Below are 144,179 nucleotides of genomic sequence, written 5' to 3'. Positions count from 1 at the left end.
CAGGTTTCAGTTGGTCAATGGCGCAATCTATTTCTGTTGCCTCAAAATAGCAACACGCCAACAATGAGCCAGAACACACCTCGTTTTCAGACCAGCACGCCCATGGGCTTGGTGCTGCATTGCGCCGGGTGTAAGGTAGGGCCCTATGACTGAACTGAAGACACTTACAGTCTGTTTCCAATGACTGGAGCAGATTTTAAACACTGACTGTGAACACCGACTGAACGCAACTGTCTCTGACTTGGCGTGTTTGGGCATGATCAGTCATAAGTATCAAATTACATTCATAATTGGCCCTACAGTCGTTAAATGTGTCACCGGCTTTAGCAGATAAAAAATATATATTAGACCTGTTAGTAAATACCTTCAATCCCATTCACTGGATGTGTGAATGTTGCCATAAGGCTGGAATACACTACACTCTCCAGATATTTGCTCCAATTTGTAGTTGAGTGGAGTTGTTTGTAGATTTGGATGCATTTGTAGATGCTAGTTGTTGAAAGTCAGAAACTCAGAGCCAGTCTGCAGAGTTTGGGCAGTTAGAGTTGACAGATTTCTCCCCCAAAAAGTGTAGTGTATGATGTACTGTATCAAACGTATTTGATATTTTGAGGTGATTTTAGAACACATTCTTTTCATTTGTCATGCATCTCCTAGCAAGGAGGCGTATGTTTCCGCGGTTGTTTGTTGTGTTCAGAACAACTTGAAAGTCTGGTAGTGTGTGATCCTCGGTTGATTAGTGTAAGATGCTCAGTTTTTCTTTGTAACCGTTTACAATGTCTGCAAGCATATGATATGCTTAGCATTTTAAAGTCTAAGTTTAGACCCTATCCTTTAAAATTTAGAACTTCAGTTTGGTTGAATAATCTTAAATTGCTTTGAAGAATGAAGCTGAGAATTCTAGAATATTTATTCTCATGCAGTGATTTTCAGTTGCAGTTTCTTTCTCACATCACTGGTTCATTGGCTCTGGCTCTATGTTGACATGCAGACACTCTGGGTGATCTTTATTGAGGGATGATCCTGCCGAGATCAGATGATGGTGTTTACCCAGTCAGTGTCTTTGAATAAAAAAAAGTGAAGTTTCTGCTCCAATTTAACCCTTGCATGTTTGTTTACTGCAGCTCTTGAACATCAGAGCGAGCTTTGGTTCCTGCTGCGGCCACCTGTGGTCTGCCAAGCTCAGAAGAAACTCTTAACAATAACCAGTTTTATAATCGCTGAGTAACTGTAGTAACAGGAATCATTAAAAAGTCTAGATTTTCTTTCCACCCCAAGGTCATGTTTGCCACCCTGTGTCTGCTACTTTGGTGCAGTGCACAGTTTCCAAACAGACCTGCAAATTAAAGGTCCCTGCAGGTCATTGCAGACATCTCTTCGGGTCTGAAAATGTTGTGTAACCCACTCGGCCTCTGAAAGTAGAGCATGCCAAAGTGACTTGACTCATCTCTGACATTGTGCTAGAAAACAATCTGTGTAAATGAGATTAATTAGCAAATAATATTTCTGAGTGTAAAGACACTTTGGATTTAAATAGGCAAATGCATATGACATTATTGCAATGTTTATTATGTTTCTAGCATGTTAAATGTTTGGCAACAGTTCTTCTAGCCCTAATTGATGGAGTGTGTAGCTTTTCATTTCTTAAACAACCATGTAGGAAGAGACGTCATGGTCATATTCCAGGATGACGATGTCAAGATTCATCAGTCTAAATTGGGAAAGAATGGTTGGGAAGGGAGCATGAAGAATAATTTTCACGCATGAATTGGCAGACCTTTAATTCATTGAAAGTCTTTTGGGTTGTCTATACAAGATCTTGACCAAAAATGTATGCACCTCTTGATGGATATAAATTAATCTTATATATTACACATTATTTATTGATGAATTTAACTTCTGATGTAAATTTTTATTCTTTCAAGGATGTGTTTCCTCAACTTTTTGAGGAGGGGGAGGAATGTGAATATTTCTATTGTTGCGTCTGAAATTTTTGTGAAAAGACTTACTTAAAAACTATACAAGAGGAGTTAATATTGCGTACTGTTAACAAGTTACACTTAATTTAAAAAAGTTGATGTGAAAATAAGAATAATCCTTCATGTGCTGCTCTGACACCAAGATGGTAGACCGTGACAATTTCTAGTTGATTTTAACTCCGTCTTTTCTCTTCCCTATCTTGAAGACACCTACCTGTACCCCAGTTTCCAGGGGAACATGTCAGATAACGACACCGCCAGACTGGGGCTGGATTTTCAGAGGATGCTGCGGATTAACCACATGGTCTACATTGCTGCAAGGTATGTCGTGTCAGTTCAATCACATGCTCACACTGCACACAACACCACAGCTGCACACACATTTCAAAAGATTCCAGATCTCGGGATCCGTACACACTTGTGCTGTTTCTCCAGACGCCTGCAGCGATAAGACCCACACACTAATGGTAAGGGTCGTGTGATTGGGCCAATCAGTCTCATTCAGACCTAGATTGCAGACAGATGGATGTTCACTCGCTCTCTGACACCTCTTTCACCCCTTCCATTTCATCCCTGTCTGTCTCTCCACCACTCATGCTCTCTCACTCTCGTTTTTGCTGTCCTCTGCCCTCTTCAATTCAGCTCAAGGTGTTATTGGCACTGTATTGTTACTTATTGAAAGAAATGGGCAAAATAATCTCAGTTCCTTAAACACTTGATGAGAATATTGGCATTTCTTTATCTCTCTCTCTCTCTCTCTCTCTCTCTGTGTCTCTGTAGAGATCACGTTTTTGCCATTAACCTCAGCGCTTCAGCGGAGCGTATCGTCCCCCAACAGGTAAGCTCACCTTTTTCTCAACTTTCTGTTTCAGTCATCTCTAATGTTTTTCTTTATCTTAGATCAGTGATGTGAGTGCGTAAAGTAGAATATTCACTTTTATTCGTCTTTGGGGAAGGACCATTTAGAAATCCCATTTTTCAAATGAGCAATTCTCTTTATGGTGGCTTTAAAGGACGCTTATTCTACACTCTTATGTCTATTTTTCCCTGAGGTCCACTTGAAATGTTAGTCAAGGTCTCTTACACAAAAAACAGCCGTAATTTAGTTTTGCACGACCATTTTCCAGCTTCAGCGTGACACTTGGAATTAAATAAGCTGTTTATGCTACTGTACATTCTGTAGGGATCTTTGTGCTAATGCCCTTTATTATGATTGGCTTAGCTCATTGCATGGGACATGAGTTACAACATTTACTGAAAAACCTCTTTACAGGCCTATATTGGTTCACAAAACAACCTGTACTGAAATGTGTAGCACACTGCTGTAGACTGTTGGCACTTTCAACAAATATGCAATTTTTTGTGCTTCGTGATTTTATTTTATTTTTTTTCCAGATTTATGATAATAACAAAATTCAGCTAGCATAACATGGCCTGCCCCACGTTATAGCTCTTGACCTTCTCGACTGTATCAGGCAATTATAAATTATTCAATATCATAATTTGGATCGTAAAAGTACTAATTGTAAAAATTTGCTAATTAATTGCTACCAAAACAAAATATTTAAATGTTCCACAACTCTGTCATCAGTTTGTTTATTTACTATTTATTTCTAAAACGAAAATACAAAATCTGGTTTTAAACTGAATTTAGATGTCCCATTTACAAAATGTTCATAATAGTGAATCACAGGCCTCACATAAAATGAATAGAAAATAAAATCAGTCATATACTATTTAGCATGACCTCCTGAGGTTCATGATCTACTTTTCTCAAAGTTAAGCATCTTCTTTCACTTAGTTTTTTTTTTTTTAAGTAAAGAACAAAATCCTATTTTTATTGAAAGTATGCATCTTAAGGTGTTTAAGAATCAATTTTTGTACCGTATTTAAGGTAAGTGGCTGTTTTTTCCCCCCTATAGACCCATTTTTGCTGTTACACAGGCTGAGGAGGCAGTTTTGAGTTCTGAGTTCTGAATGTTATTTAGTTAGACTTGTTATTTTGCTATTTTAAATGGCAAAGGAAAGCCTGTTTTTCCATCATACGTTGTTATTACTCACAGCAGTCATATCAAATGTAATAATGTTGATGAAGCAGTCTGCTTATGGATAGATCGCCCACTCTTTCTCTTTTCTTTTTTTGTCCTTTGGGTCTCGCTGACAATATTATCTTAACTGTTGAGAGTAAGATGTCACTGCAGCAAATAGTTGTGTTAGTGAGAGTGTTGTTTTTAGCTTGTCATGGTATGTGTGTGTGTGTGTGGGTGTTGATTGCCTGCTGTTCCTGATGGGTGGGCAGACATGTGGCGGCCCAGTAAATCTCTGAAATACAGCCTGACCTAATGACACGAGCAAGCACCCACACACACACACACTCACTCAAATTGTTAACAACCTGAGGGATCTCTCTTTTCCTTCTTATTGCTCAAGTCCTGCTTGTCTCTCTCTCTCTCTCTCTCTCTCTCTCTCTCTCTCTCTCTCTCTCTCTCTCTCTCTCTCTCTCTCTCTCTCTCTCTCTCTCTCTCTCTCTCCTCCTTTTTATGTTTATTATGTGTGATGCTTATTGAAGTAAATGAGATTTCCCAATTGCAGCTGTTGGGAATGGCAATGAGCCTGTGATTGTTTGTTTGTTTGTGTGGCAGAAACTGACATGGAAGACAAAGGATGTGGAGAAATGCACAGTCAGGGGGAAAAACAGCGTGAGTACACAACTCTTTTATTTCTCCTTCTCTTTCTCCATGTTATTGTGTGATAGAAGTCAGCAACTGTTGCATTTAGTGGTTATTAGTCGGGCATAGACAGACCTTCATCTAAATGGCAGGTCTGGTCCACAGTGCAGCTTATTCTGAAAAAGAACAGGAAGAACATAGACGGCAAGAGAACATCTGACTGACATACACATTTCATTTTGTAGTTTTGTTCTGATTTGAGGCGGATTTTTCTGAAATAGATCCTACAGTAATAGACTGGTGAGAGAGAGAAAAAAGAGCCCAGTCTTTTTGAATGGTTCTGCAGTAAATATCGGAAAAATATGTATAGATTTTTTCTGGTCATAAATTCTGTCAAAATATACAGACAAACAATTACATAAAATACTTCGGATGTTTATCAATACTGATAATATATCAGTATTAATGGACAATATATAGTTTTTTTTTTTTTTTAATTATCAAATATTTTTTATATTAAATTTTTTAATAATTTTAAATTTTATCTTAAGAGATTTTTTTTTAAATGGATCTGTATTGGATGATTTAAAATATTTAATAGGGCATGCATTCTAATTTTCTCTATTTTTACTTCTAGATCATCTTAGTTTTAATCTAACTAATTTGTAATCTAATCTAACCTAAAATTAATCTTTAAAAACACTTATATTCCAAACTGTTAAATGTATTTTTAGCAAATCTTAAAATATAAAAATTTCATACCGTACATTATAATGTTATTATGCCTAAGTTCACTCACTTGAAACATTTTAAATGATTTATTACATTTTAGTGTTTAATTGTATAGAATTTTACTATAGACCATTTATCAATTATTGTACCCTTATCCCTCAAATTTGTAAAGCCAGTCAATCAGTTTAGAGTTTGCCAGATCGAGAAGACACTTGCCAGTTTTGTGATCAGTATGCATCAGATGGTCAGTAAATGGTCTGAAGCTAAGACTAGGTGGTTCTCCACAGGTGGCTGTATACGTGAAGATATGTAAACACACAGGTTTTATAATATCATTGTTGGTTGAAGACAGAGTTGCAGTGAGCGAGTCAGATCCTGGAGCTCAGCATAGGGATTATGGTAATTTGTGTGTGGAAGTGGAGGAAAAAGGGAGTCAGTAATGATGCTCGCTGTAAGCTTCAGGATGAGTCAATCTCTGTGTGTGTGTGTGTGTGTGTGTGTGTGTGTGTGTGTGTGTGTGTGTGTGTGTGTGTGTGTGTGTGTGTGTGTGTGTGTGTGTGTGTGTGTGTGTGTGTGTGTGTGTGTGTGTGTGTGTGTGTGTGTGTGTGTGTGTGTGTGTGTGTGTGTGTGTGTGTGTGTGTGTGTGTGTAATTCAGGAGTTATATATAGTGTGAGTAAATGCCAGTGTCTTGTTTTTCACAGGATGAGTGTTACAACTACATCAAAGTGCTGGTGCCACGTAACGATGAAACTCTCTTTGCATGTGGAACCAATGCGTTCAACCCCACCTGTCGCAACTACAAGGTATGATGAGTCTATTTCTGTCTCACACACACAGACACACACTTACACACAGTTATTTCCTCCTACAGATGCGTATTCTGAAGCTTCCCTTTAAAGGGGTGGTTTACTGCTTTTTTTCTTTGCATGATTGTGTTTGTGGGGTGCAATATAACATGTCTTCGGGGTTTTTTGTTTTTTTTAAGTCTTATTTTTCATAAATTTCACCTTTATTGTAAGCTGCTTTCTCCTCTGTCATTTGAACGACTGGTTGACTTCCTGATTCTATGAAACCACTCCCTCGGAAACAGGCAATGGGCTCAGATTGGTTAGTTGGGCCGGTGTGTTGTAATTGGCTAAACTGCGTAGTGCATGTTGTCCGGAAACTTCACGCCCATTACCTTTACGGGCGAAAGTTGCATGTGCTCCGGTCAAATGTAAATAATGGTGTCAATACTGCCGTATCAGTTTGAGCCAGATCAGACCCAGAAAGCGGCAATGAAGAGAGTCAAGCAACCTCCGCAAACACGGCTCTTACAAAACGTTTCTGAATGGTAAATTTTTTATTATTATTATTATTCTATTCTAATCTACTATTATTATATATGAATTCCGATATGCTGTTACTTGAAAATGCTACTGCTGCTTGTTAGCTTTTGAGATACGGTTTTCTCCTGATTAAACATTTAATATAACTGAATAAATGACTGAGTAATACAGTTTTTTAAAGTTATTGTTTTAACTTCAGCAGCTGAAGTTTGCTGTTGCGATTAGGCTATATAATTTTTTGTAACTTTATACACGTTTGTCTTATACACACAAAATAGCATCGAACTAACTGGCTATAAACAAACAGCGTTGGCATTGGTTTACGTTCCTGATCAAATCGATCGTCATAAAATATACATGGAAAATACATTTACAAAATTAGTACATAATTACAAATTCAGGTTCAAAATGTTTGTACGCGTTTGTACGTGTAAGTGGCTACTAAAGCCAGCGCTGGCATTTGTTTACGTCCTTGATAAAACTAAAACATTACGTCTGAAATTATACATGCAAATACATTTAAAATGATTAAGTCTTACTTACAGGTTGTGGCCCAACAACTGTTGTCTCTGGTTGTAAAGTTGGAACTGCTTCATGTTTTAGTAAGAGTTTCTTGTTGAATCCGGCATTGAATTCGTGGAGATTCTGGAAGCTGTCTTCCGTAAAATGCGCAGCACAGAGAGCTATTACGATTGACATTTTCAGGAACATAATCAAACATAAATTTTAGCCATTGTTGACGAACTACAGCGTCCATATGAAGCCCGAACACAGAAGACCTGGCAGCTGGGTGAAAATAACACACTTTCGACGGCATGGCTACAGCTCTCCACTAACTCTTCCTCTTCGACAAAGCCGCAGAAATATGGCCATGCCCCCTTTTTTGCATGGGTTAGCTACGTATAAAACCCGGGAAGTATCTCGTTGTAGTCCCATTCGAGTCGTTTTTGTAGGCATTAAACTTCCTGATTTTTAAAAGACGATATCTCTGCTTACGTTGAACTTTCAGCGCAGCAACTTTGCAGATAATGTTCATGCACCAACAGCAACATTACACACTATTTAAAATGAAAAAAGTGAAATCACAATCAACCACCCCTTTAAAGAATCAAAATTGACAGTCTACATACACACATCTACTTAAATTTGTCAGCATTAAAATTAATTTGAATATTAGGCCTATTCAAAAACGTATATATCCTGCTCTTTCTCAGAAATTAATTCATATCCTGTCACACCTGTTTACAACCTGTTTTTTTTGTTTTTTTGTCTGTTGGCTAAACGAAACAATTTCTGATGTTGCAATAAGCAATGTTAACACATTTTAGTCATGTTAAGTGGGTTTCCATCCACTTATTTTGGGGAATTTTTTTGGGGGGAAATCCAATAATGCTGGATGGAAGCATCAATAAATAAAATCAGGCAAATTAAATTATTAAAATGCACATAACAAATTGTGGTGGATAAATGTTTTATTTGGTGTGCACGTAAACTATGATAGAAACACATTTACTGGATAAATTCCTAGATGTGTCAAATGTTGTGACTAATTTGCATAGATGATTGGCTGCTATTATTTGACTAGTATTATTTATTTGGTAAGAAGACGTGCACATAAACTACAATAGAAATGTATTTACTGATGGGCGTCAAAAATGTCATGTGACTTTGCTTCAAGTAAGGTGACTGAATAATATACTCAGATGATTGGCTGCTATTGCTGCCAAAACCATCTGACATGAAAACCATTTAATAAAAGAGCCATATAGTGAATACAACATTTTAATTTCTAGTTTACGTAGTAGGCAATCATCAATGTTTCCTGAAGGCAACGTTTTTGTTCTTTTGAATGCATGGGAAATGCCGTTTTATTTGCTAGTTATTTTTTGTGATTTTCCATGTTTTCTTTTTTTTCATGACACCCTGCTTAAAAGACAACTTGAAATCAAAATTATTAATTGCTTGGTGTTTTGCTACTTAAAAAATATTTTATTCAGTCCCTGCAAAAAACTGTAACAAATCACTAGTTTAGTGATGTGGAATCAGGCCTGTCCTGTGATTGATGGTTTTCCATCAACATTAGCAGATCTGTTCCTGAGCGGTGTGTGTGCATGTGTGTTTTTGTTTGCCAGAGAGCATGTAAATCTGACTAAACGCTGGAGGAGGCCAGCAGGGAGTCAGCAAAACTCATGGATGAGGCTCTGCTCTCAACTTTTCCATTTGAGGCTCTTTGGAGATCTTGATTTATGCACCTTGCCCTGAAGGCATCTTCCTTCCATATTCCTCTCTTTCCTCTTCCTCTCCGCTTCTCTCTCAGTCTGTCTCCATTTTCTCATGCTCACAGTCTCGTTTTTCTGCATCTCACCGAGGAGAGGGATGTTCTGTTAGAGCCCTGGAGAGGGACAATATGTCATGTCTTGCAAATCATGTCGCTCAGTTCCTCTACCTTGTCTCCTCACGCATTCCTTCACTCTCAACTCACAGCTCGAGCTGTGGAGAACTTTCTGGAAAACTGTGCAAGGAGAGGTTAAGGAGAGATTGTTATAGTTAGATGATTGTTATAATATATACTTTTGAGACTTTTGGAAAAGTTTTTCTCACTATTACACTTTCCCATATTGTTACATGGAGATTAGCTTTGCTGTCATCTGTTGCTCGTTTAATGTTTTAAAACACTAATAATTGTATTATTATTATTATTATTATTATTAAAGATGTCTTCTTATTATGCTTATTATGAGGTCTTATTACATTTTCAACCTTCTTTAGTGTGTAATGTTGTTTGAGCATGAAAAGGGTTTGAAAAGTCCACTTCATAAGGAGGTATTCACTATATCAGTAAGCACTGTTTCTGAACCCCCTGAAACGCCTTGATTGTAGTCTTGAGTTGTCTTCCGGGAACGTACATGTCACAATATTCCTCATTTAAATAATTTGTGCCTAAGGCATGCACAAAAAAGCAGTGAGCAGGGTGCCAATTGCTTATGGCAAGGTATGGCTGCTGCCATACCAATGGACTACTTGCACAACTACTTCTGCGTTCTACTTAGTACATATCGGGAGTTTCCGATTGGAGCGTTCAGCACACCTACATACATGAGAATGCAGATTATCACTACGTTTTATGGATGCCAATTGATTAAAACAATGAATAATGATCTCTTATTAACTTGAGCCTGCTGAAATGTTCTTATAAATATATTTTCTTTCCAACTGTGCATTCTGAATAATAAATGGGCTAAATATATTTATCCACTAACCTGCAGCAGTCCTATATGCTCGTCTTCTCATTAACAGTGTTTTTCTCTTATATTTTATACCTGTTGAGTTTACATTTTTAAATGAATTTGACTAATAAAAAGGATTGCTTGTGTGCATTGGTGCTTTATTCCAATCTTTTAAAATAGTTGAATTAATGAATGCTCGCGAGGTGCCTTTAACGATGTTAAATAGGCTATAGGCTATTTAATTCATCTTAAACAGTAACACACACAGCGTAGAGGAGAATGACAGTCAACTACTTTGAATATTAATTAAGCATTTTGGGCATAAACATGTTTATAGTAAAAAGATTGACATTGAAAAATGACACAAGGTTTAAAATATTGAATCCAAATAAATGTTCGTGGTTCGTACTGATGTTATTCATCTGTTCTCATACACTTCAGCGTCGCGGTCACTAGTTTAGATGAGCACTGACACTCTGTGATGAAATAATGGCGCATTTGTAACAGCCACAGCTTTCTCAGATCAGCTTGGTTTGGATTAAAACTTCATGTTCCGATGAGTTTGGAAAATTCTGTACACACTAAACATCAGAGTATCCCTTCTCCTGTCAATAAAAATTTCCAGATTTTTCAATCTTATTGCAGACACTCATTTTGCGTTTGTTCAACTCATTGACCACAGTACATTGAAAGTAAACATTACCGGAAATAAGTGAGATGTACTATTTCCAAACATAAGTGCATCACGAAGTTCAGTGCAAGTGGTCCATTGTGGCTGTCTGGCTGTTTGTGTGAACCTTCCTCAAACAGCATAACGCAAGACCAGAAACAACGCTATTATCCTGCCATTTCATGCCAGATTTGAAGTTAGCTGAACATGTAGTTGCTATAGATAAAGACTGAATAATTAAAATGAAAAGGAAACAAGTATCACTAGATGCCATGTCATGAAAAAGACAGCAAGCAACACCTGTATAACATAGGCTAATCCAATTCAGAGGGGACTTTCAGTTCATTCTTATAACAGCTGTAAATAATTGTCTAATTTGCTGCATTATGAACAAAGTTAAATGTGATTCATCTTTGGATGCGCCACACACACACAAAATGCCAACCGCATTTTGGTTGTTTTTCTCTCTGCTGTCATTCTATCTTTGCGTTATTTTAATGTCATGCAATTCAGTTTGTCAAATGGCTTCAAAATATATTTGAACAAGTCATGATCTGCTCTTGAATAGATTATTTAAGGTATGAATAGATGTGCTTTGTTGTGATATTTGAGGATGGCTGCCGCAGCAGCGTGTATGATGCTGTCAGGAATGAATGAAAATATGTGGGACTGTAGTAAAATTGAATGACGACATCAGAGTTTGCCATACCTTGTCTTTTGGTGAATTGAAGCCACTAGGGGTGAGGCCTGGTTGAGTTGCGTTAGTATCGTGTTGAAACTCGCGGTTATGGTAAGGGGTGTGACATTTACCAAACATGCTGGAAGCGGGTTGACCAAACACAACACATTGGTCCAGCCGACCAATCAGAGTGCTTTTCGGAAGGAGGGGTTTCACTGAGACAGAATCTAAACGGAGCGTTACTGACAGACTGGCAAGAGAGGTGCTGCAACAATGTAAAATATGTGAAAAATTACGTGTTTTTTTAACATTCAAGCATGAAAACCTATTCTAGTGGACCCCAAAAACAAAATCAAGACTTTGAAAAAGGTCATAATAGGTCCCCTTTAAATTGCCCCTATTATGGTTTTTCGAATATTTCCTTTAATGCAGTGTGTAATATAGCTGTTTGTGATTGTAAACGTTCTACAAAGTTATAAAGTCGAGAGTGCACGAGAGTGTCTCCCAAAGAAAGACTCTGAACCGCCTAAACGAGTCGTTTTTTGAATTCGTATCCTACTGCTTTACGGTTCTACGTCACTAGAGGATACATTTGCATAAATGCTCGCCTATGTTGTGCGTTGTCTGCCCACGAACAACTTGACCAGCCCTCAAATGTCATTTTCCTGACGACTGCTTCTCAAATCTCGGAGTTTGCTTTACGCTTGCTTTAGAAAGATGGGTCAGTACCCAGTTTATTTGGACCAACTTGCTCCTCAGAATCACAACCTATAAGTATGACTAATTATTTATGTATATATTTTCTACCGGGTGTTCAAAATACGTAGTTTTGTGTTTTACATTGTGTAGGTCTCCGGCTAACCGGCCAACTCACGTTATTACTGTCTTACTGAAATACTTCTGCTAAGCAGCTGTGGGACACTATTACCTAAAACTGTGTCTATTAATGCAGATTGTCTGTCGTTCTTACTACTTTGAGTAAAAATAAAGGATGGAGCAAGATTTGTTTTACAAACGTTTGTTACATCAGTCATTCATGTTTGTGCTCGTCTAATGTATGCGCTGTTATTGACACAGCTCCCACATGTGCACCGCAATACATAAAAAAATATACACATCGGTTTGTTTATTGTTTATGGACATACACTTGTTAATGCTGATGGTGAGGAATTGCAGATGCAACATCTCATAATGTACCTCAAAATGAGTAATGTATCACTGAGAAATCAGTTTGAATCGATCCAAAATCTTTTGAGAAAGATTAGTGATGCATTGCTGAATCGTTTACATTTTAGTGCATGTTTCAAGTCGTCCTTGCGAATGGAGGTTTGGGTTGAATTACTTGTTCTTCCAATGTTCCAAAACAAACAGACACGCTTTCCCTGGACAGAAGTGTTCAGATGGTCAACCTTTGACAGAACCAATCCATGCTACTCCTGCTTTAATTCCCCTCTATTCTTCTCTATCCCTATGAGCTACATGACAGTGTAAGTAGTGGTGAGCTTCAGCAGTTTCAGTAGGTGTTAATCCGATGGGGATGACACACAATGTGACCCTGAATTCCAGAATGCCCACAGGACCCTTTCAGCCACATTGCTAAATGTGTTTGTGCATGTGTGTAATCCAGCCGTCTTTGTGAGGACATCTCTAGCCCTGCAGGTTGAATATCTTTGTGGATTTGTACACATGTATGTGTGCATCACCCAAACCAGGCAATTAGCACGCTGTTTTTTTTTTTTTCTTCTGTGAACACCACAGGTCGGAAGCTTCTGCTCTGCATCTGACTAACAAGAGAAGCTGGCACACTGATCACACCTACAGTTCCCAAAGAGGAACAAAACAAAACAACCATGGAACACACACCACCCACTGGTCCACAAACATTTATACAACACCGAATTCAAGCTCCCAAAAGTCTTTGACAGCAAAAACAGCTTTCAAAACATGCACTACATTGTAAACGATTCACCAATGCAGCACTAATCTTTCTCGATTCAAATGATCAGAATTTACAATATTAAAAAAAATATTAAAGGGGTTGGATCATTCATTTCCCCTTGTGTCATGCCGAACCTGTATGAGTTTCTCTCTGCATAACAAAAAATGTTTCGAAAAGTTAGTTTTTGCCCATACATTGAAAGCCAATATGGTCCAAAACAACAATGATTTGAATGGATGTTTTTCAAACTATTTTTGTGTTATTGTTCTTCATTTGCTCAGTGTGTGTAAGAGGTCTTTTTTTTTTTTTCTCTCTCTCTCTCTCTGGTCAGATGTCATCTCTGGACCAGGATGGAGAGGAGGTGGTCGGTCAAGCCCGTTGCCCTTTCGAATCCCGCCAGTCTAACGTTGGCCTGTTTGCCGGTGAGCTGGAAGAGCACCATCCGTCTGGGGAGGAAGACACGAAATCTCCTATAATCTCACTAGTGTTCCACTGACATTTTACAAAGTGCAGGAAGTCTCAGTGAGACAGCAGTGATCACAGACGCACAGAGATTTAAAAGGGACATGGGGGAGATGAGACATGTCTCTCATTTTCTCTTTGTGCCATATATACACTGAACTGAACTGAGCTCTTCTTTGTGGGGTTTTGTGTTGTTTTGATTTATCAATACTTATTTCTCACCTCACTTCCCAGGCGGTGACTTTTATTCAGCCACAATGACGGATTTTCTAGCAAGTGATGCAGTGATTTACCGAAGTTTAGGAGAAAGCAGTCCTGTTCTGCGTACCGTAAAATACGACTCAAAATGGCTAAGAGGTGGGTCTCCTGTTATATAGGTATTTTCTCTATAATTTCTGTTATTTTTCTAATTGTGTCTTTGTTTATGTAGAGCCTCATTTCCTTCATGCCATTGAGTATGGGAACTACGTCTACTTCTTTCTCAGTGAGATCGCTGTAGAGTACACCACCCTTGGCAAGGTCAGACACTTCAAGTACACTGCAAAAATAATTTTTTCTAAATCACTTCTTTTGTCTTGTTTTCCAGGAAAAAATGTAAATGTCCTTTTAAACAAAATATATTTACATGAAGCAAAGTTGCATACAATATTAAGATTATTGTCAGAGAATATGTCATTAATCAAGTTTATTCAATTCTTTTAAGCAATTTATGTACATATATTAGAGATGCACCGATTCATCGGCCAGGGACCGGAATCAGGCAATTTTCCGCCTGATCGACCCGTCTCACGTCTTTCCGATTCCGAACCGGTCTGTTTTGTTGCCAGCGGTACAGGGAATAACGTCAGCTGCACGTTCTTGCTCTCATCTCTCTGATGGGAAGTGAACGGTCAAATACACACAAAGTTATGTCAAAATGTCTGTCTTGGCTGTGTTAAACACAGTCAGTTTTGGAACATTAAATAGTTGAGAAAGATGACACCTGTTGTGTAACTGTATATTGGATCCATGCATTAACTCTTAAAGTGACAGGAGCCTAATATTCCTGCTGCTGTCTGTCATGTCATTTAAATTTTACAATGAAGACTATCCAGTGTTATTTTACATTTGATTACTTTAATTTCTGTAGTATTTCTTACCTGACCTGAAAATCTTTAAGCCATGTTTATTTCATTGATCTCTTTTTTCTGTTGCATTTGTTTGTGCTGTTGTTTGCAATTTGTTTTTGTTCTTATTTTATTACTGACTTTTTACTTCTGTATTTTTTATGAAAATAAAACTCTGCATTGAAGAAAAGTAGATTTTTGTTTGTATATGCCGTCAATTATAGTTCTTAGAAAATCGGAATCGGCAAAAATCTGTATCGACAGGTCACACAAATAAATCGGAATCGGCCAAGAAAATTGCAATCGGTGCATCTATCTTGTTTGTATATATATATATATATATATATATATATATATATATATATATATATATATATATATATATATATATCAAAAAATAAATAATAATAATAATGATATATATATATATATATATCATTATTATTATAATTTTTTTTTTTAAATCAATCCTAGTGAAGAGGTTTGAAAGAGGTCACACACTTCCTTACATTCTTTTTGTCTCATTTACGTCTTTATGTCTCAGGTGGTGTTCTCTCGAGTCGCTCGCGTGTGTAAGAATGATAACGGAGGTTCTCCGCGGGTTCTAGAGCGGTACTGGACTTCTTTCCTGAAAGCGCGATTGAACTGTTCAGTTCCAGGTGATTCGTTCTTCTACTTTGACGTTCTTCAGTCATTAACCAACGTCATGCAGATCAACCACAGGCCTGCGGTGCTAGGTGTCTTTACCACTCAAGCCAACAGGTACCACAGTCCCACCACAATACATTTTGTATTTCCACACACACTTCAACAACTCCCTAAATGTATTTAACTCCAATCCATTTGGTCTGTTTGTGAATAATTTGTTTGTTGCATTAAGAGTTTGTTTAGATAAAATAGGTGGAACCAAACAGAGGTTTTTCTCTCCTCAGCATCACCGGTTCGGCTGTATGTGCATTCTACATGGATGACATAGAGAAAGTGTTTAATGGGAAGTTTAAGGAGCAGCGAAACAGCGAGTCAGCCTGGACGCCAGTTCCTGATGAAGTGGTGCCCAAACCCCGGTGAGTCACGAAGGGTTATCACAATACTAACAATCCATTTGACACCAATATCAGTCAATTTCACCTTTCTCAAAACCATTTTTAACTCTGCAAAAAGTATGCTGTTGATCATTATTTTTTCTTAAAATTTCAATACTAATATAAGTATTGTGAATACCTTTATATCGATTATAAATATATTACATAAAAAAAAAAAAATTATTCTTAAAGGGCACCTATTATGCCCCTTTTCACAAGATGTAAAATAAGTCTCTGATGTCCCCAGAGTGTGTATGTGAAGTTTTAGGTCAAAATACCCAACAGATAATTTTTTACAGCATGTTTAAATTGTCATTTTTTTGGGGCTCAGAAAAACGCACCGTTTTAGTGTGTATCCCTTTAAATGCAAATGAGCTGCTGCTGTCGCCCAAAGGGCAGAGCCTCATGAGCTTGCGCTCAGAGCCAGGACAATCTCATCTGATAATATCAAAACAGAAACTCAGTAGCGGTGTTCATTTCGACCCGGAGTCGGACAATAATGCCCACAGAGTCAGAGAATATATGATGTATGGAGATAGAACAGGTATAGTTTAGTTTAATTACGGACGGTTATAACTAATTTGTCATCTGCTTTTATCCACTATTAATACAAGCCTGCTGTAGCAAACCCAGTCCGAATGATGACCAAAATATACTGAGGAGTTCAATTAAGTTTATTGTACATCACACAAAAGATGAAGCGTTAGTTTTACTCCAGAAAATCACTGTAAGAGCTAATAAACACAGTGCACATTAAAGTCTTGTCCATAAACTCTCTCTCTCTCCCTTTCATTATCATTAACATACACAGCGAAGTACACAAAACACTTGTTACAACCGACCAACAGTAAACAAATATATACACACCCTTTCAGAGGGTGCTTAATAAACTGGTAAACTTTATATCCGTACAACGACTCGATGAGCTGTCATAAAGTATGCGCTCTCACTTTCATTTCTGCCGTGGCCAGTCGCTCCGGAGACTGTAAGCTTGATCACGAACAGTTGGTACTGATCCATCCTCTAGTAACAAGAGTAAATGAAGACTGCTATATTCATTCTTACATCCAACAACAAAACAATGGCGGACTGTGTCCAGCTCACTCAGGGCGGGTCTATGCTCAAACTGCAGTGTCAATCAACAGTCGTGGGCGGGGCCTGTGCAAAGTGACGTCACATTGCCCCCGAATCTGAGAACGGCTTGTTCTGAGACAGTGCTTATGATTTATGGGGATTTAAAAAAAAGCACTGTGTGGATTTTTATCATTATAGGGTGGTTGTGTACACACACTGCCAACACACATTTATGTTCAAACACCATGTAAAAGTGAATTTTGCATAATAGGTGCCCTTTAAAGTAGTGCTCCTTTAGGTAAATACTGCTTTAAGTTCTCGATTAACTATTCATGTAAACATTCAATAATGAAAGAACATAGACCGTAATTATAAGCAGCAGATATAAAAAAAATAATGAATGAATGAATGAATTAGCATTTATTTGAATTAATTATCGAGAGAGAGATAGATATGAGAGATGCGTGTATGAATTACCTGAATCTGATCAGCATCTCTCTCTGTCACGGCCGTCGCTAGTGGGGTGAAAGGTGGTGACAGTTCCACCCGCTGCCCAGGGGGCCCCACAAAATCCAGCAGTTATACTATATAGGCCCCTGTTGTATGAATAATTCTTATATTTGTATTAGTTGTATGCCTGAGATTTAAATGAAAACCACAAAAACATGCAATTTGGTTAAATATTTTTTCCAAATATCTGCTTCTCTTACCTCCCCTAAAAATGGTTTAGTCCGATCTAAAGTAATTATTAATTATTCAGTCAGTGACAACATCAGATGGACCGGAGTTAATGATGAACTTTGTGGAAGAGCAGGAGACTGACTGACTGAAAAATGTCGGGGAAAAGAAAACATAAATCAGTGTACCAGAAACGCCATGAAAAGAAGGAGAGGGAGGCCAGGAGATATGTTGTATCCCAGTCGATCAAGACGTTTTTAAAGACAGGTTGTATTGTTATTTCGCTGGGAATAAGAAAACTACCGTCTACAGCCTGCCGGGTACTGTCACTCTTCATTATCGGTGCGCACCACAATCGACCGAATGATTACGTGGTCAAAATCCTTTACACTATTGTAAATAGAGTTAAAAAATTGACACAAGTCATGACGCATTGCATTATACACCTGACCTGCTGGCTGATGATGTATTTTATTACATCAAGAAAACACGAATACAACACACTGCACTTGGATGAATGCATTTATTAGCTTTATTTAATAATATATTAACAGTTCCTTATTATCTTTATTAAAAAATAAGACAATAAATGATTTTATTTTTTAAATTTGACTGCATTTTTGGCAATTTCTAAATGTTTACTTTTTGATTTATGAATTATAACAGACTGATGGGGGGGAAAAAACATTATTTTGCTGTTACTTTTTTGAAATTGGTTTATTATTATTTAACAATTTCTTGCTTTTTGTTAATTTTTATTAGTTGTAATTTTTATATAAACATTTAACTTTTAAAATAAAGGTTTTACAACAACATCACTATCTTCTGTTATATGTGAGCCTCCATGCTCATCTATTGTACAGTGTATGATATTGGTGGAGGGTGGTGGGGGCCCACATCAATATTTTTTCAGGGGGCCCTGAATCCTCTAGCTACGGCCCTGCTCTCTGTTAACAATGAAGCTGTGAGTTTAATTACTTTAAAATCAACAATGTTACCAACTTGTTGCTATTAATATAATGTAGTGGTTCAGTAGCAAAGCTTTGATTTTTGAAGGATTTTGTGAAATTGAATTCTGGAGTAATGATGCTGAAAATTCAGCTTTGCCATCACAGGAATAAATTACATTTTAAAAGATATTAAAATAGAAAACAATTGTAATATTTCACAGTATTGCTGTTTTAACTGCATTTTTGATCAAATAAATGTGATATCCCTAGAGTAGCATGAGGCACAGCACAAAAGAATATATTAACAAAACAAATCCAACCTAAAACACCGAAGTGCCAAAGACTTCCTTTTCATCTTGCTCTGCGTGATATGCCTGGACCTGTTCTCTGGAGCTCGGAGAGCAGCTTGTTCGGCCTGATGGACTCTAAAAACAGCTTTTATTTAACAGTGGCAGATGGTTGGAATGGCTCTTGTTAATTGTATGTCTGTGAGCTGTTTTTGTTGATAATTTCCATGAGCCTTCATGGGAAAGTCTGAGCAGGTAGAAGTCAATTGTTTTCTTTCTCTCTCTCTCCGTCTCTCTAGGCCGGGATCCTGTGCTGGTGATGGCCCTGCTGCTGGCTATAAGTCCTCCACAAATTTCCCTGATGAGACTCTTACATTCATTAAGTCTTATCCACTAATGGACGAGGCCGTACCGTCTGTCAACAACCGACCCTGCTTCACACGAACCACCAGCCGGTACGCACACACAAACATGCATGCTCCAATAAAAATTAGACTCATTATTTTAATACTCTGCCTCCGTCTCCCGTTGTTTTCTCAACATCTGCATGTCAAGGAAACTGTTATTAGTGCTGGAGAATAAATTAGTATTTAGTGTTGTTAAAGACATGTTTGTGATTTTGTTTTATTGACTAATTAGCTAATGTTTCCTGATGTAGGTTCAAGCTGACCCAGATCGCGGTGGACACGGCAGCTGGCCCGTATAAGAACTACACCGTTTTGTTTCTGGGTTCAGAAAACGGACGAGTCCTGAAAATTCTCGCCAGCACACACCCAAACTCCACCTATAGCACGCAGGTTTTGGAGGACATAGATGTTTACAACCCCAACAAGTGAGTTATAATATACACACGCTTAAACACACACTCTTTTGTTACAACGTGATGATATTTTGTCAGCCCACACTGAAAGCCAAAATACTGTTTGTTGTTTAATATGCAACTATGTAGAGTTTTGGACCAATAGACTTCGAGTGCAACAGTAAGGTTCCAGAAGTTAAAGTCCCATTCATTTTCTCCATAGGGAAAATAGATTTCTAATGATGATTACTTATAAACCGTTAAAGACAGACCTATGAGGTTGTTTATCAACTGTATGTTTTTGCTGAAGCCATCAAGCCACATGCATATTTTGCAATAAATGTTTATATTTTTTATATATTTTATATATATATATATATATATATATATATATATATATATATATATATATATATATATATATACTTTTTTTTTTTTTTTTTACATATTATCAACATCTTTAAATCAATAGTTTTATATTTTTCCATTGTTTTTAATTCAGTTATGTCATTCGGATTGCTTTTTGGGCATTAAAGCTGTTAAATTCACAGTGTTGTACCTGATTTTTCAGATTTTTTCCCCCCTATGTTTTTTAAGTTCCCATTGGAGAAATGAATGGGAATACTTATTGAACTAAGGATGCAGAAAAACTTGCTGCTGTACCATATGTCAATCAGATCAGTGCCCCCGAGGTTATGGCTCTGATGCTGATCTGCATTTTGATAGAGTTTGCTTATTAGAATACACATGAACTGGACCAGCCTGAAAAAAAAAAAGTTTGTTTAGTGAGTCAATTGTACGTTTTTAGTGTGAATTGAGTTGGAAATGTTAAATCTTGTTGTCAGATTTATTGATCATTTGAAATATTTTATTGAAACGGTTTCAGACTTTTCTTTATTCAAGTAGATAAGAGCTGTACCAAGATGGCTGCCAAGTAGACTGACTTGCCTAAAAGGGATTTTAGGGATGCCCAGTGAAAGAAACCATTCCACAGATTAAATAAAATGCCACTTTTCTGAGCAAACATCTTCACCTAGAAGGTTCTTTCACTGTTCCGCTCTTCTCACGCACTTCACACTCATTGACAGGTCTCAGGCAAATATAAACGTGCACACACATAACCCCAAACTCTATGTCGACAGAGGCGTTTGATTAAGAGAGAATCTCTCCTCCAGTAAATGGGGCGGATGGTAACGTGTGGAGCTGTAATTGTACTCCTGGGATCTCGTCCATGTTTGTGTTCCTCTTGTGTATCTGACAACAAGCCTCAACTCCAGCTGAGACTCACAAGTTCCACAACAAAATATGACCACATCTTCAGGCAGCATTGCTAATTTTTCCCCTGAAAACCCCACCTCGCGTCTAGGTTAGCCTTTGGGAAAGACACTTGACATGATGCAAAGGATTTATTTAGATTATTACAGATACTGAGGAAGATGAATTACAGTCAGCCTTTATGGCATGACCTTCTTCAATCAACTCAATGGGAGTGACTCATCTGTGTGATACACATATTGGATTTCTTTCTATATTGAGTTTTTCTTTTTTCTTCTTTTTTCTTTTATTGGGAATTGCTTTTTCCTCCCATTAGAGAGAAAGGTTTATCCTAACCTCCTTTAAAACCACTTTCATTCTCCTTTTGAACACAAAATAAGATGTATTAAAGAATCACTGAGCTGTTATTTTCCATAAAATGAAAGCATATCATAATCCCCTGCAAAAATGCACATGGAACCAGGAGAACATTTCAAGCACAAAAAAATGTATACGACTATAATTTTTCCAAAGTAGTCCATATGACCACTATAGTCATATAAAGTAGTCCATATGACTACTTTATATTAAAAGTTTGAGTTATGTGTTTTTGTCATTTTTATTAGTTTTGTTTTTTTATTATGTTTATATAGATTTTATTCATTTTTTATTTCAGGTTTAGTTTTAGTCATTTTAGTACATCAAATTAAACTAAATGAGAAATGTTGGCTTAGCATCTAGCTGAAATAAAATAACATATATATATATATATATATTTCAATTAACATTTATTTCATTTCAAGTGATAACTTTTTTTAATGGTTTTAGTTAACTATAACAACCCTGCCTATTACATTTTTTAATGGATTCCTTAATGGACTATTGGATAATCCAGGTATTCCATGCATTTAGAAAATTTCCCTATTTCATTCTTGTAGGAACAGTATGCTAGTATCCAATTTCAAATATAGCCTGTACATATACATATATGGTACTCTTGGATCCTCTTTAATAACTAAAATGACATTCCAACACAAACCACCATTTCTCTCTTCAGATGTAATGTGCGTGGCGAGGACCGTAGGATTCTGGGATTGGAGTTGGACAAGGACCATCATGCCCTGTTTGTGGCATTCTCAAGTTGCGTGATCCGTGTTCCTCTCAGTCGCTGTTCTGACTACAGCAACTGCAAAAAGTGAGTCAAAATGCACAGAATGAACAAAATGAACCCAGACCCCCAATCATTCAATTAAAAATGTTTTACATGTGAAAACACTTAATACAATCTTGTACTACACCTTTAAGTACCTTGTACTCTTTTAAACAAGTACATTCATAAGGATTATTATGGTAGAGTATTTTAAGACATTTATTGAAGATGGAGCCAACATTACAAACTCTATTGACGATGCAGTGCAGCAGCTCAGTCCTCAGAGAAAAATCTAGACAGTCGTCTTCTAAAGAATCTTCTAAAAAAGTCCTGTGCCAGTTCTCTTTTGATCTATTATGGATAATGTTCTCCATAAGTGCAGTGAAAGCAGTGTGTGTTTCCAAAGACATGCATTCATAAATGCATTGAAATTTAAACACAGATGCATTTTAGAGGGCAAAAGGTTTTAGCTTCCATCCCGGTCTTCGTAGATGTAGACGTGTTTCCTCCTTCGCATGCTACAGTCCTCCAGCCAGCATCACCACATGCTTTGACTACTCTCACGTAAATTAGAGCCATCTGATTGGCTGCAGGCCAAGACACAGCAAACAATTCCTTTTTTTCCACACAGCTGTAGTATAACAAAAGCTGATAGACTGTTTCCCCTTTTAAAAAGATCTCCAAATCCTATCAGGGAATTTCATTCCCAATTTCTTTCCAAAAACAATCCATGATGTCTGATCCAACCGTGTCTTAACTTTTTACCAATATGTTAGCTTATGCCTGCTTAGCCTCAGGAGAAACACTCACACAGGATTCTCTGTGGACTTGTGAGAAAACATCTCTCTTTTTTTCCCTCTGTTTTTATCTCGCTGAATTGTTTTCACACACGCTGAATACTGGTTGCAAAAATAGCTGTTTGTTTAAATTCAAACAGGTTAAAAAACCTGGTCAAAGAGAATTGCAAAAAAATCGGTTTGCTATCAACCAGGTTTCCCTGAACTATCTTCCACTGGTTGGTCAAGCAAATAACTCCACCCCAAAATCACTCCATTGGTTGAGCCACTGTTAGTCCATGTCAGGCAGGTCGCAATGTTTCCATCCAAAATTTGTGAATTTAGCTTGTGCACAAAATTGGATTATCACATAAAACATTTGCGAATAAAGCACCGTTTACATTCCATGTGTTCAAGACAACAAAAATTGTCACTTCCTAGGAAACTGGCGCCAAATAACTGTTGCTGCAATCGGGGAGCCACTGTGGCTCTTTTATTCTACATCATAAATGACTTTTGCCTCAGAGCGCGCGGACGTAACGCAATAAACGCTTTCGTGTTATCTTGCGTTCGGACGCCTGATGTTTGTGAACACAATCATGTGAGAGTTCTGTGAGGTCAATAGACCAAATCATTTTGATGACAGACTTTGGCTCAGGCATTTTCAAAATAACTAAAACAATATTTGACATGCTATACAATGAAACTGATCCAATCACATCCTCTGTGGCAAAGTCACAGTATTTTTGTTGCGCATCGAGTGATTTATTCAGTAAATGCGTTTCCATTGTCATTTATGCACTTATGTCTTATCGGATAAAAAAATTATCCAACTCAATTGAGCACATACATTTTTATGCAATTTTGTATGCATTTTGAAGTTTCCATCCAGCATTTTTTTTGTAATGGGATATCACAAAAATCGCATAAATTCGATTTCTTATAGTTGTTTATGTACTTTGAATGAGAATCGCAATCCTTATTCTGACGTATTTCCTGTTGAAACTGAAAGTTTGGGTGGGACACGCTGTATCAAAGGGCTTGTGAGTTTATTTTTTAAAAGCCAATAGGCATTAGTTAGCTAACTAATGCTACTTGCTAGTTGGTTGCAGGTGGTATTAGGGGGTGGGACATTGTCATTCTAGAAAACATTTGATTAGACAAAAATCTGTGTAGTGCAGGATAAGTCATCAATATTTTTTCTCAGTTCTACCTGAAGAGAAAGTCTGTGAATTTTCAACATGTATATCAATTAAATTATTTATTATCCACCTTTTTTTTTTTAAGTAAGCTATTTCCTATCAATGTAAAATACATGATTTGCCGATGTAAATAAAGTATAACAAAGTGCACAGTAAAACTGTTGTCAACTTTTAGTAGGTCATTAGCATATAGATGTCTTTAACCCTTATAGACAGACTAAAGCCACCAACTCCATTTTTGCTTTCATTTTTTTACAGTTTAAACTGGAATAAGAGAAAGTATTTGACCATTTTAACACATCTAACATTTATCAATAGTTAATTTGTTAAAGGTGCATTAAGCAACTTTTCATGTTAAAAAATACCCTTTTTCTAACCCATACATGCTTAAACAATTGCCTGATGGGCTGAATGAGCCCTTCTCTGATCACTGAGATTGTCTCTATAATCCCGTAAAGTAAAATAAATAAGAGGGATTCGGGCCGGAATTTTAGACTGGGCGTGACGTCATGCGCGTTCACGGCACGCTCACCTGGCTGTCTGGCAGGTTTGTGTATTCGCCGCCATTCTCCGTAGAAGATGGATTCTTAGAGACCGGCTTGTAGTTCATTTCAAACACCAACGCAAACTCCACGTAAGATAAAAAAAAGAAAACTTTTGTCCGTGAGCGTGCACACTTCTGGCTGCAGTTTTGCTTGCCGCCAGAGGGGGCATAGTTCTGCAAAAACTCAGAGACTTGCGCAATGCACCTTTAAAGAACAGTGACCATAGCATGGAGAAATTAACAACCTGTGAAGAGGAAAAAAATTGCAGAAAACTGGAAGTGACCTCTCCCTTCCACTCCGACTCACATCTAGTCACCTCACACATGCTTTTTGTCCTTTCTTTCCTGTCTTTCGCTCTCTTTCCATCTGTCTCTCTCACTGCTTCTTGGTGCAACTCGCCAGCTTTGCCATGTATCTGAATCTCAGTTGGCCTCTGGCAAACACAACACACCTGTCAATCATGCAACACAAATACACAAACACACACACACACACCTGACTCTACAGCAGTCAGTCACTTTTTTCCCTCTCTCTCTCTCTCTCTTTTCTGAGTCTGACTGACTGTCTGACCAGCGAGAGGCATTAATGCTTTGTTATGGAGATGCCGTGTCTGGCTGTCCCTTCCAGCTTGTCACATACACTTGGAGAGAGAGGGGAAAGGGAAATGGGAGGGAGTCGGGAGACAGTGAGCGAGGAAAACACAACCTTTCCAGGACATGTGGTACGAGTTAACTCTGTGTGTGTGTGTGTGTGTTTTAGGAGCTGTCTGTCCTCGCGAGACCCCTACTGCATCTGGCTGAGTGCGGGGAACTGTGCCACAGTGGCGCCGGGATTCAAGTGAGTTAAAGCTACATCACGCGACCCTTCTATTAGTCTTGCCACAGTAAACACTTTTACGGTTCATTAGAATAAAAGAGCCTACACAGCTACTGAATTCTGTACACAAGCTGTCTGTGCAATCGAAAATTTTGTGTGTCTATAGCGTGCATCATTGTTAAAGGTCTCTTAGGGCTTACGTTACTCTAAACATACTTAAAACATCTGGAAAAAATCAGATGGCCGTAAAATGTCTTCAAAATTTATAACCAAGTGCGGTTGCAGATTTTTTCTAGACAGTCTATACAATGACCAGGATGACTTCATAGATAACATTTAAAAGTAGTTTTACAGTAAATTGATTTAGCATTCTGGTTAACATTTACAATAAAGTATTGATTTGATTACATTATTTAAGGCATTTAGGTGTCAAACAGTGAACAATACTTTTACAGCATTCATTAAAGGGTTAGTTCACCCAAAAATGAAAATTCTGTCAGTAATTACTCACCTTAAATGAGACTTTCGTTGATCTTCTGAACACAAATTAAGATATTTTTTATTAAATCTGAGAGCTGGTTCACTCCTCCATAGGCTTCTATGGGATCGAAACTTGCCGGCCCAGAAAAGTTAATAAAGGCATCGTGAAAATAATCCAAGTGACTACAGTGGATCAACCTCAAGTTTATCAAGCGACGAGAATACTTTTTGTGTGCAAAAACAAACAAAATTAAAGCTGCAAGCAGCGATGAAAGGGCCCTCGCACCCGTGCCATCGTCACTCGTTGGCTTTAGGAAGACAGAGCATGGTTGGGCAATGTGCATTTAAGGAGGTATACAGTATATAGTAGTTGCTAGCATGTTTAGTATGTTTTTAGCATGCTTAGTACACAATAGGTATGTGGTTAGTACTGCATTACTGTGTTAACCAGTTCAGTTTCTGTTGGCAGTAGGTGGGGTTATATATCTAAATATTGCTTTGTAGATGTGTTCAGTGCAGGACTTTTATCAAGTATGTGAAGTTTGGGGCAGATTGGATATTGTATGTTTGAGTTACAGCAAATTCATATTTAATTGTAGTAATAGTATGGTTTAGTACTTATAGTGTTTACTAGTATGTTTTAGCATGTTTCTAGTATGTTGGTAGGATGTTAAGCACCTACTGGCATTTTTTTTATATGTTATTAGGAGTCCACAACAGTGTTTAACATGTCACTTCCTGTTGCCAGCAGGTGGCGCTTTGACTGTAACTGAATATGAGCATTGTCATGTGTTCAAGACAGAACGCTTATCAAAAGTGTGAAGTTTGGCGCAGATTGGACATTGCCTTCTTGAGTAACAACAACATCCTGTTTCATTATATTAGCATGCTTTAGCACTTAGCTTAGTATTGCTAGCATGTTTTAACATGTTTCTAGCATGTTTAGAAGTCAATGGTATTTTTAACATGTTGCTAGAACGGCATCAACGTGTTAAACATGACACTTCCTGTTACCAGTAGGTGGCGCTATTACTATAACTGAATATTCTCATGTAGATGTGTTCAGGCCATGACTCTTATCAAACGTGTGAAGTTTGGGGCAGACTGGACATTCCGTGCCTGTGTTACAGCAAATTCCTATTTAATTGCAGTATTAGCATGCTTTAGCACTAAGCTAAGTGTTTGCTAGCATGTTTTAACATGTTTCTAGTATGTTGTTAGCATGTTTAGCACATGCTGGAACTTTTTTATATGTTATTAGGAGTCCACAACAGTGTTTAACATGTCACTTCCTGTTGCCAGCAGGTGGCGCTATGACTGTAACTGAATATGAGCATGGTCATGTGTTCAGGACAGAACGCTTATCAAAAGAGTGAAGTTTGGCGCAGATTGGACATTGCCTTCTTGAGTAACAACAACATCCTGTTTCATTGAATTAACATGCTTTAGCACTTAGCTAAGTTTTGCTAGCATGTTTTAACATGTTTCTAGCATGTTTAGAAGTCAATGGCATTTTTAACATGTTGCTAGAACGGCATCAACGTGTTAAACATGACACTTCCTGTTACCAGTAGGTGGCGCTATTACTATAACTGAATATTCTCATGTAGATGTGTTCAGGCCATGACTCTTATCAAACGTGTGACGTTTGGGGCAGACTGGACATTCCGTGCCTGTGTTTCAGCAAATTCCTATTTAATTGCAGTATTAGCATGCTTTAGCACTAAGCTAAGTGTTTGCTAGCATGTTTTAACATGTTTCTAGTATGTTGTTAGCATGTTTAGCACATGCTGGAACTTTTTTATATGTTATTAGGAGTCCACAACAGTGTTTAACATGTCACTTCCTGTTGCCAGCAGGTGGCGCTATGACTGTAACTGAATATGAGCATGGTCATGTGTTCAGGACAGAACGCTTATCAAAAGTGTGAAGTTTGGCGCAGATTGGACATTGCCTTCTTGAATAACAACAACATCCTGTTTCATTGAATTAACATGCTTTAGCACTTAGCTAAGTTTTGCTAGCATGTTTTAACATGTTTCTAGCATGTTTAGAAGTCAATGGCATTTTTAACATGTTGCTAGAACGGCATCAACGTGTTAAACATGACACTTCCTGTTACCAGTAGGTGGCGCTATTACTATAACTGAATATTCTCATGTAGATGTGTTCAGGCCATGACTCTTATCAAACGTGTGACGTTTGGGGCAGATTGGACATTCCGTGCCTGAGTTACAGCAAATTCCTATTTAATTGCAGTAATAGCATGCTTTAGCAATTAGCTAAGTGTTTGCTAGCATGTTTTAACATGTGTCTAGTATGTTGTTAGCATGCTTAGCACTTGCTGGCACTTTTTTATATGTTATCAGGAGTTCACAACAGTGTTAAACATGTCACTTCCTGTTGCCAGCAGGTGGCGCTATGACTGTAACTGAATATGAGCATGGTCATGTGTTCAGGACAGAACGCTTATCAAACGTGTGAAGTTTGGCGCAGATTGGACATTCCATGCCTGAGTTTCAGCAACTTCCTGTTTCATGGCGAAACATCGAAATTTGTCAGGCCGCCGAGGACCCGCCCTTCGACGAAAACTCAAGATCTTCGCAATTTAACGTCGCAAAGGCCTTAAGATTACACTCACCAAATTTGAAGATGATCAGATTAAAACTGTAGGAGGAGTTCGTTAAAGTACGAGGCATGAAAATGGCAAAAACTGCACAAAAATCTGAGAGGAAGTTGAAAATGGCTGACTTCCTGTTGTGTTTAGGGCTACGCTCCAAGAGACTTTTTTGTAGGTATTAGGTCCTTACATGTATGTACCGAATTTCATAAACGTACGTGGAACATAGCGGGAGGCGCACTCCGTTGAACTTTTATAGGTGGCGCTATCGAGCCATTTTGCCCCGCCCAATTCTGAAACCTATATCAGATGTAAATTTTCGCCAGTTCTGACGCGTGTGCAAAGTTTCGTGAGTTTTCGAGCATGTTTAGGCCCTCAAAAATGTGATTAAATGCGGAGAAGAATAATAATAATAAACAGAGCAATTCCAAGAGGGTCCTCACACCATCGGTGCTCGGGCCCTAATAACTACTTTATTCAACTATTCATTTTCTTTTGTGTGGGCCTGAGTGAATTCACGTAGTGTAACAGCGCAGCGCGTCTGTGTTGTACGTCACCAATTGTTATACATTGTTATGCCTTTGCCAGGTACTTTAATTAAAAGTGACTTACATTGCATTCAAGGTATAATTTTTTAGCAGAATCAAACCAATGATTCTGGTTTGCTAGCACCATGCTCTACCATTTGAGCAGCAGGAATACTAATTCACGTATGTTTTTAGCAGTTGCAAAGATCTCTAGCTGAAAGGTCATGTTGACATACTCACCATTTTATGAAATATCAGCTCTTGTCAGGGATGTATCTACAGTAATACTGCCTCTCCAATTGTCAAGCAGAAGTTAATTCGTTGTGTGTGTGTTATAATGAGTGCAGATCGAGGGATTGAATTTGTTATTATTAATGTTTTGCTAAGTGGTCGCTGCGGTTGTCATCAGTTGTGGAAAGCAACAGCAGCAATATTCTTCCCAGCTCGCTTTAATGTTTCCCCGCTCTTGAGTCACATCCACTGACATACAGCTGCAATTTTGGTTTATTAAAAAGAAGTTATAACCCTGAAGTGGAAATGTTACTGAGAGATCAACATCTTATTCTTAACATACTATTGCTGATTAGTGCATTTATCTCTATACACACACACACACACACACACACACACACACACACACACAAGTTATTTTAATTAAGTGTTTAATTATATTTTCTGACCATAAACTTGATTACTGGCTCTTAATGTGTCCTAATGTGAGTATTGATCTCCATAAACAGAGATGAGGAATCATTTCATCTTGAACTCATGAACATTGTTACGTACACAGCAGATTTCCAGACCGCAGCCAACAAAATGGACAGAACTTGTGAGAGTACTTATCTGTGTCCCAGAAGAACTTTGGTTTACTCCAGCATTCAATTATATGCTTCCATAGCCAAACTTATGTCAGAGTCATACATCTTCTGCTGTCAGATGCCATACAGTCTTCCATAATCATAGAGCACATTAGAATTATAAAGAGCTCTAGAATCTTGGCTAGAATCTAGAATTTTGGGTTTTGTTATAGAAACCAAAAGCAGCAGCACTGAAAATATAAAACTGATGTGGATGGAATAACAGAGTTTTAAAGTGTGTCAGTAATATCTTAAAAATACAATAAATCAGATCAATTACAAACCAAATGGTAGAATTGAATTACACAATATAGAAATAAAATACACTATCACTACCATTTAAAAGTTTGTTTGGCAGTATATATGTATATATTTTCTTGAAAGAAATGAATACTTTTATTCAGCAAGAATAAGTGACAGTAAGAACATTTATAATTTTACAAAAGATTTCCATTTCAAATAAATGCTGTTCTTTTAAACTGTCTATTGATCAAAAAAAAAATATATAAAAAATATCACTGTTTCAAGAAACATATTAAGCAGCAAAACTGTTCTTAACATTGATAATAATAAGAAATGTTTCTTAAGCACCAAATCAGCATATTAGAATCAGCATAAGGATCATGTGACGCTGAAGACTGGAGTAATGATATTGAAAATTCACAGAAATAATTTACATGTTAAAATATATTAAAATAGAAAACAGTTATTTTAAATTGTAATCTTTTTTTTTTTTTTTTTACAATATTACTGTTTTCACTGTATTTTTGAGCAAAAAATGAATCACACCTTGGTGAGCATAAGAGACTTATCAAAAAATCTTACTGACCCCAACCTTTTCATTGATGGTATAAATGTGCTATTGTTCATCACTGTTTAGTTGGTAAAGAGCAATTATTAGCACAAGGAGTCTTGTTTTCACATCCCAAATAATTGATTTGTAGTGAAAATCCCCATGTTGATTAACTTGACCTGTACTGACCTGCCACTATTACCATAAAGTCCATAAATTCTGCACTTTTGGCAATCAGACTTATTGCACATAAAAGTGCAATATATGGCTGAAATCAACAGGTCCAAACTGATAGGCTGTAGTCATTTTCAGGAGTCAGTGTGCACACATCACATTAAAATAAACTAGTCATGTTAGTCACATGATCCCTTTCCAATGGGCTTTTGCCCTGAATAAGCTACAAAAAAACGTAATGCTAAGTTTAAGTCAGGCAACGTGAGACTTGAGAGAAGCAGAACAAGAAATAAGACAAGAGAAAATGAAGCTCCAGAGCGCACTATGCATTTAAATGCTAATCAATGTAATCTAATGAAATTCTGCTAGACTGAGAGGGTTAAATGTAAGAAAAGAGGGCAATAGATGTACGATGGTAATACCTTGGCTTTCTCGTTTTTAAAATAGATCTGCGGCTTGTTTTTTTGGGGTAGAAGAATATGAAGAAAATATGACTTTATTATCTTGTGGGATATTTTTTCTTTGTGTTCTCCTTTTCCCTATTCGCTCTCTCCCAGGGGCAATTTAATCTCCATATGATGAGAGCGGGTTTGTGCTAATGTGTGTGTGCGAGTGTGTTGGCCAATTCAGGTATAATGAAAAGCATGCATCTCTGAGGCATATTGATGTTCAGATATTATGCACCTGCAAGATCCCAATTTACCACTTTATGCAGGAGATTTTTTTTTTATCTTGTCCTTCCATTTATCCTTCAATATGAGATGAAGTCATCCCCGCTCCCTCTCTTTCCCTTTCCTTCCCTCTCGTTCTGTCACTCTCTCCCCTCTCAGGTTAATGGAAATAAGGACTTTAAATCATGTCAGGTAGAGAGGGCTGATTCACAGATAGATTGAATATGCAGGGCAGGGCGAGGCAGGAGAACGGCAGGGGCTGAAATGGGGTGCCAGCATTAGATGATAAGTTGTTTGTATGCTTGTGTGTTTTTTCTCCGAAGCATTTTTAAGGGGTCATGACATTGCTTTTTTATGTTCTTTGGGGTTCTCTTATAATGTTAAAAAAGATTTTTGTGCAGAAAAAGCAAATATATATGCAGAAAAATTATTATGTCCAACAACCTGACCCTCTGCCTGAAATTACACGTTTTTTTAAGGGACGGCTCCTTTAAGACTTGTCAGTAAACGGCCACTGTTATGATTGGATAACATCATTTCATAGAAAACAGTATCAATGCCCACTTTCAATGCATTGCTATTTTGAGGCAACTGAAATAGACTGTGCCATTGACCAACAAAAACCTGGTCTAAAGTCAATGGCGCAGTATTTATTTATTTTTTATTTAAAGGGTGGATTAGTAATATGAGCCTATAGGCGTGTGCACAACGCGCATACACTCTGCTTATTACACACATAGGGACGCGCAGCAGTACACAAACTACCCAAATATTAAAAATAAAAGGATTACAATGTAAAAGATTATTGTTGTGTGCATAAAGATATGGTGGGATCCGGCTTGTCCCGTAGATGGTCTGCTTGTGCACTTTAACCTCACGCACGAGCAGATCCGTTTCCTCTCTGGAGAAGCATTCAGTCTTTCCGCTTCCAAATTCCGCCATGTAAATAGCGACAACTGGCTTTTAAAGGGAATGGGAGATGAGACTCTGATTGGTTTATTGCACATTACCCCCAAAACACCTTTTTTGCCTTTAGTCCTTTTGGTGTGTTCAAGCGCAGCTTTTTGGCCGAGACGCAGCCGACGAGAGGCGACAACATGCAACTTGCAGGATGTTGTATGTCAAAAGACCAAGGCAAATTTGTCGGCCCATTTTCATGATCCATTTAAAGGGATGGTTGATTATTATTTCACTTTTCTAGCTTAAGTTAGTGTGTAATGTTGCTGTTTGAGCATAAACAACATCTGCAAAGTTACAACACTCAAAGTTCAAAGCAAAGGGAGATCTCTTTTTAAGGACTACAACAAATGGCTGGTAGGGACTATACAAGCTTCCTCCCGGGTTAGTGACATCACAAACCCTAACATTTACATAAACCCCTCCCCTGGGAACACGCAGTCCATGTTGAGAAGAGGAAGAGTTGTTGTAGTACAGCACATTTGTGAGTCTGCTCAAGCTGTCGCATCCATCTTTTCACATTTTATTGCAATACAGTACGCAACACAAATTAAATAGCATGTCACTCTGTAGGCATCTTACAACAGTTCCCACACTACCGATTTATAGATTATTATAATGAAAGAATATGCTAGGCCTAATCAATGACTTGAAGATAGTTAACTCCACATTAGCTACATAAATTCATCAACTAACCATTCAGAAACGTCCTGTTGCATTCTACATGTTGTCACTTCTTGAGTCTCTCCATTATTGTCCGACTTCGGTTTGAACATAAAAGGAAGAACATTCATTTTACTGTGAGTCTGCAGGCTGCTAACACACAAGCTGTTGAAGCTCCGCCCTCTGTGCTCCGCCCTCTGTGTAAGGGACACACACACAAAATGGCACGTTTTTGCTCACCTTCAAAAAGGGAGCTAAAACTTCACATACACACTCTGGGGACATCAGAGACTTATTTTACATCTTGTAGAAAAGGGGCATTATACCACCCCATTAAACAGTCATCATTGTACCTTGTGCTCCAAAGTTAGGTAGATTCCACTCAGATAGATCAAATATACTCCAATTAAATCAAGTGAGACAAAATATTTGAGTGAAGTAAGTTATTTGCATGAGCTGTCTGTGGTAAACATTTTGATGACAATGACCCCCAAACATGATGATTAAATTCAGTGGTCAAATATATAGATTTAATAATTTGCACTTATTTTATAATTTTACAGTACTAAAGTAAAAATAAGATATTTTTTTCTGCAGACCCCCAATACTCCCTTGGGCCTGTCTTGTTTCAACAATAGCGCAAAATTAATTGCACCAGGCAAATAGCACTTTTCGTGAACCTGTAGTAAATCTAATTTAAATTCAAATCAAGGCATCTTTGCCCTGAAATTAATGATTATAATTATGCACTAATAATTAGGTCTGTGCAGAACTTGATTGCAAGGTGCATAATGAATAAGATGCCCATTCTTGCGCTGAAATACCACACGCCAAAAGTGCTCTTAAAAACAAGTGATTTTTGAGAATCCTGATTTTGGACTTTTGGATACAGAATCGCATACTTCATTAGACCACGGCCCCACCGATCTGATCACATCTCCATGGTAACACTTAGAGGAAGCAAAAAGCGTCAGAACACGTTATGCGTCTGTGTGTGAGATGTCACTCAGGTGCTCGCCTCGGCAATGACACGCTCGGCTCTGTGATGCCAGGAGCAGTGGAACATTGCAGTTGCTCAGAGCAACGTGTCACCCTGGTTACGCTGTTAGGCTGTATGAGTCAGCAACGTCCCTCTCTGTAAACATATTCTATTCAAATTTGACTTAATATGCTGTTTTACCCAAACACTCATTTCTTTCACACAAAGGTTCTTACAGTACATCTAAAATAGTCAAAGCTGAAGGTGCTCTTATTTTTTTGGCACTGGTGTGCTTGAATAAATAAAACTTCCCGTAGCTTGTTCTGCTAATTTGACATGTAAACACATTAATTACATATGTGCACTTTAAATTCATTCAGCGTTTGTTAATAACATTGGGGCTTGATATTTGCGTAATGATTTGAAATGACGTGTGAAAATGTTCTAAATATATATTTCCTTTTTTACCAGCATTGAAGCCTTTTTTTTTTTTATTAAAATATATTTTGCCATTACAAACAATAGGATTATTGCACTATTATTACTTAGATATTTGTGGAAAACTGTTCACTTCATTGTTATTTTTGCAGCATCATGTTGAAGATGAGTCAGTCCCCGTTTCTCATTAAAATTACATCTGTCACAAAAACATGGTCATGTTGTGATGATGTCCCTCTGTAATTTTATTTGAATGGCTTAATGTCAGAAATATTTCATGTAAATGGGGTTCTGTAGGGGTCAAAACTTATGATAAAACTTTTGAATTGTGCATATCACTTTATCTGCAACTTTCAGACTTACAGTGCGATTTACTGAGTAATATGTTGCAGTTCCTATAAAATTGCCAAATTTATTCTCATTCAGCGCTTAATTTAGAATTATTGTGTACATACTACATACTAATACATTTGCATTTGTTTCTTGTCTTATGAAAACATGGCTGTCAGTCATGGAATAGAGGAAGTGTACTTGCATGGCATACACTCGATCCTCAATCATATTGTAACATGTTATTTCCCTTTACAGTTGCTCGGAGAAGCATCAACAGACTGCTTGACAGCACAACTAATTAGAAGGATCATTCAGGGAGAGGCTCACAAAAGAATGATTGTCACTCCCTTGTCCTCTTTCTCACTCTCTTCTTCTCTCTCTGCTCTGTCGTTCTTCCTCTCTGTCTCTGTCACAGGTCTGGATTTGAACAGTATGTGGAGAGTGGATATCCTCAGTACCCAGACAGCTGTCATGGTGAGTTTCAGACAGTCCGAGCTGACTTGCTCCCAGAGATCATAACTCATTCACACTATTATTACATCCCTACACATTCCTGCTACAACTCCACTATTGTTCTGAAGACTCTCAGAACTCTAGAACCCTTCTGAGAGAATCTTATGGAACATGTCAAGAACATTTCCACAAAAAGGAAAGAGACAATAAGAAGTCGCATTTTTATGACAACTAAGCATAAAAATCCTTTCTCAAAAATGATATATTATTTAAATGCTGAAATATAGTATCATTTACTTGATTTTAATTAATTAATATAATAATTTCAAAAGTGATCTAAATATATTTATAATGTTACAAAATATTTATATTTGTACAAACAGGGTTGTTGTTGTGTTGTGTTGTGTTGTGTTGTGTTGTGTTGTGTTGTGTTGTGTTGTGTTGTGTTGTGTTGTGTTGTGTTGTGTTGTGTTGTGTTGTGTTGTGTTGTGTTGTGAACCTGGGGGTGAAATGTTTATATTAGATTCATGTATCGTGTAACTTCTTGTGCTGTAATTACAAAAAAATGACATTCTTGTGCTGTGATTACAAAAACCTTAACTGTAGTAAGAGTACTATAGTGTCTGGCCTTAAATGGCATATCGTATTTATGCTTCAAAATGGAGATGTATGCAATATGGTACTATAAGACAACACTGTTCAATAAATAATTTTATTTATTAATAGAAAAAATCACAAAAAAACAATTATTCTGCCAATTATTATAATTCATTAGGCTGACTGTAGGCCAACTTGATCTCATTCTTCTTTTATCCTTTCTGTAGATGTCTTGGCCACAACTCGCAAACAGAACCCTGCGGTGGACTCTGCGTACGGTCAGTGCCCTAACTCGATCTCAATTCAGACATTTAAATTGATTTAGCAAATGATTGCCCATTGTCCAGCCATATTCACAGTCATGTTCATATCCATTGACCATTTTAAATCCGAAATTTTTATGGCCAGCCATTATATTCAGTAAAGTTGGGCCTTGCATTCAACAATAGGCTCATAGATTGCTATTCTTTTTTCTACATTGTGTCACTGCTATCTTGGTGTGAATATTACATCATGTCTTTTATCCGACAGTTTGCCTTTCACGCACACATGCATAAATCTTCAATCTGTCCTGTTCTGACCTCTGAGTAGCTCTTACAACAGCTCCCAGAGAGGCGTTAGTTTCCCAGATCAATAGAGTCCGTTAGACAAATGACCCGCAGTGAGGCTGCAGGCTGCAGATCTGGACGGCAGACAGAAATGTCCTGCAGCGCTCTGGGCCATATCACAGAGCTCTGAACAAGAGTTTTGGAGGAACCACTGAAAATCACGATCTGACAAATTAATTTTCTCAATGAGTGGATCTGTGACGGACGGGATGTCTGTGTGTGAGAGAGAGAGAGAGAGAGAAACAGAGGGTGTGTATGTTGTGATAGACAGTGTATGTGTATGAAAGATTTGAGAGAGAGAAAGAGAGCATATGTGTGTGCTTTGGAAGGAGAGAGGGAAAGTGTGTGTGTGTGTGTGTGTGTGTGTGTGTGTGTGTGTGTGTGTGTGTGTGTGTGTGTGTGTGTGTGTGTGTGTGTGTGTGTGTGTGTGTGTGTGTGTGTGTGTGTGTGTGTGTGTGTGTGTGTGTGTGTGTGTGTGTGTGTGTGTGTGTGTGTGTGTGTGTGTGCGTGCACGTTTGTGTGTGGTGTTGAAGAGAGAAATAGAAATGTGCAGTATTATATTTCAGACGGTCATGAGCTAATACTAGCTGACAGCTTGCCTGTTTGTGTGTGTGTGAGTGTGTGTGAAAGTGTGTTAACATCCCTGGGTGGTGTTGTCTGATTTTGATTCTAAAGAATGCCAGAGGATGCAGTGTGATCCGGGTCAGAGCATTCAGCTATTGTACCACATACAATACGCTCTGCGCCCCTCACACACACATATCACCGCTCCCCATCCTCTGTGGATCATGGAGAAATATCCAGTATATTTCTCAAAATCCTTGTATTACCATCTGGATTAGTCACATGAGGTTATTAGCATAGATGAGTTTCAGTAAATAACATTTCCAAGTCACCTGATTTGTTCTGTTCTAATCTCCAGCTTATAAATAAGAGCTGATTATAGTAGTAATATATTTCTAAGTCTGTCCATCAGCCAGTGGACTACTTGCACAACTACTTCTGTGTTCTACTTGTTATTACAACTCGGGAGTTTCCGGTAACAGCGTTCAGCACACCTAAACATGAGAACCCATTGCTGTAAATTTATTCAAACAATGAATCATGTTCTCTTCGCTAACATGGATTCTCTTGAACCTGCTGAAATGTTACAGTTTAGATAAGCACTGACGCCCTTTGGTGAAATAATCACGTGTGTTTAACAGCCGCTGCTTTATCAGGTCACCTTGGGTTGGATTAAAACTTCATGTTCCGTTGAGTTTGGAAAATTCCTTTACACAGTAGTCTTTACTCTTCTCCTGTTTCTGAAAAAGGTCCAGATTTTTTTAATGTTCTTGCGAACAATCATTTTAGGTGGCGTTTAGTCAACTAGGTGACTACAGCACATTGAAAATATAAATAACCAGAACTAAATTTGTTGTACTATTTCAAAACAGAAGTGTGTCACGAAGCTCAGTGCAAGTAGTCCAGTAGAGAGAGATGAATAACTCCCTGGTGACTTATCTAAATTTTGTTTCTGTTTGTCAATAATAATAATTATACGTTTTATTTATATAGCACCCTCCATATCTCAAGGATGCTTTACAATGTAGATACAATAAGAAAAAGATAACAGCAATAGGGTAGACAATAATAACAGACAAAACTACAAGCAGAGGAGGAGAATATTACAAAACAGTAGATTAGAGCAAGGATAATACAAAGAGAGTAAAAGGGGGAATACATATACAAAGTAGCACACAACAACAGAGATTCAAGCACACAAAAAATACATACTACTTTAGAATGATAACATTCAGAAAACTAATGGGTTTTGAGTTTCAATTTCAATTCAGAAATATTATTAATGCAACATAGTAACCTGGGGAGCGTTCCAGTTAGGGTTTGACAGCACTAAATAATCTACCCCCCATAGAAGAGAGGTGATAGGGATCCTAGGGATACCTAGGGACCTTGATTCGATATTAGTAGAATATTGGGTAAGGAAGGAAGGACTTAATTTTGATGGTCCTTTTTGAACATTCTGTTGACTATAAGTAATGTTATTAAGTACTGTATTATTAAGTAATGCAACTAAAATTGAACACTTAAATTGAATTAATTGTTTGCCCCCTAACAAACATTCCAATGACTATAAGTAACTTTGCAACTACATGTCAACTTATTCTAACCCTAACCCTACTAGTCTACTAAAGAGAGTTAGTAGACATGTAAATGCAACATTAATTATAGTCAACATAATGTGTTAAAGGGACCATCAAAAGAAAGTGAAACCAAATATATTAAGGAAGATAGGATAAATTAATGAAGGAATGAAGGAAGGGGAGATTAAGAGAAGAAATGAAGGGGAAATAGGGAAGGAAGGAGATTAGGAATAAGACGAGAAGGAAGGAAGTGCAAGAATGGAAGTATGAAAGATTAAGAAAAAGATTGGAAAGAAATTTTAAAGGAATGGAGACATTAAAATAAGGAAGAAAGGACAGAGAGTTTAAAGAAGGGATAAGTTAAGGACGTGAGATTAGATCAAAGAGGAAATAAGGAAGGTAGAAAGCAAGGGGAGAGAAAGATCATGGAAAAGAGAAAGAGAGATGGAGGTTGGCATCATGGCATGTTATGGATGTGTGGGATGCTGGATGGCGTGTCCCTGTGCTCCTCTCTGTCTGTGGTGTGAAAGAGTACACAGTGGGTGCACACATTCAATGAGCGTCCCCACTGCTTCATTCAGCCAGCAGAGCTCCTCTTCCAGCCACTGGAAATGACATGGCAGTGCAGCTTCTCACCTCACGCTGAGACAAAGCCTCCCACGGCACCTTGGCATGGTAATTAGAGCTCTACCTGCATTCAAGAGGAGTCATTACATCCTCAGAACTCTCGCAGTCTTCCCACTGCGTGATAAAGCCATCCCATTGTGAAAGGTGGACAAAAATTCCAACAATGCACCACTGTTTTCCGACAGCTCTTTTCTTCCGGCACCCTTTAAATAGAATGGAAACGGAATGATAATAAAAGCATCCCGTGTGCCAGCCCCGAGCTCCCCTGATGAGCGGCCACTGTGTGGCACAGATGGCAAGATGACAGGCTTTATTTAGAGGTGGGCAGGCGGAGGATGGGCTCCGCGTTTGGCCACGGTCAACCGGCTGCTGCTGATGAGTATTGTGTGCCGCAACATTAAGCATTAGTCCGGTGATGGAGCTCCTCACAGCAGCCTGAGCACAATGACAGTGAGTCTTTCAGAAAGAGAACTCTGCAAGGTCACCGGTACTTAAATGAGGAGAGCTAAATCTCCGAATCAGACTTATGAGGATATCCACAAAGTATGTGGTCCGCAAGTGTATTTAGGATCAGCGGAATTGTGGGCGATGGATGGAGAAGGAGAAAGGGAGGGGAAACTGTTCAAAAAGAGGCTTCTGTGAGATTAGCTCAGTTTGGATCAAATGCCTCCAAGTTTCGATTCTGCCAGCTCTGGGGTTTGAAATTCATGTGGTATCACAACAAAGCAAAGAAAATGTAATATTGATTTTGCTGCAAGAAGATGTGTTTTGTTTTTTTCATGTTTTACGTGATTTGTACTGTGATTTCTATAGCACCCTTCATATAAACTTTATAACTTCTGAAATCTTTTACTAAGCTATTTAAAGGGATGGTTCACGCAAAAATGAAAATTTGATCATCATTTACTCACCCTCACGCCGTTATAAATCTGTATAGTGGCAAAATAAGATGGTTTTTTTTTTTTTACTTTTTTTGTCCACTCAGTGGAAGTCAATGTTAAATGTTGTTTTCAGTGTTAATGTAGTTCTGTTTTTTTTTTTTTTTTTTTTTTTTTTTTGTAATTTTGTGTTATGCTTTTGTCATTTTTATTAGTATGTTTTTAATATTTCTTTTTATCTTTAATTTATTTTTTATTTAATTTATAGTAATTTTACTTCAGTTCAATGCAGCATTTCTAATTTTCATTACGTTTTTTTTCTTTTAACATTTATATTTTATTTTGTTTCGGCCTTTTCAATTAATGTAAACTTTACTTGATAGTTTTAGTTTCATTATATGGACAAGAACAGTTCAGATATTTCTTTAAACTAAACCCTAAAATGAAAATTATGTCGTAATTGTCATTGCTCTCAAGTTGTTTCAATCCTGTACGATGTTAATTCTTCTGTAGAACATGAAAGAACATATTTTGAAGAATGTTTCAGTTGTTGTTGTCCATAACAATGAAAGTCATTGGGGTCCAAAACAACCACATTGGACCACATTGACTTTCATTGCATGGACAAAAAAACACTAAGACATTTTTCATTAAACAAAATTGTACAGGTTGTAAATAATGACAGGGTGAGTTACTGATGACTGATTTTTGGGTAAACAATCTCTTAAGTGATATTACACAAAATGGAAATATGCTGAACTAATATATTTAAATGGATGTTTTCCTGATTTAAAATGCATATTATGGATACTTCTGATAAGTAACTTTGTTACCCCCTTCCAATACAACCACAGGGAAGACCTCACCCACAAGCGCCAGCACAACCAATCAGGGGCCAGCTCTGCCTAAACTCAATGGTGTCTCTGAGACAGGTACCCACCCCGAGGAGGGGAGGCAGGGAGGGCAGGGTTCTCCTGACTTGGAGCCAGGCAGTGTGGAGATGGAGGGTAAGGGGGTGGGGAGAGGCCCTTGGCCCATTGTCTGTCTTCTAGCTTCCCTTTATCCCAAGTTTCAACTTTTCTAGCGCTGTATTGGATTCCACTGCGTGACCCCACAGCTGCACACAACATAAAATATACTCACAAAGAAACAAAAGTACAAGAATCACACAAAAAAAGGAGATACAAACAAATTCTCTTTCCTAAAGAAGTCAAGCAATCTGCTAGTCCGTGCTCATCGCATTCAACCTTCCCTGTTGTTCCATCCAGATAAACAAAAGGAACGAATTGTCTGCAGTCGTCTTTGTTGTTTTAATACATTTAAGTCTCCCCTACATCTCCAATGATACTTTGCCTGGATTCCACTCATGTGTCCCTGGCTGAAGTTTGTGAGAATGCAGCAAAATGATCATAAATCCTGCGCCTGCCGTTATGATCATCCACTCAGCCTGTAATGAGAAGCACCAGCAGTCGATAAATAAACAGCTACTACAGACCCGCGGGCAGACTCCGCCTGATAGAAATTTTCAGCGTGCAATCTATTCAGCCGTTTGGTCAAGAGCAGTCGCACGCTTGTGCAATCAAACGACCCGCAGACAGGAGAGGTGCGGTGCTTTAGTCACAACTCACCTTATATCTCCCTCTCTTCACCTCCCAACTCAACCCTCTCCTTCTGTATTACCTGTTGATGAGAGGTAATTTGTCACACATAGAATACACACACAACCTCAGAGGGCTGATGGTTTTTCACACCCTGCCTCAATGTGGCATTTAGTCATGCTGATTAATTTAAAGGCATACAACCGTTACTTCCAGTCTAAGCAAGAGTTTCTTGTCTGTATTTGGCATTCCAGCCCAGAGGGGAGAGGTGCAGAGTACAAAAATATTAGTTTGATGAAAAAAACAAACAAATTTAAACATTATGTATATTAATTAAAACGTTTTTTGCATTTTATGCAGAAAGAGCATATTCACAATGTGACTTATCTTAGTTTGTTTCATTTTGTGCAGATGCAAGCTGTGTTATTACATTTATGTCATGTATATACAGATTAATCTCATTAATAGGATGTATTTGGGTGACTTAATTAATTCCTCTAGAAAAGTGCTTCAGTTTACCAGTGTTCATTCACTGTGCAAATTTGGCTCTAGCGGTTCCTTCCCTGGCATTATTGAAAGGAATGAATTATTTACGGTTATTCGAGCTCTTAGTTAAAATGCTGAATGATTCATTTGCTAATGATTCGATCTTTGCCTTTATTCAGTCGGCATCATTGCGGTTTATTTTAGCAAGCAGGGTCAGAGTCAAGCGATCCATTCCATTCCTATGGACTTAGGTAGTGTTGACTTAAGCATGCGTGGTTGAATCGCTCTCTCCCTCTATATATATAAAAGGAAGCGATAATGATGTCTGCCGAAACTAAATCTCTATTTGTTCGGAGGTGGCTGCTGCCGAGTCCACGCCGCTCGTTAATGTTATTTTAAACACACCTTCTCACAGGTCATTCACACACTCGAATAAGTGCTATGATGGCAGGAACTCTGGCTCCTAGATAATTTGCGTGAGTGTTAGAGGACGGACTGCCATGAGGGGGTGGGCGGATTCTGAAACTCATTAAAACACAGTCGAAGATGAACTGACAATGAACCCGGCTGAACTCCGGGCTGAAGGCGCATTCGGTCCTGCAGAGAGGCTATTAATACCGCAGCAGGAAGAGAAACAGAGGGAGAGAGACTGAGGTTTAGGGAGTCAGCGAGGGATGGAAACGTTGAAATTGGGTGGAAGACATTTAGGCGTTCACATCGAGGAAGTGGAAAGATAATGGAAAAAGACGGAGTGCAAAATCTGCTGATTTTCAATCCAATCACACACCCAAACAAGACTCCAATAAAATAAAAAAATCCACACAGTCAGGTGTGGTAACGGCTTTAATCGACTTTATAGAAGCTCTGCTCCCGAAAAGAGCAAAGTGACGTCCTTCTCATTAAAGCGTTTCACTTGTAAATGTCACAGTCAGCCTGCCGCCCATGTAGCCAGTGCCAGGTAATAATGTCCATCACCAAAGGTCACAAAAATAAATCCAGTTTTCCCCGAAAATTCTCTTTATATCAACCGAGCACATGCAGACTCGATACAGGCTATTAAGTAGTGCGCACACACTAGTTATTTTCGAAAGAACTGTGGGCTCACACGGTGCTCGGATCCATATAATGCGCTTCCTAAAACCCTCTGCCCCCCTCTCCTTTTCCTTGCCCCCTTCCTCTCGTCCTCCGGCCCTTCTGACTGGAGAGATGTAGTGTTCTGTTAACCTGCCTGTTTTTTTATTTGGGTTTTTTTCAAACTAATGCTTCACCTTATGTTCTAAAGCTTCCCTTATTTTCCCCCTCTGGGTTTAGTTTAGAGTCTCGTAAAGCCTGAGCTCTGACGTTAAGATTATTCCCTTCTGCTATTTTAGTTCTTCTAGAAATCTGTTGCCCTTTTTGTCTCAAACAGTTCATGATTTTCTTCTACGGATTAGAGATGCTTGAACTAGATATGACATGCAACTCAGGCTTCAGAGTGAGACTGTTTAGAGTTCGATTGCTTCCCGCATGCTTGTTGTTTGCTTCTCTAAGGTTGTAAGATCTTGAGCTGGACCAGCCACTGGCTTCCCTTGAGTTTTCGCATTTATTTCCCTATCTGCTTGTGTGGTGTGTCAAAAAGTATGCTTGAAATCGTTGCATGAATCTAACGTCATATACGTTTGAAAGTGCGTCTTTGGATTGCTTAAGAGGAGTCGCTCTCTAATCAGAAACCTGCTTTTTTGGCTTTGAATGCATGATGCATTGAATTATGCATGATGTTTTTAAATGTGATATTTTGTAAAATGTTGTGACTCCTGTGAATTCTAAAGGTCTTTTCACATGATTCGCATCAACCTTATCTAATGCATTAAAGTCTACAGCATTATCCCCAACACTGTCTTCCAATGCAGTGCTCAAACTTGTTCACCGCTGACCTTTTAAAGCACAGCCAATGATTGCAAGACAATTTGCATAAGGTATCATTACATACAGTATTGTCAGAAATTTGTTATACAGCAACCTCAAAAGCCATATTATATTAGATTTATTAAATATTATTTAAAATATATTTTATAATATAATGTATTTATTTAAATTATATAAAATGTATATGATATAAAATGCCTTTTTTATTTATAATTTTTTTATAATAATAAAATAATTGCTTGGACTTTTTTTCTAAGATCAAATGCATGTTAACTCGTTCATTTGCTATCAATACTGTATATGTTTTATTAATAATAAAATGGTTTATTTATAATAAACCATATATAATAAACCATACATAATTTTTTTTCTTAAACCCCTCCATGACTATATTCACATAATTTTCACTTGGAGGTGAAAGCAGCGCATGCTCTTATGTAGAGATCAAGCACTGATGCAAGTTATGTGAAAAAGACTTAATAGATTTTTAATTGTATTGATAAATGAGGTTAATATATTTTAAGAAGGAAACTAAACATGTTAAATACTATTTCCATGTCAATTCCTGTCAAATCACATACCAAATGACTTCATTAAAGCTTCTGCAGACTCTATAAAATACTGCATTTAGGGAACAAGAGCGCTGAGCTGAAAATGCAAATCCATTTAGGCAGAATATTTTTCCCATTTTCTCATTTCCTGCGTTCACGGGTTCAGACGCGCTCAATTATTTACTTTTGTTTGCTGTTCTCTGTGTACCTGCTCATATTGTCAATTATATTCCAGCATGAGATGTAATACTCATCCGTGTTTAATTTTCCAGCAGATTTTGCACTTCTGTGTGGAGATCAGAAGATGTCCCTTTGAATGAATTAATTTGTTCTCATTTCCTGGTATTTGCTTGGGTTGAATTAGATACAAAAAGGCTTGATTTCAACTTCTCATGGCCATCTATAAAGTGGTCTGGAAAGTTCTACAGACAATGCAGCAGGGGTGAATTTGCAAAAGCCTCTCACCTGAGACCCCACAGACATTCATTTCTGTTCATTTTGCAGCCACTTGATGATATACAAATTCAATTTGAAGCTTTTTAAAATTTAAAACGTTTAATCCCCTGAGCTGCACATTAGTTCTACTACTAAAGAATATCTTGATTCAACAAAAGCATTACCAGTTGCTTGAGCAATACGCAGTGAGTGATGGCAAATATACTTAAAGGTATAGCGGAGGATGTTTTACTTGGTGGGTAGTCTAAACTATTGGTCCTCCTAATTGTCAATCATTCTGGTGAATCAATCAAACTTTTCAAAAAGTGGAGAGGGCGGGTCTTATCTAAAATTTGGAAAGATCCTCCGCTATACCTTTAACATCTACACTACAAATATAAAGGTTTCAAAAGTGGGTTTTTAAAGCAATATCATAGAAAAACCATTTTGGTTCCCCAGTGTTAAATAAAGTGGTCTTAGTGTTAAATACATTTTAACAATCCAAAGAACCTTTTTTTACTATAAAGAACCTTTTGTCCTGTGGAAAGGTTCCATAGATGCCAATAAAGAACCTTTATTTTAATGAGTGTAGTCTTCTAACACATGAGATTCAACCCCCTCCTTTTAGTGAAAGCAGACACAAAACAAAGAAAAAACAGAGAAGCTTAAAACCTAGATATAGTCCCCAAGGATGTGGCGGTTTTCTTCTCGCCTTTGTTCTAAGATACAGTGCATAAACTGAACTACAATAACCCTTGAATCTCTTTGACTCCTAGTGTTTCACTATCGCCAAATGAGCCTGATCTATTCAGTGATATCAAATTTATGGTGCATAAAAAGTTCCATTCCCGAGCCTTTCACAGGCAATCAGCCACACACAGAGCGCAAAAGAAAAAGAGACCAAGAAGACAAGTGTTTGTGTGTGAAAGAATTATAGGCCTCTTTTAAAGGGGATATTCACCCAAAGATGAAAATTATTTCACGGTTTACTCCAAACCTGTATGACTTAGTATGGACAAAAACAGATAAAACATTCATCAAAATGTCGTCTTCGTGTTCCACAGAAGAAGAAAAAAATCATACAGGTTTGGAACAACATGAGGGTGAGGAAATGACCTCACCATTGGTTAGTTTGATGAAAAATCATTGGTGATTTTTCATATTTGTTGAGTTTCACCAAAAATAAAATTCTGCCATCTTAAAGACTTTATAGAAGTCCCATCTAAATGTCATTTATATATAAATTTGTAATGGTTGACCGATATATCACCAAGGCCGATATTTGGCATTTTTTAAAAGTAGGCATCGCCCGATACGTTTTTCTGTTTGGCCGATGTGGTGGAAGTTGAAATATGCATTTATGTAATTTAAACAAATCTTTGAACATCTAATAAACATTTAATTTCACAAACTTTGCTGACTTAGTCGATTCCAGCTGTCAGATATTAAGTAGCCTGCATGAACATGTTACTGAAGCACATCCGAAATCAATGTGGACAGAATAGTTCATCTTCACTGGAGTCACACGATTGACAAACTTTAAACCCTTGATTGACTATGTTGCACTATATTCAGGCACTCACTGTCATATTCATGTCATTTTCACTATGTGCTGTATGTAAAATTAGTGTTACATTGTCTTTATTTGAAAAAAATATATGATTCACAGTGTACACAGACTTGCCAGATTACTGAATGCCCTGTTGGTCACAGTTTTTACTACTACTTTTTTATTATTCATATTTTTTCAACCACTTTCTTTTTCTTTTTCTTTGTGAAAAATACTGTAATACAATTTAATAATCAAGAAGTTGCCATTTAAACTGTTTAATTTTGAGATTTATTTTAACTAATTTATTTATTTCTAATTTATTAAATATTAATTCAAATATATATATATATATATACATTTCTGTACACACACACATATATATATCAGGGTGACCGATGGCTGATATAAAGCCATCGGCCAGCCTGATTTAAAAAGGTCTTTATGCTGCAAGTTTCTCCATATTGCACAGATAGACAAGCACCTGGCTGAGATTATATTTGTGTTGAACATGGAGACTTATGCAGCTGCTCTAGCAAAGGTTCCAACGATTTCAACTAATCTTTAGAATGAGCTCAAAACAGAAGCAGTTTTAATGTCACTCTATAAATGGTGATAACCAAATCTTTACAGTATTTCTTTCATCTTAAATGAACATGTTAACTTTGGCAGCCCCTTGTATATACACACTTATTTTATAGCAGAGCTTTGAGAGATTGCTCAAAAGTCTGCTTTCAATTAAACAGACTTTTTTGCCCTTCAGCTTTCATAGATGTCTCCAGCACTTCTTTCTCCCACTCTCCAACTCTTTGAGGAGGAGTTACTGGGGTTTTGACAGAGGCCTACACAATCCCTCACACAGCCAAAAGGAAGATTGAAAGACTTCAAGTTTTCACCACTGAAAAGCTGTCACTCATTTCTCTTCACCACTTCACTCTATCAACCTCTTTTCTTCTCACCCACTCTCCTACTCCCATTCATTTTTCCTGTCCTGTCCTTTCTCAACAAATCTGTCATCCTCTTTTCTTACAGTAGTCATCTTCCTCAGTTCCCTCTTTCCATTTTCTTTCATCTTTATGCTTGTTCGTTCTTTCTTTGAGTCAATGAGGAGTTATTGGGTTTTTGACAGAGGCCTACACAATCCCTCACACAGCCGGGAGAGAGTGAAAGCACCTTCCCTCTCTTCTCTTCTCCTTACCTATCTTTTACTCTCACCCACTCCCATTCTTTCAGTTCTACTATGATATTTTCCTCCTTGTTTTCATTATATACTGTATACAGTTTATTTGTATTTATCTTTTTTACTTCTCTCTTTTCTCCTTCTCTCCTAGCCTTTCTCAATTCTGCCATTTTTTTTCCCTATAGTTTCTCTCCATCTTCTATTCCTCTGTTTTTATTTATTTATTATTGTCTGGCTGATTGTCTTTTGGCAAAGTAAGGTCTGTCCGTATTATGCCTGTCCTTGTTCTTCACATATTTATGCTATATTTAGCCTCTGTTCTGCCGACTTTAAAAGGGAGATGGAGGATAAGCCAGAAGCCAAAAACTCTCATATATCGGTTTTGTTTTTTTACACACTGATGATCATCTTGTTTGCATACCCCTCAAAATAACTGACCCAATTACAAAGTCAATTAGATATATATAAAGTCGCACTTTGTCAATGTATTTGCCACAGTTTTTGTGTCATTGAAAACTTTACTATTCCATTGTTAGCTTAAATAAACTGCAGTGCTATAATGTGTTAGCATGTATGCAGCCTGGTATTTTATTTTGATATAGATATATATACAGATATACTTCCAAGTGTTTATCATAGTGTGTATACCAGTATATTGTATGAAAAGCTATTCAGTCATGAAAAAGGACTACGAAACCTGTTGTGACACTAAAAGTGTGTGCATGTGAGTCACCCATCATCACATAGCATATGCCGGCCCTCAGTGCTTCCCAGGGGCCAAAGACCTCTGTTTATAGACCAGCAGAGAGCAGAAGAATGAGTCAGAGAAAGATAAAGGTCCCTTCTATTATACATAACATCTTCCAGTATATTTGCACGTAAGTCTGTTATAGCTGTTATTACAAGAGAATGAAGTGTATATTAATACATTAAATGTTTTAACACCTGTAGATCATTTTCTTTGTTCCAAAACAGGGACTTAATTTGTTACAATTTTCTTCTTGGTTCGGTTGGCACTGTTTGTGCCTTTATCTGAAGCTGTCGTGACACGCAAACACTTATACGAATTTAGCCTTGATTTACGCTGTGATTGATAAATTTCATATATTTAATTATATTTCAAATATATAAAATGTATAATGCAGATAGAGCGGGAATCAAGGCTTTGTTGGGACAGCATTCTTGCAATGCATGGAGAAGAGCAGTTACTCAGATGAAGAGGCACTCTTTGGTTTTCAACCACAAAAACTCACAATCAGACACTGCTGCTTTTTATATAACACATTTCCCATTATGAATTATGATACTGCTTATTTCGTTGGTTTTGTTGGGTCAGATTGCTTTCTCACCTCAACCGAACCACCTCAGAGTTTGTTTTCAGTCGGGCCGAGACCACCTCATTGAGGCGATCTCGGAAACAATTGTTTTGGTGCATATCCGAGTGCGATTTGCTGTGTTCATTTATACCTAAACAAACCAAAACGCACCAGGTTCCGAACCAAACGAGCCAGGTTTGAAAACGACCTTATTTAAAAAAATATTAAGATCTTTCAATAGCTGTGATATGTGGAGATGTTGCTCTTTTAGAAGTTTACTTGGCTATAACTCATTCTGGTTTGCATCTATAAATCCTTCGAAACCTGCTATTTAACCTTACTATTTAAAAAATGTAAATAATTTAAATAATATCTGAATAGAAAAATGTATTTTCTCAAGGATAACTTCTGTAAATGTAATATAAACCTTGAAAATTACAGTAAAGAATTGAGTTGGCAGGAAGCTTTCCTACTTCTATAGCTAGCAAAGCACAGTTGCTGCTCGGCTAATGTGTTTGTATTGATGCCTGGAGGAAGATTATCCTTGTTTTTCTCACATAGAGTTATTATGCATTCATAGTTGTATTTTTGCTTGCAGCAGCTAGCTCTCTCCCGCTCTCTCCCTAACTCAATAGCTTGCTAACGGTGATCCACCCACTCTGTTCTGACACTGTGTTGTGTTTGCCATTACTGTTCGCTGACGTGAGCATCAGTGAGACTTCGTTGGCCTTGCCAAAAGTCTTAAGCCGCTATTGCTACACATTTTTTAAGCTATCTTTAGTTTTGTCTCTCAGCAGTCTGCAACAAACGTTTCCCTTAAGACATTTTCATTTGATAAGATAAAGGTGTATTCAATTTGCTTGCCATGTTGCAAAGTGTTCCCACACTTATGAATATCTTTTTAAGACTCAGAATAAGACTTTTGTGGCTTTTAGTTCCTGTATGTTATCTTTGATTAGCAATTCACAATTAGCAAATCTTTAGCAAATTATACACTGCGTCCGAAATCGAATACTTCCCTTCTATATAGTATGCGAAAAACAGTATGCTAACACAGTAGTATGTCTGAATGCATAGTATTCGAACGGTGAAAAGTAGGTGAAAAGTCCCTGGATGACTTAGTACTTCCGGCGAGATTCTGAAGTGCACATTCACTGGACACTTTACTATCACATGAGGCCACGGGAGAGGATTTATAAATGGCAGTGAAGCGACGCGACTGATGCTGGTAGGTCATGTGACAGTAACAACAGTGCGGATGTAGCATGTACGAATTTCATTCATACTACACACATTCATACTATATATAGCATAGTTGTTTACAGGTGCGAATTAAGTTCAAATTCAAATGTAGTACCTATTCAGACAGTATCCGATTTCGGATGCAGCCATAGTTCAATTTATTTATTTATTTCATCTGTCTATCTTGCTTTCACCTCTCTTCACTTTCATGGCTGTGTATATGTCCTGCCCAAACTTTCAGTTTCGATAACTAACACATCAACACTCTTTAAGTGATATCTTTGATGTTGTATTAAAATGAATTAAGACATACCATTTTGTTTCCTAGCAGACACTTTTTTACTAATGTAGCTTACAGCTCAGTGTAAAATATCTCTCTATGTAAAATATCTCTAACAGCAGATTTTTCCATTTACTGGCTCTTATAAATAAGGAAGAAAAATTAGAAAAACAAGGAAAGGCTGACTGTGCAGATGGCAGTGGGAGTTACTAATTATCTGAGCATGCACATGTTAGCAAAATCACCTCTACCCTCAGCTCATTAAGACCGTAAGGTGGTCTGTGCATTCATTTTAATTTGTAGTCACTGAAAACATCTCCATGTCATTTTTGCACCACCTTAACGCCATATGCAGCTCAGTGTAGAACAGCACAATCAGCTGTGAGTCGAGCACATAACGCTGTTGCTCTCGAGACTGTGGCTAATGAGAGAACCACTTAGCTCCCTCCAAGACCATTAGCAATTGTTCTTGAGGCTCTGGCATTATTTGATGTTGAACCAATGCGCATTTGCAGATTGATTTAGAACGGCCCGCTCAGCCAGCGCTCTGCTTTGTTTGTCAGCAGTTTCTAACATAGAAGTCTACTAAGAACTCTACACTCTCGCACACTGTTAAAAGCTAACCCAACTGGCACCTCGCTGTGTCTTTACAGTGCACTCATCTTGCTCTCTTCCCCTCTCTGCAGGAGTGCGCCGGCCACCTGAGGTAGATAAGTCCAACCACAGTGTTCACTACACTCTGCTCATTGCGTGTGTCCTGGTGGCGTTTGTCCTGGGAGCTTTCCTCTCCGGATTCCTTGTTTCCTGTTACTGCAACCACAACGTTAACAAGACCAAGAGGCTGTCGAAAGATCCAGAAGCACCGATCCCACATGCTCTATCCCTGCGCAGCCTAGCCAAGCTAAACGGCCTGCTAGAGAGCCAAAGCAAGGATGAGAAGCTGGAGGTATCCTCACCCAAACTCTACAACTCTTTCTTTGCTAATGGAAAAGAGCAGGCGCATCGCAGGAACGCCCACCATGCTGCCATGACAGAGCTTATTCACCCACATCATCACCACTCTGCTGAGCTCTCCGGCCTTCCCACCCCTGATTCGACACCAGAGCTCCCAATCAAGAGTATGAAGGCCTTCAAGAACCAATGGGAGAAGAATCAAAACTGCAATAATGCTAAAGAACCCAAGTCCCATAACATGGGAGCATCTCGGCCAACCCCTGGGATGCAGCATCAGATTTTCCCCTTCTCCCAAGGACTGACCAACGGACAGGTACTAGGTGGCTCGGCACACATGGAGGAACGCAAAGTCCACAACGCAGAGCGTGTGGTAAGCCAGCCGTATCACTGCTACCCACACAAGATTGTGGACGTTACCTCACTTGATGAGCTTCTGAAACACATTCACGAAATCAACGTGGCCACGGGCAAGAGTTCCACTGTACTCACCTCTTCCATGTCAGCTCATGCCGGTCAGATGGCGTTCGCAAATCGCGTACAGCCACATATCCCAGAAACGGAGACTGCGCCATACTACAGTTCATCCACGCTTCCTCGGGACAGTCTCACTCGCCGCATGGACGTTCCTCCGGAGATTCCTCCCCATCATCAGTCCACCCTGGAGAGAGTGTCCCGTCACCCGTCACAACGCCACTCTTTGATAACAACCCCCAAGATGCCCAGCGGGGGAGTAGTGCCTCGGCAGCACAGCTTCAACCAGCGCAGCTCCCATCAGCCCCTCCTGCTGTCCCGAATGAACTCTAACGGCAGCAGTTCAGGTTGCGATGTACGGCACCCGCTCATCCCTAACGGATACCTAACTCGCCAGCATAGCTACAGCGATCAGCAGGAAGTCCACCGTGGAGCTATTGTCCGTCGGACAGCTTCGCTCAAGCCTGATGTCCCACCCAAACCACTGTTCATCCCTGCTAGCTCGCCTGTCAACCAGGCAGGGAAGTTCAACTACTGAACAATGGAGAAGAAAAGCCTGTGGTTTTTCGTAAAAGGCTACTCGACCTCTCAGAACTGATTGTGGTCAAGAAAAATTTTAAGACTGGACAAAAAACTTGCCTTCATGGGAAAAAGATTGGCTGCCAGTGTTGTTGACTTTACATTTGAACTATGACCTGTTTTTCTCTGTTTCATAAATATATTTGTACCATATTGGTATTGCTCAGCTATTGGCCATTACGAGGGGAGGAGTTACAAGAGTCCACCTAGATTTAGGCTGCCACAGTGATAAGTGTGTGGCTTTACGGTGTTACTTTGGACTGTCTAGACAGGTGTCACTCATCCTAAACTCCGGACCTGAACTTTTATCCAAACAAGTGTACACATCTTGTTTGATATTCTGATATTTCTTGCTTTGGCTTAACTATTCTGTTGATGTAGAGTTGATGAACTGTACTGATCCCAATTAGAAATGTGTATATATGCATGTGTGTGTGCGTGTATGTGTGTATATGTATATATATATAAATATATATATATATAAAAATATATATGTATGTGTGTGCGTGTATGTACAAATACATACCCAGAGTATGTATCTAGATTACCGAAATGGTTTAGCCCCCTCAACAACTTCCTTTGCCTTATTTTGAAAGCAGATGTGCTGTAAAATTCCCACACAACCTGAAGAGATCTCTTTAAAAACCATAAGCAATAATATCCACCCCATCCTGTCCACTCCCGTGTAATGCAGCTAGACATCTCAAACTCAATAAATAAAGTAAAAATTTAGATGATTAAATGTAGCTAGAGAAACAGTTACATCAAAATACTCTGCCCCCAGTGAGATGAATCGGCCTTAGTGTTATGAAGGAGATGTATGTATATACCTAAGAGGAATGTATTCTTTGTCAATACGCTGCAGATGTGTTACAGTATTTACCCTCCGTCTCCTCTGGTAAAAACGGTTAATCGGTAAAAGTGAATCAAATTTTTTTTAATCTTCTACAGTTCATTGAACCCTGTGTCCTAACCAGGTGGGATAAAGTGATTAAAGCTATCTCTACTATGTAAATCTTGAGTCCAATCCTGGCCACTTTCTGTTTTCTATTATATATAGCCCCACCCACAGTGAAATCTGATTGGTCTATACTTCTGCTCCAGTGTTTTAAACATTAAATACTTGCTGATTGGTTCTGAATGTGTCACGCAATGAAGCAGTTTGACACTGAAACTGGTTGGACCTCGCTTGGACACCGCGTAAGAGTCCAGAACAAAATGATTTTTACTATTGTCCTGAGTTATTCCTGTATTATGTTAAAACAAACAATGTATCAATATTAACACTAAAACTGTTTTGTGTAAATAGATGAACAATAACTAGCCAAATTTTAATTGTGTAAATTTGTGCCTTATTTAATATGATGTGTTATGGGGGGGGGGGTGGCGGCAGAGTGGGAGAGGGGACATAAGAAAAGGGCAGAGAGGCCGTCATTTATCTTTTTATTTTTAATATTTGTATTTTTTTTAAGCTTGGTTGTCTGTATGTGTCATAACTATTGTAGATATATATTTCTAGGTACTTTTGATATCCCCAAGCTGTGTGAGGCTTTTGCATTTGGATCAGCATCTACATAGTTTTCCCTCCAAAGAGGTTTCTATCTATCTATCGATCTTTCATCTACTTATCATTCTATCAATTGTTCTACTGTTCTGTCGTTCCATCGATCTATCTGTCTGTCTATGTGTCTATCTCTCTTTTTTGTTTTCTTTCTTTTCTTCCTGTTTAACTCAACACTATGGTTTAAGAAACCCCTGGCCTCACAGATCTGATGGGTTTGTTCTGAGATGTATGAAGTAAGATACATGAACTTTTACACTGCAGCATATTTTCAGATCTTATGTTTAATGGCGAGAGTAAGACTTCTTGGGCTTTGCACTCTGTTTGGAGGAGAGACGTGTGTGTGTGTGCGTGTGCGTGTGTGAGCTTCATGAGGAGACCATATCAGTTGGCTGTAGTTCAAACACATACCTCCCTTTGCTTTTTCCCAGTACTTCAGGCTGGCAGAGTAACTCAGAACAGTTCCTCTGCTCAAAGTCATCTTCATCATCTTATTCTGTGATGTGTCTGCTTTTGCATAAATTCTTGGTGCTGGTCTGAAATACAGTTTTTATCATGTACACTTGAATGAACTTTTCAAATTGGCTGCCTGTAACTATGTGCTCTGTTGCCCCTCACAAAACCAAATGCAATGTCACATTTTAATAGATGGCTACCGCATCATATGCATCCCAGGTGGAAAATGGACTGAGGATTGAATCTCTGCATCGTACTCGATGGAAAACCGAAACGAGTGGAAAGAGACTGGAGTAGTTTCTTTGAATTTCTATAGATATTATGATGGAAAGGGAACTGCGTGTGTCTGTTTTATCTGCTTCAACCATTGAGGTTTCTGTTATTGCACAGTGTAAATACAGTCCTGGAGTTTCCCAGGATTCAGTGCTCTGTTATGATTATTACTGGGCAAAGCCCCATGGATTCTCCACCTCTGCTTTTATGGAATACTGTTGTATTTTCCTTATAACAGAAATAAATGAGAGATCATAACATGCATATTGTTTTACTGATTGTGTGATTTTATCTTTTTACACAGTTAACAAGATTTTTTCTTTTTATTCGACATGCACACACTCCATGTGGCACTTTTCAGATGGCTTGTTAAATTTTTCTTCAAAATCAGTTTTTTAATTAATTTTTTTTTGCAGCAGCAGCAAAAAAACCGAATAAAATTAAATAAATCAAAAACATGTTTGGGTGTAGTCAAGGAGAGCCGGGCGTCTCATGATGTAAAACACTGCTGATTCTGGTTTTGTTTGCCAACCACAGCTGCACTACCACGATGCAATGGATGATGTTTGCCGTACAGCTCAAGGGCCAAACATGACTTAATGGCCAATTAGTTCCACTGAGCTCTTGAATTGAAGGTGAATATATATTAAAAGTGGGGTCTATGGCTCTCTCTAGCCAAGTTTTAGTGGAAAATAGTTAAAGATACACTGGCTCTGCTACTATACATGAATATACACCAAAGTTATGCATGCATAGGTTTCACATGTGAAAATCCTCCACTGGTAAACGAGAAAAGCTTTCACTGCTTGTGTTTGTCGGTATGACTCACTTTTAAATTAAAAATGTTACTTCCTCAGCACTATCTTCCATGAATACATACAAGCTCCACTCCAGTGTTAATTTTGATAGCAAATTAGTTTTAGTCACAGTCATTTGACTAAAATGTAATTTAGTTTTAGTCATATTTTAGTGATATGGATTTCTTTTAGTTTTAGTTGATTAAATATGAGATTTTAGTCTAATATAAATCGAATGGGTTTAATTACATTGTGATGCACCAGGGTAAAAGGCGCATTTCACTTTATTCTCTTTTAAACCACTTGATAGCATAAAAATTCAGCTCGGCACTTTTCTTAACCATGTTTAATGATGGTTAACGTGGAAATTTGGCCGATCCTTGGCTCTATTGCGCTAATTTGATCTAATATGTGATGTTTTCTTTTTTTAAATGTAGATTCATGCAGTGAATGAGAATCGATACAATTATTGTCTATATTTTTAGACAAAGGTCTTGTAAATGTTTTTCAGTTTTGTTCAAGGTAATTAAAGAAACAGTTTTTCAATAACGGAAGAATATGTAAAAGTATGGTGTTTGGGGTAAAAGGCGCCCCTGCTGTTGGGTCTAAAGGCACGATAATTAACATGATAATAAATAGCTGGCTAACTTTTCCATTTGTTGGCATGACATGGTTAGATTCAGATGGTAAATGTCATAGATTAAGTTGGGTGTCCAGTCTGTCCACCTTTGAGATAATCACCATAATGAAACCATCATATTTAAAAATGTGATATTAATCATATCATAATAAAACATATGTATTTGTTACTACTGTAAAGCTAATGGTCGAAATGGGTACTGCAGTCCAAATTCAAAATATCAGAGATCGTTGTTTCCCCGGCCTCCTCCTCCTCAGACTCGACGCTCACGCGGGTTGCCAGTTTGAGAATACGCAACAGGAACAAGTGCAATTGACAAAAAAAGCAGAAGAGACTTAAATGAGTAAGTGTATAAGTAGATTTATCCGCGTTTTAATATGCTGTCGTTCATAGAGATTTTTAGATGGACACCGAGTCTTTTTAGGTTGGGAAGAATCTGCAATCTCTGACCCAGTTTGTTGGCTGGCTGCAATACGCTGTGTTTCCTGCCAACTGGCATCCCTCGGTGTCGAAATACTATTGAGTGAACTAGCAGTGGCCGAGATCACACAGATCAAAACAAAAATTCCAACACGGAACGCACATTTCAAAGTAAAATGACTGGCTGTAGAAGTGTTTTTCAGAGAAACGAGTATGTGAACTCAGCATGTTTCCTAAATATCTGCAGACATATAATGGTATTTTTATGCTTTAGTAGAGTGAAAAAAGTTATATACAGCACATTTAAGTTTTGTTTCTGTATTTTTAAAATGAACAAAAATGTACTGCCACTTTAAATGCCTGGATCCAATACAATGATACACATCTTTACTTTATATAATTTCTGTTAAAAAGACTGATCAAAGCTCACCAGAATTGCTATTTTGACTAAGCTTCTTCAAGTCCAAAAGCAACTGCTCATGTCCATCCAGCCAATGAAAGCAAGGCAGAACCTGTTCGGTTTCCCACAATAACTGGAGTTCCCAAAAACACTCAACATCTCACACCAGACTTTATTTATCTATGGATTTATGTTGTGTTAGTCAATTCTGCAATAAGTTATGGTTTTCTACTTCTCTATCTAGTGTTCACTTCCCCTCTTTCTATCCATAAAGACTCAGATAAGTGGCTCTGGATTCAGCGGACACACTAACTGCAGGTTGTCTGACAGGTGGAGCTGAACAGTCTCAGTTATTACCCACAGTTCTTAGTTCAGTACTCATCAGGTGTCATCAAGAGCGTTACTACCTGATATCACCTCCATGGGAATCATCAAATTCACACCAGAATACACTTTCTCGTCTCCTGGTTCTTCCTCCATCATTTTATTTAGCCCTCTCTTGCTTTCACTGGCTCTGTTTCTCTGGCTGGTTGTCAGCACTCTAAGAGTGAGAGAGCATTAGAGAAATGTATTCTGGAGATGGATTTCCTCTGTCAGGAGCAGCCGAATGTTTCTGTAGATAAAATCGCATACATTTTGTTGTTCAATATATAGAATATCATCTTTACATGAGGAGAACCGCTATATAGTCAGCTCAATGGATCCGAAGGAGAAGGGGACCACCCAAAAAAATGTCAGGCCCGCGTGAATTTTAGCGATGACCCTTAACCTGCTCTGCATCACTCGACCCAGAAAGGTTTTTGTGAAAATGCTGTGGTGGTTTGTTGTGATATATTTGGATGCTTGAGTTTGTTTGTCAGCGCATAGGAATTTTTTTTTTTTTTTTTTTTGTCTATTTCACAATAACACAGCTGAAAGGATGTATACAGAACCGTGTATGACAATAGACACTGCTGACATTGCGACATGCAACTCTGCTGACTGTCTCTGTATGTGTGTGTGTGTGTACTCATAGGTTCATTGTGTAATATGGGGCACTATTTAGCTGTTAATGAGAACATTATTTTGCCCCTTTATGAAGTGTGAAGGCTTTTCTGATTTTGATTAGCCTATTGTTAGTATCAGTGTCAGAAATAACATTTTCCAATAAGTGCAATGGGTGTATTTTATTGTTACGAGGGCTATATTTAAAATCTCCATATGGCTAATCTAATGTGTCATATTTTTCTCAAAAACATAAATTAATAAATCCATTAACTTAATTTCTTAATATGAATAATTGGACTGAGAATGTATTACCTCTTACCCATAAAATGAACTCAACATCAACATTTGGACAACATATTTTATGTGATATGTGCCTTGAACAAAACAAATAAGTAGAATATAAAAGTCAGATATTGAATATAAAAAATAAAAACAGGAATTTAATACAGTTTCCTATGGCATTTTTGCTTCATTTTTGACCCTGGTTGGTATCTAAATTCAAGGGGGAAAAGTAAATTAGTAAATCCATGTTGTGCTCAGAATCCTTCATGTCTCTTTTGTAAAGAGTTTTTATCTTCCCTTCTCTTTCTCTGTATGCTTTCTTTTACTTTTGGGGCTGTTTCTTGTATCTGTGAGATCATCTTGAAAGATAGCTGATAGTTATGGTTATGATTTTGCTGCCGTGTTTGGCATAAATATACAGTGCTACACTCCTTCATTTGCATTACTTTTATTACAAAGAGATGGATGGTTCTGATATTAAAATTCCTCCGATTTATTGGTTTTGTTTTCTGCTGAGAATATGAGTTGTATCATTTGTTGATACATAGTGTTTTCTGTAAATGAAAAATGTTAAAAATAGCTCCAGCATGTACTCTATGAAATTGAACTTGCTATTTTAGTCAGGAAATATATTGTTTGGTCTTCCACATGATGTCAGATATTATTAAACAGGCATATTTGTGTTTCCTCAGACTGAGTTTAATAGAAACAATAATGTTCACCCCCAGTTATATTCTATATAAGTGGTAATCAATTCATATGTTATACAGCAACTACAGCAGCATTGAATCACTCAACCAATTCGTTCAAAACCTTTGATTCGTTCAGTAAAGTAACAAGTAATATTCAATATGAGTGAGTCATTTATTCATTTAATCAACTGATTCGTTAACCATAGGGGTGGAACGTCCTTGGGGGAAAAAAATGAACACGTAAAACAGACACAGTTCCTCTAATGTGTTTCACGTGAGTGTAGCTGTCCAATCAACTGTTAGTATGTAAATCTGTTGTTGACATCACAGTTCCTGACGTGTTAGTCTCAGACAGCACATGAATACTAAATTGTGTTTGCTTTTAAGTTTTCTTGTGCCTAAACGGAAAAATTCACACAAAAGTCCACATGCCCATCTTGGCGAGTATACTAAACATAGTCGGATATGTCTTAAATGAACGTAAACATTCGAGAAAGACAACGCATGTGTGTGTACAGTATCAGTGTATTGGATCCGTACATTATCTTAAAGTGACAGCAGCTTAATTTTCCTGATGATGTCCTTGTTTTTAATGTTAATCAAACAACAAATGGCAAAGAAATCACTCACTGCTCTTGACTGAATAACTTTTGTAACTTTAATAAGAATTCATCTTTATTTCATTTGTACAGTGAAGATTATGCAGTGTTATTTTACATTTGATTTCTTTATTCAATTTCTGTACCTGAAAACTACTTAAGGACCCCGATATACTTCAAGCGAAATCGAAGAACGATTTGATGTGATGTCATTTCGCACAAAATCAGGCCGAAACTAAGTTCGTTTGGAGTTTGTTTTGGGAGTATGAAGCTTGCCTAAGCGAACTTTCTGGAAAAGTTTGCTACGGCTGGTAAACACCTTCGTACTACCATTGGTCCGTGGCGATAACATAATAGGTGGGTGTGCGCGGAGGCTCCGCCTTCTTTAACATGGAAATCTTTTCCAGTTCATTTATCCTGTTCAGTCCATTGAGGTCAAACGTCTACGAGTGAGAGGAAAGCGCGCAGCTCATATTTACATATTCATCTAAACATCGTTCTCAGCAGTGTGGGCGGCGTCGGATGTTCGCTAACAGTATATCGCTGCTAATGTATTTCGAACTTCGTTTTACCCCTAAGTGAAGAACGAAAAAGAACTTCACCGTGTGTATATCGGGGCCTTAAGACCTACCTGAAAAGCACTGTTTATTTTATTTGTATCTTTGCTCTATTGTATTTATTTGTGCTATTGCTTGTAGTTTGATTATTTGTTCTTATTTTCTTGATTTTTTATGTGACAGGAGTCCTTTTTCTTAACATAGCTGCACATACCAAACCATACAGAAACCATGATCCAAAAACCGTGATACAAACCAAACTGTGAGCAATTTAAACCGTTACACCCCTATTCAACAACACACTGATGTTATTCAGGAGCAAGAGTTATGAGTGAGTTATTGAATCAACCTAATAATTCAAAACATTGATTCGTTCAGGAATGACTACGGTGTGTTGCTTGGAGACGCACCACGGTTCTGCTTTGACTTTGTTTTGTTTTGGTTGAACTTTTCCGTATGCGGAGCAAAGATATTGGCAAAATTGGTTACTCAATACTACCATCTTATTTGTTGAACTATTGTATAAAAGCCTTATCGCGCTCGTGTTGTTATAAATATCAAATCATCCTATTTATTTTGCTGTCCTAACTATTTACAATTAATATGATTTGTTGAATTGCACTGCTCTAGAAATGTAAAATACACAGTCTGTGTTCAAACTTATCTTTAATGCAACGTTGTAAGCATCTGTATCATTCCTGAATGTTTTAGCAGATTCTCGGTCTGGCTTCCCTCTCAGAGAGACTTTTACATGCTACAGCACCACAAACCACACAGCATTTGGATACATTTATACAAACCATAAACTAAAAAGAACCACATGGCTCCATAAGTGTACTAGGAGACAGACAGCCAGTGGACTGTGTCCTTGATGTGTAAATGGCTCTTCAGATTTGCAGTTACAATATGGTGTTCACTGCTGGCTGTTTGCCTCATTTATATTTTAATAATTCAAGTCAAAAGAGTCGTCACCTCTTCAGGTTCATTCCTGATGAACATAAATTACATATGCATGTGACAGAGCAAATAACCTCATGACTGATGCCCCCCAAAGATGGAGCACTACAGCATATTCTCTTCCTGTTGTCATGGTAATATTGTCCCACTATGTCCTCTGTCCATAGACTTACAGAACAAACATGGCTTAGGAAACTCTATAACATAACTCGCAGTCATGCTCAGGGATTCTGAGTCTGTCTCTGAAAGCCAGTTGGTTCTCAACCAGAACTAAAGGATTCCAGGATTGAATGACTAGAAGAGTTGCACATAATGTAGCCAAGTAGAGCATTTTCCTGAATTCTTTACTGATCCTTGAACATTTCTATTAACAATCATAAGCCAATAGAGCGATCCATTGCCTGCTCATTTAACAGCCGAGGAAAATGTGTAGTTGATATTAAAGTTTTTAAAGCTCCTAACTGTAAATCTATTTGACAGAACCAACAATACCAGAAACATTTCTGAAAAGCTATGGATGAACTGTAAATATCACAGTCTTAAATCTGACTATGTCACTGTTCCATGTCCTGCTCAGAGATGTGACTAGGAGATCCGAACACAAGCTTTATTGAATGTAATCCATAATCGTAATCCATATAACATGCATAAGGTCAAAACCACAAGGTAATCAATCGGATCCAAGGCACAGGCAGACAGGGTAATTCAGGGAGACAGGCAAGGAAACCAGAGATAGTTTCCCAAAATGCAGTGTAACACTTACATGCAGCAAGACTTTGCAAAGAATGACTGAACTCACGGGGCTTATAGGAGAACATAATCGAGATAATACACAGGTGGAAGCAATCAGCACACAATGAGTCCAGGCAATGAGTGATGGGAAATGCAGTTCAGAATGATAACCTTAAAAACACAAATCATTTAAAGGGTTAGTTCACCCAAAAATTAAAATTATGTCTTTAATAACTCATCTTCGAAATCGAAACACAAATGAAGATATTTCTGATGAAATCTGAGAGCTTTCCGCTTTGGTAAGCGGAAGCTCAAGCATGTTCGCTTGATGTGTGAGAACCAATGAGGCTCATTCTTGTGACTTACACATCACGTTTGAGCTTCCGCAAGAGGTTTGTTCTCTCGAAAAGCATGGTTGAGCTTCTGTTTATGTTTGCTGATCAATGTTTATATGAGAATAAAACTATCCCTTTAATTACCACATAAAATGCATTCATACTGCATTTTTCATACTTCAAAACATGCAGTTTTGATGCCTGAATTCACAAGTGATTTTAGCGTTTTATTTTTTATTTATTTATATTTCAAAATAGCAATTGTAATATTAGTTATCAGTTATGAACCATAACATGAAAATAAATATCAGCTTAATTATTTTAAGGGTTAGGATTCAGAAAATACCATCCCCCATATAAAAACCATCATGTCTATGAGATGTTCTAACTGATATTGTGATCCAACACGTGTGCTGAATGGGGAAGTCCCGAGCAGTAGTACAGTAACTGTTAGGTCAGTGGAGATTTATGCACTATGTTCGGCATGTCCAGTATGCCAGACATCCATTGCACACCCCCCATTACAGTCCGGACTGGTTTCAACCAGTTTTCTCTGGTGCCCTGGTGCTTTTACTCAGCACTTTTACAAAGAGACACAGTAACACACCTGCCACTGCCTATCACACTGACACATATAAATATACTCTCCCTGACCATCTCACACTAAATTGGCAGCTTTCCCTGCCTACTTGCCCCAACCTGCTCACCATATACACCCTACATCTGTCCCCCAGAAGCTTGAATGATTCCCAGCCTAATTAGCCACATAAACTCAGCCCACACACGCATATATACACATTCTTCATCTCTCTACCCACTCCTAATTAACCTACAAAGCACGACCCCCATCCCAACTAACACACACACACTCCTAGCTTGCCATAGACTGGCATCCGTCAAAGCACCAGACCATCTAAATAACTTCTGCAGGACACACGTACATCACCAGCTGTCACGGGACATCTGTTCTGTCACAAGATGCCGGTGATTTTCTGAGTTTAATAATACAGAATTTTAATTATTTGGGAGAGTTGGGTAATTTGCGCCACTTTTTAAACTAATATTCCTAATTATCTTTCAGTATGTTTATCAACTGAAAGCATAACATTAGGTTATAGAAATAAGACTTGAAAAAAAGTGGTCCATTATTGGGGGTAAGATGTGTCATGTCAAGGTGTTGAATTATTGTGAAATACGTAAATGATTTACATTGTAAATAAAAATATAAAAGAGTTCAGATGCAAAAGCCTCTAAGTGCCATCTGAAATTTTCTTCTAGAATGATCTTTTTTATCAAGCTTGTATATTTAAATTCAGTAATTTCACTTAAATGGCAATGAAAATTACCTATTAATTGTCATTTAAGTGAAATTACTGAACTTAAATATACAAGCTTGTTAAAAAGATCATTCTATAAGAAGATTTCAGATGGCACTTAGAGGCTTTTGCATCTGAACTCTTCATATATATATATATATATATATATATATATGTATGTATGTACAATGTAAATATATATATATATACACACACACACACACTCTTGCTAGCGGGTTGGACCCCCCCCTTTTGCTGTTAAACTGCCTTAATTATTTGTGGCATAGCTACAACAAGGTTCTGGAAACATTAATCAGAGATCATGGTCCATATTGACATGACAGCATCACACAGTTGCCTAAGATTTGTCGGCTGCACATCCATGATGCGAATCTCCCGTTCCACCACATCCCAAAGCTGCTCTATTGGATTGAGATTTGGTGACTGGAGGCCATTTGAGTATAGTGAACTCATTGGCATGTTCAAGAAACCAGTTTGAGATGATTTGAGCACATCTTAACCCCACTCTTCCCTACTGTATTGATTGATTGAGATGTATTTAAAAAGTGCTTAGAAAGATCAATTGAATTGAAAAAAAGAATAGTATTAGTTCAGATTCCAAACAATCAGTGATGAATGGCCTCTGTGCCAAATTGTTGTTGGTTCTCACAGGGTCCTATCTCCTACCCCAGATCCGGCATTAACCCCTGATACCTGTAATCACTGTTTGCCTCTCTCCTCGTTCCCATTAAAGCTCAGACTGGAGGAGGGGGATGGAAATAAAAAAAGAGTGATCTGATGAAACGAGAGCAGACAGATTGAATGTTCCTATCATAGGCTTTTAGAGGCGGTCTGCAGTGCGGGGGTCCCAGAGACGGGCCCTGTTGAGGAGGCTTTGAAAAACAACCAGGTGCCTGGACTCCACAGACTGAAGTAATCCAGAAGCAGCAGGAGACTTTCTAGGGTGCTTTTGCTTTTGCGCCCAATTAGTTTGAGATTCTAACAGGCTAAAAATGGAACAATCTGGTCGTGTATTCTTGAATATGAATTGCGACTTTCGGTGAGAGATGGGGAGCATCTGGAGAAGAGTTCTCTTCCTGCTGTGCATGTGTAATGGTGGAAGAGCGCCAAAAAACATAGCACAGGGAAGACATAAAGCAGAGAAGATACTGCTCTGAGACTCCCTTTCCGTATCTGTGGACAATGCAGGCTGGATTTCCAGTGAATGAGGAAGAAGGTCCAGACAGAGTGAGATAATGTGGTGTGTGAGGGAGCAATAGTTCACACCTCTTGTAAACATTGTTCTTGCAGTTGAAGCTGCACTTGATCCAACATAAAGAGAGTTTGGTGAACTGGCAGCCACAAACATGCACACATGTAGAAGAACTTAAATGGATAGTTCACCCCCAAAAAATTAACATTCTGTCATCATTAACTCACCTTCATGTTTTTACAAACCTGCACTTGGACCCCATTGACTTTTATTGCATGCATAAAAAGAGTTCCTTCTTCAAAGCACATTCTCTTGTGTAACACGTAAGAAATAAAGTTAGGAATGCCATGAGGGTGCGTAAATGATTTTTTGGCAAACTAGTCCTGTAATAAGATTAGCCCTCTTTATTTGCCCTCACCCGCCTATCTGGTTTTGCTGACACTGCACCTGAGCTCTTTCTCAATGGCTCATGCTGACATTCAATTAGCCGCCTTAACCAGTGCACCTCCCCACAGTTAATGACTCAGAACCACAATCTTCCACAAGTATAATTTCTTTCCTCTTTTTTTTTTTTTTTTTTTTAAAATTAAATCACTTGTCTCAAAACGGAGGCCAGAAAAAATGGCCTGAGGGTCATTGCAGTCATTGCAAGAGCATGGAGATGATTTCCCCGTTTCTCCGACTGCCACTTTCTTTCTCGCTTTCCTCTTTCAAAAGATTTTACTCTGATGAAATGAAGCTAAAATATTTCAAAGTGGCTTGCACACTTTTGTTCAGCTAGAGCCGCATTTGAGTTCTCCTCTATAAACACATCATTTATCCAACGCTTTGATGGTGAGGGGGACGTGTTTAGGACAGTTGATTGCAATGCACACAAGTATCAAGCATCAGAGAGATTTGAGCTTGAAACATTTGGAAAAGAAGCAATTATTTTGTCTTTCATCACCCTTTTGAGAGGAAATCCGTCAAAGGTCACTGCAGGCGTGTCACACATGGACGTTTGGCTGTGGTTGTGGCTAAAAAGACAAAGAGATATGGAGAACAAGAAGAAGCAACCACAAAAATATTGTGTGCATTACAGCAATAAAAACGATAAATGTGGGTCATTAAATGCAACGCATTATGGTGTTAAATGTTCCTTTCTTCTGTTTTCATTTTAGCATTCCACATTGAATGCCTCACACCTCATTAATTCAGCACTCTCAGCTGAATAATAACGATCGATAAGATCATTAATCTTTGGAATATATGATCAAATATCTGTGAGCTACCCACGCTTTTCTGCCATTTGCATTCATATTAGTATAAATGGGAATGAATCAGTCAAATGTTTCATTACTGCAATATTTCTGCTGAGGATGTACAGCAGTAGTGTCTCGCTGTGTTCATAGTTTAAAACAAAGGAGCTTGAGAGAGAGAGCAAAGATTGAAAGCTTACTGGTTTTATTTTGTTTTTAACTGGGTGGATGAGAGGATGTTGATTAGTGCTTACTTGTTTAAATCTTAGTAGTAGTAGTAGTAGTAGTAGTAGTAGTAGTAGACCCCTTTCTCACCCTTAACTGAATGGTTATGTTGTGTTTGTTACCATAAAGTCAAAAACCTAGTTAAGAGCAACCTTGGTTAATTAAATAAATGCAGCCTAATATAATGCATTGTTTTTGTGATATAAACTATATGCTTCACACAAAATCTGAGTCTGTTTTAAAGGTTTGTGTTTTCATGTGGTTGTTTTCATTTTGTCTGGCACAAAAGTAATCCAGAGATAGAGGGCGCCATCTACAGATCTACTTTTTTTATAAAACAATGAGGAGAAAAGAACCCAAAGGCGGTTCCCTGCTGCCACCCAGCGGTCAGAAATGGTAAAGTCATGTAATGTTCTCCAAACTTCATTATAAAGCTTCTTATTTTTGGATATGACACATTAATCTGGTTGTATCAGACCTCTGGTGAGTTTAATACCAGTTTATATACCATATGTTACCAGCTTGAATGAATCTTACAGATTCATTCATAAAAATTAAGGTAGAAGATGGTTAAAATTAATTTACGTACATCAATACTACGTTGACGTTCACAGCCAAACATATAGGCTATATATTGTTTAGATGTTCTCTGTGTCCTTAGGAGGAAACCAGATGTTCCGAGTTCAGGTGCTGGAACTACAACGGACATCTGGTAGGTGGCGCTATTTCAACATATTTAGACGAGAATAGACTGAGCTTTGAGATGGCCATTCTTTGACTGGAAATTCTCTGACTGAAGTTTATGTCTAAACATGTAAAATAAGATATGATTTGAAGACGCGAATCTCAGGTAGGCTATTACAGTTTATTATTGGGCTACACAAAGTTGATTTGTGTTATTACAGTCGCCAGGACAAATTTCTCAATATTCTCAACTCAGGTCATTTAAAAAAAAAATTCTTCATACAGTTCTCCTAACCAACTTTCAACTTGGCGCAGCTGTTAATTTATCATTCATAAATGCACTACAGTTTTTTAAATTGCTTATAAACTCAAAGTGGTACTTGAGGCCCGGTGAAACCATGTAGCCTAGTCTAATCTCGACACCAAAACTGCAAGCACATTATCTGCTTTAACTTACACTCAGTTTGCAAAATAAAACAAACTTTTTGCAAAACGCTAAACACTGTTTCTAAACGACCAGAAACGAGAAATTAAAAACGACCAGTTCCTGTGTTTCATTTTGAAAACACTACCATTTACTGTAAATGCCACGATCATTACGATTACCTACACCTGATTAGCATAAATCGATCACTTAGAAATCAAAACTCAATGTTTTCAGAAATAAATAAATGATTTTTACCCTCTTGGATTTCTGTTTAGTGTAAATGTTCCTAATTTGATCACAACAAATACATTTTTCAATCTTGCATTTCTGTTTATTTTGCAAATACTGAAAATGCATGTCAAGTCAAGTCACCTTTATTACTATAGCGCTTTATAGGCCTACAATACAGACTGTTTCAAAGCAGCTTCACAATAGTAACATATTCAAATTATGCAGTAAAGCAGCTTTAGCAAGCCAATATTGTCATTATACATCTCAAGTCAGTTCAGTGTTGATTCAGTTCAGTTCAATAATTGTAAAGTTCATCAATTGTGCATGTGTACTACTGTATGTAGACTATGGTGTATTTGTAGGTGTGAGCACTATGACAAACTCTTGTACACTCGACTGCATTCCTCATAGCCTATACAAAAGACACAATATAGTAATGTTTTACATTTTTCATATCCGTGTGTATTTTGGTGTGTTTATGGCTAATCATTTGATGTTTGTTTGCAGAGTTACTACTCAAAAACAATTTTTAGAGTTAAAATAGTTAATGTTTGCTTTTGCACGAGATGTGTGACGTTTTGCATGTTGTGAGCGTGTATAGTGATTTTGTCTGTAGAATTTTGAAAAAATTAACCATTATTTTAGAAACTGTGTGTAAGCAATTCTAAAACTAACAAAACACTTCATACATGTCTCAAATCAACTCATTCTTCCATAACACTAGCTAAGGTTTTCACCCAACAAGTACACTGTGTCACTCATAAAACAACAACCTAAAAAAACACTAACAACAGGCTGCATTATACAATGTTTTCTTTGTAAAAAAAATAAATATATAAATCTTTACAAATCAAGAATGACACTCACTACTGCTTTATTCACTGCACTATGTAACATGGTCCATGTTTACTTACAATAGTACAAAATTATTCCTAAGTGTTTCCCCTTTTGAATGGTTGGTGATGAAATTGAAAGACTACACTGACACTTGTGTAGGTGTTCAGTTACATCTAATTGTTTTGATAGTATTTAATTTTTTAGATTCAGAATAAATTTCAATATAGTATTACTGTAGAAATGTTGCAAATTTCTCTTCTTTTTTTTGTTTTTTTCTTATTCATTTTTGTGTTGTGCTAGGTTTTGAACTTAAGTTTAACAGTTTTGAAAAGAGAGTGTAAACAAATTGGCCTGTATAGTACATAAAGTTTTGGTGGTGTTTGTGTCTAAGTGAGAAGAGAATTCATTTAAATTTAAAAATGTCGTCATTGAATGCATTTTGTGCATAGATCTATAACAGTTAACTATAGTTATTCATAATAAATAGACTTTCCAATATGATTAACTAATATTGCCAAATTACAAATCACATATTGATCCCCCTCCCCCATAATTTTCACAGTGATCAAACTGTGTGTGTATTATGATGTTCATCATCAGAATCATCTGTATCATTTTCATTGATAGCATTCACATTATGGTCCTCTGATGCCTTTACAGATTATAAATAATGCATACTTATATATTTGGCAGAATCATAGTCAAAGAAATGCATATGAATTATTATATTATTATCTTCATAATAATAACACCAATACTAGTCCTACCCTATCCTCCTCTAGTGGTTTACACACTATATTCCTTCACAAACACTGCCTATTATTTATGATTATTTGTCCATCTCACATGCATCCAAAACATTGTGTGTTTTTAAAATCCTGATTCACTATGATGGAGAAGCCTCCCTGCACCATTCAGGGCTGGATATTATTTATTATATTATTATTTCTCCACGGCCATCAATCACATAATAAATAAATCAGTCAGTCAGCTGATCTATCAGTAATGTTTTAACATATCCAGTTAATAGAACTCCTACAGACTGTGCTTCTACAGACAGTGCTGAAGATATGGAGACTGAGTGTATATACACACAGACATATCAAATGACAGCAGCATGTCTGAAAGCACGACATTCCCCATTTAAGCTGATTGGCTGACATTCGCAAGCAGCTTGTAGTAAAGACCGTATTAAAATTTGTTAATCCTGCAAAGTTAAAAGTAGCCACTATTTTTAGCCGCTGTTGTTATCACACATCAGTCGGTCTGTATTAAATCCTCCGCCTTCACAGAAACACACATTTACACTGCGCTTTGGCTGGATCACACTTGTCTCTCACCAGCTCAGCTTTACTGAACACACTTGGAGGGATTGCTATGGCAACTGGTTGCTATGGGTGATGTGACACCACTACATGCTCATCTTGGCGAGGGAAAGAGGGAGTTGGACCACAGAGGAGAGGAATGGAAGCGGAGAGCCACGGATTTTATTTTGATTGCTGAACAAATCGACGAGCTTGGTTGAAAAAGTTGTGACAACCTTCTGTCTCTGGGCGGACAGCCGTGATGGAAGACGTCTCTCTCCCTGCTTATTTCGGGTCTCCATCACCCTCCCACTGATGAATCCTCTTCAGTAACAACAGGTGAGAAACTAAGGCTTCCATTACATCCACAGCCCTGTGTGTGTGTGTACAGACGTCACCGGTTCAACTGTCAGAGCGGTGAGAATGCAATTTAGCCCATTTTAAGGAGGGATCGATTGGATGTTTACATGGAAATCTGGTAAATAAAATCATAAATGGAGACGTGTTAGTGTCGGGCACTTTGTTTCTGGAATCCAAACCATAGGTACCCAATGCTCATGAGGTTGGATTTTGAACAACACATTGCCATATGATGCATGCGACTGTTCAAGAGAAACCTTCACGTTTGGGGAAATTGAGCCAGGCTTTACAGGGAGTGCCAGGGCTGATCGTGAGCATCAAAGAAGTGAACCATTAAAGGGTCAGCGACTACCACAGAAACCGAGAATGAATCAGGGGGCATGACAAAAACACAGTCAGAAACAGATTCGATTACCTTAAAATGAGAGCGATAATTCACTCAAGGCTGAATCGTTTCACTGATGTGCATTAGTAATGTGAGCTGGAGGATTTAATGCTTTTAAAACATGTACATAGTAATGTTATATAACATAGTGGTTGTATATGCATTTAAACGGGAGGCCTGCGTTGGCTGTGAAATTGTTGTCGTGAATTCTCAAAAATGTTGTTAGGTCTTTAAACTGAGCGAATGTGAAACTAACGCAATGTTGTTATGTTTCAAAATGTCTTTTCTTGTTGTTAACGGAGCGATTTTTCCTAATCATCTTGTGTGTTTCCAGAATGGCTCTAAACAAGGACCTGTTGATCACGAATGTGGCGAAAATGGCCGCGTGCCCCTGACCCGTGCCGAGGAACTGGAGAGGATGGCCGAGCATCTCCACAGCAGCACGCTGTCTGCGTCTGGGGCCACCCAGCCCATCCCTTTCCTCACGCTGGAACAGAAGGCTGCCTTCGTCTTCGTCCTCCTCCTCTTCATCTTTCTGGGGCTGCTGATCGTGCGCTGCTTCCGAATCCTTCTGGATCCGTACAGTAGCATGCCGAGTTCCACATGGACAGACTATATGGAAAAAGACACGTTTGACTACCGCATTGCCTGAGCTGCTAGCCAGATTTCGGGCTAGGAGACATGCGATGATTACCTCACACGCACACACTCACACGCACACACACACGCCGACACACACAACCACCACCACACCTCCTCCACCTCAGAGCCGACTGTATCCCTCAAGTGTTGTTGTTCCGTGATGGTGGTTTTGTGTACTTGTGGGTCTGGATTTTCCATTTGAAAACTGCACTTAAACCCACTTTCATGTCTCATGCGTTCTGACAGGGTTTTTTCAACTCATAGCTTCCACCACTGATGTCACGTTCAGCATGGCTGAAAAGTCTTAGCGATGAATCTTTTATGTTGGAAACCAGGCGAATAGCTTTATTACAGACAAACAATACGGTTAATTATTTTCTTTTTGTCAAAGAAAGACAAATTAATAATTCCGAAATTGGAAAATGAAAAAGTAGGTTAATCCATTTCTCAATGACTCATTCCACACTTATCATAAAAGCACAGTGCATTGGTTCCAGGATGATTACATTCTCTGAGCTCTTCGGTTTGGGACTCTTGAGCTTTGCGCCTTATAAATCCGTGTGTTTACAGAACAGCCAGAGAAACTGGCTCTGCTGTTATTCAGCTAAATGTCAATCAATGTACTGACCTACCAACCTCTGTGGGCAAATTGAATGTTTGATTTGCCAGGTCCTTTCCCCGCCTCTCTCTACAGTGTTCTTAATAGGAGGAGTCGGATTTCCTATCTGTTGTTCTTCAGTATTTGCTGATGTTGAAATGGACTGTTCTATCAAACGTTTGTTTGCCGTTCTGCCCGGGCTATCAGCGCAGTGTTATTTTTCCTTCTCAAAGTCTGGTTCACCTGTGATTTGCTTGACTTACATGTTCAATAGAAATGAAGCTGAAATAAACAGGTGCGATATGTGTCTTGCGTGCAGAGGAGGTCAATATTGCCATTTAGGTGCAACTTAGCTATTGCTTTCGAGTCAGTATTGCAGCGGTGTTATTTCTCCATGACACCGACCTACTGTTCTCACGATGCACATTGTGTCTTAGCTGAGTGGCGTGTACAATATATTTGAGCCTTTAAAATGCAGAGAGATGCTGGTGACTTTATTGAAACTGAAAATGTGCCATGTAGTTTACAAGTGGCTTTTGCATTTTAATGTGCTTTTATATTTGTTTCCAAATAAATAAAAAAAAGATATGTTTACATCTCACCTAGTGAGTGTCTTAATACATAAAACAACATTAAAATGAAAATTAAACGTGTGTATGACAGGGATTTTTATTCATACTTTTAAATTCCAATTCAGCTGCTGAATTTGAATTGAGGTGTCGTAAAAAGTTTTAAAAACCTTGAAATTCTAAGGTTTATAGACCTTACGTATTGATAGATTTTAAATGTCACCTATAGACATTTATTTGTTTTTAGTTTATACACTGCCTGGCCAAAAAAAGTCGCTGTTTGGACTTTTTCAAAGTGCTTGACCCTTGCATTGTCAATGTAAGATCTTGACCAAAAATTACATCACAACATTAACATTGCAACAAGAGGTGCATCAGTTTTTGGTCAAGGTCTTGTATTGACAATGCACATTTGCAGACTTTCAGTGAATTTAAAGTCTGAAGTCTGGTCTCAGATGTGTGAAAAATGATTCTTCATGCTCCATCCCAACCATTCTTTCACAATTTGACAGAGGTGGACAGTAACAACGTACATTTACTTGAGTACTGTACTTAAGTACACTTTTTGAGTGTCTGTACTTTACTTGAGTATTATTTTTTCTGGAAACTTTTTACTTTAACTTCTCTACATTTGAAAGACAAATATTGTTCTTTTTTCTCCACTACATTTCTGTCAAGGTCCTTGAGTAGAAAGTAGTAACGTTAGTCAGGGGATGATTTTGGTCGGACAGACGTTGGATTTTGGTTGGAAATGAAAGTCGGGTTGACGGCAGAACCCGACGTTGGATTGACATCAGAACCCAACGTCGGGTTGAAAATGAAAATCATCGTCAGAAACCAACATCAGTCGGGTTCTGATGTCAACCCAACTTTAATTTCCAACCACAATACAACGTCTGTCCAACGTTCGAGATTAACATCAATCTGATGTTGGATTCTGACATCAACCTGATTTTCATTTTCATTGTTGGGTTTGTTTGGTCTTCAAAATGAGAATTTTGTCATTGTTTTGGAGCACACTAGCTTATAGATAACAGTAAGGCTAACATATTCATACTAAAAGCCAAAAAACTTAAAATAGGGCACTATTTGAGGGAACAGCCATTTGGGTGTCCGAAACCATTATGGACGTTACTGAGTGCACTTATTCAATCCCACTACTGGAACTGTGTTCTAGAAATAAATTTGATATTGATATGAGGGTAGGGGCAGGTATAGATTCAGAGGCATAAGGTACTGTAAGTATTACGTACAACAATGCAACAATAATAAATCAATGCATTGACATTTACTTTTTACTTTTGATACTAAAGTACTTCTTCAGAGTGGTCTTTACTTCGGTCTTTACTACTTGTAATGGAGTAATATTTGACCAGTATTATCTGTACTTTCACTCAAGTAAGGAAGTTGTGTACTTTGTCCACCTCTGCAATTTGAGCCTGATGAATCTTTACATTGTAATCCTGGAATATGGCCATGATGTCTCTTCCTACGTGCTTGTTTAAGAAAGGAAAAGCTACACACTCCATTAATTAGGGTTAGAAGAGCTGTTGCCAAACATATAACATGCTAGAAGCATAATAATCACTGCAACAATTATCCAATTATAGACTATTAAGCAGTTGCCTTATTTAAATCCAAACAGCAACTTTTTATTTGGCCGGGCAGTGTACATTTCATCATATTTAAAAATGTCACTTTTGTGGGTGAGGTGGAAGAACACTTCATTTTCCAGAATGTATTTCTGTTGAATTTTATAAAATTACAATTGAGTAAATTATGTTATTCCAATTCAAATTCTGATTAAACTCTTGTGGGGTGTTGCCAAATCAAATCAAATTCTCAGTCAGGAATTGAAAGGGAGCCATTCTTCATTCTTCAGTTCTGAATTTTGCACAACCCTGGTGCATGAGAAGGGTTTTTGCAATTATCGACTGATTCATGTCATTCTTCTAGGCATTATTCATAAAATCTAGTTCCAATTCAAAGGCCTGATCAGATGGCAGGGGACACTCATCCCTTCACTCTGACTCTTTTTGGTCCAAAAACATTTTCTCCTGTTGAGAAAGACATCAGATGAACCTCCAGAACAGCATGCAAACAGCCTTAACCCCTTAATTAGCATTATGCTAACAGCTGGCACACATGCTGACAGCAGCTTTCACTGGAGGGAGTGTGCAGCAAGAAAACATCTCAAAGTCATCTGTCTTCATCTTCTCATGTCACCATGTACAGATGTGCTCTCACTCAACCTCAGGAAAGCAGTGACGGCTCCATTTTACAGCGTCACATCCCACAGGGGCTCTTTGAGCTCAGAACAGCGTACTGTGATGCAAAATGAATCAGGCCTATTGTAGAGGGAAAGGTAATGAGACATGTAATGTAGCGAGAGGAGTGCTACTTCATCAAGCATGTTGTGCTATTTACAGTCATGGCTTTCACTGACATTATGTTCTCATTGCAACGTTGTAACGGTGCAGAACTGAATCAATCTTGTGCTATATTGTTCTGCCTCATTTGTTTTTTGAAGTATCATAATTTGTATTTAAATGTATGTTCTCGACACTTGCCAAAAGATTACCAATGTCTTTGGGATTGTATAGCATTGTTGTGACATGTTCTTTAGCTTGTAGATGAAAACACACGGACTACTGCGACAAAGCTGTGATGTACCAATATTATGATAGTAGCCTACCTAAAGACTGACCTGTTAAATTTATTTTAAAATAAATTATCAGCCTAAAAGTCTCCATCACCTTCCATATTTGATTCGCTAGATGGACTTTAAAGGAAATACTCTTTTGAATGAATGTAGTCTTACCAGTTTAAGACTAAACTGGTAGTCTTACCAGTTTAAGACTCCAGTTTAAGGTAGTTATAGCCTCCCAATCTGACAGAGCTGATTAAGGCTGGTCTGTTTGAAGGTTTTAGAGGGATTTGGGGGCACTTTTCAGCCAGGAGACCTGAAAAGACAAACAAGCAACCTTCCCAGTTAACACAGTGTTCCCCTAACGTTAGTTTTTGGTTCCCGTTTGGTTATTTTTTTGGGAACCAAATACTAACGTTAGGGGAACGTTAAGAAAACTTTACCGGATAACTAAAAACAAACCATAAAAAACATTCTGGGAACCGAAAACTAACGTTCTGGGAACGTTAAGAAAACTTTCCTGGCTAACCAAAAACAAACCATAAAAAATTACGTTCTGGGAACCAAAAATTGTTAGCTGGGAAACTGGTTTTAGCAGGAAATGTATGTGGGGATATATCTATTTTTGTTAAAGTTTGTTAAAGGGAAAGACTCTTAAAGGGGAAGTTTGTCAGTCAGGTCCTTAAAGTTTCATCGGTGCTGTTGCACTATGAGCCTCTTTTCTTTACACACATAAACTCTAGAATTAAGTGAAGCTGCTGATAAATGTGTACACACACACACACATATATGTAGGTATGAGTTTATGCATGTGTAAAGAAAAGAGGCTCATAGCGCAACAACACCGATGACACTTAAGAACCTGACTGATAAACGTCCCCTTTAAGAGTCTGTCCCTTTAACAAACTTCACCTGGACACACCTGAACTTCCACTTCGGGAGTTTCATTTCAATAGAGGAAAAACTATTCTGAAAGCAAAATATCCTGCGCTGAAATTTGGGTGAGCACATTAGAAAGTTTTGCTTCACGTGATATAAATGTTCCACAAGCCTTGTGGGACAAGCGCTTTTTAATGTTTCGACTGTTGTGACATGCCGTACGATTTAAACTCATTTTGGCCTGATTATGGAATCATCTTCTTCTCTTTATTAAATTAAGGCTTTTTGGACCCAATGAAGATCATATGTGTCCTTAAGACAATAACAGACTGAGAATAAGTGTTGTCGTTTAGAGTTATTATGTGGTTCTTCTGAACTCGCTCTGTTTATGCGATCATGTGTCCATGTTGTTTTGAGGCCTCGCATCGCTTCTCTGTTTTTCGTCTGCGAACTAAGTTAGTCGGGCTAAATACAAGTAGGCTAGTGACACTAATTATTAAGGCTAAAATGGCGCAGGGCCTAATTTCCTGCAAAATAAATATTCCACTGTCTTCATAGAGTAGGGAACTCAACTTCCTTTTACGACTATGATAGCCTATTTATAGTTTTAGATACAACTTTACTGTTGTGCATCTTGAGACAAAACAATGGCACTGACATATTTTATGATTTGTCAGCGCAAGTTTCTTTCTGATAAACGCCAAAAAAACAGCCCAAAAATGCATTTTACTCTGGGAAGTAGCTTAAAGGGATAGTTCACCCAAATCATTTACTCACTGTCAATCTATTACAAACCTGTTTGAATTGATTTATTCTGCTGAACACAAAAGATATTTTGAAGAATATGGGTAGCTAAACAGTTGAGGGGCCCCATTGACTTCTATAGTATGGGGAAAAAACATACTATGGATGCCAATGGGGCCCATCACCTTTTTGGTTACCAATATTCTTCTAAATATCTTCTTCTGGGTTAAGCAGAACAAATAAATTCATACAGGTCCAGGTTAAACTAGTATTTATCAGGGCCACGTTTCTGAAAAGCATCATGAGCTAAGGTATATGTTAAATGACTAAGGTACTGTGACACACTCAATGACTAGCTGATCGGCTAAGTTATTGTTCTTCTTTACTGTATGAATACATTTCATAATTTATTCTTCCAATAATTCATTACATATTGGTTCCTGTAGAAGATGACCTTTCAGAAAATGTAAACATCTTACAAAATTACTCAGACTGTTTCCAGCTTCTCCATTTATTTCACTGTCAGAATTTCTGTATTCAGAGCCAGGGACAATGGACACGGGCCCTCCCGGACCAGCGGTGCCCCAAACACCTGAATGGGTAGCAGATGTGGACAAGCTAACAAAGAATGTGAATAACAATGAGGAGGAGGAAGAGGAAATGATCAAGTCTGCAAATATGGAACCCAGTACCCTACAGTGGCCTGAGAATAAACCCGGACCACAGATTCTGCCAGTCCAGGATGGAGAGAGCGTAAGCGTGAGATCAGATTGTATCTCGGTCCGGGGTGGAGTGAGCCGGACTGAGAGCGAAAGGGAGGAGTTTGGGATGGGAGAGAAGAGGAAGACAGGTGAGGAATGGAGAGAAATGGAGACAGGGAAAGAGAGCATTTCTGACTTTGGGTTGAGAAACGGAGTGAAAAGCACCTGTTCAGAGATAGAGATGGAGGAGATGAACATGATGCCAGAGAACGCAGCCCGAGTCTTCAACCCCAGCATCACCATCCTGCGCTCCACCAGCCAGCAGGAGGCTGCAGACCACTGGAGAGATGCTGAAGAAGAGAGACGTGTCTTCCTCGGGACACATGAGACGCGTGGAACCCCAATAGAAGGCTATTACCACGACTGGCCAGTCACAACCAAATCACGCTGCTGTAAGTTAAATCATTAAATCATTAAATCATAAATCACCAACATAGCGCTAGCAACGGCAAGGTCATAGGTTCAATTCCCAGGAATGCATGAACTGGTTAAATGTATACCTTGAATATTATTCATTCTTAAAAATAGTTTTTTTTATTAGCATTGATTGTTCCATGTGAACCATAAACATCCATGGAACCTTTCTGTTGCACAAAAGGTTCTTTATAGTGGGAAAAAAAAAGTTTCTTTAGATTATTAAAATGTTCATCACACTAAGAAGAAAATGGTTATTTTAAGAACTGTTCAATGAAAGGGTCTTTATGGAACCAGAAATGGTTCTTCTATAGCTGCGAAAACCCCATTTTAAAACCTTTTAATTTGTTATTTTGAGTGTTGAATGAAATGTAAAAAAAAAAAAAAGAGGGGATAACCATTATAATTTTTACATTTAAATTTATCATTATTTTTGACAGTGAAATTCTGCCAAAATTTTGTTAATGTGACCGTACCTTCATACAAAACAGCAGAAAGGGCCAATATTGTGAACCACACACCTCTGACTGAACTGCAACTATACTTTTGTAAGGTCTAAGGTTTTTTGTTTTTTTCTTCCTCCCAGGTAACTTTGGTGGATCTAATCGTGATGCTCTTAAACTGGGTGTGTCCATGTTCACTTCAGCTTTGATCTTCCCCTTGTTGGTGTGGGGCGGGTACGTCTTCCTGCCCTTTGATGCCCCTCTGCTTGACAGCGCCCCCCTAAGGCTGGTCTACACACTGCGCTGCTCTGTTTTTGCAGTCATACCTATTGTCCTTGGTAAGTATGAGGCACTCAGACTGTTGTGACTATTGAAATGACGCAACATTGATAGATACAGTGTATCTTTGTGTTCATTCATTCGTTCGTTTATTCAGAGCTGTTTTGAAACTGTTGTTCTTAGGTATGTTGGTACTAGGTGTGTCTCGTCTGTGGTATCGCTCCTTGAAGCCACGGTTTGAGGGGGAGAGAGAAGTTAAGCAGGTGGCAGTTCACCAGCGCTATGTGGAGGATTCCATCTCCCTCTTCCTCCTTTACTTCCTCCAACTGGCTGTCATGGCTGCTTACCTGAAACAGGATCTGCTGAAACTAATTCCTCTTCTCACCATCGTTTTTGCCTTTGGCAGGTACAGAATCCAATTTAAACGTACAGGACCGAATCTCTGATTTAGAAAAGGCCGCAAACACTTGCTCAGACATTTCTCATATCTAGTGATTGGCAAAGACTAATTAACTTTTTTCACTTTTTGCCATGTTTATGTTAAAGTTTTTTTTTTTTTTTTCATATCTTAGTTTATTTATAGGTTTCAGTTAGATTTTTAATCCCAGATATTCAATGTGTATTAACATTATTTGTATTATATTTTTAAGTGTAATTGTGTGTCTTTATGCCTATCACAGGTTGCTATACTGGGTCGCAGCGGCATGTGGCAGCAGTTTCAGAGGTGTCGGCTTTGGGTTCTCGTTTCTGCCCACGTTGGCTATGCTGGTGGCCAACCTCTACTTCATCTTCCTCTCCGAATCCGCAGGCTCAATCTTCGCCCCAGACATCCCAGAGACACCTGTTCCCCAAACCAAACAGAGGTTCTGGGGCTAAACAAGCCACACCTCTGCTACTGCCAAATGAAAGACTAGATCTCTTTAGGCTTAGAGCCAACTTAAATTGGACATTTGTGTCTGAGAATGTTTAATCCAACTGTGATTTAATTTTCCACTCCTGTTCTTTGCTTTCCTGAGTGACCAGGTGGGTCAAAATTGCCAGAACTCAAGTCAAAGGAGAGAGAGAGGAGGGGTGGAGCGAAGGGGGGAATGTTTTTTTTCTTTTTCTTTTTCTATAACTAACTTATAAATAGAAGCTGTGTAATGAAACCTTAAACACTAAACTGCTAATTAAAATGAACTACCTTTAGTACAGCCAAACATGAACAAAGCAAATGTAGAATAAGCTTCTTCACCAATCGAAAGCTCCATGGTTGAAACTCATCTATTTTAAGATGTGAATGTCAACAAGAAGAAAGCAAAATTCTAAATATTTATTCCACAAGCATGTATTTTTTTTTTGATTTTTTTTTTTTTGGTTAGGCATTGTTTGCTTATTCAAGTCTAAAATATTGTGTGGTGTGTGAAGTTAGTGGCCTGCCCAAACTTGTATTTTTCCACAGCCACTCCTTAATCTCTCTTTACTAATAAGTGCAATGTGATGTTTACTTTGTGCAAAGTGTAGACATACATTTTTAACAGATTTGTAAAGAAAATGTATAGAAAGGTATAACTTTAGTTATCACAGCTTGTAATTAAATACTTGTAATTAAATCAAAGCTGCAAAGATATAAGAAGCCTGTTTAGAGCAAATGAATGTATGCGGGAATTAATTCCATCCTGTTATTTGTTCATAAACACTTCTTTTTTTTAAGAATCAATCTTGTCTATCATTTCTGCGAGTGACTTTTTGTTAATAAATTAAATGCAAATACGCAGTTCAGTGCTTGCGACGGTGGTCGTCTCTAACCTGTTCAACAAGTCCTAGTACAATTTTTGTCGGAGGGCAAAAAGTATTTCCTACTACCTGTTGTCATTTGACAGCTCGAGTACATGGAAAGTTGACGGCAGACCACCAACATTTTAATATTCATATCACACTGTATAAGTCTGAGTCAGAATGTCATCTCAAGGCCGAAGGAAACACAGCGCTTGTCTGTTTCGGATGAGGGAGAACTGCCCGTTTAGAAAGCTGAAGAGAAACGTGTGCAGTGGTAAGAAGAACGATGACAGAACTTGATTTATCAACTATTAATTAATTCATATAAACAATTAAAACCCATAACGTATAAACAATAATCTGGCGAAAAAAATATAATTAAAAATGTTCTTTTGAAGAGAAAAGTTATGGTTTGGCATGCGAGACATTTATCGTAACATACGTCTGCTTTTACCCTCGACGATAGTTTTGACCCGGCCTTGGGTGCATTTTTTGTTTTGTTGAATTACGAGTAATATTATCTGTTCATTGTGCCAGCTGTCTGTCGGAAGTTGCAAAATAAGTTATGTACTAGCACTTGTTTTATCAACCACAATGCACAGACTGCAGGAGCACGCTCGTGCCCACTGGAGGCCACTGGAGAACATGCGAACCCCCGCCTCAAGCAGGACCTTCCGTTTCAAACTGCGGGATCAACCGAGCCGTCGAAGACGAAGTCAAGACCTTCTCTAGACCCCCACAGTCTGCTTCCCATCTGCACGAAGAGTTCTCAGGTCAGAGTGAATGTAGCAACTAGTGCAGTTTCTAATCTTTGAATGCATTCAGTGTAGATACCTCTTTATTGTCCAATTGTATTGCATTTCTTGATAAAATGTCCCTTTTTTTCTCAGAACTAGCCTGTTATACAAAAATTATTGCACAGAATTCTGTTCTGTTAAGACTTTTAACTAACTGGTCCCAAATGTGATTTTTAGTGGATCTTCAAAGTGTGATTCTACAGCAGCCAAAAAGCACACTGTTATTGTTATGCATGCATGGTATTAAATTAGGTCACCGTGATTTTGCCTAGTAAGACATGATCCTGGATCATAATATTTTGTTGATCCTGGAATAACATTCCTGTCCCAAAAGTTAGTCCTTACCCTATCCCTACCCCTAAACCTAACCCTACCCATAACTTTTCCCTAAAATCAGAGGGAAACGATAGGTGAATAACACTGATGTTGAAGCACCTCACCCTGGGTCTAAACCTAAACTTGACATAAACTGTAAACTTGTCCCTCAAATCTGATTGGTTGATTGGAAAGTTGTTCCAGGATCAACAACGATGTTGATCCAGGAACATGTGGTACTTGGTGAAATCACGTTCACCATTAAATTATTATTAAAGCTATTGTTCCCCCTCTATCTGAACAGCCATGGACACAGATATGTATCCACCAACTGGTTCGAGTCACACAATATCAGACGATCTGGGACCTTCCAACATTAGCCTTATTAACCAGCAACGCCTGTCCTCCAATACGATCATGGGTAAGAGAAGCAGACCGTGGCTCTGGCAGTGCTGTAAAGTGATCACCATATGCCTGATACATATTTTGTAAAGGATCATTTTTGATGCTTTTCCTTTTTCTCTGTCAGATCTAGACAGTAAAGTGGACCCAGAGACAGGAGAGCGAGCCCAGGGGTGACATCCTCATCCATCTCTCATGATCATAAATCTGTGGCATGCTGTCGTGTGAATGCAGAATTGCAACCCATGACTGATTGTAAATTTGAATGTATTTTGTCTCTAGGCAAGCACTGCAGACAGATTCAATACTTGTGGTGATGATGACAGATTAGGTCTGAGTTTCATACAGTGACAAATACTCAACATGCAACCAGACTTGCAGAATAACTAATCTTCATGGCATTTATTTGTTTATTGGTGCTTTTCCCTTCTGGATGATTTGAAGTTAAGTGAATCTGAACACTTTCAATGTACTCAAGTGTTGTCCGTTTCTTTATAAGTGCATGAAAACGACAGTACAATCTAGTACATTATATTTTAAGGGTTATGATTTAGAATGAACTAAGTTATGCACTCAATGGTCCACTTTAAACATTCTACTAACTATAAATAACTTTTCAACTTCATGTCAACTAACTAAGAGTATTATTAGACTGTTAGGTTAGGGTTCATATAATAAGTTGGTTACTTATAGTTAGTAGAATGTCTAGTGGACCATCAAAATAGAGTATAAACTAACTGTACTATTTCAATGTTGTTGTTTTTTATTGTACATTATTTTATAGCCACAGTCGCTAACATGTTGTAAATGCTGTGTGTTTGATAGCAGAAAAGATCCTTAAATGTTGTCAAAACAGCATATGTGTTTCTATTAATGTCTGGTGCCTCAAAATATGTTGACAAAATATCTGCATTAAATATTTAATGCAGAAACAACTGGTAACACTTTACAATAATGGACTATACACTGACCAAGATTTACAGCATCTATTGGAAGTATCTGCCAATGTTCTTAAACGTTAGCTGTTGACGTTAATTTCTACATGTACTAAAAAGATTAAGCATTTGTATTAATATATCATGCACTTTAATGCATGTAGAAAATGGTCTTAAAAAAATAATTTTTTTAAATGGTCAAATAAATCCTAAAATACTTTTATGTTTGCAAAGGTTGCAGCTGTCTTGATTTTTTTTTAATTACCCTACAAATCATTGAATCATGGTTACCAACCAAGGTGTTATAAATAGCTTAATTTATATACAATTTGTAGGGGTTTTAGCTCAAAGCAAAAAAATTCAGAACAACATGTTTAGATTTTGAAATTTATCACCGGTAGGAAATACAAAGTAACAATACAGGCAAAGTGAAGCACAGAGATACTAGCACAAACATCCTAAACCAATCCAGAGTTGTTTCTTTTGCCAAAACGACAACAACAAAAAAAACAGGTGAGAAGAGCTTCTGGCCTAATGACGCAACAGAGCAAATGGCTTTCTGATGAGAACATTGTGTTGGAGAATGGTGCTTTGCACAGATAAATGCTTGTGTATATATGCTCTTCATTTGCTGAGTTACTGTCCTTTCTGTACTCTGGTTCCTTCATCCTCTGTATCACCTGTTCCTTCTACTCCTGGCCCTCCATCGGTGCTCCACCCATCTGGTTATTATCTCCCTTCTTCTTGTGACCAGAAACGATGTCATCAATGCGCAGTAACAGGATGGCAGTCTAAATGAAAAGAAAAAGAGAAAATTAGTTAACAGTGCAATAAGAAAACCTTCCTCTGAGTTTAAATCAATGTATCTGTAGAGTTTTTAAAATCAAAGTTAAGGCTTTTTAAGACCTGGGGAAAAAAAAGATTACACAAAAAAATTATTCAATTTAATTAATTGTGTCTTTACCTCCACTGCAGTTTTGTAGGTCTGGGCTTTAACTGCCAGTGGTTCGCAGATCCCCAGCTGCTCCATATCAGCAAGAGTTCCTGTCTCTCCATTGACACCCCATGAGGTGTTGCCCTCCTGAGTGTGCTTGGCCTGGAAAAGAGTCCGAAACAGAGACCACTTAAACGTCAATTGAGTGTCAGTGACTCAGGAGAGGCAGTAACGTGCTGAGAGGAAAATAGAAGAATCTAAATGCGCTTTTTTAATCAACGTACCCTAAGGGAAGTGAGCACACGTATTGCTGATGCTCCACAGTTCTGGATGAGTGTGCGTGGGATGACCTCCAGGGCATGAGCCACAGCGCGGTATGGCCACTGCTCCACACCAGTCAGCGCTCGCGAACGCTCCATCAGCCGACGGGACACATCCATCTCCACTGCTCCACCGCCTGGCAACAGATTCGGGTCCAACAGGACGTTACGACAGACCTGCATGGCATCCTGTAGGTTTCGCTCCACTTCCTGAGAAAGCAGAGAAAGATCATCAGTCAAATGGTGACAAGTCAATTAACCTGTGCAAAATCCCCTGGTACCAGAGAACTCTAGCTGAGCTGATCAAAGATTCAACAAATGGCCTGTTGAAATATCCAAGCACCTCTTCCTGAGGGCTGCTCTGACTATAGAGACCTTTGTTAGACTCTTTAAAATGATTAAAATGCACTCTCATTAATCTTCCTCTGAGCGTTGCACTGTCATGAATCTTTAACAATGGCCCCAGACTCTTTAGTACCCTCTTCCTGTCATCTCTCACCGCTAAGATCTCCTTGCTGGCTCCTCTGAGCAGAATGGTGCAGGCTTTGGGGTCTTTACACTCTGTCACAAAGGTGAAATACTCATCACCGATCTTCTTCACTTCAAACAGGCCAGCTCCCGTACCCACATCCTCTTCACGGAGCTCGTCCGTTCTGCTGGCAATACGCGCACCACATGCTCTGAGAGAGACAAGCAGAGGTAGAGTCACTTTTTGACCCATACATTCATAACTTTTCCAGTAGTTTCTGATTACTGGTTCAGGGTTTTCAGTCATTTTGATTCCAAACCATCAGTTGTAACTATTAAAATTGTTTTGGGTACTTGAGATAAAGCTAAACAAGTAAAATAAAACAAACAGATGAAAAACTTCAAAATCAGAAATGTTGCCATGGCAACTAATTGAAATAAGTTTAAGAACTAAAACTAAAAAGCTATATAGAAAATAAACTAACAAAAATGCACACTAAGAACAAACACTAGAAAACACAAAAAAAAGGCACACTAGAACAAACATATACACATACGGAAACCTTAGAACAAAGAAAACTGTTCACTTTTTGCATGTAAGTTTGGCAAAATAAACAACCATTTATGTAATAAACTACCGAAGAAAAATGAAAATATATTGTCAAAAGCCGATATTTCTGCACCTTGCAATGCGGTTGTTGTCCGTCTTTCTGACACGACGGATCGCAGTGATGTTTGCTTTGACCAGATAGTGCTGAGCCAGATCTAGAGAAATGACAAAGAAATTAATTTACCCCACATGTGATCTGAACGGACCACCACATGACTGCATGAGAGCTCATATGTACCAGAGATGCCCTTCTCAGTGAAGATCAGGTCAGGTTTGAGACGAATGATGTCTTCACAGATCTGCTGGATGTACTCTTCCTCCATCTGCAGGATGCGGGAAAAGTCTTCCTCACGAGTAATCTCAATATCAGTCTGAGGGGGGAAAGAAAAGAGTTAAAGGTTAAGCTTTTACTAAATATGCAAATATATTCAAAAGGGGATTTATGGATTTAGACAAAACCTCACCTGACTCTCACCCTTCTTGTACTCCAGAGAGCAGTCCAGCAGAACAATTCTGGGGTTCTTAATCAGTCTTCGCATACGGGGATGAGTTACATCCTTGTTTACCATTACCCCCTTCAGCACACATGAGTCCTCAATGAAGCCACCAGGCACCTATAAACACACACAAAAAAGTGCATTTAGGTAAACAGACACCACATAACACTTAAAACGATCAATTTGAAGTCAAGGTAAATTGCCATTTGTAAACCATTAAAAAAATAGGCTTAATTTTATCCATTGGGAATTGGATCATCTATTGGTCTTTTTTTTTTTTGCTAGATCTGACAATTGGTTAACATCATTGAACTTCTGCAACTTAAGTGTCATCACAAAAGAGTTGATCAGGTGAAGAGCAAGTGATTATATTTTGATTAAAGATGACAGAATTTTCTGGTGGTATTTGTTTTGTTTTTAACAATTAAACCATCAAAATACGAGGAAAATATTTTATCTTAATAATAATAAATTGAGAGGTCTAATCCAAATTAGGGGTGTAAATCGGACAGTTCATCACGATACGATATTGATTATCTTAGCCAGGGATACGATATTTGCAGATACCTCAAAATTCTGCGATACGATTACGATTCGATTCAGGGCTATACCGATTGATATTTAGATATTATGTGCCAAGTTTAAACATCCAGTTACATTTTTATTAACTCACAAATGCAACCAAATTATATAATATGAACGTTTTTGATTTTTTTTTTAAAGGGATACTCCACCGAAAAATGAAAATTCTGTCATCATATACTCACCCTCATGTTGTTTCAAAACTGTATGGATTTCTTTCTTCTGCTGAACAGAAAGGAAGATATTTAGAAGAATGTCAGTAACCAGACAGTTTTAGATACCATTGACTTCCATAGTAGGAAAAAAATTGACTATGGAAGTCAATGGTATCTAAAACTGTCTGGTTACTGACATTCTTCTAAATATCTTCCTTTCTGTTCAGCAGAAGAAAGAAATTCATACAGGTTTGAAACAACAAGAGAGTGAGTATATGATTTTTCGGTGGAGTATCCCTTTAATATATATTAAAAGTTAGTTTTTTAGCAAAAGCAGATAACTCCACATTTCATGTTTCAGAGTTAAACAAAACCAAGTAATTGCTATTTAATAAAACACTCGGTTAATCTTTGTAATGTTAATCTCCTCTGCTGACGTAGACGCCTGACAAACTTTATTGTTGTGATTACACGCAATACTAGTGTGAGCTTTTCCCTCACCACTGTAACGTGCTGCTTTAGCAAGAGAAAAGTTTCCGCTTTTATTTTCCTTTTACGCCCGAAGAAGATTTCACAGGTTCATCAAGTTCATTAAAATTATCCATCCTCGATCACTTTTAAGTCAGCTTTGACGAAACTCCTGTCAGCTAGCCCGTCTTTTCGAAGTGACTAGCAGCCTTGTCACCTGACCTGAATACCGTGCGCTGATTCGCTAACACGGACTTATGTTGTTTACAAACAAGGGTGCTTGTCGGTTTCTGCTGTAAAACGAACTCGCGATGCCTTGACAGTGGACTATACCGGCTTTTGTGACAACCTTCAGTCAATCTTGTCAGGAGTCTATTTCAGATGAGGAGATAAACTTTACAAAGACACACCAGCAGACAGTATGGCGAGTAAACAAAAATCCACGCTTTGGCGGAGATTCTTAGACAGACGTAAGGATGTGGAGAATGTCAAAATAAAGTATATAACCTTATATCGATATTTTACGTGTGGCATCGATGAAACGTCTAACGATACGATGCATCGATCCATATCAATGTATTGTTACACCCCTTATCCAAATCCAAATCTTTTGAAGAGACATGATGGGTTTATATGATGAACAGATTTACAACGACACACATACTGTAGTAAACATGGACATTCAAATGCTTGCGTGATGCGCAAAAATAACAAGAGCGAGTAAACGCAGAATTACAAATTATGGACGAACTAACAGTTTACAGTTTGGGAATAGTCAATTTGACTAGTGGTCGACCGATATTGGTTTTTTGATGGCCGATGCCGATATCTTACAGAGCAGGATGGCCGATATAAAGCCTATATTTTTATTATATACTTTATATTTATTTTAATCAATATTTTATACATTTTAAATAAATTAGAAAACAAATCTTTAAAATATAGTATGCTTATACTGTAGATGGCAACTTCTTGAATCTGCAATCCTATTACAGTATTTTTCAAAAATAAAGTAATTGTTTAAAAATATATGAATATGTGAATAAAAAGGAAGTAAACACTAACATTGCACTCAGTAATCTGGTAATATTGTGCGCACAGGTAATCATATTTTTTCAAATAAAGACAAGGTAACGCTAATATTACATACAGCACACAGTGAAAACGATATGAATATGACACAGTGGGCAACTGGATATAGCACAGCGTATTTTAAAATGAAGGATTTAAAGTTTTTCGATCGCGTCTGCTGTGAAGCTGATCTTCTGTTTGCATTCACTCACTTCGCACGGACCGACCGTCACTCGCAGTAACATGTTTATGTCGGCTACAAATGCACACTTCACAGGATATCACAGCTGGATTCCATTAAATCCACAAAGTTTGTGAAATTAAATGTTTATTAGATATTCAGAGATTTGTTTAAAGGTCCCGTTCTTCGTGAACCCATGTTTCAAACTTTAGTTAGTGTGTAATGTTGCTGTTAGAGCATAAATAATATCTGTAAAATTATAAAGCTCAAAGTTCAATGCCAAGCGAGATATTTTATTTAACAGAAGTCGCCTACATCGAACGGCTCGTTTGGACTACATCCCTCTACTTCCTTCTTTAATGACGTCACTAGAACAGTTTTTTGACTAACCTCCGCCCACAGGAATGCTCCCTCAACTCTACCGAAATTCGTTTATGTACTTGCGCACTTCTTATAACTTACTGGGTTTACTCAGCTCTTACGGTGATTTTCTGAAGTAAAACTGACGCTTCATCTTTTGTGTTATGTACAATAAACTTTATGAAACTCATCAGTATATGTTTGATCATCATTCAGACAGCAGACTTGTAGGCTATTAATAAATAATGGATACATACAAGCAGATGACAAATACGTTATAATAACCATAATTAAACTACTAAACTATACCTGTTTCATCTCTATACAGCACTCTGACTCTGTAGGCATTATTGTCCGACTCGAAATGAACACCGTTACTGAGTTTCTGATATTATCATCATTCCGTGAGATGAAATTGTCCTGAGAGACTGAGCGCGAGCTCATGAAGCTCCGCCCCCTGGGCCGTGCAGCAGCAGCAGCTTATTTGTATTTAAAGGGCACACACTAAGGCCACATTTACACATAGCCGGGTATTTAGAGAAACGAATATTTCTCCCCCTCCGTTTTCAAAAATAACATCGTGCACACAATATCGTTTTCAAAAAAAGTTGTCGTTTACATCAACCCGCATAAATACAAAGGGGCGGCAGTGTAAGGAGAAGGATAAAGCCATGCAAGCCAATCAGAATCCTCAAAATCGACAACGACGAATAGCACGAGCGACTTCCTGTTCCTTTCAAAACAATAGACATGGCGCGAGGTTCGTTCGTGTGGACAGACAGCGAAGCAAATGCAAACAGGCCAAAAGCGTTTTCACAAAAGTAAAAATGAGTACCACTTTAACAGCATCCATGATCAAATAGTAGCCAAATAAACTCATAGACAGTATGGAACAAACTCTAAACATAGGGCGCTCACATGACGTAAGCATTTTCTGGCGCATAATGTGACGTTTGAGAACCTAAAACCCCGTTTCTCCCAGTTGACACGGCAACACATAACCGGCGTTTTCAGAAATCTCCACTTTGGCCGGAGTTTTTAGAAATAATCGTTTTCTGGGATAAAAACGGCGTTTTCGTGTAAATGACAGGCCAAAACGCAGGGAAATATCTGCGTTTTCCCATCGTGTAAACGGGGCCTAAAACAGCGCGTTTTTCTGAGCCCCAAAAAATGACAATTTAAACATGCTGTAAAAAATGATCTGTTGGGTATTTTGAGCTGAAACTTCACATACACACTCTGGGGACATCATAGACTTATTTTACATCTTGTGAAAAGGGGCATAATACAGGACACCTTTAAATGATGTAGATGCACATTTGCTGAATGTTGACAGTAAATGATAAAGTATTTTAGCCTAATTGTTTGCCTTTTCTGTAACAAATAATATAAAAGCAACACTTTACTTTTTCGCATACCATTTACTTTCTTTGTTTACCAGTTCTTTCTAACAAAGTATTAGACTGACAGAGATCGTAAACTAATGAAGACGGAGAATGTGAGTGAGCGCTGTGTGAGCAGGCGCTGCCGTTCTCTTCTCAGCCGTCAAAATAAAAGTCCGGAGCGCCATCAAAATAAAAGTCCCGCTTCGAACACATCGTCCAATCAGAAAAACGTATTGGCCAAATATCGGTCGACCACTAATTTTGACACGCTTTCTTGCGTTAGAACTGTGATTAATTGCATTGATCATTTGAAGCACACGGGCTGCCGGAACGTCACTCCTCAAAGTGAAAGCGCAAACATGATTGAAATCACCATATCACAATTTGTTTTAGTAGCATGATTATTCAAAGCGTTTTAGGGTATTATTTAGCGTTTATTCTTATATGTATAGTGCATTAACAGTAGGAGAGTCTGTGTGTGTGCGGCTTGTCTGTGTAAGAGATCCAACCAATGCCTGCATTGAAAGCGCGAGTACTGTGTGAATTTGTTTTACGTTTACGGAGTTTTAGTGACATTACTACATTAAACTACTATATATAATGTTGAACATAAAGTATAATAATGCATATTTGTGGAACCTGATAATAATAAAATAATAATAATAATATAATTTTAACAAAATAATAAATAAAAAACTCATCTTTATTCTCGCTTAAAATACTGCGATAGTATTGTGAGTTCAGTATCGCAATTTGTATCGAATCGTGACATGAGTGTATCTTTACACCCCTAGTGAAGATGTAGACTCGACATCTCTTTTGGCCACTACTGTATATAGCTGTGTTTCCACCGCAGGAACTTTCCCCAGGAACTAGGAACTTTGGGGTGGAACTCGGTGTGTTGCCACCGCAGGAACCAGGGTCTAAATGAGGTTCCAGGTAAAACATTTTCCCCACAGAAAGTCAAGGTAGTTGCAAGGTAGTTCTTTATCAAAGTTCAGGAACATTTGGGGGTGGGACTTGGGCACTGAACATGCTGATTGGTTGAGTTCATGCTGCATTTTGATTGGTCGACTTCATGCAGCATTTCATTTCAACCACCAGTTTTTAAAAATCTGTTACGGTGCATGCAGTCCTACGTCACCGGACTTGATTTGACTAAACTTCACTGTACTTTAGACCGCGGTGGAAATGCAGAAAGCAACAGGTCTGGGAGGAAAAAAGTTCCTGGGACAAATTGTTCCGGGTAATTTCGGTGGAAACAGGGCTTATGATGCATTTTAATTTCATGTAGGCTTTAAAATAAGAGAAGTAAACAACAGGAAAAATGGAAAATCCTCTCAGCTATGTCCTACCTTCTCGACTTTGGCATATTTCTTAATGTCGATCTCCTTACGTCCGTTTTCCTCTAGCTCAACAGTACGGACAGCATCCAGAGCGATGTTACAGGCCAAGATGGACCAGCGACTGAGCGCTTTGGTATTGATGGCGGAGTTTATTATCTTCAACATCATGTCACGATTATTCACATCTACTGGGGTGCTGTGAGAGAGAGGAGGTTGCAGAGAAACTATCAGACTCCAGAACATCTCATCCTACCACAGCCAATCATCCTTCATACCAATTCACAGATAAACTTGGCTGCTTAATGATTGAGAGCTCATACAGACAATTAAACTAGTTGTGTGTGATTACCTGATTTCTTTGAGTATGTTCAACATGTCATCCAGAGCCTGTCTGTATGCACTAATCACCACGGTAGGATGCATCTGCTGTTCCAGAAACTGCTCAGCCACAGCCAGCATCTCACCCGCTGTACACAGAATGTTACGTTAGGATTTGAGCATGTCAGATGATTTTAAAAATGAACAATTTATGTTAACTATTTTCTACATTATTTAAATAATAATTCGATAATAATAATCTAATAATAAATTGTTTTAATATTACTAAATTAGAAAAGTAATTATTCAAGTAAATATTAAAACCAAAACCTAATTCTTTCTGTATTTGTACATGGTTACACAGACTCTGTCTGTACTGACACACATCAGTGAGAACACAGATGACCCTCACCCAGAATAATTACAGAGGTGGTCCCATCTCCAACCTCCTCATCTTGTGTGCGGCTAATCTCAATCATGGACTTGGCAGCAGGGTGCTGGACCTGGATCTAAATGCCACAGAGAGAACATTAGGTTAATATTTATTAAAAACAAAACGTGCATCTTAGTTGACAAATTAGAGCTCATTGAGTGATCACCTCTCTCAGAATGGCATTGCCATCATTGGTCATGACAATACCACCCATGGGATCCAGCAGCATCTGCACACAGAGAACAAAACATTTCCTCAAACATAGAGCTATTAGAGATATATTAGAGATAGAAATATCAGGTCTCACATCTCACAATCCACCAAGACATAAATGTGAACTGAACATCAGAAACACACCTTCATCATAGCCCTTGGTCCCAGACATGTCCTGATGACATCAGCTATGGTCTGAAAAGGGAAGATGAAGCAGCAGGTTAGCGGTTTTGTTCTATTTGACGTCAGCAAGTTGATGCAAAAATAAAAAATAAAAGACCCACTTTTGCCGCAGTTATGTTTCCTATCTGGACCTTCCGTCCAGATTCCCTCTTGGTGTTCTGACCTGTTATGAACAGAAACAGATCCAGTATGCATTAACTCGGCTTTAATCTTAATCTTTTTTTCAATAAGAACAAATAAAAAGCACACACTCCTTCTCTAACATCTCTTTTCGAACACAAAAAAAATACCTGACCCATGCTAACTGAGAAAATATCAATAATGCTTGCTATCATTCAAAACATGAAGTGGGTGCAGCTCTGGTCAGCACACACACTGCGCAGTTAGCCTGCTGCTAGCTTATTCATTACTTTGAAACGTCCGTTAGACAGAACCTACTGCCGGGTAAATTTAGCAAATAACTGCGAATTGAGCAGCGTTTGTTTTAATATTGACTGTGTTGTGCAATGTCTTAAATAACATTACTATTAATAAGCAATGTTAGCTACGAGGCTAACACAATGACTAATCTGAACACTGACATGAGCTTGTCAGACACGCGAGGCCCCCGTGCCACACTAGTTAGCTTAGCATCTAGCACTGCCACGTGAATAAAACTCTTATTTGAACTGTTACCGAGTCCAGTGACGGGTCATACTGACGCTACAATTGCACATTTACAGAGGGAATAATGGGGGGAAGCACTTACTAAGCACGAGAACCGGTCTACCCATCATGTTTGCGGCGTGGTTTAGATCACCGGTACCGGACAACGCACACAACGGTAAGAGGAGAGGATGCACGAGGCGTGGCTGGGGATTCAGCCACACAGTGGACCAATAAGTAAACGAGACGCGTTTGGCATACACCTATCTCCACCAATCAAAGAGAGTTCCCCAATGCTTGTAGGCGGGTCTAGACTGGAGCAGAACTGAAAAGTTCTCGAAAGAATCCTGAGAAGAGTCGAGATTAATAATTCCTAGCTAAAAATGTAAACTTGTACATTAAAAGAACAATTTAAGTTTTAAATCAAAATCTACATTTAGTTAAATAATTATACTATTTTATGATATCTAAAGTAGTAAAAAAAATAAAATAAAATAAAAAATCGAAGGAATATATTTCAAAATGTATGCTATGACGTCTACTCTACACTAAAAAATGTAAGTCATTTTAATCGGAGAAAATGCAAAAAAAATATTACAGTAAACACTATTAAATGGTTAACCAAGCTGGAGGTGATTTAACCTCCAACTATTATAAGGTAACATTAAAAATAAATGAATGTACTGAAAATTAAACTAATAAATTAGATTTTACTTTTAATATAGTGATACATTAAGTAAAAGTATTACCTTCTATTGATTTACAAAATAAAATATATTTAACAAGACAATATTTATGCAAAAAAATTATTTTGCATTTTTAAATAGTTAAAATTACATTTTATATAAAACTGTTTTTGGATCATAAAATGAAACAAAAAGCTAATCTTGCTGTGTAACCTTTAGAACAGTAGGCCTACTATAAAAGATATAACAAAAATATGCTACAATACACAGAGTAAAGTGTCAGTCCATTTCTTTATTGTGTCTGCAAACACAAAACACTCCCCTTTGTGATTACATACAGTTCAAGAAATAAATGTCAAACTTCTAAAAGCCTGGGAACATCTCATGTCCTCACGTGTGGATAGAGGATGCGATCCAAAATGAGCCCTTACAGAACTTTCATTTGATAAGACAGACATGATAGGTAGTACAGGCACCCCAACCCTTTTCAGACAGTTATTTCAGTCGTCAACTGCTTACAGAATTTCTAACATCCAATAGACTTGAAACAAAGTTTTATAGTAATATCTGAATGGATTATGAAGAGATTGTGTAACTAAAGTACCAACACATTTTGTAAACTAAAGCCAGCAGTGAGCAGTGAATGCTCTTAAGTGTTCAATTGAACACTTTAGGATGCTACAGTAACATGTATGTGATAAGTGACCTATAAACAGTCTCTCTTTAAATAAAGAGACAGGAAATTAGCATATTTCACATATGCAGTGCATTTTGTTATAAAAGACAGAGAATAAAAGAAAACTAGGGCAACTTGGCAGCAGATTATTAAATAACAGATGTAAATACAGCATTTTAAAGGGTTAGCTTACCCAAAAATGAAAATTCTGTCATCATTTACTCTCCCTCATGTTGTTTCAAACCCGTATGACTTTCGTTCATCTTCAGAACACAAATGAAGATTTTTTTTATTTATTTTTTATTTTTTAATCTGAGCGATTTCTGTCCCGCCATTGACAGTCTACACAACTACCACTTTGATGCTTCAAAAAGTTCATAAAGAGATCGTAAAACGAATCCATATGAATTGAGCGGTTTAGTTCAAGTTTTCTGAAGAGACATGGTCATTTTATAAGATGAACAGATTGAATTTAGACTTTTATTCACATATAACATTGATCAGTGAACATAAACAGAAGCTCAATCAAATCTGCTTGACATGCAATAACAAACCTCATTGGTTCTTGCGGAAGCTCAAGCATTCTGCATAAGTCAATAATGAACCTCATTGGTTCTCGAATGTCAAGCGAACATGCATGAGCTTTGGTTTACCACAACTGATGTGTGCGTTGATTGTTTATATGTGAATTAAAGCCTAAAATAATTCTGTTCAACATATAAAGCAATCGTCTCTCTTCAATTTTTCAATTCATATGGATTAGTTTTACAATCTCTTTATGAACTCATTGAAGAGTCAAAGTGGTAGTTGTGTAGCTGTCAATGGAGGGAGAGAAATCAATCAGATTTCATTTAAAATATATTAATTTATGTTCCGAAGATGAACGAAAGTCTTACGGGTTTAAAACGGTGAGTAAAAGATGACAGAATTTTCATTTTTGGGTGAACAACCCTTTAACTATAATTATTGTAAATTACATTCCTTATGTGTCCAGTTGTGTATTGACTAACATTTTACAAGTGAGGAATTTAATCATGTGCTTTGATGATCCCAATGGATGTGATGAATAGCTGCGTGTGACATATCTGGCTGAAGTTCAGTGTGGGTCTGTGCATTTCTCCACCTGATAAATTCAGCATCTTTATGTCTGTTTACAGTTCATCCCTTGATTCATCTAAGATGAGCGGATGTGTGGCCTCTTTCTTCAGGTAGGTGATGAAGTCACTAACCTCACGACCACCCTGCAGGACAAAAGTTCTTAAGCAACATTGTAGTCAAATTGTCTTATAACAATCTGTGTGTGCATGATTATATTCACCTCATATCGCCGTGGCTGGTCTTTTTGTCCAGAGGGCACAAAGTAAATGGTTGGAAATCTGCAGTTTAGACAAAATAGTTGATGAATCAAGAAAAAAAATGGCTGAATATCACTGAATGTCTGTTGTAATGGACTATAAATAGATCCGAGACATAAAGAGAGACACAGAATGTTACCCTTGGACATCATAATTTGTGGGCACATCATTAGCTGTGGCGTCCATTTTAGCAATGACAATGTTGGGGTCCCCAGAGAGCTAAGACACACACACAAAATCCAAATAATGAGCATGAGGTCCACGGTGGCTTTATTTCTTGAAGTACTACAGTTCAAAGGATTGTGGTCAGTACAATTTTTTTTGTAAAGAAATTAATACTTTCATTCAGCAAGGCTGAATGCATTAAATTGAATAGTGTTAAGATATTTAAAGTTACAAGATTTCAAATCTGAATCATGAATCTTTCAAATGAATGCTGTTTTTTGAACTTTCAATTTATCAAAGAATCCTAAAAAAAGTTTTCCATGAAAATATTAAGCAGCACAATTGTTTTCAACATTGATAACAACACAAAATGCTTCTTTGAGTATCAAATCAGCATATTAGAAAGATTTCTGAAGGATCATGTGACACTGAAGACTAAAGTAATGATGCTGATGATAATAATTATTGTAATAATATTTCACAACATTTCTGTTTTTATTGTATTTTTGATCATATAAATGCCACCATGGTAAGCATAAAGGCCCATTCAAACCAAGAACAATATCTATAAAAATATCAATAAACATTCTAAAAATATTTCTAAATATAAAAGAATAGCAGAGTTCACACCACAGCTATAACGATATCATTGGAATCACTTACAGAACAATTTTTTCCAGTTGATGAACAATAAAAACATTGACAGTCAATCAGAATCCATCTTGCTTTAAAGAGCGAGAGTATTTAAAGCGACAGACGACAAAACTGCAGCGCGCGATTAGAATAAACAATGATATTGACCCAGCGGCCCTTAATAGACATCTTTCAAAAACATAAAACAATCTTACCAACCCAAACTTTTGAATGGTAGTGTATGCCTGATAAAAATGATTTATAATGTATACAAATTGTGTTAAAAAAACCTTTTCTCCAAGCTCCTTGTACTTGGGCTCCAGGCTCTTGCAATGGCCACACCAGGGAGCGTAAAATTCAACCAACACATCCTTTTCTGGATCATTCACAATCTCATCAAACGTGTCAGCAACAACAACCTGTGGAACCACATATGTGAGATGTATACCAGAAAACATTATTATCCTAAAACATAAAAGACAAAAAACACCTTTGTGGGTCCATGTACCTTGACAAGGTCATCGTTGGACTCTGGAACAGGTTCAGACTTCACATATCGTTTCAATCTTTTAGCAAAGTAATCCTCCAGGAACCTCTCCAAGGACTTGCCATCTCGCCTACAGAACCAAACATAGTTCTAAAACCCTTTTAAACCTTTCTAAAACCAATAGATTTTTCAAAAAAATATTGATTGTGACAACAGAAAAGCACTATGTGGAGACTAGTTGCAAGACCCACGTGAATTCTTCCTGCATGGAGTACTTATGTCCCGCTCTGGTCCGGATGGTGACGAGGGGAATGTCTCCTCCCTCAACCGAACCCACACCAAACTCCTCCTCAAGCTCATCCTGGAACTCCTGTCGATCAGCCACCGCAAAACTCAGACCTTGATCCCGGAACTGTGTTGCCACCTTCATTATTCTGGGAGAAATATAAAAAATATATAAAAGACAAGGAATGATCCAATAAGGAATCCAATAATTGGGCGCTCACCTATTCCTCCAGTAGTTTGTGCCTTTGATATTTCGTACATAATCTACATTGTAATACGCTGTAAGCAGGTCACTTCCTTTCAGAATGTCCCTATTTTCTGTGGTCAGATGTGGACATAGACCAAATCTAAAGCAGAGCAAGAGGAAAATAACAGAAATATAAACATATGGGCAAACAAATCACATAATCAAATTGCATATGTATGTGGGGTTACAACTTTTTGACCAATTTCCCACAAAATATTCAAGCATAAAAGAAACATACACATTGTTTCTGATGAATGTACGGAGAGAGGAAATCGAAATGGATTCTGTGTATTTCACCACATTGTCCTCAAACTTGCTGTTTAAGCGAGGGGGACGAAACAGCAGAACACACCTGCAATGCAAGAGACGTAGAGAAGCCAATATTAGAACAAAAAAAACAAACAGTAGCTAAAATTTTATTGTACAAATGTCAAGCAATCTGGCTGATGGCTGTTCTTAGTGGTTTAAGCTAGAAATCTCTGAGACCTTGATGAAAAAACACTTTTCAAAATCTACATTTCATCTTGATATTTCGAAATATACCTAAATGTACTCAAATACCAAAATGTACATTTCAACTTCATATACCAAATGTACCTAAATGTATTCTGTAACTATACCAAATATTACCATTTCCAATAATTAAAAGTAAAGGATATTATATGGCCTACTTGTATACAACCTCTTAAACCATTTTAACTTTGGGTATCTTAACTTATCTTTGTCTGTGCTGTCAAATACAGTATGGTATTTGAGCAATTTTTCAGATTAAATATTTTCAAGTTTTGGTAGAGACGTTTTTGGTCAGCGCAATCTCTGACAGCAAGTGGAAAAAGGGACGTTGAGGACATACTTTAACATGAAATATTGATCATATTTTGCTCAGTTTCACAAATGGATGTTTCCTTCATGCTCTGTCATACATACTCTCCATCTACGCCATATTTCAAGCCTGTTCCCACATCAGTGGAATGAGCAAATCGATAGCTGTCCCTCAGGGAACCGGAGACCTTCAGAAACTCTGCAAGCTGTGCACTATCTTCCCCAGAGAAAAAGCCTGAGATGAACAGAGACAAGAGGGCAAGATATGAATGGAGAGAACTTCAGCCTTTTTCAGTTCCAAAAGATGAATGCAGAAGTTAAATCTGATTTGTTTTGACCTTCTGCTGCAGGAGCGATTCAACATGTTTTGGCAGGTATTACAAACTCAGCTACTCACCCACCACACTGGCCTCATAGTTGTCGGCAAAATAATCCAAATCTGCCTCACTGTGCAGAGCCACAGAACTTGGGCCTGCTTGCTTCTTCATGTAGCTCACAATGCCATCTATTTCAGATCAAGATATAGGTATGCAAGTAACTAAAATAGTTACAGCCAAAAAAGGGAACCACAAAATAAAACATACAATACCGTTCAAAAGTTTGGGGTCAGTAAGACTTTCTTCAAAGAAATTAATACTTTTATTCAGCAAGGATGAACTGTTCAAAAGTGACAGTAGGCATTTATGACAACATATTTCTATTTCAAATAAATGCTGTCCTTTTGAACATTCTATTCATCAAAAAATCCTGAAAAACAAATGCATTTTGGTTTCAACAAAAATATTGCATAGCACAACTATTTTCAACGTCGATAGCAATAATAAATGTTACTTGTCCATTCTGAAGGATTATGTGACACTGAAGATTGGAGTAATAAGCTGCTGAAAATTCAGCTTTGCCATCACAGGAACAAATTACATTTTAAAACATATAAAAATAGAAATTGTTTATTTTAAATTGTAATATTTCACAATATAATTGTTTAACTATTATTTTTAGAGACCTCTTTTAAAACATTTTGTTTCAAAATCTTACAAACCCCAAACTTTTGAACAGTACTGTATGCATGGACACAAAGTATCAACCTGCTGTTCTGGGCCCATCATAAGATCCAGCATCCTCTCCGTTGCGGAAGATTTTAAGGGTGGGGTATCCATTCACTCCAAAACGTTCACAGATCTCAGAGTTCCCAGTGCAGTCAACCTGATCAAAGAACAGGAAAGAGACACATTCACTAAAGAAATATATATAGAAGCATAATCTTGCAGAATGAGTCCGCTGTGTAGCATTAAAGAAGATTGAGCTAGGTAACAGGAACTGATGGGTCCATCACTCCTCACCTTTGCCAGAGACAGTGTCCCTTTCAGCTTTGTGGCAGCAGCCTCATATTCTGGAGCGAGACGCTGACAATGACCACACCTGTGGTCACATCATGTGAGGGATGTTAATGATACATTGTTAATTCATTGCACTATTTTAACTCTCAGTCTCAGGTTAAAATGTATCTAAAGGGATTCATAGTTGTTTAAATCAGAGAATTGTGAAAGTGCATCATAGTTTAGCTTCATGCACCATAAATCATAATTTAGATTCATGCACTGTGCATTAACACAACCATTGTCACTCTCTAAACAGATCCAGACATTAACATTTAGAAAAAGCATCTAAATTGATACTTTCGTAGAATTTAACAAATACCGGGGACTGGGACATACCAAGGTGCGAAGAACTCCACTAGCAGAGTCTCGTGCAAGGCTGCGCTCCGGTCAAAGTCAGAGTCTCCGAGCTCGAGCACATCGCTGCCCTCCGCACACCACACAGTGAAAACTAGACAGATGATAAACCATGGTAAACGCATTTTTACTGGTGTCAGAAGCCGGAAACTAGGAGACGCGTGAATGATAAAGTTAGCCCCGCAGCGTGAGATGCTGCTCAGAGTAGCAGCAGATGTAGGTATGGGTCGCCTGGAAGCCCATAAAAGCTCAGCTGTTCTCCTGGTAGAACGCGTTTGATAAATTCAGCACATTGGTATGAAATAAAACCTACAAACACACTAATAACAAACTAATAGCAATACTAATAATAAAAATGTATCGGAAAGTTTGTTTATTATATGTAAATATATAGCATATAATTTCGTGTGTGTGTGTGTGTGTGTGTGTGTGTGTGTGTGTGTGTGTGTGTGTGTGTGTGTGTGTGTGTGTGTGTGTGTGTGTGTGTTTGGGATTCCCAGTTCCTAGTTCGCAGTTCCCTCCAACTTTAGCTCAATGCATTTAAATGACGACCAAGCTAAATGTGCCATTATCGTTTGGGTTTTGTCTGTTTGTTTTCACTTTATAACATATAGAAATTAAAATGAATTCATGTTCTATAACTGCAAAAAGTACAAATGAAATGAAAAGTCTTACTTGGCAAATCATGTGACCGGCTGCAGCACACAGGATTTTCATGCTGTCTATGGATTTTTTACACTAGAGGTAAAAAAAAAACACACACATCAAACAAAGGAAAAGGTATGCAGTGATTTATTTTTGCACTAGGGGTCACCATTAGATGCATCATATCAGAAGAGGCTTATTTGACAAAAGGATGCTCTTTTGGGAGTTTGACTTGGCAGTTGAGGACAGATATTAAATCAGAATAATATAATATAATAATATTTAAGATATATCACAAGCAAGAGTGCTGTTATTATGAATAAGATATAATCTGATATTCAAGAAGTTCTGACTGTGACATTGCTATATGTAACAAAAGTCAATATTGGGGAATTTAGACACAGTCAATGATAAACAGTAATTTGTCCCCATCTACTGGCGTAATGATGTAACCTGCAGAAATGGTCACTAAACTGGCCTATCACTGTCAAGAACTGAGATTAACTGCTGTAAAAATATAGTATAATATATTTGGGATGCATTAGACCTTTTTAGAAATGCAATAAATCTTACATCTGAAAAAAAAAAAAATCTATAGGCCTACTTATTCAAAGATTTTCAACAATAGAAACAGATCACCTGGGGAATTTCAAGACCTACAATGTGCAAGTGAAGTTCCTGTCTTATGATGATATGCTGATGCCAAAACTGACTCAGTCTATCTTTTGCTGAGTGTCTTAGTAAAACGGAAAACGGTTTTCCTTCATTCTCTATTATTTCCTAAATAACAGAGTGTTATCTGTTAATACAATGCCAGATGGGGAAATACATCCCGGAGCATCACTTATCATTAAAGCCAGCAGGAAGTGATTCTCACGGACCCTTCAGTGCAGTGGCTTACTAATCATTTTTGTTAGCCTTCTTTTGGCCAGCTATTTTTGAACAGACATTCTGAATAGTAATTTAGGAAGAGGGCTGCTTTGTTGATGTTCCAGATCCTGAATTTTCCATCTTACACCCCCATTTATATCCCTAATTGAACTTTCCAGACCATGCTAAAACAATCATGTCATGAAATTGAGTCAACTAATACACTCCTGCCAGTTTCTTCTTTTGATTTCTTTTATTGTAAAGTTCAACATTGTTTGACCCCCAAACAGAAGCAACTAGAATGGATAGGCCTACTATATAGTCACATTTCTGAAAAGTGGATGAATACTGTGTGGTAAAATAGAGGGAAAAACCTTCAATGATATTTGCCTACTGCTTTTTATTATAGGTCAAAGAAATGTAGCCTACTGTATTAAAATTTTTTTTTGTAAAATTAGCCTACTCCCATCATTTTAACACATCATTGGGGTCTCTGGGATCCCAAACATAAAAACAGTGAGTACATCTCAACAAAACATGTTAGTGTTAGTGTAGCCTTATAATACCTTGTGCAGTGTATGGAATGTCATAAAAACATGAAATATGTACATCCATTTAAGACATTAATTTCTTAAGAAAGGGAAGTTCTATACCAATCTGTTAAATAGACGATAAACTATACTTAGAATCGAAAATGAAACAGTGGGAGGGACAGAATACAGTAGACGTAAGCGCGTTCCCACTCCTCGCGCACTCGAGACTCAATTGTCTTGCAGTTGTCACTGTCGCGCGCTCTCCAGCGCATAGGATAGAGATATACAGCTAATGGTTACGCGAACACCGGTTTAGCGATCACTTTGGGAGCAAGACTCAACTTTAAAATTTATTAACAGGTTTATAAAGTAGCCTATACAAAAGGACGTTCGTCTTTAAAAGAGTCTTCATTTGTCCTCGGAACGCAGAACCTCACTTCCAATGCCACTTCTCCAGTAAGGTAAGAAAGTTTTCTACGCTACTGCAATACAACTGCAATGCAATTTAAGACCTTTCATCAATTTTGTAAAGCCTACTTTTATTCGTTTCTTTGTCCTGAAGTTTCCATCTTCTGTCCTGACCTACTTCTTGAAGTAGCCTATGCTTTTGATGTGATTATGTGATTGCTTTTTCTTAGGGTTCATTTTTAAATGTATTACAGTTCAAACAATCCATATAATTCATACAAATCAAAGTTGTATAATCAGTGTTTATTGTAAATGCACACTTCAAAACAGGATCAACTTATATTGGTAGTTTTCGTTTAGCTCACACATTGTTTTTCTTGTAAAAAAAAAAAAAAGGAAAAAAAGTGGTTTTCTTGTAATTATGGTGCAAAAACTGTTGAAACAAAAATGTCCATTGACTTCTTTCACAACAAATCTTAGACAGATGTCATCTGGAGCAGGTGGAGAAAGACTGATTGTTTATCCATCATGTGTTTTTGTCCTCAAAAATCAATACAAAATCAATGATTTGCTTAATACAATAGCATACATTTGTTGAACATTGCACACATTTTGTATTTATACACTGGAAAAAATTTGGAGTGACATTTACTTAAAAAAAGCTAGCCAACTTTTTTCACTCAGAAAATGCTAGTAAATTTACAAAGATTTGCCAAGTAAAAACCTAAACATATTTATCAGTAGCTTTAATTAGAAATCTTTAAGTTAAATTTACTTGGAATATGGAATTAAGTTAACTTTACTTAACCTAGTTAAGTGAAAGTAACAAAGAAAATAAGTCATTTTAACTTGGCTAGTTAAAGGTTGATTATTATCGATTTAGTTGTAATTTCCTTTGCATTACATTTCACTCAAACCATAATATTGAATTCAATCATTTATAGTATGTGCTTTACTTAGATTATCTAAGTAATTTATATTACATCTTGTCAGATGTTAAGCATCTTGTGAATGCAAAGACCTCAATACTTGGTAGACAATACACAATGACGGTAACATTTGATGGATCGTTTTTGTGTTTGAATGTGTCATTTTGAGCAGAAAATTTACTCGAAATGTCACAAAATGGCAAGTTACTAATCCTGACAACAAAAGCAATGATAAAACAGTGTAAATACAGCTGGAAACCAGTGAAAAATGAACCTCATTAATTATTCAAGGTCCAGTGCATGATGGGAACCCCAGTATCAGAAAAGTTGAGTAATTTTACTTAATTTTATTGAGTTGATATTTACGCTTTCATTTCTACTCGCTTGAATTAAGTACTGATATTGAATTTACTTAGTTTTTTTAATTCTTGCCTGAACTAACTTTTTCATGTAAATTACATTGTTTTTTTTCAGTAGTATTTACTTCACCAAAAAATCATTTTTTACAGTGTAGAGTGAATTGAGCTTGATGCTTGTCATAATACAAATATCAGAGTCATGGCTGTGTAATGTGAAGGACAGTAGTGGAATGACACACTATCCTAAACACATTTGATCTTTTTTGTGTCTCTGAGTCATCTCAGAGTCATAATTTTTCTTTTGTCGTTAATCCAACAGCATTGCATCCTATTTGAGTGTTGATTCTCCACCTGACTCACATTGTGGAGTGTTAATAGCTTACAGATACAAGCAAACCCCAGCATCGCCAAACTGATCAAAAGCACATAAACCCAAGATATGCTGACCTTGACCTTGGTTCTAGAGGATTCCAGACAATTAAAATGAGTCCACTACTTGTTTCACCATCTTTTTGTTCCAGACCACAATATCCCCTATAAACAGGTCAAACTTATGAATAGGAGCACAGGAAGAATTACTAGTACCTGCCAATGGTTCCACATCTGGAGAGCATGAGACTCTAATTGATTTCCACAGGAGAAACTTTTCACCTTGACAGCAGCATGCTGAGGTGCTCATAAAAAAAAACATCTGCTGTTGATATGATTTCTCTGTTGGGTCATGTGCACTGGGTTGGCACTTACACTTTAACTGAAATTCTTCGGATTAGCCTCTTGGTTCAGTAGCTGCTTGTGTTATTAGGTAATTTATGTCATGAAATTAATGATAAATTAGCAGCTAATAAACAAAAAAAAAATTCTGTAAAGGAATTCAAAAAAGAGAATTTAATGTTTGGGTTGGGTAAATCTCTAAAGTGTCTTTAAAGTGACTTTATATGAGTTCAGGGCAAAATAAAAAAGCACGGAGAAAAGAACATACGGAGGTCAGTGGTGATGAGATGGGGGTGTTGTGTTAACGGATGAAGACGATGGGTAATATTTCCACCACATGCTTACATAAGCCTCTCTAACTCATGCTTTTTGCAGACAGAGGCCAGAGGAGGGCTTTGGATCTGCAGGGTTCTGCTTAAAGCTGTTACCATCCCTTTATACAGTACACTTAAAAAAAAAAAAAAAGGTTATTTATTGGCATCGATGGTTCCATGAAGAACCTTTAATATCTACTGAACCTTTTAATTTAACAAAAGGTTGTTTAGATATATCAAATGGTCTTCACACTAAGAAATTGGATCTTTTAAGAACTGTTTACTTTGGAACCTTTATAAGAGTGTATAAAGTGTTGTTATTTTTCTAATGGATGGAGCATTTTTGTTAACTCATTTCGCATTTTTCTTTGCACATCCCTGTTTATTTTCACTGCAGAACCACCACAGAGTTGTAGAGTCAGTGAGAAGATCTCTGATCTGAAAGTCTGTCGGTCTTGGAGAGGCTTGAAGCAGAGCTGCAGTGCTGGCTGCTGGTAGTCATTAGGAGAGGGGAAAGTGATGTTGTTTTGCAGGGCCCATTTGCACGGAAGAAAAGACAAACAACCCATCTAGGGTGAAATATAAAAACATAGCTGTGTTTGTAAATCTTATACAAGTGTATAAGTGGAGAACTCTTGAAAAATGATAATGACACAACCAGCTTGTTAAAAATTCACTCCTTCATATTTGGGACTGATATTTGAACCGATCAATTCTACCGCTGTCCTCTTGCCGTCTCCGAGTTGTATTTTAAATCAGGTAGACGACGGGGAAAAATAATAACCGTCCCTCCTCATCTTTTCCTTTTGCTTTAGCATTATGGAAAAGGCATATTGGCACTGTGCTGAAGTTTGTCCCATGAGATCCAATCGGAAAATTCATTGTGGTAAAATATGAGGTCAGGACACACTGTCTTTTATGTCTGTAAGAGACAGAAAGAGATAGATTTGACTATGCATGTGTATTGTGAGAGAGATTCTGGTTGAGAGACCAGAGAGGTCACTGGTTGACAGACCTGTATTTTCTCTCAAGATGTTTCCTTTTGTTTGTTTCTGGTAAACTCCCTGGAGTTCTGCTGAATGAGAGGAGGAGACAGTAGAGACCTGAGGACTCGGACATTGTTATTTAGCTTACAGACAATGAATTGTAAACACAATGTACATTAAATCATGGATCCTCAAACACAAGCACATCCGATGCAAATGAAAGAAATATTTAGATGGAAAAAAAGCTTTAATTTAGTTTTGACGCAGATTTTGTTGGCAGCACAGGAAATTACCCCTCTGTTTCCTCTTTTCTTCTCTTGTGCCCAGGACATCCTGAGTCCAGCATCTGGCAAATACCTGCCCTCTTTCTCTGTCTCTCCTTCTAACTCTCATCCTGTTATTTCTGCCTTGTTGTCAAATACATACACGACCTACACATATCAATAAGTTCATAGTCTTCAGATGCATTTTAAATGCATTATTACTTTTATTCAGCAAGGATGCGATTGAACTCATCAAAAGTGACGTTATGATGTTACTAAAGATATCTGTTTCAAATAAATGCTGCTCTTTTGAACTTTCTATTAATCAAAGAATCATTTAAAAAAAATGTGTATCACTGTTTTCACAAAAATATTAAGTAGCACAACTGTTTTCAACATTGACAATAATAGTCTTTCTTGAGCATCAAATCACAATGATTTCTGAAGGATCATGTGACTCTGAAGACTGGAGTAATTGCTGAAAATGCAGCTTTGCCATCAGACGAACAAATTCGTTTTTAAAATGTATTAAAATAATAATAAAAATAATATTTCACAATATATTTATTTTTACTGTATGACTTACTTATTTAATAGGCCTGCATTACGCACACCTTTAAAGTTGACATCCCATACAGAGTTTTGAAAATGCATTCGGCCAATCTGTCTATTTAACGGGACTATTTAACATTTGAGAAACCTCTAGATTGGGGTTCAAATATTATCTTCATTGTGATGGGAGTGAGAGGAGGAGGAGAATCTAGAAGCATGCAATCCATGGAGTCATTTTAGGGGCAGACAGAGACTGATACGTTTCTTTTCCTCTGGTGAAAACCTTTTTACTCTCAAATGCTCAGATTCAGAAACATCTGGTTATTTTTTTCAGCTGTAAAAAAGGCGATAAAAAGATGGTTTTAATAAGGAGCAGGTTTCCTCCTCACTCTGCAGAAGGGTTCTTCAGCGATGGCCAGTTGAGTAAATCAGAAAGCTTTAGCAGGAATGTACTGGCAGCGAGTGGACTTCCTCTAGGGAGATGAGTGATGGCAAATGGGTGATGGAGTGATATTGCGTGGTACCAAATCCCTGAATTCCCTCATTCAAACAGTATCCCAGCATTATCCCCATACATTCTGTCAAAAGCTAAGAGAGAAACAGCAGATCTTTAAGCTGGCAAACAGAAAAATATTTTAGCATTGCTTTGCAAAGATATTTTGTTGGAAAAATAACGGCTTTGGTTTCATCACACACCTGGATTCTGTCCTAATGCTTTTTGCTGCACTCGTCTCTGCACTTAGGGGAGGCTTGGCGTTGTATGTCACACTCGATTGAATGGACCCAGGCCTGGTCCAAATCTCTGAAAATGCAATAAATGAAATTGGGAAAAAATCTTAATAAATATACATGTAAAAATAAGGACATGAATTCATTCATCACAGCGTCATGATAGCTTTATCATCATTACAACCTGCTGCAGTTTGTCCATCTGTCTGCTCTGGCATATAGCGGCCAGCTCATTCTGATCCAAATGTTTGCTATTCTGTCTCATAAATAAATGGGCCTCTTAAGGTAAATTCCTGTGAGGGACAGCTTTACTATACCCAGGACATGCAGTACTGCCCAGACTCGTACAATTCAGAGAAGGGGAAAAAGCACACATATGAAAAGTTCCTTAACCGCGCAGAGTGAGCTTTGAGCACCATATTAGTGTTTGCAAATAAATTTGCCAGCCAACAGCGTGTTGATTTAGACCAGATGCAGGGGAGGTTGGAGTCTGTTATCTCACTTCACTCGTGTGGCAGTTCATTAACCAAACCAAGGCAAACGAAATGGTGATCCTCAAAACATAGTGAGAGGACTTTAGTGGTACTGCTGTTATATGATGCCTCCTCTCTCACGGAGATGACAAAGACTGTCTGAGCAGCTGTTAACAAAGCAGCAAACAGCTAATTGTAATTAAATAAATTGAACGAACTGTACTTAAATAAGCTACTTTTTTTCTGAATAGTGAAGCTGTGTGGACACTTGTCTTGTCTAAAAGACTAATTACGTTCACAGTAAAATATTGTGTGAAAATAAGTCATGGCAACATATGTGTTTGCATTAACTCATCAAAATAATTAAAGCAATATCAACTTTTTTATAAGTTATACAAGATTCAGTTAAACTTTGAAAGACAGTTTAATATAATTTAAGTTGAAATTACTTGTTAGATCCTGTCGTTTGCTGGCCTTGGTTTCAATAAAAGCAGTTTTTGGAATAACAAGAAAGTTTTGAGTTTTGAAACTTGCAGGGTATTTTTGTAGTATAACAAACTCTTAACTGTCAAAGGATCAAGGAACATTTGAATTCTCATTCTATGGCCCCTTTAAGGCAGCAACTTATCTGGTAACACTTTACACTAAAATGAGTAATGCTAACAGAACAGCTCCGTTTCAGGAGAAGCTTTTGTGCATAGCCTGCATTGTACTCTCATAGGTTCTGGAAGCTGTTCTCCATAAAATGTGCAGCACACCGATAAACGTTGGGGTTATAATGTTCAGGAACAGTGTTTAAAATAAATGTTAACCACTCTAAGTTTGTCAGCCAAAACAAATGAGTTTTGCGGAAAAAAATAGTATTTTTGACAAAGCAGCAGCTCTACCAGTCCTGCGTATTCCATGGGCTATTTAAATGAGTAACATTGTGACTTCACAAAGCCCTGGAAAAAAGCATTGTAGTCCAAATGAATCGTTTGTTGTAGTTCTTGGAAAGTGAATTCCGTTAAATAAAATGTCACCCTTTGGAGTGGACTTTGAGCTTTGTTTGTGAAAAGTTATCCCTTTAACAAACAAGAAACTCTGATTAACGAATTAGTAAGTAATAGTGCTTAGTCGAATGTGGTAGTTCACTATTAGCTAATCAATAACAAAAAATATGTTCATACCTCTCAGAGGACTACTAAAGCCCAAAGTATAGGCTACTTTAGCCATCCGCACACTGTCTGCATTCGTGCACCGTCCGTGTGACGTAATTTCCGTCATCAGGAGGGTCCTTGGACGTCCGCACACCTCATCTGCATGCAGCCCAATTTTTGCGAGGACGGTGCGCGTACAACAGCGGATGTGTGAGTAACAGTATTCTAAAGTGTTTCCTCTTAAGTCAATTTTTAAAATTGAAATAGGAGGATTTTTTTTTTACAGTGTTGTTAGATGGACCATTTTGGAGTGGAATTTGAAAGGGTTCAAGATGAAATTCAAATAAAATTATAGAGATGACTAAAATAATAATTATAACAAAAATCTCTATAAAATAATTACTGAGAATGAGTCATTTTTGGGAACTCTTTCTGAAGGACCAATCACCTGTATTCATGTTTTCTATTGTAAATTTCACGTTTTGATGTTTGATGTCACTTTAAAAGTCTAGATTTGAGCTCATATTTCTTATGGTATTATTTCACTGCACAATTCCACAGTTGTTACGTTGACGGTGCTGACAGAAGTTGTTTCAGGAAAATGTCCCTCACTGAGAGGTTGCTCAGCTGACTCCACAGCTGTGATTCTGGGTCTCCAGCCTGGAGTGATGTTCCTTTGGGTCCTATTGGGACCGCGGCACTCTTTTTCTCCTCCTTTCTCTCTCTCTCACATGTGTTCTGACAGTACGCCCAGACTCCTGAAGGCCTCACACACATACACAAGCCAGCTCTGCACTCATGGAAATCTGCAATCAATTTAGCCAGCAGAGGAGGGGGCGTCACAGTAGAGACCCCCCATTTTAAGAGAGCTGTGTATAGGCATATGTGCACGTGGAGATCGAGTATGCTCATGTGTGCTTGTGATGATTGGCTTGGCTGTTTCTTTACACACACACACATTTGTTCAGCATTTCCTCTCTATGGATGACATCCCGCATGCTTTGTTGTACTGACAGGAGAAACGTAGCTCATCTCTGTCCTGCAGTCTACCGGCCAATCATTCATGAAGATGTGATTGACATGTCTGCAGCACAGCTGGAGCTAAAATTAATTTCAATCTTCTTCCTATCAGTCTTTCGGCCTAACAAATCATTGTGACAGAAATTTCAGAGAGCAATTAACTAAACTGGGTCACAGTCCCAACTGCAATAAGCTAAGGATTATGAGATTTTTAGAGTATCCAGTTTTCCTTTTATCACATGCTTGTTTATGCTGTGTGTTTTTGGAGAAACAAGGAAGATAAATCCTGTTGAAGCAATGGTCATGATGTCATGTTTGGCTATGTGGCTGAAATTAAGAGGGTAACCTCATCTGTCCCGTAGGGAGAAACAAAAACTGAAAAACATCCTTGTAATTTGTCTCAAAGCCTCTACAGAACTTAAAATCCTCTGTGATCTCATTTAATATATGAGTTTCTCATGCCCTCAGTGTGTTTAGATTGAGAATTGCTCACATATCTTAATATTTAAAACCTTGGCGTTCATGGTGTTTTGATGGAGAACTAACAAATAAGCCCATTTTGCATTGGTTTTAGTTAAGGGATTATATGTGAAAGGAGAATATTTACATTTATGCATTTAGCAGACACTTTTATCTGACTTACAAATTCGACTTACAATAGGGTAAAATAAAAGAAATGCTCACAACAATATCCATAGTTTACAATGTCAGGTTTAAAGCTAGACTATAGGAAGCAATAAGAAAATAATAGTCTTTTTCTAAGGTTCAAATCATACTGTATAAACCTACTCTTTGGTTTTAGGGTTGAACATTTCCTCTCAAGACCATCTTTTGAAACTAATGTCAAGTAATAATGAGCTCCTGAAGTGGGTCTGGAACAATGATTCTGCAGTTATGAACAGGTTAAATGACTCACTCATTGTGGGCAAATATAATTAGCGCATCTGTTTTGATATTTGTGGGTGGACATCTCTGACCACACACTGGAGGCAGAGGGGAAGAGGAGGAGTAGAGGAAGAAGTGAGTAGGAGGAAGAGGTAAGCTAGGAAATATTTCCGGTGAGATAAGGATGTAAAGAGTCATGCTGCAGTGTTAATTTTACATTCCAATGACATTATTGTCAAATTCCTGTTCGGAAGAAGCATTCATAACACGAGTAAATAGTCCAGATGTCATAGTTTTGAGTCATGGAGGTGGATGTTTCACTTTACACCTTTGTTTTTTTACAAGAAATCTACAGGCAATAATAACAGTTATGGTTAATTAAATGTCTTTCAAATACAAAATTAACATTAAAATTAAATTTAAAACAAAAATTGTTTTTTTCTGCTTTGGTTTTTGCCTCTACATGTTCTGGGCCATATAAATTATGGCCCATGTAATTATGGTAGTGCTCGGTCATGTCTTTTTAAAGAGTGCAAACCTCAGAAGTGCCCATCTCTTCTTCTGAGGGTTTGGTTTAGCATTGCGACTCTCACCATGGTTTGTGAACGCGAGTGTGTGCTTTTATGTGAATATAATTTGATTTTGTGTGGTTGGGTTGTGTGCACCTACACGTGAAAAAAACAGTATGCGCATATATATATAAACCCTGTATTTTTATTCAAATGTGTTTTGTTTGTTTGGCCACCACGTGTCTTAGGCCCCAGTGAAGCCACAGTCATGTATTCTGTGGTTACATGGTCTACAATGTCTAGCAGGAACCAGCTGTCAAACTGTGAGGTCCCCCACAAGGCCTCAGGAGCTCTCAGCTCCATGCCTTTAAATGGCAGAAAACTTAACACCACTTAAAACACTCAGGCTGATATATCACAACAGACAAAGCCAAAAATAAAGCTTCATCTGTCCATTTTTGGTTGTACTGACCGGTCTCGGATTTTATCACAAAACACACCCTGATGAGATCCTTTTTTCTGTTTATAGAGGACTGTCGTCTTTTCTGACTCTTAAAAATATACATCAGCATGAACACAACACAACTGTTGCGATGACAGCAGGCATATCGTAGTGTCTATGGGACTGTAGTCCAGGCGTGAGGTCATGCAGATATAGCGGGTGTGACATAAGCCAGCTGGACACTACCCTCAGGACTAGAATCAGTTGCCGCTCACCAACACAAACACACAAGGTCAAGTTTGTGGTCTCTGTTGGATATCTGGAATTAGGCTCTTTGGTGTGTGCCGAGCGGTCAGGTCGGTCTTTGCGATTGTGGAAGAGTGGTGTCTGACCCCAGAGAGATGGCAAGTGTTAAGAGAGACAGCGATAAAGAAGGAAGGGCCCCCACATATCCTGTTTTTCTCTTTTTAGAGAAGCTACAGACCGGCCACAGAGCAGAGCATGACATAAGCTTCTATTTCTTTGCCAAACCCAACGAGTGCAGACACTGTCAGTCTCACTAAATCCTACAGCTAGATCTGAAGCAGAGAATTAACTGAACGGATGCTCATTTACTCACTTTCTTCTGTGAAGCACAAAAGGAGGAAATTTGCGCTTTTCCAATTACAGTGGGAGCTTTCTAAAAGAACATAAAAACACCATAAAGCATTGTACAAGTATAATTTATTAACAAATCATTCAGATTGATTGACCAGCATTCACAAATATACCCAACTTAGAATTCTAGTCTTAAAAAGAGACTTGATGGTTATTTTAGGAGGCATGATTTTCTTTCTCATGCAGTTCTTTCCAGGAGTGTTTATATGGTTTCCATCACAATTACGTGTGCAACAGCATGTGAGAGCTGGGTATAGGGGTGTTTTAGCTTAAGGGTTGGCAGACAGCAGCCAACATGTCACTTCATCTGCTAAGAGTGTTTGGGTTTGAGACCTCTGTTACTCATACTGTAAAGAACAGTATTACAAATCCATCTGTGCTGTGAACGGCCATTCCTCTCAAAGTTCTGTGTTTTGTCTTTCTGTTAAATGTAAAAACAGAAACGTGTTGCTGTTTGCAGAATATATATATATATTTTTTTTTACAGTATATCATAACCTAACAGCAATGTAAAACAGACAGTCTAAAGCATAGAGATAAAGCTTGGATAGAAATTAGTGTATGTGAAAATTGTACAGCTTCTAATAAGGCCTCAAAGGTCAGAGTTCAACATTCCAGATATTGCTATACATCATATGTGGAGATTATTCTGTTGTTCCCTTACTAGATGTTGGGGGGTATTTACTGCTAAATTGTAACATTTAAAAAACAAAAAAATTCAAGGACATCAATAATGTAAAATAGTACATAAAATATTCAATGTACTTTGAGAATTTATAAACAGACAAATACAATAACAGAATCCCAGGCAAAGAGATACATTTGAATTACTATATGTAATTCTATGAATTATACACTTATTAAAAATAAAAATAAAGGATGTCATAATAACAATGACCTATGAATTCAAATTGAATAGTTTAACTCAACTGGCCTGTAGGTTATGGTGAATAACTTTTTTTTTTTAAACTTGTTTTTAACCTAAAATGACCTACAAATTGCTGTCTTCACAAAGTCACATTCCAACTGAAACTTATCCATTGTCACTTGAGATGCATCAGAACAGTCTCTAGCTGCCAGTTTATGTATTTTTCCAGTGTAATTATGGCTTGTATGGCTCGTAAGTGGATATTCTGGCGGTTCAGACCCAGCCCCTATATGACGCCTTCCCAAAATCCCACCAAACTGTGGCTGCAATGTTTTTTATGAGGTAGGTAATGTACGTAAACAAAATTGCACCAAGCTGCATAAAACCAGCCAGCAAAAATCGTGAAGCGTTTGGCATGCTAATTATTTTTCTAGTAGAGACATAGACAATTATTTTACAGTATGAATCAACAATACAAAAAAGACAGTGGGTTTGCCAAACCCAAGCCTTTACCGTAGAAATACACATCTCCACAGTCTTTGAGATTGCTGAAGCATTAAACATGGAAAAACGGGTGGGGTACAGTATTACACTGACTCACTAACCTCTGGTTTATTGATGAGGGGGTTCACTACCCCCACCCCCACCCCCACACTTAAAGACACACACTATGTGGTGCTACACTGAACCCATCAGACCACAGCCAGCTAAACACTCTGTGGTGTGGAGGTTGAGAGAGTGTTTTGAAATTCAGCCCCAGATGTTTTATATTATGGGGCTTTTATGCCAGTTTACCGTAACTGAGATTTACCAGTTTAACTGGAGTTAGTGTGTCTGAGCCAGGACTGGGGTTTTGGTCAAATGACAGTCAGCTCTTCATTATTCCTTGACCTCATCTCTCTGTCTGTTTCTGGCAAGGTAAACAACAGTGTGGCAAATAACATACAAGCGTTTTGCCAGAACAGGAGCTGGGGCAGCGGCAGCATCATTATAATAGTCTTGTAATCCTTCGCTCGCTCACTCTCAGTCTGTTGAGATGTTCTGATGAGGTTGTTTTTGCTGAGGTTGAATGTGGATGAAACTGAGTTTGACTTTGGTTTGAGTGGTTACTGTAGTCATGAGCTCTGTCTCTTTCTGGCTTTGAAGATTAATGCAATGTTTAGCTGAAACAATAATATACAGTCTGGTGATTATGTAAGGGATAATTCACAGCTAACAATTTGAATGCACTCATAGAGGCAAAGAACCACCTGACGCGAAGTTAGGTGTGTATTAAAGTTGATTATCCTGCCTATATGGTCACTTGCCAGCATGGACAAGTTCAAGTTGATGTTTGCAGCACAAAATTTGACTGGACTGATTAGAATAACAGTTTATTTTCAACATTTATTTTATTTACAGGTCGTTAGATTTAGGATTATGCAGTAAAATACAGTTATTTAATGTAAAATACAGTTGCTTTACTTAAAAAACACCACCGTTACCACTTCATGCTCAGAAATATAAGCTTATTGGTGGAGAAGCAATCTTATTTTAACATGTTTATGTGCCCCTGTATGTTTCTTATCATTCATAATTGTCCATGTGTGTGCATGTGATTGTGATTTGTAACACATTAATTTATAAAAGTGATTAAACTGACTGGAAATACGTCTGCATTAAATGATGTTAAGGCGCACCTTCCAGCCAATCAGAATCGAGTATTCAGACAGATCATGGTATTATGCAAAATAAACTCAAGGTGAATCGGGCTTTATTTTTAATGACAGACTGACTGTACATTATTCTAGTTATTATTTATTGCCAAAAAAATATTGGTTTGACTTTATTTTATTACTTTACTTGGTGATTAGCTTAAAGCCTCAGCTTTGAAAAATAGCAACAACTGGCCTAGCCACAACATTACAGTATTAATTATATATCTGCAATCCAAGTTACTATTATATAGACTAGTTAGTTAACATACAGTATATTCTAGCTATTTACCAAATAATTATCCTTATCAAGTCAAAAGATGGTACAATTGTAATGAGATATTCTAAATTTGATTGGGAAAGTGAAGAGACTGCCAGTAATACTATACTTTATACCAGTAAACGTAACCCGTAGCATGCATAATTCTTTATTAAATTGTAAAAAAAAAAAAAAAAAAAAAATGATAAAAAGTATTTTGCCATGGACAATGAAGTATCATTATCATACAAAAAGTAGTTGACTACTCAATGCTGCAATTAACCAATCATAATCAAGCACAGAGGGCAGTAAACTGTTCTCTTTTGTGTGCAACAAACTATTGAGATCGAACGAAATCTAAAAATTGCAATTTCATATGAACTGCAACAGCAAATTGTGTGTTTTAACAGACAATTTGAGGAGCAGACGCATGACCTCACTCAGAGATAAGCACCATTGGCCGAAGATCTGGTTACTGTGTTCCCACCACTATATTTCTTAAAACAGAAGGGCTGAATACACCGGCTTTCCAGCTGTAGTTCGCTCATTTTCCGATGCGAATGGTCATGAATTTGTGTTCAGTCCTAATTCTTCCAAGTACTGATGTCAGCTTTGGATGCTCTCTGGAGGGGCAAAGAGGTTTATGTGTTATTTTAACAAAAATACACAAATCTCATTCTTTATTGAAGAGGACTTCTACAACAGTCGATTTAGAAAGACATGTTGAATGTTTAAGAGCTTATTTTTCTCATTTTCCAGTCTTTCCCCAATATTCTTCATTGCAGGTTTGGCAATCAGTATATGTGTTTCTTTGCTTGAATGAGCACGTGTTCGTTGGATCCTGCCAGGATATCTGCTCTTTGCTACATTTGTCAGTGGTCTGTGGAATTGGAGGAGAACTGGAATGATTATTATGAGTTGTTATATGAAAGACTATTTATGCATGTGGGTCCATAGGGTCCAGAGCTATTATGCAACCTTTCTCTCTCTTTCTCGCTCTCTCTCCTTTTTTGTTTCCCTCTCTTTCTGGCTGTCTTTATTTGATGGCTCATTTTCTTTTTCTTTTTCTTTTCCTGTGTCCCTCCGTTCCAAATAATGACTAATATTTTCTCCTTAAATAAGCATGCGGCCCCAAGCGGTTGTGGAGAGGGTCAGGAAAGGAAAGAAGGAAATTTGATCAATGCCATGTGTCCTGTCCTGTGTGTATGATACCCCTATGTGCCAGTTGTAAATCCAACTTTAATTCTCTTTAATCAGAGCTGAAATAGACTTATGAAAAACTGTGCTGCATGTTCGTTTTTTGGTTCTTTTTTCCCCTTTTTTTTTAACATTTCTTTGTGTTCCAAATGTAGTTTGAAAAAAAGGTTTAAGGTTCATCTGACCTCAATCGGCCAAGTTTCAGGGGGCTGATTACATAATATGCTAAATAGACCAGAGCAAAATACTATTTTTAACTTGACACAGTGTCTTAAAACCACAACGCACATGGTGAGATGTTTAAAAAAACAACATGAGATGCAACACTACCGCCAAACCAGGGCTCCAGACAAAAAATTTAATAAAAAAATTACTAGAGCCATAAGCTCCTAAAATTAAACATAGGACACTTTACTTTTTAGTTGAGAAATAACAGAATCCCTCGATAAAGATGGTTGTTCGTTCAGAAGTGCTTCAATTCAGCACTGTAAAAAATGTCTAACCTCTCCAAGTAAAAATTTTCTAGTGACTGGTCACATCTAAATTTTTTAATTGGCCCAAGTGCAATTCTTGTTGCAATAGTCTGTTAACATTGGCTCAATGAGAAATAATACGTCAGACTAATTGAAAAATTTAGATGTTATCAGTCACTAGAAATTTTTGACTTGGGGATGTAATTTTTTTTTACAGTGAGTGAATGCATAGAGTTTTTATTAATTTTATTTTATTTTACAACAAACACTGCAATGTGCTATATTGAAGGTTGTTTTATATAAACTGTTGTTCTTGTATTTGTTCTAATTTGATACCATAGCCTATTTGTAGCACATAAATACACTTTGTTTTGTAAGAATATTTGTCTGTGTGGACAAAAAACAGCCTATAGATAGAAAATAGAAAATTAAGTTAAAGAAACATTATATAAATTAAGTAGAAATCGTAATAGGTATGCTATTCACAAAATCAGAAATAGACTGATGTAATTCTGACAAACCTAAAATATAGATCCAGAAAGTTCCCGTGGTTCCAAAGGACTCGTGGTTCATTGAGGTAGTCAGTTGTGAAATCTGTATGATTCATTAACTGAGTGAATAATTCAAACCATTAATTATTAATTATTATGCCAAACCATTAATTATCTATTAATCTTATCGGTTCAAGACTGTTTTGTGAATCTTTTTGACTAACTCATTAAAAAATAACCATTTTTCGAGACATTTTTCACAAATTTTTAGTTTAATTTTTAGTACACTGGTGTGAACTCACACAAAGTTTTCCCAATTGTTGTGAACACACATAAAGCTTTCCCAATTGAATAGGTTTTAAATTATTGTTGTACAGAATCAAACCATGCAATTACAATATCCAGCATGAAAAGCTCATATCTGTGTGAATGATTTGCTTTCATATTCACTTAAGTACTCTTCCCAAACACAAGGACAGCGTGTTTTACCCAGCCAGTGGCAGATGACTACATGTTTTCTTTCATTTTCCATTATGCTCTTATCTTCGCCGAGGAACAGCGTTGTGGGGCTTTTAAATGACAGACCATCTTTGATTTGGGCCTTCAGAGCACCCATGCTACTACTCAGATGTGGAGCGTTTGACATTTGTGAGCTCTGTGTCCCCTAAAAATATCCTGCCGTATGGTACTCATTTTTAATGTGGCACCAATCCTCTGTGTCAGATGCAAACAAAATGGGGTGGTAGTGGCGCAGTGGATAAGACACATGCCTTTGGTGTGAGAGACCCGGGTTCGAATCCACTGTGAGACACCAATGTGTCCCTGAGCAAGACACTTAACCCCTAGTTGCTCCATAGGCGTGCGACCTCTGACATATATAGCAATTGTAAGTCGCTTTGTATAAAAGCGTCAGCTAAATGAATAAATGTAAATGTAAATGTAAAATGTTGATGAAAGAAATCCCTCACTCTCTCTCCTTTCCTGTTTGTGTCGTGTATGCGTCCTCCCCATAATTTGTCCACATGAAAGCAGTCGAGTATGGGCACAGCATCTGTTCGGCTCATTAAAATCAGCTCATGGTTTAATACTGCACCTTTTAAAGCTCTGCAGCCCTGCAACAGTTTAGCAAGAACGATCAAACTTGGGTCATCAGGGCTCCATGCTGCCACTCAAATGGCCAATGCTACAAAAAAATAAACATTCACGACAGTAATTTAAAATCTACTTGGCATTGATGACAATCGGTTAAACTTGTTTTCCTGCAAACAGCAACGAACGAACACAACACAATTCGCAAAGTCCAATTTGTGCACAAATGACTCTTATGAACCAGTTCTTTTTAATGAATCACTCAAAAAAAGGTTGACAAAACACACGTAAGTTAGTGGCTTGAATCAGTTAGTGAATCATAATGAGTTCACAACTGACTTCATTACTGAATCGAGAGTAATTTTTTGTTTATGTCAGGAACCGTGTGGTAGTATTCTAAACATTAACATACAAATGTTTATTGTTTACTGTAATGAAGTTTAATTGTAATGTTGAATCAAAGGAAACTTATTCTGGGAGTAAGAGCAAGGCAAGGCAAGTTTATTTATATAGCACATTTTATACACTATGGCAATTCAAAGTGCTTTACATATAGAAAGGAATAAAAATAATCACAAAAAATAAAAGCAAGGAAAATTAAGACAGTTATTCAAAATGCTTTACATAGAAAGGAATTCAAATAATCACACTATGGCAATTCAAAGTGCTTTGCATAGAAAATAAGCACAAAATAAAAGCAAGGGAAATTAAAACAGTTATAAAAGGTGCTTTTTTAAAGAAATTTTTTGTTTTTTCTCTTTTTTAAAAAGAGATAAATGATACAGTTATAAAATGAATTAGAGTAAAATGAATTAAAGTAGTAAAAATATGATACATAGAATAAACTTCTCATCTGGCAAAACCTCGAGTTTAATTGACACATCAAACTCACTACTCCACCACAGACCCAGGTCATCAGCATGGTTTGCGTCAAGCTATGCGTTCACCTTGAGAACTTTTCTCAAAAATGTTGTTTTTGAGTTCACTTTTTTTTTTTTTTGACCTCCTATGGAGATGTAACACCTGCTTTCTGAGCTAAGAAGAATATTTTTTTATATTAACGTTGCTTGTGTCATGAGCTTATGTGGTGGATTTTGTATTGATGTAGCATTTGAACAGTCAGCATCCTTACACAAGCCAAATACCCTGCTGGAGACAAGTATGCATTTTCCAAAACATTCATCTGGTCCTGCATAAAACTGTTGTTTACTTAGAAGTAAATGTAATTAACGCAGCCTCAGGTTCAGAGTAGATTTAAACCACTTGTTTGTCACAGACGCTCTGTCGCAGTGCACTGCTCATTAAACACGCTCCTAGTTTCTCAGCTCACAGGAATCCTAATGTGGCCTCAAACTCTTTTTCTAATGAAGCCCTTAAAGGAAAAAAAGAGTGAAAAAACAAAAAGAATAGGGATAATATACTCCACCCCAGTAAGGGAACCTATAAAATCCTATAGCTCTTTAATGAAAACATGTAATCTACCCAGAATGTTCTGGTCTCTTTCTTTCTGTTTGTGTCTAGTTTTATGTAGGACTTGTGTAAGGATGAACTGCCACTTCATTTGACTTTTTCGTTTTATTTAACTTTTTATTTGTTCTCAAACCAAAATTGACAGTGCTGATTTATGATTCAATATAATTTTAAAGAGTTCCCTCCACTAATAGGGCTAATAGGGGTTGTAAAAAAAAAATTGATGCCATGGACCCCCAAATATGATGGTCCCCTTGGAAGAAACCCCTCTCCTAAAATATAAAGGCAGCCATATATTTTAATTTATATTTCACTTGTGATTAAAAACATTATCTGGGAAATACTAACTTTCTTTAAAAATAATAATATAAATCTCATGATATCCAAAAATCTTTAATTTAGAACTATATATATATATATATATATATATATATATATACACTGTATACTGAGAATAGTATAACGAAGACTGTATGTGTGTTCTGTGTGTTTGTGTGTGTGTGTGTGTGTGTGTGTGTGTGTGTGTGTGTGTGTGTGTGTGTGTGTGTGTGTGTGTGTGTGTGTGTGTGTGTGTGTGTGTGTGTGTGTGTGTGTGTGTGTGTGTGTGTGTGTGTGTTGTGAGAGAGCATATGCTCATAAAGCTGGTGTTAGTCTCTGAAATCTTCACCATGGGAGACTTGTCTGTCCCTTTCCTACAGCGTGCCTAAAGCATCCTCATAAATAAAACCAGATGGCTTCAATATGTCTTGAAATGGAAGGCGAGTTTTGCACTGGCCTTGCAGTGTAACATCAACAGTTCTGAGGGGCAGAGTTGTAATGTTTTATAAGGCAGTTGACTGTTTTTCTCCTTACAGCAGGATGAAGATGGCTGAGATCTGTGTGGTCCTGTTTGTCTTGGGCTGTGTGTGTGAACTGTCATTGTCTTTGGACCCCCGGGATCCAAATGTCTGCAGCTTATGGGAAAGGTAAGCATCATGTCCAATACAGAGCTCAGAAAGTCAATGCCAATACACCCGATCTGCTCCACTGCATTCTGGCAAAAAAAACTGCGGTTGTAAATAATTTTTTGCAAGTCAAACAACAACAACACTGCAAAAATCCAGTTCCCAGTCAATATATGCCTTGTTTCCTTAGTTAAACACAAACTAAATCATCTAAATATTGTTCAAATGGGATAAAGTTACCCATGTAGCAAAACTGCATCAGACAATGTACTTTAAGAGTAATGAGAATGTCTTCAATACTGTAAGTGTAAGAATATTAGTCTGTCTATGTCTTGTTCTATTCTATTGTATTTCTGTGACCTTTTAGTTTATTTAAATAGATGTCACCACTCACCCTTTATTGGTAATAATTTCTACCACAATAATATTATTTGGAAAGATTTTAAGGTGGTTAGACATTTTTGGACATCACAAGTTCAAGAAAGTAGAAAGTAAGAAAGTCGAAACTAGCGATCGCACTATTCTTAGGCTCCTCCACTTCCTTCCATTTATACGCATGCAAATTAGATTAGATTAGATTAGATTCAACTTTATTGTCATTACACAAGTACAGGTACAAGGCAACGAAATGCAGTTTAGGTCTAACCAGAAGTGCAATAGCAGCAAGTGCAGGATATACAGTGGTTCCATAAGTGCAGAACATGGATATGTACTGAATAAATATAGAGTTGAATACTATTATAAACAAAAATTTACAGATAGATTTGTCCTATGAATATAATATACAGATAACTATTACTGTGAACAGAATTTACAGCTAGATATGTACTGAATATAATATACAGATGTATATACAGATGGCTAATATACAGATGGCTATTACTATAAACAGTATTTTTACAGATAGATATGTACTGAATATATATACAGATGGGTGTTACTATAAACAGAATGTGAGCATAATATACAGATGGCTATTACTATAAACAGAATTTTACAGATAGATATGTACTATGAATATATATATACAGATGGGTGTTACTATAAACAGAATGTGAGCATAATATACAGATGGCTATTACTAAATGGCGGAGACATGGGAGGAAGTCGCGGGAAAGTCGAGTATGTGGTATATCTTCATATTTCGAATGCATTATTATTTATTATTTATAAAAAACATAAGAGCATTACATAATATCCTGTTCATTGCGGTGCGGGAATTTTGACTGTGGCTTTATACTGATGCCTAGTGGTTTTTCGATTTCCAATGCATCAAGCATAAACTTACATGTAGTCCATAAAGGTCAGTGTCTCTTTCAATTAGAATTACAACTTCATTTTGTACGATAAAGCGGCTCTCCACTGTGTTCACGGACGTCTGACTTCGACGTGAACAGAAGATGATTTTCATTTCAAAGAAGGCACACCTACCTGTTGCGTAATCGCCATGGAACAATGGAAGTTCGAAGGTGTTTACCAGCCAGAGTAAATTTTCCGGAAATTTAATTTGGCAAGCTGTTTCAAACTCCTAAAATGAACTTCAACTAAACTTTGTTTTGGCCCGATTTTGTTTGAAATGACGTCACACCAGTTCATTCTTTGTTTTCGCATTAAGTATATCATTTGGAAGCTTGTTTCTGACACTGAAAAAAAAAAAAAAAAAAATCGACTAATTGCGACTTTTTATCTCACAATTCTGACTTGTAAATTCGCAATTGTGAGAAAAAGAGTTGCAACTATCTTTCGCATTTTTTTATTCCGTATTCCGTATTCCGTCAAAATATAGGGACTTTAAGGTCTTATAGCAACAAAATTCTAAATAAAATCAAATAAAAATGTCAATAATTTTAAAATGCTTTCGCCCCTACATACAGTAGGACAAGCTGTTTGGAGAATGGATGAATGGTAATTTTCTAAATAATTTTTAATGGGAAAAAACATTTTTAAGAAAGACTGGTCACACTTTAGATTATGGTCCAATTCTCACTATTAACTAACTATTAACTACGACTGTCTAACTACATGGCCTCAATAAGCTCAGAATTACTGCTTATTAATAGTTAGTAAGGTCGTTGTTAAGTTTATGTATTGTTTAGAATATGTAGAATATGGTCATGCAGAATAAGGCATTAATATGTGCTTTATAAGTACTAATAAACAGCCAATATCCTAGTAATAATAAGCTAATAAGAAACTGATAGGTTTGAGAATAGTGAGAATTGGACCATAAACTAAAGTGTTACCGAAAGATCCATTTATGGTGTAGGAACAAAATGTGAGAGCCTTATCCTGACCACAGACCTTTTTTTACTCATAAATCCAAAACTGTCATTCTAAAAATGCATTATAAATTCCTTAGGGATCCCATCGCTCGAAAATAAGCTAATTCTCTTCTTGGTTTTATCACTACAAACTGAACAGCTCTATAATCTCCTTGAGAAAGACACTCTAGTACAGTGACATTTCCTGCAGTTGGTGTGTTGTACATCGAGCAGTTGAATGATGCAAAATGACAAGTGACTGGTAAGCATGACAAAATCTTTGCTCCTTTTTAGCTTCACCACTTCAGTGAAGGAATCATATGCTCAGCCTTTCGACCAAGTGAATGAAGAGACCTGCTCTGATCCCTGGACCGCTAACAAATGCACCCGGCACAGGTGACATACATTGACAAACACACATGCATTCAAGCATTTACTCACAGTTACACTGGGCTGACTTAGACTAAACGCAGCATGAATTCTTTCATCCTACTTCGCTGCAGAGGTTTTTGGTCTTCAGCTTAGGTCATTGGAGGGATTGTTTGGTTTGGCAGTGGAGGCTTAAAATTGTCTCGAATCCAAGTAATTGTGATGCTGGCGTGCACGCATGCTCCCTTTATTATAATGCAGGCATGGAACTCATTCTCCCTGCCGGTCTTACGGCGGTTCCCAAAAGCCTTTTTAAGTTTAATCTGAACTAAGGCGAATGGGAAGGGCACTGAATGTTTAATACATTTCTAAATATTGTACGTTTAGGTATAAAAGGTGCCAACATTTTATCCAAGACAACTACTGAATAAGAAGTCTTACTGAGGGACTTTATATTCCAACTACAGCTGATCTGTGATAATGAAATAATGAATATTGTGTGGTCTTGCATTTAGCCTGTAAATTTTCCAGTGGTTATTAAACTGTTTCTCTTATTCACTCTCCAGGATCACCTATAAAACACTTTATAGGCAGGTGGTGAAAATGGACTATCGTAGGAGGTATCAGTGCTGTCCTGGCTTCTATGAGAGCAGAAATAAATGTGTTCGTGAGTATTAAATTGACGTTTTACCTTTTGAACGGTTTGTTTTTGTATTTTTCATCTCTCTGTGTTTATTTTTCCCTTCCTGCTCTATGTGTGTGTAGCACGCTGCACTAAGGAGTGTGTCCATGGCCGCTGTGTAGCACCTGATCGTTGCCAGTGTGAGAGTGGCTGGCGGGGAGACGACTGTTCCAGCTGTGAGTTATGCGTCACACTTTCTCTCCTCATTTCTGACACACAAAAACAACCAAAAAGTGCAGCATTTAAAGGCATTCTCAGTGTGAAAGTAGTTTAAATTATTTTTTTTACATTTGTTAATTTTCAATTCTAAGGCAACACTCCCTTAATGCTTTGCAACAAGCTATGTTAAAACATGTTTTTATCCAAGATGGTGAACAGAGGAAGAGCAATCTGGATTATAAATAAACATATAATTCATCCAATACTGAAAACTTCTCTGGTTACTCACATAACCTTGGTTCCCTGAGACGAGGGATGGGGGTTATCCCACTTCCTTTCACAAATACTGAAGCCTGATTGTAGCGTACCGGTAAAATAAACCAGCCAATGACGTGCAAGCGCACAAGTTAGGGGCGGAGCCTTCCACTGTATAGCTCGGAGCTCACCGTCATTGAGTCAGAATCTCCGACTGAACGAACAGTTGTGCTACAGAGACTCTGAGAGTTATAACACAGCAGCGTGCGCAATGTCTCGTTCCCTCCTCTCAGGGAACCAAGGTTACGCGAGTAACCGGATATGTTCCCTTTCGAGTCAGTCTTTCGACATTGCGTTACCATGCTATGGGGATCGCATACAATCCCGCTGCGTTATAACCAATCATAACAAGAGAAGTATATGAGCCAAACTCAAATGAGTTGAGCCCGTTGACCATGCACATCCACTAGAGCACCTAGAGGAAAATATATCAAGACAAATAAGCGCCATCCAGATTATAGTGAAGCGGGAGTAAGCAACAGCATATACTTTTGTTAGGAGCTTGATCGGTTCTTCGCATGCCCGGATTGCAGAAGGGAACAGGTTGAGAGTGTCGTTCTCTTAAAGGCAAGAAGTAATTTGATGCTTTGATGCTTGCTTCGGGAAGGAGAAGATTCTGACTCAATGACTGTGAGCGTCGAGCTATATAGCGAAATGCTCCGCCCCTAGCTTGTGCGCTCACGCGTCATTGGCCGGTTTATTTCACCAGTGCGATGCAATCAGGCTTCAGTATTTGTGGAAGAAAGGGGATAACCCCCATAGCGTGATAACGCAATGTCGAGAGACCGACTCTAAAGGGATCGCAATGTCGAGAGACCGACTCGAAGGGACACTCTTTTTCCTTCTATTGTATCACACATAGTCATGCACAGGGTTTAATAAGGAGAGACTTTTCACTAGTGAGTGTTCTGACTTCGTTTTCAAACATGTGGTCATCTGTTAGTGTTGCTGTGCATGTTTTTATTGGGCCCCATTTCCACCTTTTTCTTTTTCCTCTTGTTTTTTTCCCCTCTCCTCTCCTCTCTCTGCATCTGTTCTCTTCTCAACTCTTCTCCTTTATTTTCTTTTAGTATGTTTGTGCATCATCAAAATGAAAATAAAATAAGAGTTTTCACAGCTAAATTTTGTGGTGCATCTACAGTTTTTCTCATCTGATTTGGCACATTTCTCCAAAGTAATTTATTACAACTTAATACAATGAATGCAGCCCTGTGTTATTTTATTTATTTTGAAATAGCTTTACTTCATTTTAGTTTAAGTAATTTTGTAGTGTCGCACTGACTGTGAAGTACATGACCGTCCTTGTATACGTCAGTGATGCCATTGGGTGTTGTAGTATCTTAGTCTGTAATACTGATTTGATTTGAAAAACTGTGGTTTCAGTGGAGTACAATGCCGTATAGGCTCCTGAGTGGAGTTTACATAAATGAAATGGAAACTCAAGACTCTGGTTCTAGGCAGAAGACTTTTCTCTCTAATTTTGTCCTGCTCTTTGTTTGGTTGGACTGTGAAACCCCATTATTAGCTCGCATTGGCAAGAGAAGGCTTGACACTTCCTGAATGCCTGTGTGTTGGGAGCTTTGTGGGAAATTAGAGAGGTTTGAGGTTTTAAATACACATTTCTCTCACTCTGTCCTGAGAGACCAAAGGCTAAACTCCATCAAACTGCTATACGACTTCTTGGCTGTTTAAAATCATGCAAAAGAGATCATTAATAATATACATAACAGCCTATAGTAGATACACTAAAAGGCTAAATGCATGCTACAAGAGTGGAATATTCATAATGTTCTGCATTTTCGCATTAGAAAGAAATTCACGCTAACTATTTAAGTAGGGGCTTCTGGGAAAGTGCCCTTCAAGAGAAGACCTTTAACCCAACAACAATTTTTCCCTCGTGGACTAGAGAGGAATTTTCCCACATCTCAAAAAGTCATTCCATATCTACTGGATAAAACTATTCTTATTTGAGTCTTCATCTTCGCACATTATAAACATGTGATAATAATAATAATAATAATAATAATAAACTATAATTTATAAAGCGCCTTCAAAAGCAGCTTCTCAAAGCGCTGTACACAAAATAAGCAATACATAGATCAAGTAATAAAAGCAACATCAACAAACAAATGCTAGTTTAAACATGGACAAAGACAGTGAAAATGATCTGCTTCATATTAATTGTTTATAATATTCCATCACAAGTTTGTCATTTCAGATGATGCCGATTTATCCTGAGGGACTTTAGGGCATGGGAGCTTGGGAACAAAAAGAGTTTGGGACTTGTAGTGTAGCTCAATTAAGTGTCATGGTCAAGGAAACTGCTTTGAGCTGAAAATCAATCAAGTTCTGAGGCTTCCTCTTGTCTTTTTAAAGTGGTATGCATTTGCTTTGAGAACTGGTTGGACGTCAGCTCAGTGTTTTAATTGAGACAGCTGGTGAGCTCCAGTTCCTAAAGCCTGAAATGTGAACGTGGGGTGTTGGAATCATTCACGTCCCCTGTTGTTAGAGTGTCAGTCAGAGGAGTCTAAATCTCTGCCTTGAGATGGAAAGACAGAATAAACCTTTCTCAAACAGCCTGCAGAATATATAAAAAGTATAGTAAAAAAGTATAAAGTCTGAGGTCAGTAAGATTTTATATATATATATATATATATATTCAGCAAGGACACATTAAATCGATCAAAGTTAAAGACTACAAGATTTCTATTTCAAATTAATGTTCTTGAATTTTCTATTCATCAAAGAATCCTGAAAAAATATGTATCATGGTTTTCACAAAAAAAGCAGCCCAACTGTTTTCAACTGTAATGATAAATGTTTCTTGACCATGATAATAAATGTGATAATAAATGTTTCTTGATTTTAGAATGATTTCTGAAGGATCACGTGACTGAAAATTCAGCTTTGCCATCACAGGAATAAATTATATTTTAAAATAGAAAACAGTTATTTTAGATTATAATAATATTTAGCAGTATTCCTTTTTTTTACTGTATGTTTGACATAAATAAATGCAGCTTGTGTGTGTGTGTGTGTGTGTGTGTGTGTGTGTGTGTGTGTGTGTGTGTGTGTGTGTGTGTGTGTGTGTGTGTGTGTGTGTGTGTGTGTGTGTGTGTGTGTGTGTGTGTGTGTGTGTGTGTGTGTGTGTGTGTGTGTGTGTGTGTGTGTGTGTGCGCGCGCGCGCGTGTGTGTGTGTGTGTGTGTGTGTGTGTGTGTGTGTGCGCGTGTGTGTGTGTGCCTGTGATGGATTCCTCTTCTTGACCCGTAAAGGGTACATGTCATCAGTTTAGGTTGTGTCATGACCGAAATCCAATCCCTGTGTGAGCGCTGGCCTGAGCTCTCTCTGAGGTCCGGCCAAACTCCATCTGTTAAATTTCCCATTTGAAACTCATTCCTTTTGTTGAGCTCCGTACAAATTCTCCAGTCAATCACACTATCAATTTGTTATGCTCTAAATGCCAGGGATGCTCAAGAGAATCTCGAAAGTATTTAGGAAGCCTGATTTCCTCAAATGACCAAACACAGTCAGACCACCTTAAGACAATAAGAAAACCACCTTAATGCATTTGAACAGACTGTATAATTATGTTTGCTGATATCTCAGATTTAGCTGAATTTGTGCTTATGTTTAGCATGTGATGCCCAGCATTGGGGTACAAGCTGCAGGCGACTCTGTGAGTGCCAGAACGGGGGAGAGTGTAACGTTCTTACTGGAACCTGTCAGTGCCCTGCCGGATACACTGGTGAACGCTGCCAGGTATGGCCACACAGACAGCCTCTTTATTGATCTTGAGATGGTAACATGTAAATAATAAACTGGTTTTATTCAAGTCAAATATATTATTGAATACCATATTAATATGAAAATAGTTACAACTGCACATTTTCCATTTTTACTGTGTTATTTGGGAGAAGATATATATGATGCAAAAAGCTAAAGTTACATACATTATATTAAAAGTCGAATCATTTTAATTAAACACATTTTCTTCCTGTCAGGACCCCTGTCCTGCAAAGTCATTTGGTCAGGGCTGTCTGCAGCAGTGCCAGTGTGGAACAGGAGGATTCTGCAATAAAACCACTGGAGAGTGTGTGTGCAGAGATGGATTTACTGGAACTCTGTAAGTACAGGACGCACTTTAGAATAATAATGTGCTTTCTTTCTGCTCTCTGTATATTATGGAGGGATTTCAAATGCTTAATTTAGTCACATAAGTCTATGCATATTTCTATTCACATTATTTTCATATTAAACCATTTTGCAGACTTTACATGTGTGTTTGTGAGCACATACAGTATCAGAGCATTGTATCATATACTGTACATTTGTATTCCTGAGGCCAGATTTACAACTTACAGCTTTGCGCCAGCGCAAAAGGCATGGACACAGTTATTTTTGCAGCTGACCTTATTGCAAATGCATTTGTTGGAGTTTACCTTTCAGACTCAAAATTTATGGAAGGAGAGTATTTAAATGAATCACGCTAGGTGATTTACTAAGGTTTGGGCAAAAAAACTGGGATGCGTCTGAAATCGCATAGTCCCTTGAATAGGTACATATTTAGTGATTACTTCATGCCCGCTAAAAAAGTACGTTCTGTATGAGTGTGTGTAGTATGAATGTAATCTGCACATACTACATTCGCCATATTGTCATTACCATGTGACCTACCAGCATTAGGTGCGTCGCTTCACTGCCATTCATAAATCCTCTCCCGTGGGCTCATGGGATAGTAAAATGTCCATCGTATGCACACTTCAGAATCTCGCCGGAAGAAGTAGGTCATCTGGATACTTTTTGCCTACTCTTTTTAAAGTACTGTGAATTCGGACATACATCTTTTTTCGTATAACGTTTTTTGCCTAGTATATTGCAGGGAAGTTTGCGATTTTGGATGCAGCCAATGTCTTAAACCAGAAGCTAATTTGCGCTGCTCTTGGTAGATTGCATTGGTCATTATAGTAATGATCGGGTTATGTTTGTTTTCTTTAATTTGCACGTCATCAGTAAATCACACGCAGAACTTTCCTCTCTCATCTGCTCTTTTTTTTATTTGCGCTCCCACGCTAATTTGCCCTGTTTAGTAAATCTGGCCCTTGGTCTTTTCTGCAATTTCAGTTGAGTGTTTGAGTGGAAAATATAATGCCATGCACACCTGTGCTGTTTTATGTATTATATTTACCTCTACAAATTGTGCATAACAATTTGAATGGAATGAAAAGTAGAATTGAAAAACTAACTTGAATTTCGTAATTATTTCTTAGTATTTCCTTGAATGGAAGCATTACGTTCTGATCTGTCACAAATTTTCTCATCTGGTGGTCAGTGGCCAAGAAAGTGTGCAATTGAATTCTTTCTTTCTTGTTTTACAATCCTAAAACCATTTTTGAATGGTGTCTCTGCCTCTCAGGTGCGAGGAGCCGTGTATAAGGCCGACCCGCTGTCCTGCACGCTGCCCATGTCAGAATGGAGGCATCTGCCAGGGGAGAGGGGTGTGTTTGTGTCCACCCGGCTGGATGGTGAGAAATCTGTCTTGGTTTTGTTTTGTTTTGTTTTATTCTTTGGTGGTCATGCATTTTCAGCCTCTCTCCTCTCTCTCTCTGTTTCAGGGTGCAGTGTGTACTGAGCGGTGTCCACCGGGCCGTTTTGGTTCAAACTGTGCTAAAGAATGTTTGTGCCATAATGGAGGTCACTGTGATCCAGAAAAAGGCCAATGTCAGTGTGATGCAGGCTTTACTGGAGAAAGGTCTGTATAATGTACACTCAGATTATACTAAGAAAATGTATTATTCCAGCACAGGTGATAGCTTTTATAGCTTAAAAAAATACAGTTTACAGATCCCTTGAGGCTCATATGTATCAAGCCATACTGTAAAGCCACTTTTCCACTGTCGGGACAAACCGTTCTCATTGTTTAACCGTTGAAATCTGTGCCGATCCAGCTCAGCCGATACGGATATGGTTTAATTTTCCCTGTGGGGCTGATAACGGCTCTATGGAATGTAATACAAATGCGTCAGTCGTTGCCTTGGTAAGGCAACAGTTTACAGATGATATGAGGTAAATAGAAACCGCGTTGTACAGGATGATCAGATATTTCTTTTAATTTTATTATTAACTTCCATTAACTTCACTCAAATAGCACGCTTGGCCAGCTACAGAGAAACTCTCAGCCAGGCAAAAGACAAGCAACCAATCCTGAGTGGCGACATCACTACACGAATCTTGCCACACACCTTATTTAGCCAACTGTGCTGAGAATTCTGGGCAGAGAACGGTTTGTAATCGTGCTGTGCCGAACCAAGCTCAAGTGGAAATATAACCGGAACCGCTCCTTATCATTCTTAGAACTGTTCGGCCCGATGGTGGAAAAGTGTCTTAAAGGAATAGTTCACTTAAAAATGAAAATTCTGTCATCATTTATTCACCCTCTAGTCGTTTCAAACCTGTATGAATTTCTTTCTTCTGCTGAACACAAAAGAAGATATTTTGAAGAATGTCGGTAACCAAACAGTTGATGTGCCCCATTGACTTCCATAGTATTTCTTTTCCTACTATGGAAGTCAATGGGGCACATCAACTGTTACCGACATTCTTCAAAATATCTTCCTTTGTGTTCAGCAGAAGAAAGAAATTCCTACAGGTTTGCAACAACTTGAGGTTGAGTAAATAATTACAACATTTTCATTTTTAAGTGAACTATTCCTTTAAGTGTTCTTGAACACAGTTTCTCCCTGTGACAAGATTTTACATGAATAAAAATAATGTCAAAACTAATATTAATATAATACAAAATAAAAATATCATCAATAAAATTGTAGTATCAAATAAATAATATAAACAATGCAGTTGATTGTGTATATTATTGATTGTATTTGGCCATTCAAAATATTTAGTAATCTAGAAAAGCTGTAAAAGTCTGATATCCACTGCTAGTTATTTGAGCATGGTTCTCCTGTGTCTCCTGTGAAGGTGTAACGAGGAGTGTGCAGTGGGTACGTACGGCGAGGACTGTAAGGGTGTGTGTGACTGTGCTAATGGAGCCCGCTGCTATAACATCCACGGTGGGTGTCTGTGTGAGTCGGGGTTTAAGGGTCCGCGCTGTGATCACAGGATGTGTCCCGATGGGGCCTACGGCATGCACTGCGAAAACCGCTGCCTCTGCAACTCACAAAACACTCTCAGGTGTGCTTTGTGCTTCCATGTCTCTTACTGACGATCACTAGCTTTGATTTGCCAGTGCACAACTACTACTAGAAAACTACATCCATCTTTGTTCAATTTTATTTTAGAATAATTAGTTTAGAGTTTTAATCTAATATTTTTTATTTTATTTCAGATTTATTTCAATTAACAAATTGAATTCTTAGTTTAGTTAACAATAACAAAACTGCTGAGAACAAAGACTCACTATTTGACCAATCAGTTCTATCAATCAACTGATCATTCTATTAACCAAATGCTGTTTTGATAACAAAAAATTACTAGCTTCAGCAATTTTCCCATATGTCATATGTTTTGATTGTGTTGTGGATGTTACAGCTGTCACCCTCTGAAGGGGGAGTGTACCTGTCAGCCTGGGTGGGCGGGGCTGTACTGTAATGAAACCTGTGCAAATGGTTACTATGGTAACGGTTGTCTGGAGCCCTGCCTCTGTGTGAATGGAGGGGTGTGTGACACGGTGACCGGCCAGTGCCACTGTGCGCCCGGATATACGGTGAGTGGGACAGACACGGTCACAAACAAAACTTCTGCAATAACTCACAATACAGGTAACTAATGCCATCTCAGGTGTTTAATATGCCTATGTATGTGTGTGTGTGTGTGTGTGTGTGTGTGTGGGTAGGGATTGCACTGCGAGAAGCTCTGTGAGGATGGTTTCTATGGGAAGGGCTGCTTGTCTCCTTGTATCTGTGTAAACTCTATAGCCTGCTCTCCCATCGATGGAACATGTTTCTGTAAGGAAGGTGAGTTTTGGTACACTACACATTAAAAGTAAGAATTAACTAATTCAATTGTAAACAAAACACTTGGTTAATGAATTTAGAGCATTAGAGAGTCAGTAATTAATGAAAAGATACAATGAAGGGAACAATGCTGTGAAATACTGTTTACAGATGCCCTCTTGATCTTTATCATATTATTTATGGTTATATATGCACTTCAGAAATTAATACTTTCACTCTGCAAAAAAAACAAAACATTAAACTGATCAAAAGTGAAAAAAACATTTATAAATGTCACAAAAGATTTCTATTTCAAATAAATTCTTTGAACTTTTGCTGTTTGAACTAAATGCTTTTGAACTTTTTCCTTTTTTATCAAAAATATTCAGCTTTGATAATAATAAATGTTTCTTGAGTATCAAATCAGTTTAGCAGAATGATTTCTGAAGGATCATGTGACACTGAAGCTTGGAGTAATGGCTGATGAAAATTCAGCTTTGCCATCAATTACATTTTCAAATTTATTACAATAAAAAACATATTAAAAATATTTTTTCCTTCTGTAGCCTCTCCTCTTAAGTAATATTGACTGTCTGATTGGAGAAGTGAGAAAAATGTCACCCTAATTGTGTGTGTTAAGGGTGGAGAGGACATGACTGTTCCATCGCATGTTCAGAGGGCACATGGGGTCCCGGCTGCAACTTCACCTGCCAGTGTGCAAATGGAGCATCCTGCCACCCTGCCGATGGTTCTTGCAAGTGCACCGCAGGCTGGAGAGGAGCTTCCTGTGACGAGACCTGTCCGGTAACTCAAATATCTGCTGTAGCATACAGTGCACATGTATTTCATTTACATTAACCAGTTCAGAAGATGCAGGCAATTCAGCTTGTCACACTTTTTCCTCCCATGAACTGAATTTGACATCTGTGTTGTTGTCGGTTCAGCATATCTGTCTCCTAGATCAGCGGCAGTCATTTTTACACCATCAGCATAAGTTATTAACCGGATGGCAAATGCATAACACTCTTATGAATATATGTTGCATGGCCATCATTTAAATTAAAGTAGCAATTTTGTTAGAGCCGAGTAATCTCACTGGGCAGAGTCAGAGTTACTTGATCGTTCTGAATCAGTATTTCCATTCTGGTTTGAACAGAGCGGGATGTTCGGCCCAGGCTGTCGTCACCAATGTGACTGTCTGCATGATGAAGGATGTGAGAGTGTTACTGGCCAGTGTCTGTGTTTACCTGGTTGGACAGGTAGGACTTCGATCACATTTATAATTATGGCCTAAAAAATAGTACACAAAACAGTATACAGTAAGCAGTGATGCAGGTTTAAATCAATAGCAGCTTTTGGTTGATCAAATAACATGTCAAGCAGAAAATAACAATCACGATTGATAATCCGTCACTCTGGAAATGGAAGGACAAGCCGAGCGCATTGCATTATTGAATGGAGTATTGTGTGCAGTATGTGCTATTCAATATCTACGGAGCCCCGCATGACATGCTGGGAAAAATGTATATCGTGGCCATGAATTTGTTTCCATGACTTACTAATACATCAGCACTTTTTAATTCGTTCCCTTGTTTTAAGTAAATCATGCGCACAGTAAAATAATTTGTTCCCTTTTTTTAATTTAGCTTAAACGAGGGACGAGTTCAATGTGGCTACGATTGACTAAAACGAGAAAACAAATTAAGTCATGTGAAGAAACTCTTCATTCTTGGCCACGATTTAACTAAAACGAGAGAATGAATAGGCCTACTTAATTCGTGGCCACAATACAGTATATATATTTTTGTCTGCATGTCGTGCAGGGCTTTGTATTTATCAGCAAATCTGTATATAACATTTCCACAAATCTCTACACTTGTCAGAGATTCATAAAAATATATCTGAGACCCCAAACATAAGTAATAAGTGACCGTTTTTATAGAAAATGGTTGAAGTATGTCATCAGTCTTGTGTATATAATCAGTTCTCAGAAAATTAGGATCAAGTGTGAAACTGATGAAACTTTTTTCCCAAGCTATTAAAATAGAGCATTACACCTTAAACAGCACAAAAGAGTTTGTTATTTTTCTTCAGGTCTGCGCTGTACACAGCAGTGTCCAGAGGGAACGTGGGGCCTTCAGTGCAACCTGACCTGCTCCTGCCTCAACAGCGCCACCTGTCAGGCACATACCGGAATCTGCCTGTGCAAACCCGGATTCTGGGGAGCTCAGTGTCAACACAGTAAGCACACAGTCATCCTTGAGTCTCTGAGAGCTCAGGTCACATTAGAGCTGGTTAAGAGAGTGCTCCCTTCTTTTCTCTGTAGTGTGTAGTGCTGGTCTATTCGGAGAGAGGTGCAGTCGTCAATGCCCAACATGTGTACATGCCATGTCCTGCCATCACATTACAGGCGATTGTCTGTGTCTGCCTGGATATATCGGACAACTGTGTGATCAAGGTTAGATATACAGATGCACACTCAAAGGGATGTCATGTAAAAATCAAAATTTTGTCTTTATTTGCTCAACAACCCTATGTAATTTCTAACAAAAAATATTGACTTGAATTGTAACGCAATACTTTTTCATACAATTACAGTTCATAGTGACCTTCTCTGTCAAGCTCCAAAAACGGACAACTTTTATGGTTATAGTTTTTTGGCCATGTAAGTCATTATTCACCAAAAATAAATAAAACTAGATGTACCGCATCGCGGTACAAAATATGACCGCCGCTCAGGCCTGCACTGGCTTTCCACAAAAATAAATGACGTGGAGTAATTTGGCTGTATTGCGTGTTTATGTATATACCTAAAAAAAGTAATAGTATGTGCATGTCTGTCTGTGTGTGTGTGTGTGTGTGTGTGTGTGTGTGTGTGTGTGTGTGTGTGTGTGTGTGTGTGTGTGTGTGTGTGTGTGTGTGTGTGTGTATGTGTATGTGTGTGTATTTGTGTATGTGTGTGTCTGTGTGTGTGTGTGTGTCTGTGCGTGTATGTATGTGTGCGTACATGTGTGCGCGTGTGTGTTTGTGTGTGTGTGTGTGTCTGTGCATGTGGATTTGTATGTGTGTGTATGGGTGTGTGTCTGTGCGTGTGGATGTCAGTGTGTGTGCATGCTTGCGTTTGTTTGTATTCCTGCATGTGTGTGTGTGACAGTATCATCCTAAACCAGCAACCCTTCGCTCAACAGCACCATCTACAGGCCGATGAGTGTACAGTCACTAAATGTGCACATAAATGAATTTATTTTATACCCCCCCATGGATGAAATTCTACAAAACTTAGCAGAGGATACCCCCAGAGGTTGTCAAGTTAATCATACACATGAAATATGGTGCAGTTCTGAACATCTCCACTGAAGATAGGGGCGATTAAAGCAGAATAATATTGCATTTTCATTTTTTATGGGAGGGGCGCAAATCACAAATGAGTGATTATGGGCTAGGTTGATGTGCCATAAAAATTTATTCATCCTCGGTGCCACGGTTCAGGTAGTTATTTAGGAAAAACTGCATTTTTTTGGGTTTGGGGGGGCCCAGCGAGGGGGGGGGGGGGGGGTGGACCAAACGAAATTTTTCCGTAGAAGTCTAGTGGGGCTACATGCCCACCAAATTTCATGTTCCCCGGTGCTTCGGTGTCCCTGGTATCGGAAAATTTACGGGGGCCCCAGCGCGGGGGGGGAAGTGGCCCCCGCGGACCAAACGAAATTTTTCCGTAAAAGTCTAGTAGACCAACATACCATAAAAATTACTTCATCCTCGGTGCCACGGTTCAGGTAGTTATTTAGGAAAAACTGCATTTTTGGGGGTTTGGGGGGGCCCAGCGCGGGGGGGGAGTGGCCCCCGGGGACCAAACGAAATTTTTCCTTAGAAGTCTAGTGGGGCTACATGCCCACCAAATTTCATGTTCCCCGGTGTTTCGGTGTCCCTGGTATCGTTGACGAAAAATTTAAGGGGGCCCCAGCGCGAGGGGGGGAAGTGGCCCCCGGGGACCAAACGAAATTTTTCCGTAAAAGTCTAGTAGACCAACATACCATAAAAATTTCTTCATCCTCGGTGCCACGGTTCAGGTAGTTATTTAGGAAAAACTGCATTTTTTTGGGTTTGGGGGGGGGGCCCAGCGCGGGGGTGGAGTGGCCCCCGGGGACCAAACGAAATTTTTCCTTAGAAGTCTAGTGGGGCTACATGCCCAGCAAATTTCATGTTCCCCGGTGTTTCGGTGTCCCTGGTATCGTTGACGAAAAATTTACGGGGGCCCCAGCGCGGGGGGGGAAGTGGCCCCCGCGGACCAAACGAAATTTTTCCGTAAAAGTCTAGTAGACCAACATACCATAAAAATGTCTTCATCCTCGGTGCCACGGTTCAGGTAGTTATTTAGGAAAAATTCAGTAAGGTGACGAAAAAAAAAAAGAAAAAAAAACTTTGACAATCCCTATATGACCGGCTAGCTACGCTAGCGGCGGTCATAATAATTATTGATAAAATAACAGCATAAATGTTTGAAATGACATGAGGGTGAGTAAATAATTTCTGAATTTTCATTTGTGAGTGAGCTATCCCTTTAAACCTGCTATATCTCCCATAGCAGCAGACTCAGTACAGCCCTCTTATTTAAGGCTTGTGTACATCATTTTCATTTCTGTTTTTGTCTTATTTCTAGCCTGCCCCATTGGTCGGTATGGAAGCCATTGTAGCAATGTGTGCAGGTGCACCAACAATGCAACATGTCACCACCAGGATGGTTTGTGCCTCTGTCCCACTGGATGGACTGGACCGGACTGCTCTTTATGTGAGTTTCTGGACAACAGACTTTCTCTATTATAAACTATTTGATTTCACTGGATTTTTGATGTCCAGATCAGATGCAAAATAACATAAGATATTTTTTTTTTTCTAAAAGTTTATCAAAATTAAGGAAACCTTTTCTCTGTTTTCTCTTTGAATTAAGTTGATCGTTCTTACCCCATTGGCGGTATTTTTTCTTGTTTTAAGCATAAATCTTACTTAGGCTATGTTTAAAACTGTTCTCAGAAAATACAACTTTTTTGCTCCTCAAGTAAATATATCTTGATTTAAGAATGTTTAGATATTTTTTGCTGGAAACAAAACAAAAATACTGAATAAGAAAATGACTTTGTGCAACGTATTAAAATGATTACGCTGAAGTTGAATATTAGAGTCGATTCTCCTCGAAACGACTATTTGCCAGATTTCCTGGATGTGCTTTCGGAAGAAATAACTCATTTTGTTCCTGGACCAGGCTCTAAATGTCTCTCACACTCTACAAGTTCATCAAACATTTGCCAAATGTTTTTCTTTGTAGTGTGTCAGACTGGGAAGTTCGGCACTAACTGTGCTCAGACCTGCTCGTGTCCCCCAAACCATTCCTGCGACCCTCACACTGGAGACTGTATATGTGTACCTGGACCAGGCGAGGACTGCAAACCAGGTATTAAAAGCAGCCTAGAAACCATTTGTGTTTAGTAACACACATTTATTTGTTTTGGTTATGTTGACATTGTCAATGGAAACGGTTGTGTGTTTTTCAGAGAAGGAGCTGAGTATGATGGTGCCTGTTTCTCCAGTGGAAAGGGACTCGTGGGGTGCGATCACAGGCATTGTGGTGCTGGTGATTCTGGTTGTGCTCCTGTTGGCTGTTCTGCTATTATATCGGCGCAGACAGCAGGACAAACAAACAAATACACCCGTTGTGTCTTTCTCCTCAACCCGCACAGTCAGTTCAGAGTACGCTGTGCCAGGTGAGCCACAGGAGTTTCTGATACTTTCAGTAGTGCCATCAAATTTAATTTGACACCAGAGCTACAAAGAATTGTTGTACTGAATAACTAATATATTTATACACTACCATTGAAAAGGATTTTTTAAAAGTCTGTTACGCTCACCAAGGCTGCATTTAATCAAAATGGTAGTGAAAAATTATTACAATTTAAAGGGATAGTTCACTTTGAAATACATTTTTGGTATGTTTTAGCTTACCTCAAGGGCATCCAAGATGTAGGTGTCTTTTTTTCCGCAGTAGTTTCAATTTTTATATTTTTAGGTCAAACCGTTCTTGTCTGTCAGTCATATAATGCAGGTCTATGGTCATTATCTCAAAACACAAGCACAGAGTCCAAATTAAAACAATTCCCCGTCGTCCAAATTAAACAATTCCCCATCGTAAGTACACATTGATGGCCTAAGACACGAAACGAGCGGTTTGTGTGAGAAAACGAACAGTATTTATATAGTTTTTACCTCTTATACGCAGCCATGTCGAAGTGATCTGATCTGACGTGTGCGCAGACTGGTGCATAGATATATACACTAGATGTCGCCTTAAAGACATTCGTTCCAATGAACTGCCGTAGACAAGGCGACATCTAGTGTGTATATATCTATGCACCAGTCTGCGCACACGTCAGATCAGAACATTTGGACGCGGCTGTGTTCAAGAGGTAAAAACGATATAAATACTGTTCGTTTTCTCACACAACCGCTCGTTTCGTGTCTTAGGCCATCAATGTGTACTTACGATGGGGAATTGTTTCATTTGGACGACGGGGAATTGTTTTAATTTGGACTCTGTGCTTGTGTTTTGAGATAATGACCATAGACCTGCATTATATGACTGACAGACAAGAACGGTTTGACCTAAAAATATAAAAATTGAAACTACTGCGGAAAAAAAGACACCTACATCTTGGATGCCCTTGAGGTAAGCTAAAACATACCAAAAAATTATTTCAAAGTGAACTATCCCTTTAAAATAAGTGTTTTTAATATATTTAAAAATATATATATATTCCTGCGATGGCAAAGCTGCCCCTGATCAGAAGCCATTACTCCAGTCTTCAGTGTCACATGATCCTTCAGAAATCATTCAAATGCTGATTTGCTGCTCAAGAAACAGTATTATCAATGTTGAAAACAGTTGTACTGATCAGTATTTTTGTGACAACCGTTAAACTTTTCAGTAAAAAGAACAGCATTTATTTGAAATACAAATCTTACTGTCCCTTTTGATCAATTTAAAGCATCCTTGCTGAATAAAAGTATTAATTTATTTCCAGGAAAAAATTGTGGAAGTGCATATGTTGAGGTGCTTGTCGCCTTTTTCTAAATAGACAATAGCCATTTGTTTGTCAGCCTAAGCAATAAGCCAATATTTGCAAACTGACATGGATTCTTTAAAAGAGTAAAGCTCTTCCTATTCTATTTTCTTCCTCGCAGCTTTGTTTTCATTTACATCAGATTAAATATGGTTTATATGTTACAGTTTAGAAACAGCATATTCAAATATTAAATGAGATATTTGCATTTTTCTTGTAGATGTTCCGCACAGCTACCATCACTATTACTCAAACCCGAGTTACCACACACTGTCTCAGAACAGACCTCCACTGCCACACCTGCCCAACAACCAGGACAGAGCCATCAAGGTAATACTATGGCTATGTTCTGAATATACTATCTATACTATACTATGAATATTGCTGGCTCTGTGACAAATTGCCTGTTATGTTTTTAATTTGTAAGTCTGCTAAAATAGGCCTAATACATAAGCGTTACACTAAAATGTTCAGTATACAATGCTGTATCTCAGAATGCAGTCCACTTGATTTGCAAGTGATGAATGAACCAGAACTGGTGTACATTTGTACAAATTTTTTAAACAGAATTCATGGAAGCCCATTTCCGCAAGAAAAAATCATGCTTTGGTAAATGATAATGATAGGATAAATAATCATCATCATGAGATAAAAAGTCGAAATTATGAGATAAAAAGTCAAAGTTATGACAGTCATAATGAGATTAAAAGTAATAATTATGCCATAATTATGTCTGCAGTAGTGTGCTGTAGCGCAGTATGTATATTAATTGATTACATGTTTAACAGAAAGTGTTAGCAATCATTGTCTGTTTTTGGAGCAAAGCAAAATAATATGTTTTATTATATGAAGTACAGTATATGAAAGCTGGATTTTGAACATATAACAGGAATGACCTTCATTTGTGTTTCATGCTTTGACAGAACACCAACAACCAGCTGTTCTGCAGTCTGAAGAACATGGAGAGGGAGAGGAGAGGTCTGTTTGCGGCTGAGACTAATGCTACTCTTCCTCCAGGCTGGAAACACCAGGAGCCACCTAAAGATCCAGGTAATGGATACTGCGAAACAATTTCCCCGTATTCTTGAGTTTGTTTTGTGTTGTGCAGTTGTCTGAGTAAATTGGATGTGGTCTTATTGTGTTTGCAGGGGCTTTTGGGATTGATAGAAGTTACAGCTATAGTGCTACACTTGGGAAGCACTACAACAAAGGTCAAATTCACTCAGATATTCTTCTTCTATATATGAAGAGTTCAGATGCAAAAGCCTCTAAGTGCCATCTGAAATTTTCTTCTAGAATGATCATTTTTATAAAGCTTGTATATTTCAGTTCAGTAATTTCACTTAAATGACAATTAATAGGTAACTTGCATTGCTATTTAAGTGAAATTACTGAACTTAAATATACGAGCTTGATAAAAATGATCATTCTAGAAGAAAATTTCAGATGGCACTTAGAGGCTTTTGCATCTGAACTCTTCATATCTTGTTTAATTGTGTCTAACACCTTGTTGTGGTTGCAGAGCTGAAAGATTCCTGTGTGGCAGTGAGCAGCAGCTCTCTGAACAGTGAGAACCCGTATGCCACCATCAAAGATCTGCCCGGCCTGCCACCATGTCCTCCAGAGAGCAGCTACATGGAGATGAAGTCTGCAGTGTCTCGTGAAAGATCCTACACTGAAATCAGTCCACCCGTCATGGCTCCCTCCACTCTGTCATGCAGAGGTAGGCCTATTTATTTTTATTAAAAGAAACTGGATATCACTCTATCTGTTCTGAAGGATTTGAGAGTGTTAAAGGAGAACTCCGGTCAATTTTAACATTGAGCTAATTTTTTTTTTTTTTTGGAGTGCTGTCAGTACAGAGAACAACGACAAAAATCGGTGTTGCCTACACCGTGTTATCCTCTTTATAAAATTTGCTTTGAATGTTAATTCAGCCAGCGCACATACCTGTATTTACTTCCTGTTTTCGGTCGAAGTCCACAGTAGTCGATTGTCTGAGTCTCCACTGTTGCTTAGTTACCTATGATCACGCGCGTGAACTCGACAATCGACTACTGTGGACTTCGACCGAAAACAGGAAGTAAATACAGGTATGTGCGCTGGCTGAATTAACATCACTTTTATTCATATCTTTCACATCTACTGCAGTCAGATTCACCGTGTTCACTCTGAAGGAATCACTCACATGGCTGTGCACTTGTAATGACACAAGATGTTAAGAGGCTAAAAGCAGGTTTAAAACTTGCCCCATTTAAGTCAACAGGGTGCAAATTTTAAAAAGAGGATAACACGGTGTAGGCAACACCGATTTTTGTCGTTGTTCTCTGTACTGACAGCACTCCAAATTTTACCGGAGTTCTCCTTTAACAGAACCGATACCGGGGAAAAATATATATATATATATATATATATATATATATATATATATATATATATATATATATATATATATATATATACAGTATATGGTCAGAATTAGGGATGCATGATAAGACAAGAATTATGTTAATGTTATGGCTGATAACCGATAAATGGCTTATACGAAAACCCTATACTATTTTGTTTAAATAAAATTAAAATTAAATAAAAAACTCATAAAATCAATCATTTTAATGCTACAAGTGAATTTAGGCATCGTAACATTATAATATACATTATGATGTTACGATATTCCAATTTGATATTCTAATATATGCTGTAGACAGCACAATTTTATTTATTTTTTAAATTGAAGATATATTTTGTTTAAACTACAAGAAAATACATTTCCAGTCTTAAAATATATTTTGGCTAAATGCAAAATGTATTTTTAAAAATATAAATTGGACTGTCTAAATTGAAAATTTATAGCAGATGGTCAAAATATGTGAGGAAATACAGGTAACTAAAATGTCTCAAATTATATGCAAATATATTTTTAAATATATATTAACAATATTGTTTCGAAATCTTTGCATATTTTGCCATATGGGTACACGAGAACGTGGCTTTTTTTTCTTGATGTGTCATGTATCACATCTGGTGTGAAATGTGTTTGTTCACTGCATTACAGAACATTGTTCCCTTGGCAACGTTGTGGAGCAGGAACCTCAGAATCATTATGATCTGCCCATCAACAGCCACATTCCCGGGCATTATGATCTGCCACCAGTGCGAAGACCACCCTCCCCATCGCCACGGAGACTGCCCCGTTGATCGCCCCGTTGATCGCCTTGAAAATAACTTGAAGACTTTGTTTCTCTAAAATCACTGCCAAAGACAGATTCAGCTTAATATCTGCTTTACAAGCTGGCTAATGAAATACAAAAACTGCCCACCACAGATGAATGGATGGATGGATGTGACCAAAACTGTGCAACAGTGCCATCCACTGGACAACACTAACAACCACTGAATGTTCATGGAGAACATTCTGAACCCTTTGAACCCATTCAAGCCTGTAGAAAAACAATGTTGCCAAAGACTGTTTCACTCTTTTTTCATCTGACAATATTTCCAGTGGCTAAACTACTGGCATACAAATAGACAACATTAGAAAGAGATTTTGACAACTTGCTGGATGCCATATGGTGACTCGTAGAATTTCTATATAAAGATTTGTGCCCGTCTTATGTGAAAAAACTGCAAAAGAACTACACATATGCTCATATAAAAAGATGTGCACATAAACACTTTCTAGTAAATATCTGGACATTAATAGGTTCAATGCTCAATATCAATATCTGTTTTAAATGCTATTCATGTGTCTTATCTAATCTGGAAGTCAGGGTGTAAATGACAATATAATTTTGAACAGCTACAGAACAAGCTTTACATAAGTTTGTAATATACAGTGTTAGGAACATTTGCTATGAATGTCAGTTGAATTCAACCACAAGAACTGTAAATAGTGTAAATAAAATCAAAGATTCCATGCACAACTTGTCATGTAATTTATTAGACCTATCTGTGAAATCTCAACCAAAAACAGAAAATTCTCTCATTTACTCACCCTCGTGCTGTCCCAGATGTATGTTTATGACTTTCTTTCTTCTGTGGAACACAAAACACAAAATAATCCATCTCTGGGAGTCTGTTGTGCATAGGGTCCTTCAAAGTTGACGCTTCAAAAACCACGCAAAAAGGATACGACGGTAATCCATACGACCCCAGTTGATGAATAATATATCTTCTGAAGCTAAACGATAGGTGTGTGAGGGAAAAAATACTCATATTTCAAGCATTTCAAACACTAAACCATCACTTCCGTTCCGACCAATTGTCGAAGGCTATTCAGCAGACTCAGCACGTCATGAAGCTGATCATTGTGAACTCCCAAGAGAT

General features: G+C 37.8%; 5 protein-coding genes across 15 annotated transcripts in view; 3 read left to right on the top strand and 2 right to left on the bottom strand.

Annotated features, from left to right (window-relative positions):
- Positions 1-55,304, top strand: part of sema6cb (semaphorin 6Cb) — a 154,784-nt gene extending 99,480 nt beyond the window's left edge. For 8 of the 9 annotated variants that reach the window (XM_082149744.1, XM_082149737.1, XM_082149740.1 and 5 more), the window contains 17 exons: positions 2,186-2,300; positions 2,760-2,817; positions 4,622-4,678; positions 6,083-6,184; positions 13,556-13,646; positions 13,921-14,043; positions 14,117-14,205; positions 15,337-15,554; positions 15,725-15,856; positions 19,163-19,318; positions 19,522-19,695; positions 21,974-22,111; positions 25,349-25,426; positions 35,313-35,371; positions 36,175-36,225; positions 41,059-41,211; positions 51,433-55,304. In XM_082149744.1, the coding sequence (XP_082005870.1) occupies positions 2,186-2,300; positions 2,760-2,817; positions 4,622-4,678; positions 6,083-6,184; positions 13,556-13,646; positions 13,921-14,043; positions 14,117-14,205; positions 15,337-15,554; positions 15,725-15,856; positions 19,163-19,318; positions 19,522-19,695; positions 21,974-22,111; positions 25,349-25,426; positions 35,313-35,371; positions 36,175-36,225; positions 41,059-41,211; positions 51,433-52,709 (3,071 nt within the window). In that variant the 3' untranslated portion in view covers positions 52,710-55,304. The remainder of the gene's footprint in view (positions 1-2,185; positions 2,301-2,759; positions 2,818-4,621; positions 4,679-6,082; positions 6,185-13,555; positions 13,647-13,920; positions 14,044-14,116; positions 14,206-15,336; positions 15,555-15,724; positions 15,857-19,162; positions 19,319-19,521; positions 19,696-21,973; positions 22,112-25,348; positions 25,427-35,312; positions 35,372-36,174; positions 36,226-41,058; positions 41,212-51,432) is intronic. The other variant, XM_082149745.1, reaches the window with a different exon arrangement.
- A 20,658-nt stretch (positions 55,305-75,962) lies between these two features.
- Positions 75,963-83,333, top strand: tmem79b (transmembrane protein 79b). 2 transcript variants are annotated; one of them, XM_082149758.1, is made up of 8 exons: positions 75,963-76,115; positions 77,279-77,890; positions 78,499-78,693; positions 78,818-79,040; positions 79,315-80,666; positions 80,995-81,165; positions 81,809-81,925; positions 82,034-83,333. In XM_082149758.1, exons 2-5 carry the CDS (start codon positions 77,290-77,292, stop codon positions 79,508-79,510), a joined length of 1,215 nt encoding a protein of 404 aa, XP_082005884.1. In that variant the 5' UTR covers positions 75,963-76,115; positions 77,279-77,289; the 3' UTR covers positions 79,511-80,666; positions 80,995-81,165; positions 81,809-81,925; positions 82,034-83,333. The 2 variants fall into 2 exon arrangements, with proteins under 2 accessions (XP_082005884.1, XP_082005885.1); XM_082149759.1 differs by having other exon boundaries at positions 75,999-76,115; positions 77,264-77,890.
- Positions 83,215-93,251, bottom strand: cct3 (chaperonin containing TCP1, subunit 3 (gamma)). The gene is made up of 14 exons (XM_082149757.1): positions 93,114-93,251; positions 92,467-92,528; positions 92,327-92,377; positions 92,136-92,198; positions 91,949-92,045; positions 91,568-91,685; positions 91,228-91,414; positions 85,638-85,787; positions 85,412-85,544; positions 85,247-85,328; positions 84,595-84,775; positions 84,060-84,305; positions 83,806-83,937; positions 83,215-83,632 (listed from the first exon to the last, which is right to left on the bottom strand). Exons 1-14 carry the CDS (start codon positions 93,139-93,141, stop codon positions 83,531-83,533), a joined length of 1,632 nt encoding a protein of 543 aa, XP_082005883.1. The 5' UTR covers positions 93,142-93,251; the 3' UTR covers positions 83,215-83,530.
- Positions 93,252-93,968: 717 nt separating this feature from the next.
- On the bottom strand, positions 93,969-100,333 carry pdia7 (protein disulfide isomerase family A, member 7). The gene is made up of 13 exons (XM_082149763.1): positions 100,082-100,333; positions 99,707-99,785; positions 99,452-99,569; positions 98,764-98,871; positions 98,472-98,601; positions 97,783-97,896; positions 97,519-97,644; positions 97,264-97,446; positions 97,034-97,142; positions 96,816-96,944; positions 95,867-95,946; positions 95,691-95,748; positions 93,969-95,613 (listed from the first exon to the last, which is right to left on the bottom strand). The coding sequence occupies exons 1-13, from the start codon at positions 100,222-100,224 to the stop codon at positions 95,524-95,526; spliced, it is 1,467 nt and encodes a 488-aa protein (XP_082005889.1). The 5' UTR covers positions 100,225-100,333; the 3' UTR covers positions 93,969-95,523.
- A 2,042-nt stretch (positions 100,334-102,375) lies between these two features.
- On the top strand, positions 102,376-143,776 carry pear1 (platelet endothelial aggregation receptor 1). Of its 2 annotated transcripts, none has more exons than XM_082149747.1 (24): positions 102,376-102,608; positions 120,922-121,029; positions 123,564-123,665; positions 124,205-124,305; positions 124,404-124,496; positions 128,430-128,554; positions 128,797-128,918; positions 130,209-130,317; positions 130,408-130,544; positions 131,771-131,983; positions 132,341-132,515; positions 132,645-132,765; positions 133,385-133,548; positions 133,901-134,003; positions 134,839-134,985; positions 135,071-135,202; positions 137,402-137,530; positions 138,065-138,190; positions 138,291-138,500; positions 140,074-140,183; positions 140,777-140,903; positions 141,002-141,064; positions 141,376-141,576; positions 142,909-143,776. In XM_082149747.1, exons 2-24 carry the CDS (start codon positions 120,923-120,925, stop codon positions 143,049-143,051), a joined length of 3,060 nt encoding a protein of 1,019 aa, XP_082005873.1. In that variant the 5' UTR covers positions 102,376-102,608; position 120,922; the 3' UTR covers positions 143,052-143,776. The 2 variants fall into 2 exon arrangements, with proteins under 2 accessions (XP_082005873.1, XP_082005872.1); XM_082149746.1 differs by having other exon boundaries at positions 120,919-121,029.
- Positions 143,777-144,179: the final 403 nt, after the last annotated feature.

This window comes from Leuciscus leuciscus (assembly GCF_965113295.1).
Source record: "Leuciscus leuciscus genome assembly, chromosome: 20".
In the NCBI taxonomy this organism is placed as follows: domain Eukaryota; kingdom Metazoa; phylum Chordata; class Actinopteri; order Cypriniformes; family Leuciscidae; genus Leuciscus; species Leuciscus leuciscus.
The sequence above is the reverse complement of the archived record's forward strand: the minus strand, read 5'-3'. Positions and strand labels throughout refer to the sequence as shown.

What these genes read in the sequence shown, in the direction of transcription:
- cct3 (XM_082149757.1), bottom strand. Translation starts at nt 93,141, where the DNA reads ATGATGGGTAGACCGGTTCTCGTGCTTA. An exon ending in AACATACTCAAAGAAATCAG is followed by an intron (nt 91,415 to 91,567) that starts GTAATCACACAC and finishes TCTCTCTCACAG; the next exon opens with CACCCCAGTAGATGTGAATA. An exon ending in CCAGCAAGGAGATCTTAGCG is followed by an intron (nt 84,306 to 84,594) that starts GTGAGAGATGAC and finishes CTGCTTTCTCAG; the next exon opens with GAAGTGGAGCGAAACCTACA.
- pdia7 (XM_082149763.1), bottom strand. Translation starts at nt 100,224, where the DNA reads ATGCGTTTACCATGGTTTATCATCTGTCTAGTTTTCACTGTGTGGTGT. An exon ending in GGACACTGTCTCTGGCAAAG is followed by an intron (nt 99,570 to 99,706) that starts GTGAGGAGTGAT and finishes TTCTTTGATCAG; the next exon opens with GTTGACTGCACTGGGAACTC. An exon ending in ACAAATTATGATGTCCAAGG is followed by an intron (nt 95,749 to 95,866) that starts GTAACATTCTGT and finishes TCTAAACTGCAG; the next exon opens with ATTTCCAACCATTTACTTTG.
- tmem79b (XM_082149758.1), top strand. Translation starts at nt 77,290, where the DNA reads ATGGACACGGGCCCTCCCGGACCAGCGGTGCCCCAAACACCTGAATGG. An exon ending in CACAACCAAATCACGCTGCT is followed by an intron (nt 77,891 to 78,498) that starts GTAAGTTAAATC and finishes TCTTCCTCCCAG; the next exon opens with GTAACTTTGGTGGATCTAAT. An exon ending in ATCGTTTTTGCCTTTGGCAG is followed by an intron (nt 79,041 to 79,314) that starts GTACAGAATCCA and finishes TGCCTATCACAG; the next exon opens with GTTGCTATACTGGGTCGCAG.
- pear1 (XM_082149747.1), top strand. Translation starts at nt 120,923, where the DNA reads ATGAAGATGGCTGAGATCTGTGTGGTCCTGTTTGTCTTGGGCTGTGTG. An exon ending in GAGCAGAAATAAATGTGTTC is followed by an intron (nt 124,306 to 124,403) that starts GTGAGTATTAAA and finishes ATGTGTGTGTAG; the next exon opens with CACGCTGCACTAAGGAGTGT. An exon ending in ACACTGGTGAACGCTGCCAG is followed by an intron (nt 128,555 to 128,796) that starts GTATGGCCACAC and finishes TCTTCCTGTCAG; the next exon opens with GACCCCTGTCCTGCAAAGTC.